At 39.2% G+C, this 143,264-nt stretch overlaps 10 protein-coding genes across 11 annotated transcripts in view; 9 read left to right on the plus strand and 1 right to left on the minus strand.

Annotated features, from left to right (window-relative positions):
* Positions 1-141: 141 nt before the first annotated feature.
* agxtb (alanine--glyoxylate and serine--pyruvate aminotransferase b) lies at positions 142-4,943 on the minus strand. The gene is made up of 11 exons (XM_042498061.1): positions 4,506-4,943; positions 3,807-3,999; positions 3,642-3,706; positions 3,365-3,465; positions 3,202-3,272; positions 3,019-3,103; positions 2,807-2,905; positions 2,453-2,522; positions 1,243-1,338; positions 848-976; positions 142-522 (listed from the first exon to the last, which is right to left on the minus strand). The coding sequence occupies exons 1-11, from the start codon at positions 4,926-4,928 to the stop codon at positions 415-417; spliced, it is 1,440 nt and encodes a 479-aa protein (XP_042353995.1). The 5' UTR covers positions 4,929-4,943; the 3' UTR covers positions 142-414.
* Positions 4,944-8,726: 3,783 nt separating this feature from the next.
* On the plus strand, positions 8,727-40,511 carry kif1ab (kinesin family member 1Ab). Its single transcript, XM_042497505.1, is given in 50 exon segments — positions 8,727-8,799; positions 10,035-10,213; positions 14,086-14,159; positions 14,346-14,525; positions 14,688-14,756; positions 15,157-15,335; positions 16,025-16,136; positions 16,485-16,562; positions 16,703-16,768; positions 16,866-16,883; positions 16,992-17,070; positions 17,162-17,240; positions 18,617-18,759; positions 18,959-18,997; positions 21,186-21,385; positions 21,584-21,663; positions 22,278-22,353; positions 22,444-22,523; positions 22,632-22,738; positions 22,875-22,958; positions 23,127-23,307; positions 23,388-23,460; positions 23,586-23,676; positions 23,780-23,928; positions 24,292-24,470; positions 24,635-24,772; positions 24,878-24,999; positions 25,119-25,123; positions 26,369-26,396; positions 26,447-26,555; positions 27,054-27,105; positions 27,108-27,146; positions 27,645-27,763; positions 27,879-27,938; positions 28,087-28,194; positions 28,358-28,424; positions 29,378-29,462; positions 29,681-29,786; positions 30,130-30,153; positions 30,282-30,396; positions 30,545-30,678; positions 31,225-31,286; positions 31,404-31,549; positions 32,531-32,719; positions 32,825-32,896; positions 33,625-33,734; positions 34,645-34,764; positions 35,151-35,343; positions 35,446-35,564; positions 36,280-40,511. Coding segments are annotated over 49 exon segments (4,911 nt in total). The 5' UTR covers positions 8,727-8,799; positions 10,035-10,107; the 3' UTR covers positions 36,347-40,511.
* A 1,033-nt stretch (positions 40,512-41,544) lies between these two features.
* Positions 41,545-50,432, plus strand: espnlb (espin like b). Its single transcript, XM_042497506.1, has 7 exons — positions 41,545-41,811; positions 45,914-45,980; positions 46,860-46,992; positions 47,175-47,293; positions 48,540-48,719; positions 48,840-49,182; positions 49,315-50,432. Exons 2-7 carry the CDS (start codon positions 45,966-45,968, stop codon positions 50,430-50,432), a joined length of 1,908 nt encoding a protein of 635 aa, XP_042353440.1. The 5' UTR covers positions 41,545-41,811; positions 45,914-45,965.
* A 1,184-nt stretch (positions 50,433-51,616) lies between these two features.
* On the plus strand, positions 51,617-61,478 carry rab6bb (RAB6B, member RAS oncogene family b). The gene is made up of 8 exons (XM_042498084.1): positions 51,617-51,711; positions 55,112-55,170; positions 55,847-55,900; positions 56,394-56,499; positions 57,102-57,213; positions 57,360-57,453; positions 57,947-58,013; positions 61,198-61,478. Exons 1-8 carry the CDS (start codon positions 51,642-51,644, stop codon positions 61,260-61,262), a joined length of 627 nt encoding a protein of 208 aa, XP_042354018.1. The 5' UTR covers positions 51,617-51,641; the 3' UTR covers positions 61,263-61,478.
* A 2,405-nt stretch (positions 61,479-63,883) lies between these two features.
* On the plus strand, positions 63,884-70,740 carry aire (autoimmune regulator). The gene is made up of 13 exons (XM_042497137.1): positions 63,884-64,030; positions 64,298-64,472; positions 65,673-65,819; positions 66,150-66,215; positions 66,293-66,424; positions 66,638-66,771; positions 66,861-66,982; positions 67,133-67,202; positions 68,114-68,251; positions 68,361-68,482; positions 69,120-69,201; positions 69,291-69,398; positions 70,657-70,740. The coding sequence occupies exons 1-13, from the start codon at positions 63,884-63,886 to the stop codon at positions 70,738-70,740; spliced, it is 1,527 nt and encodes a 508-aa protein (XP_042353071.1).
* Positions 70,741-94,832: 24,092 nt separating this feature from the next.
* On the plus strand, positions 94,833-103,473 carry amotl2b (angiomotin like 2b). Its single transcript, XM_042498083.1, has 10 exons — positions 94,833-94,969; positions 95,531-96,335; positions 96,842-97,010; positions 98,446-98,590; positions 99,317-99,406; positions 100,057-100,352; positions 100,459-100,634; positions 100,734-101,032; positions 101,622-101,753; positions 102,201-103,473. The coding sequence occupies exons 2-10, from the start codon at positions 95,617-95,619 to the stop codon at positions 102,284-102,286; spliced, it is 2,112 nt and encodes a 703-aa protein (XP_042354017.1). The 5' UTR covers positions 94,833-94,969; positions 95,531-95,616; the 3' UTR covers positions 102,287-103,473.
* Positions 103,474-110,005: 6,532 nt separating this feature from the next.
* LOC121951841 (zinc finger protein 429-like) lies at positions 110,006-112,679 on the plus strand. Its single transcript, XM_042498328.1, has 2 exons — positions 110,006-110,396; positions 111,144-112,679. The coding sequence occupies exons 1-2, from the start codon at positions 110,082-110,084 to the stop codon at positions 112,452-112,454; spliced, it is 1,626 nt and encodes a 541-aa protein (XP_042354262.1). The 5' UTR covers positions 110,006-110,081; the 3' UTR covers positions 112,455-112,679.
* Positions 112,680-113,378: 699 nt separating this feature from the next.
* LOC121951700 (zinc finger protein 852-like) lies at positions 113,379-118,547 on the plus strand. The gene is made up of 5 exons (XM_042498141.1): positions 113,379-113,776; positions 115,218-115,317; positions 115,417-115,516; positions 115,603-115,867; positions 116,976-118,547. Exons 1-5 carry the CDS (start codon positions 113,504-113,506, stop codon positions 118,191-118,193), a joined length of 1,956 nt encoding a protein of 651 aa, XP_042354075.1. The 5' UTR covers positions 113,379-113,503; the 3' UTR covers positions 118,194-118,547.
* Positions 118,548-120,024: 1,477 nt separating this feature from the next.
* Positions 120,025-129,770, plus strand: LOC121950890. Its single transcript, XM_042496979.1, is given in 10 exon segments — positions 120,025-120,336; positions 123,276-123,471; positions 123,590-123,794; positions 123,877-124,004; positions 124,668-124,966; positions 126,252-126,351; positions 126,443-126,545; positions 126,642-126,906; positions 128,094-129,380; positions 129,382-129,770. Coding segments are annotated over 10 exon segments (2,925 nt in total). The 5' UTR covers positions 120,025-120,069; the 3' UTR covers positions 129,457-129,770.
* A 3,417-nt stretch (positions 129,771-133,187) lies between these two features.
* LOC121952003 (RE1-silencing transcription factor-like) overlaps positions 133,188-143,264 on the plus strand; it is a 12,277-nt gene continuing 2,200 nt past the window's right edge. The window contains exons 1-6 of one of the 2 annotated variants that reach the window (XM_042498508.1): positions 133,188-133,493; positions 137,407-137,721; positions 138,883-138,973; positions 139,071-139,197; positions 139,287-139,545; positions 140,767-143,264. The exon at positions 140,767-143,264 is cut by the window's right edge and continues 2,200 nt beyond it. In XM_042498508.1, the coding sequence (XP_042354442.1) occupies positions 133,467-133,493; positions 137,407-137,721; positions 138,883-138,973; positions 139,071-139,197; positions 139,287-139,545; positions 140,767-142,176 (2,229 nt within the window). In that variant the 5' untranslated portion in view covers positions 133,188-133,466 and the 3' untranslated portion in view covers positions 142,177-143,264. Of the gene's footprint in view, positions 133,494-134,492; positions 134,804-137,406; positions 137,722-138,882; positions 138,974-139,070; positions 139,198-139,286; positions 139,546-140,766 lie in introns of those variants that run through there. The other variant, XM_042498506.1, reaches the window with a different exon arrangement.

Consider the following 143,264-nt stretch of genomic DNA (forward strand, 5'->3'; position numbering starts at 1 on the left):
ACTTTGCAAAGTCACTGTTTTGGACCCTTTGGCAGGCTGTGTCTGGCCCGCGGGCTGTATATTCGACATCCCTGTTATAGACTGTTGGAGCTATTTTCAAAAGCATTCTTACTGTTATCACACATCGAGGCAGGACAAGTGTTTGATAAATTAAAGCACACTTTATTGAAATCTCTCAATGCACTCAGCATGGACCATATGACAATATCTGCTCCTTTATTTGAAAACTAGCCCGCCTACACAATAGAAGCACATGGCCTGTGTTTCATAAAATCTCTGCAGTCAAAAGCACAGAAAAAACCTTGAACTTTATGCAAGTTTTTGTTTTTGTCCCAAGTGTCTGGCATGTTGGGGACTCTGAATGTTTACTCTACTTCCCTAATCGATAAGTAAAGGGTGAGTGGTGAGGGAATTTTAAGCCTTGCTCTTTTTGCAGTTCTTGAGAGCGTCTGCCAGGGCATGTAGTGCCATGTCAGCATTCGTCTTCTCGCAGTTATACCCCATCAATCCAATCCTCATCACCTAATGAAAAGAGGGGTGGAAAGTAGAGTGCATCAGAGCCGGCAGTGACTCAGCAGCATGATTCAGAGAGCTGTAAAGTCACCAAACTGATGACATCGCTCTTGTTATAACTGTTGAAATTGGTTGTTAAGTTCATTTAGACAAGATTTGTGGAGAGGATAATTCACATTTTAATTCAACACCCGCTGCTGCAACATGCTGAGACTGATGGTCACATCTAGAGTGGCTATCATAAAATCATAAAGGTCAGCTGATGACCTTGACCACAGTGTTAAAGGCATAAATTTGTCCACCGTACAGTGCTAAAATACCAATAGTAACTCACCATGCCGATGGAGGGGCCCAGGCCTCCGGTCATCTCCATCTGGTGGTGTTTCATGATGTAGGCCAGCAGCTCCCTCCAGTTGTAGCCCTCGGGGATGGCAATGGTGGTGACGGAGGGAAGCCTCAAATCCTAAGGGACACGACACAAAATGATTGTGTTCACAACAGAGCGGTGCTGTCACAATAACTCTGGTCGAGTGTAACAAAAACAGTCCTGCATCTGAGGGATATGATATACAAGGCTACGGACTGTCACACTGATTATCTGTATGTATTATTCACGTATGTTATTCTTCAGTTTTGTTTATCCAATTTGTTTCTTGCAGATAAGCTTTTTGTTGTCCTTCTGCACAAAATATACACCATGTTTTTTTTTTCATTTCATGTCTGTCTCACCTGTTCAGGGATAAACAGCTTGAGGCCCAAGTCCTCCAGTCCTCTGTACAGATAGGATGCCACCTCCTTGTGTTTCCTCCAGGACTCTTCCAGCCCCTAGAGGGAGACAAAGATCGATGAAGGTAAGTGAGAATCAGAAAAGATATTAGGAGGCGGCTGTGCCAACACCACCAACTCAAATCTGCAGTATTATTTCCACCAAGTTTTTTTTTTTTTAGCAAAATATAACCATTGGCTCCCCTTTACTGTAGATGTTTTGAACAAAGATGTTAACATATAACTGCCAATAAACAAGAGCCTAATAATACAAAGGAGTATGAGGGCAATATAAAAAAATATTTTTTCCAGAATCCAGTAATATTATGAGAATAAAGTTGTAATTTTGAGGGAAAAAGTCATAATATTACATTAATAAAGTCATAATATTACATGATTAAACTGTTTTCTCAAAATTAAAACTGTACTCTCATATTTTCTCTTATAATCTCATGACTTTTTTCTTGTAATATTGCAACTTTTTTCTTGTAATATGACTTCATTTTCATTATGATTTTTGTCATAATACCATGACCTTTCTCCTAATATTATGACTTCTTTCATTTTATGACTTTTATCTCAATATTATGACATCTTTTCTTATATCATAATCTTTTTCTCATTATTTAATGACTTTTTCTTGTAATATCAGGACATTTTATTCTCATAATATGTCTTTTTTCTTGTTATATCATGGCTTCTTTCTCATTATGACTTTTTTCTTGTAATATGACTATTCTCATAATATAATTTTTTGTTACATTTTTCTCATAACATTTCAGTTTTTCTGGTAATTTTATGACTTTCTCATATTATGCTTATTCTTGTAATATGACTTTTTCTTGTAATATTGTAATTTTTGTTGTAGAATTATGACTTTATTCTCATAATATTATAAGTTCTTGTCTTATAATATTATGTTCTGTTTTTTTTTTTTAAATCTAAGATTTTTTCCCCCAATATGGGCCAAATTCTCTTTTGTGTGATAGGCCCCAGCACGGCCCATTGTTGGTATTAAACTGGCAAAAATAAAGTTTTTTGACAAACATACTGTAAATGTAAATAATTGTGATGACATCATGAACACATATAATATATATATGTATTCTAGATACACTAAAATGTGAATCTCTTTAAGTAAAGCAACTACAAAACTGGTAAAATGTCTCTTTACCTTCTCAGCAAGAATTGCCAGACCCTCTCTCAGGGCGAAGAATCCGGACACTGGACCAGTGTGGTGGTATCTAAAACCCAGAAAACATGTAATTCAACAATGACATCTGTAAAATTCAAAAATTTTAGAGAGACAGAGTAAGATTCAGTGTGTAGGATTTAGGAGGGAAATATCGGCAGAAACGGATTATAACATAAGTGTGTTTTCTTTAGTGTATAAACACATAAAAAAATAATTTTTGTGTTTTAATAATCTAAAAATCGAATATATATTTAGTCTCCTTCTAACAGAGTTAAAGTAATGTTTAGGTTGTATGAAGAGAATAAAGATGTAATTTGGCTGTAGCGGACTTACACTCTGGCAGGTTGGCCATCACAACCCCAGTAGTTGGACAAATGCGTCATATCAAAGAGGTAGGATACTGGTTTTGTTTTCCTGTTAAACATCTTGTGGCTGTGATGGGTAACAGAGGGACAGAGAGATGCTTAATTCAATGACTGTAAGGTCTCATTTTTTATGCAATGTATGACTCAAAAATGGACTGCAGTCAGAAAGTCCCTCCTCACCATGCTCTGTCATTAAAGGAGATGGGTGCTGTGCCAGGAGGTGCATTCAAAGCCTTCTGAGAACCACTGTATAGGATGTCAATATCTGGGAGTGCAGAGAGAAGCAGAATATATCGCATACAAGCTATGGTAACAGGTAACAGAGTTCAATCATTTGTTAATTAATTATTGTTAATTACTTACTTTGCTTGTCCATAAAAATTGGTGCTGCACCGAGAGATGCAACTGTGTCCACCAGAAAGAGGCAGTTATGTCTGCAGGAGATATGACGGAAAGCATTGACAAATGTGACTTTATATACTTTGGTTGATGACATGAAACTGTCTTAAATGTGTTTGAGGCTCACTTTCTGCAGATGTCTCCAATGCCATCCACTGGGTGGCAGAGGCCAGCTGAGGACTCTCCATGTGTGAGGAAAAACAGCACAGGCTTGTGTTTTTCTATGGCCTACAAAAAGACAGTTGTAAAAGAGGTTTAATATAATATGTGCTCTTGTTACTGATAGTAAAGTGATTGTTTGTCAGTATAATTGTTCAGCCATTTTTAGGGCTAACAAAATTTTGTTATTGCCGTGTTTTGTAGCTTTGGTAGGTTATAGGCTACTTTGGAGACACTGTGCATACCTGTTCAATTTCCTTATTGCTGAAATATCCTCCAGGTGTTTTTACCATTCTATGTACATTAGCACCTAAAGATGAGATAGGCAGAAACAAAAAATACACAATCAGTGTAATTTAGTCATGTATGCCTCTGGAGACCCGTGCGTAAAACCGTGCGTAAAGACGTACCCATTCTTTCTGCGATTTCTGCTACCCGCTCTCCCCAGATTCCGTTGATGGCAATGAGCACGCTCTCTCCGGGCTCCACCGTATTAAACACTGCACACTCCATGGCCGCGTGCCCGGAGCCGCTCATAGCAATAGTCATGTTGTTCTCTGTTTGAAATACGTACTGGATCCCTCGCTTTATGTCATTCATGATCTAAAAAAAAAAACAGAAACAGGAAAACACTTTTAGCCTAATTGTCAGTTACTGTCACCAACTACTTTTAGTGGTTGCAGTGAGGGTGCACAGCGTAGCCAATGCGCAATTACGCACAACCTATTAGTCATGGTCTTTGATAAATGTGTATTTGTCCTTCGGTTTATTAGGAAATCCAAAAAAAGGCGATACATTGAATAAACACGTATAGAGTAAAACTTTTTCAGTAGTTTTAAAAACTTTTGAGCTGGATTTAGACTGATAAAAAAAAACATTTCGCTGGTAGAGAAAACGTTCACTCAAGCACAAGGAATAAAATATAGCTTGAATCTAGTAGAAGTAAAAAATCTGTGTTCTCAATTTTACTTCAAACCAACAAGACACAAACTTCAAATTGTTCTAGAATTCAGTATTTTCATAAAAATAGCCTTCGTGTGTGCAATTTAAAGTAGTTGGAATTGAACATACAACTTTTTTTGAGTATGAATTTCAAATAAAGCGTTTACCTCATACATTTCTGGATGCAGGTGACCGATGATCGGCCTGCCCTGTGCAGCCAAGATACGTGGAGGAACGTTTGAGGGTCCCGGTCCGAACAGGTACCGCAGTGGAGCCTCCAGCGGCCGGAGCATGCATGCCGGCGGCGGGATGGTGACGGAGGACATGGAGCGGTCCAGTCGCTGCATCAGAGGCGCACTCCTCGCGGCCAGCGGACTGTCGAGGACCGCTGCTGCCTGCTGGGTGAGCAGCACGCTCCGGCTGAACAAAGCCCGCTGCATCACGGCTGGTGTCCTGGTTCCTGGGAAGCCTGCACCGAGTGGGATCAACACCGACAAACGGTGAGACTGAACCTGACTGTGAGTTTTAGGAGAAGATTTAAAACAAACAGGTCTTTGACCTGTTGGCCACGGGGCGGTGTGCCTCCCCATGCAGCCAACCCTGCCCCGGACTTCAGAGTTGGCAATTAGTGGCACAATAGTAAATCGAGTTAAACTAGGTCTTCCATGGTAAAAAAAAAAAAGAAAGAAAAAAAAGGGGTGTGTGTGTTTTATATTGTATTTGTTGTTAACGTATGCACATATTTTACATTTTAAGGTTTAAAAACACTTTTTCAAACATTGGTGTCACTTTATTTGAAGGGAATAAGACTGATATTACACTGTGAGGACATGGTCATATGACAGGTGACATGTGTTGTTTCATGGTTAATTGTTTATTCAAGGATCCCCATTAGAAGCACTTGAATGTGACCCTAGTCCTCCTGGGGTCGTCAACATTGAAATACAGTACAAACATAAAATTAAGTACAGACAACTTACGACACATAAACAGTACACACATAAAGTAAAAGAACAGTCAATTTAAGATAAAACTTGAATGCTAGACTGATGTCTAAATGAAAAAAGGACGATGCAGTCTTAGTCAAAGCAGTACAATTAAGCATAGCAACATAAAGAGAGAGACTCTTGCAGACATAAAGTGATAATAAGGTAAGCAGGCTAAACAGATGAATTTATGAACAAATTTAAGGATAAAACATGTCAAAATGCAAAAACCACAAGTGCATACAGTTAGAGCATACCATTTGTGTTTATCTTGTTATTTGGCAGGATATTTCTTTCTTTTCTTTTCAAGAATTTTTTTATCAAGCTTTTCTGTATAGAAATGAACGACAAAATAAACCTCCAGGGTCGGGTGGGTGGTAAGTTTTTTAACTGACAGAGTGCTGACAGTGTCATATCTTTATCGTACACCCCTTTAAATAAATTGGTGCCAAAACTTTATAAACTAAAACACTCATATAACTACTGAGCAGATGGTTATCAGGGCCTTTTCCCCCACATTTGAATGGGTAAAAAATTTTTTTTTTAAATCATGGTGAATTGTGCTATTGTCCAGCCAATGCAGTGTCCATATTTCAACTGTCTACGTGACAAAGTTAGCTTTGTTTATTCTTTTTCAGGCCAGTGTTTGAATTTAAGGAATGTCTTTGCAACACAACAACTTATCAGTGTATGTTGATTCTTCTGTTATAGTTTGGATCCACCAGAACTGTTTTTGTGACTCGTTCAAGGTCCAGATCCTCAGCACTTTGACTCTTGTGGAAAAGTGAGGACCTGCACTTGGCAGCTTAGAACCGGTCGAGGTCAGTTTGCAGGTGGTTTGTTGATTTTGTTTTCAGCTACTGCAGCATTACATTTGTAAAGAGGAGTCTCCTCTCAGAGAGCCAATCTGCTCTCTCAGAGGAGGATGGGGGGCATGCACACACACACACACACCCACAAATACATACACGCCTCAACCAATACACACCACCAATGGCTCAATTTTTTTTCTTTGTGAGCATAAGTAGCATATATATTTTTGATTTTGCTTGTAAAGTGAGATTTAAAAGCATTTATTGTAATATCAGAATTTGTTCTGTTCGGTTTATAAGTGTTTTTTTGTTGCAGATGTTTTCAATACAAAATGTCACTGGGCTCAAAGGTTTTTGCTTACACAAGATGGCTAAGTAGAATAGAAAATTATTAAACTTAGAAATATGTCCTGAGTGAAAACAGTTTGCAAACACAGACTAGATCCAGCTAAGATAGTTCTGCTATTTGCTTTAGTAGAGTATTATTATTGGTCACCATATGTCACTAAATATGCAAAAAATTGTTTTCTTTTTAAGTTTTATGATTAAACTGACAGCACACTAGATGTTTTGGCCTAACATAATGTAAATATTTTAAATAAATAAGTGTGTTTATAAAATTAGGAAAAGCTTTGAAGAATGAAAATAGAAGAAAAACTTAATCTAATGTTTGTATGGATATTAAAGTATTACTTCAACTGCAAAATGATCATTCTTAAATCAAATACTCAGCCCGTGTTATGCTGTATTTTATGAAGAAAACTTTGCTTTTCCCCCCATGCATCCATCGTGAATGAAGAATTTAAAAAGAGAGATGATTCTTGATGACTGAAAGTCAGCAGGGCCCAAGTCTCATTATATCATCTATCATCTACTACTAAGCATACAATTAGATAAAAGAAACCTGCATTATATTGCACGAGTTGTGAGAGAGTTTTTTAACAGATTTTTTTGTAATATAGGTTTGCTGTTAAAGATGGTCTCCTTTTACTTTGATAAATCAACAATTTCCTCTATTTTTGGATTCTTTCAAAGCACGTTACAGTAATTGATGTACAAATGGTTGTTTGCACATAAAGTATTCCTTTAAAGATTACAAGAAGTCCAGATGACACTTAAACTCCAAACCAGGCAAATCAAACATTTACATAAGGTATATTAAGCTTCATTTTATAGATATCCCCACAATCAGACAAAGAAACAAAAGCCAAGTTTTGCTCTTGACATAAGAGCTTATGTTTATTATTTTGCTTTTGTCAGTAATTGAGTAAAATCTTGTATTTCTGGCCCTTTCTGTTTTGTCACAGCTAGCAGGATCACCAGAAAGTGCCCCTCTGTGAGTCTGGCTGGGTAAATAATTACACTACTGGTAAACAACTCACAGTTACCCTCATACTGGCCTTTGAACTGGACTGAACACTCAAAATCTGCCCAAACAGAGCAGGAGGAGGAGCTGGAGGGGACAGCCAGAGAGAGAGAAGCATGTATGTTCAAGTTCATCCACAGGGGGCGTCATAAAACTGTCAATGTAGTGACAAATATTCAGTTCAATTGTCCTCAAAATGGGATGCTATGTACAAGGCCAGATCAACCTGTCTCCTTCTAATTTAAATAAAAGAGTAATGCTTATATTTAAAATTAATATATAATTCCTGTAAAAATATGGCAAAATTTTAACCGTAATGTACAGTTTTTTAAAAAACAAAATACAGTAAAACGCTGTAAACTTTAGGCTTTTTGGAGACAATGTTACACTGTAAACTTAACATTCTACTGTATGATACTGTAGTATTACAGCAATTTGTTGTAATGAAATGCAGTTTCTCCAAATTACAGCAAAACATAAATCGTGATGCTTTTTTGAGCCAATATTACACAGTAAACCTCACTTTCTACTATAGAATATTGTAATAATTTCAGTTATTCATTAATACTGTTGAAGTCATTCATGGTAGTGACTGTAAAATAACAGCAGGATGTTGGCAAATACAGCTGCTGGTAGTTTACTGTAATTAAAAAAAGTTACAATGTAGGCAAGACCCAACATTTTGCTATTTTTGTATTTTTAATATGATAAGATGCAAAAATAAAGTGAATCTCAATATTTGTCTCTCTCAGGTTTATTATGGTCCATCGTAAGGCCTTTCCTTCCTCCTCCTCCTCCTCCTCCTCCTCATCCTCCTCTGTGTCTCTGTGCTGCATCGCTCTGCCTCATAGCTGCCTGATGATGATGATGATACTGCTGATGTCATCACCGCCTCCCAGCATCCATAGCACAGCAGCACCGCCATTTTCCCTGGTTTCAGACCGACTGACGGACAGACTGACAGCGGGCCGCTGGAGCATCCCGCACCCATCCTCCTGTTTATCCATCCGGCTGTCGCTCCTCCCTCCTCCTGTCTGTGATTGACGCACCGCTGCGTTCAACACTTCAGCCCACCCAGCGCCGCCGCCGCTGCTGCTGCTGAAGCTGAGGCTGACTCTCCCTCCCCGGCGGATTCTCCATGTATGGATGCGCCAAGGAAAAGGATGCTGTAGGCTGACCAAAGAGGAAAAATACTGTCTGCTGAGGAGATTCAAGAAAGACGCACCGGAGGATCCGGGCGCTGTTTTGGATGGGCAGAGGATTCACTCTCTGCGGTCGTCGTCTCTGAGTTGCTGAGGTAAGATACGGCTCGTTGGAGATGTTTTTCACCGCACAGCGTCGGAACAGATGGGTGTCACGCCTTGGCGAGGACTATCGTGTGTTTGTTGGTCATTTTAAGGCCTTTTTCTTTTTTGTAAATGTGAGGCGGTAAATAACGACGCTGCGTCAGGAGGGTTGATTTTTGATTCAGCCGCTGTCAACAATTGTCTAAAAAAATACAGCCAAATCCATCTTTGAATAAACGACAGCCCAAAATCAATTAGATAAACATCTGATCTAATACAAGCTGTTAATGTCATTTAGGATCTACGGATGTGCGCTGACCTCCTTTCTGACGCAGCGTTTGATGGTTTGGTGTTTGTGCCGTTTCTGTTTACGCGGCCTGTCTTTGAGGTGCGGCAGGCAAGGCAAGATGGAGGAGACAATATTTACATGGCTTATGAATCTTTACCCTAAAATGTCTCCTTAGGTGTACAGAGAATGCGTGTCATCCTCTTATTTATCCACATATAATGGCCTATTGTGATAATGTTGTGGAGGAATTGTGTTTTTCATCGATTGAGGCGGAGAGAAGATGGATGTGCGCGACGCTGCTTTGAAGCAATTATACCGTTAAAAGAAACCCCTAAATTATCTAGTGTATCTAAAGGAGAAATCTACAAGCCACTTTTTAAGGGTTTTAATGACAAGCATCAGTCTTAAGGGGTTGATAATTGTAAATATTTTGTGGAAAAACACCGCAGCCAATTCTAGACATTGAGGAATGTGTGTTATTATCTTTGAGGAGAAGCAGATTTAGTTTCATCACAAGGCCTCCAGCCGTAATGGATGAGGCCAGGGGATGATGCCCGAAGAATAAGCAGCCATTTTACTGTAGAATAGCAGGGATGCTGATGATCCTTCTGTGAAATAATTTACCAGCCTTTATTCAGCATGTTTTAAGAGCTGTGTGTCTCAGATCGACTGATTCAGGGCCTGAAAATGGAGAATGTGTCTCAGTCTGAGCTGTTAGGTTTGGCTAACAAGGCCTTGTCCTCAATATTTAATTATGACAACAAGAGGCATCGCTGATTCAGTTTATCATTTTAAATTATTTTCTCTATCTATCTACGCTCCCCCCCCATCTTAAAGTTACAAAGAAATGCATAAAATGCCAAATAGAAGAATCAAAGATAGAGCCCAGTTTGTTCTGCATCTTATGTATCTCTGCTTGCATTGGTATTAAATCCCTCTCGCCGTCTACCCGTGCAGGTGCCAGGTGTGCGTGTCTGTGTAGCCGCACAGATCTTCAGCTCTCCTGCTCACTCACACACCCTCCTGCAACATGGCGGCGGCTTCAGTGAAGGTGGCGGTGAGGGTCCGACCCTTCAACTCCAGAGAGATGTCGAAGGACAGCAAGTGCATCATTCAGATGTCAGGGAACACCACGAGTGAGTACAAATTCAAGTCATTTCTTTTACTGTATTTGGAGTTTAAAGTCATTAAATCTGATGAATGTGGACTTCAGTGTTTACATGGTGATGAGAGATGCAGTAATGTGGATGGTTCTGCGCATTATATGGCTGACATGCGTTATTTAAACTGTATTTGGAGCAAAATAAGTGAAGTTGAAACCAACTTTGCCTCGTGAAATTCAAATGAATATATATTTCTATTTTGGTTAAAGCTGCCATGGTTTTAAATGTTATCCGTTTTGTTACTTCACTTGGATGTTTGAGCTTCACGGTGCAGAATGACGTCTGTGCAGAGTTTGACTCCAGAAGGCTGAAAGTTTCTCTGTGCTCATCTGAAATCTGAGTTCAACACGTGTTGGGACGTTAATGTTTCTTTTCATTATCAATTTAATCTGCTGATCAATTTGTTGATTTATCAATTGGTCTTTTAAATGTCACTATGGACTGGATTTTCTGACGTCACAACTAGTTTGCAAGCAAATTGAGGTTCAATATGCAACTAAGACATTTTTCATGTTGAAAACTGAAGCCTTTCGGTGCACACATACACTGAGAATGGACTATACAGTGAAGTGAGAGACATGTGTCCAATGACTAAAGGGCGAATAGAACATTTAGAGAATATCCAAAATTGAGGGCCATAGCCAGTCTTACATCACAGTTTTGTTATAGTATCAATAATTGCCCAGCTTTAAAGCAGATCTGCCTTTTCTAAAAATCTCTAAAATAAGAACATATCAGAGGCATTAGAGGGACGAAAGCCACACATATGCATTAACCTTCATTTTAACTTTAATATTTCTGCAAACTAAACATCATAATAAGACAAGGATACCACAAAAAATCTACACATAGGAGCGTAAAGGAAAAATTGTATTGATATGCACACATCAAGAAACATGATATAATACATAGAGTTTGTAATCTATAAAACACCGCAGTGATGTGTTCCTTCCTTGTTTTGCAACATTGTCGTCACTGTTTCTATGATATTGCTTTTTGTCCTTACACCCAGTAAAGGAGTGTAAAAAGAAAATTAACCCTTTGAAACCTGAGCAAATTGGCTTGATTTCTTTCAAAAATGAAAAGTAGGCGATGAGCAACCTACAAGAAGAAATTAACCCAAAAATAGCAAGAAATTAGTGCGATGAAAAGTAGTGCACAAAGTGCTTGAAAATAATAATTGCGTAACATAATTTTAAATATATATAATTATAATAATTGTAAATATTGTTTTACATGATAGAGCATGTTTTAAAAAATAGTAGTATTCTAGACTGGGCTTTAGTCAGGTCATTTTCCAGTCTGCTAAGCTGAATCACAGCATGTTCATATAAATAAATGACACAATCTGATATCGCAGTTTTAAGGTCATGCATCTTTTAAAGTCCTGGCTTTAGAGCCAAAGAAGTGCAGCAACGTTCTGCTGCTGTTTTGATCAAATTCCTGCGACCTAAATTGAACTGAGTTTAGCGTTTGACCTCAGTTATTTGTTTCATGTGCAGCTTTGGCCTGCAGCAACAAGCGAGTGGGCAGGGAGGCACGCAGCATCGTGGCAGCCAGAGAAGGAAACAAAAGCTTCAGTCAGGCCTGAAGCCTGTCAGTGTGTGTAGGATGTAGCAACCATCGCAGCTCTCATCATACGAGCGACCAAAAAGACCTCCTTGTTCTGGTCGAGCCCAGACGTGGGGTCAGCTGATGCAACTCTGTGTTGTGTGTGTATGTGTGTGTGTTTGCGTATGTGAGAAAGAGAAAGGGCGAGTGTTTTGTACTCGTCTGTGTTTGAATTGACCTCATTAGAACCAAAAATGTAAACTTGTATTATTCCAACTCAATAACTTCACTTACTCTTAAAATTAATGCTTGCAGTTTCCAACACCGGTCGGCTTTTCATGTATTTATTTACTTATGAGCATTTTTTAAGTTAAAAAACCAAAATCAATATCATAAAACAAATGATTAACAGGCTATACGTGTGTGTGTGTGTGTGTGTGTGTGTGTCAATAACGACAGAGACAAAGAAGAAAAAATAGAAATAAATACATATCCATAATAATAAACCATTTTGGACAGTTCATAAATCATTCTCAGTTCACAAATCATTTGAAATTCATAGGTTGATAAGTAGTGATTTCCTGTTTTAGGATTACTGAGTTAGCAGGCGAGACGAATAGAGAAGAAAAAAAAAAGAAAAGTTCTATATGTTATTTATTTAACTGGTCCTCTTCTGTTTTTCCTCAGAAGAATAGGCAGGTTTAGCTTTGGGATGGATGGATGGATGGATGGATGGTCACTCTCTGGCCGTGTGCGCCTCTCAGCAGCATATAAATGTGCTGCTGTATTGAACTCGTCCACAGGGGGCGATACAGAGGTTCAGTTTCCAGCCGAGAGAGCATCTGCTCCCTCTCAGCTCTTGCTTGGTATTCCAGTGCACCGCACTCCTCCCTTCTTCAAAAAGGATGAGTGGTGCATTTTAAACTGCTGCTTTTGATGCTAACTGTAACATAATGAGTTTTCTCTGAACTGTATTTGTCATTTCTCACTCCTAAGTTAAGAGAGAAATTATTTAAGTATTTCAAAGCCACATCATTCTGTGAGAATTTCAAATCATAATGTTGAAACAGGTTACTAATTGACAAACAGCAGTCCCTGCTTTCATTTCAACAATATGATGATGCTGTTTTTTGCTGCTACTTGAAGGCTGAAAGTAGAGAGATGACACGGAAGTGGGGAAATGAGAGAGGGAATGACATGCAACAAATATCTCAGCTTTTGAATCATATCATTGACATTGTGATCACAGTTTAGCCAAAATCTATGAAGTCAACCAGGCTGGTCCCTCTGTCTACATGTTTTGGTGTCTCAGGTTCAATTATTTCACTTAGAAATAAGCACATAAAAGAGAGATACAGTCTCTTCATAAATTTGATGCATTCCTGCAAGCTGTGCAGTGATTACAATGTCAAATGTCTTTATATAAAGTCTGTGGTATCAACAAATAGCACGGGCATGTAGCACAAATTGACATTGTACCGGTTAATATTGTTAGCTATATTTGGTATTTTGTTGTCCATTGTGTAATGAATGATTGAAATTACATGTTAATTTGCTCGCAGGTTGTGTTGTTGATTGGAAATATTTGCTTTTGTTGCATGTTTAAATGTTTTGTGAGCATTGGAGCATTTTGCAAACAAAATGTCATTTTGGACAGCGATTGTCAGTTTAGGTCTTTGTGTTAATGATTTAGAAAAAAAAAAAAACTTGTTCTATACTAATTTTTTTAAACTTATTTTTTACTTATTTTCTTTTCCATCACAACTATCACACTGACGACATGGTGTGTGTAGACACTGAATGCAGATTTCATATTAGAGGCTTCTGCTCACAGTATTCTCAGTCTTGTTACCAGTGAAAAAACATTGTAACAACATTTTCTTTTTTCCAGACAACAGAATGTGATTTTGTATTGTGTCAGTAGTTTGAGGAACACAATACATTTCAGAGCATGTACTGTTTTGCAAATGGAAACACAGTTTTGATGTTTTTGTTATCTGTTCTGAAAACTGTGCTTCTTTTTGTAACAATGCATCAAAACAATGAAGAAAAACTGTCTATATTCAAGATGAAAAGACACAGCTGGATTGAAGTGATCATGATGGAAATGCACAAAGAGAGACAGAGAAAAGGTGTTGCATTGAGATGTAGATTCAAAATCTCTATGAATTTAAATGTTTTCGCAGTTTGCACCCTGCAGCTTTTCAAAGACTGACAGTAGATAGACTGAAATGAAGAATATGCCGTTTGTTAGTGACTTCATTTCTGATGCTCCTGTTTTGTTTTTATTTTAGCGATCCTGAACCCTAAACAGCCGAAAGAAAACAAGAGTTTCAACTTTGACTTTTCCTACTGGTCACACACCACTGTGAGTATCACTGCATCACTCAGCATTAAATACATGAATGATCTGTCAGATAAGGAAATTACTAATCTTCTGTAGAACAAGTCACTAAAAAATGATAAAAATGTGTATTTTTGGTGAGAAAATTAATAACTTGCCATCTCTTATCTATGTTTCTTTATTTCTGCTCCACTTCCTCTCTTTCTACAGCCCGAGGACATCAACTATGCGTCCCAGATACAGGTGTACAAGGACATCGGGGAAGAGATGCTGCTCCATGCCTTTGAAGGCTACAATGTGTGCATATTTGCATACGGCCAGACAGGAGCAGGAAAAAGTTACACCATGATGGGACGACAGGAGAAGGACCAGCAGGGAATCATACCTCTGGTAATGCAGACTACACACAGAATACAGTTCTGACCAGCAATGAGCATAAAATACAACTTTGTTTAGTCTTTTTGATATTTAAAAAGTATATTTCCAAGATGCAAATTTGCTCAAAACAATGACAACAATGCTCTGTTTTCTTCTGGTTTTTGTTTTTTTCAGCTTTGTGAGGATCTTTTCACCAAAATCAATGACAGCAATAACGACAACAGCATGTCTTACTCTGTGGAGGTGAGTGATGTCAGACTCTACGAAACTTTTCATGTTCGCCATTTTTCATATTTAGAGGCTTTTTTATGTTAAGTGTCTCACAGGGGTGGGCAATATGGCCAAAATCTTTCATCACAGTATATATAATTTCATATCATGGTAACGGTATATATCACAATACAGTAATTGTTCTGTAAATTCAGTTAAGGAAGAGTTTAAAATAACCATTTTGTACTTCATCACATTTGATTATTTTATTTTGTTATTTGGAACTTTCACATAAACAAAAAACAACAACAACAGCAACTGCCTCCACACAAAACAACAACTGCGTAAAAAAACCGAGAATAAAACAGTAAAACTAAATTCACTTCCACTTCACTACACGACCCGCTTTCAAAAAACTGTCTGCCTCTTCTAGGTGAGTTACATGGAGATCTACTGTGAGCGTGTGCGTGACCTGCTCAATCCCAAGAACAAAGGAAACCTGCGTGTCAGAGAGCACCCTCTGATGGGACCATACGTTGAAGACTTGTCCAAACTGGCCGTCACCTCGTACAACGATATCCAGGACCTGATGGACTCTGGTAACAAGGCCAGGTAACAGAGCAGGACTGTGTTACGATGACCTCGTCAATGACGTGGAAAAAATCCAATCACACCAAAATTAAATTCATGGAAAACAACAATAGAGCATTTTCTTTACAAGAAAATTACTTTAATTAGGGACCCAAATTTAAGAAATGGTACAAATTATATCCTAACAGCAATGTACACAAAAGTACATACTGTTTTAGATAAGTATGAACTATTCTCCACCCCTTCACCCAGCCATGCACACACACACACACACACACACACACACACACATTCTCACACTTTTTTATTTTATAGTCGTCATTGTTGTTGTTTTTGTTATTATTAATAATGAAGATAAGGGTGATAACAATTTTTGTATTTTTGTTCTTTATGCTTTCTTTATTCTTGTATGTGTATGGTTACTTTCCTTTATGTATGATGCCTTAATTTACACAATATGCATGCAAATATGCCATGGACTTTAAATAATGATATGCACAAATTATTCATAGGATTCTGAAAAAAACCCATCGCAATAAAGTATATTAAATAAAGAATTACAGGTATCGACCTGAGAAAACTGCATGTGATGATGGATGGAGAAGATACCCAGATCGGAGATTTGGATGAATAAAACAGTGGCAAGAACAAATGATGAATTGAGCAGATAATGTGTGCATCAGTAATATGTATTTGTTTTCTTTTTTCAGGACTGTGGCTGCTACCAATATGAACGAGACCAGCAGCCGCTCCCACGCTGTCTTCAACATCATCTTCACACAAAAGAAGCACGACATGGACACGGAGAACACATCAGAAAAGGTTAAAGCTCACTCTCTTCCCTTAGAAATCACCTCAGGACATGATGTTTTTATGTTTTACAGACTAACAAATCAGTAAGAGGGACAGTTTTTTATTCTTGTTCTTCCAAAGCAGCCTTAGAGGACGTGCTACGAGGCAGACATGATTTTATCACCTTTTATGACCTGAGTGGAGGCCGTCTGCAGTGCAGTTATCTGATGAATGTGTTGTATTGATTGATGACCCCATGTAACATTTTACTGTCTGTTCTCTCGGTGCAGTTTCAGGTGAAATGTGTTAGCTGAGGTGAATGTTTGATCTTTTTTTATACAGAGCATCTCATTTTGAAAATATCTTGTGTCATTTTAGGTCAGCAAGATCAGCCTGGTGGACTTGGCTGGCAGCGAGAGAGCCGACTCGACCGGAGCTAAAGGCACCAGACTGAAGGTGAGAGGAGGACGCTGTCTTCTGCATACAAGAGGAGGAGATAGGAACAATTTAATAATGATTGTTTGAACGGTATATTTTAAATTTAAAATGCATTAATAAATGACCAAATACTTAACAAGGTTGACTTTTATTTGCAGGAAGGAGCAAACATTAATAAATCTCTTACCACTCTGGGAAAAGTTATATCTGCTCTGGCTGAACTGGTATGTTGTTTTTTTTAACACATCAAAAATGAATTAAAAATTAAATATTTTATGTTGTCCACCTAACAAATGCTGGTATTTCTTCTCTAACTATCAGGACTCAGTGCCAAACAAGGTCAGTAATGCTGACACATTTGCAAGCAACAAATTAAATCTATACTGTATTTTTTAAAATGTTTTTCTGACTTGATCAGCGAATAAATTGTGTTTATTTTGTGCACAGAACAAGAAAAAGAAGAAGGTGGAGAGTTTCATTCCCTACAGAGATTCAGTTCTGACTTGGCTACTGAGGGAGAACTTGGGTAAATACACATAATAATAAACTTAAGCTTTTACCATAATAAAATATAAGTCCTCTGTCAGTTTATGTATTGTCTTACTTTCTTCTTTTAGGAGGAAACTCTCGTACAGCCATGGTGGCCGCCCTCAGCCCTGCTGACATTAACTACGATGAGACACTCAGCACCCTCCGGTGAGAAAAACTACTACTTCTCTTCTTAAAGATTTTAAAATCAACTTTTTTTTAATGTCACACTTACATGTTCAACCTGAAGAGTATTGATTTGATTCTAGGTCAGTGGTCCTCAAACTTCTAATGTACCATCTCTGAAAATATAAGGCTCCTCAAGTACCACCACTAAGAACAAGGTTAACCCTTTGAACACTGAGCAAATTGATCTGATTTCTTTCAAAAACATGGGGACAAGGCAATGAGCAACTCAACAACACATTCCAAAAAAAAAAAAAACAGTGAGGATTAGTAAAAAGTTACAAAGAAATTACCTGAAATGAGAAAAAATAAATAAATTAATTAAAAAGAAAAATATTGGGCTGCCCAATAGCTCAGTTGGTAGAGCGGGTTCCCCAATGACAGAGGCAGTGTCCCTGCTGCAGTGGCCGCGGGTGCGATTACAACCTTGGCCTTTTGCTGCATGTAACTCCTAAACAAAAAACCCCTCAACAAACAAAAAATAACTGGAGCTTACAATAATGAAGGAAATTACATAAAGAAGGTATAAAAAAAATAAGAACTGTCTAAAATAATTTAAAATATATAATTATGTTAATAAAATCTTATCTAATTTCAGTAATTTTTCACCAGCTTTAAAAAAAAATGCAATGTCTTGAAATTTGCGGGAGATTTCTCATCAAACTTAAATATTTGCGAAAAGTGTCCGAACGCACCACAAGAAAAGTGATGTAGATCCAGGTTTTAAAGAGTTAAACCATTTATATTACTTCTGCTTACTATCTTTCCCTCACAGTTTTGCTTGTAACTAATCATGGACATATACACCCACTATGTTCATGTACGTAGCTACGTAGCAGACTGATATATATTTTTAAAAAATTACAGGAAAGGCAAAACTTATCTTAAATTACATTCCACAGTTGTCATAGTTTAAATGTTTTATTCAAAATGTAGTGGCATTTTGATAGCATTATAAATATATATGTAAAACAGTTTATTTTAAAAAATATATTTTTGGTGATTCCCCTGCGTACCACTAGAGGGAGCTCGTGTACCATCTGTGGTTCACGTATCATAGTTTGAGAGCAAGTGTTTTGCTGCATGCATTTCCATATTGCAGAGTAGCTTGGCAGTGTTGCACTGTTTGTGTAACCTTATAAATGCCTGCTGACCTTTTCACACTTTGCAATGTTAGTGAAGCACCTTAACAAACGCATGCACCATCACTTCTGTAGCAACAGAAATTACAGTAGCATCCCTCTCATTTTAGGCTCATATTGTCATTAGCAGGTCGTTATAATTCAGTATGCAGAGCCTTAGGAATCGTGCTTTGCAAATTAATGGCTTCTTGACCCTGATAACCTTCGTCCCTCCAGGTATGCTGATCGAGCCAAACAGATTCGCTGTAACGCCGTGATCAATGAGGACCCCAACAACCGTCTGGTGCGTGAGCTGAAGGAGGAGGTGGCTCGCCTCAAAGACCTGCTGTACGCACAGGGTCTGGGAGACATCATAGAGAGTGAGTGTCGCAGAGAAACATGACTTACAGAAAATGCACTTATGCAGGCACACACACACACACACAAACACACACACCTGCCTGAATTCAGACCCTTTGTGCAGTTGTTTTCAGACTGTACATGTAACAGAGGATGGCAATTAAATCTGGAGTGTGGGTGTCTCTCACACTCAGTCTCTTCTCTCCTCTGTCCTATCAGCGTATCGTGGCACCGGCCCCGTCATCGCTGGTTTGAAATGTGTGTATTACTCTTGCAAGCCTGCGCTTTGCAACTAATAGAAATGAATCCCAAGCCAGCCTTCCTCCTCCTCCACACCAGAGACCAAACTAACAATCCCGAGACTGACATGAATTAAAGATATTCTTACCCGACATGATTATTTAGAGCAATCCATAGATAATCAGTGGTTGCTGTATTATTGAGTTACTGTTTTCTCAGGAATTCTGTAAAATGGCCTCCTTTTTTATTTCCATTCATTCTGGTTTTCATGGTAATGTGGGATTTTCTCTCTTGTTTAATCTGAAATGTCCAGCCTTGTCATACTTTCATTTTTATAACACAATTTTAAATTGGCTGAGATTTTCTATTTCACTTCGAAGCTTTGCATTATGATTCGGCCCAGAGGAAAGTAAAATTCAAAATAAGATATCTTCTTTGTCCAGCCTATTTCTCCTAGACACAACTGAGCTCAATTTCACATACAATATACATTAACCCTTTAAAACCTGAGAAAATTGGTTTGATTTCTTTCAGAAACATGGTGAAGAAGGCAACCAGCAACTTAGCAAGACATGGCCCAAAATTTAGCAAACAGTTTGTTAAAAAGATACAGATACACATCAGCTGAAAATAAGCAATAAAATAATATTTTTTTTTTTAATTAAAAATATTAAATGACCTAGATGAAGTGATAAAAAAGTATTTATTTTATATATTTTATTATATTTTTTTCTGCAACATAATTTTAAATATAAAATTATTATAAATATAGTTTTTGGGACATTTTCCCTGTTTTTAGATATTTTTAAAAAACAACCCTCCCCTTTTTAAAAACTATTTTTAGGTAATATTCTTGTCATATTTTACTGATTTCTTGCAATTTGTGTTACATTTCTTACCCAGTCAGCCATTGAGTTTTTCCCCCATATTTTAGAGAAAAAACAAACCAATCTGCTCAGGTTTCACTAGGTCAAAAAGCTTGTGAAAGGTGTCTGAATGCGACACAAAAAAACTAATATCGATCCAGGTTTCAAAGGGTTAACAATATAAGATATTGACCGTTTTCTAAGTCATCTGAAATTCAGCCTCTGAGAAATAGCCTTCCTCTTGTCTCAGGTCGAATTCAAAATCTTAAGATGCTCTTTCTTTCACTACACTTTTTTTGTCTGAAATAATGAGCTCTTGAGATATCAGTAAGATCCAAAAGAAAACTTGATTGGCTTTTAAATTGGCCTGAACAACTTCATAATTCTCTCCCAAGGATCAAATTCCAGCTTCGAATCAGTGTATTCTCAGAGCTGTCTCACTTCTGAGAAGCCCATGAGCACAGCAAAAGAACTCCTGCTGATTTATTCTTTTGTGCCTTATTTCTCCCAAAGGGGGCATTTAGGAGAAACAGATCAGAATTTAGTTTTCTCCTGATAAGAAGCTGATTTATTTCAGAGAAGACAAAGAAAAGCAGCAACATTTTCCTCTGGGTGTAGCTGTTCATCAAGAATCTGAATTGTCTGACTTTGATTTTGTGAAAAAAAAAAAAAGGAAAGAAGACAGTTGAGGCCAGCTTTGGCATCACACATGCTGTCTGATGCATTTTGTTTTTACGAGACCTGTGATCATGGAAGAAAGGATTGACCAAAAGGACGCCATTTTAAATTGCTGAGGAACTCCTTTCTTTGGTTCTCTGTGTGTGGAGCTAATTGACGCTGTGAGTCAGGTGCTCAGAGGCCTGCATCCCTACCAAAGGCTTTGCCAAACCCTTTGAAAAACATTCGGACATGCAAATCATGACAAAAAAAGAAGAAGAAAAAAGCATTGTAGAGATGAATATCTTTTTGCTTGCGAGCTTGTTGAACGTCTCTTCAGTGTTGGAGAAAAAAGAGATGTGGTCTCTTTCAGTGTATTTGGCATTTTGTGCTCTATCAGTTTGAGTTGCTCTTCTCTCTCTGTCTGCGATGGCTTTGGTAAGCAAATGACCTCTGCTTCTCTGATCCATTATTTGAGCTTTCTCTTGTTTTTTTTTTGTACTCCTTCCCGTTGTTTCCCTATTTTTTTCTCCTTTTTATAATTTTCTCTGCGTGTTCCTCTCAATCCCTGATGTTTCTCCTTAATTACCCGGCGTCTGCTCCGTACTTCCGTCCATCTGTCCTTCTGTCCTTCCTTCCTTCCTTCCTTGCTTACTTCCATGCGACGCCTCTCTCTCTGGCAGACCTGTGCGATTACAAGAACTTTGTGAATAATCGCCAGGCTGTCAATCAAAGGGGTGATCTCTCCGCAGTGTCCAATGCCATGACAGGAATGAGTCCCTCCCCGTCGCTGTCGGCGCTGTCCAGCCGTGCAGGGTCCATCAGCAACCTCCATGACCGCATCTTCAGCCCAGCCAGCGAGGAAGCCATCGAGAGGCTCAAGGTAGGAGGGACAATGCTGAAGTTATTCAGAATGTGGAGTCAGGAAATAAGGGGGTTAGAGGACAGAAATAAAGTGAGCTGGGGTTAGAAAATCAAAGAAAAAGTAAATATGTTGCAAAAGGCTTTTAAAGAACTGATTGAGAGGTTATTAATTTAAATTTGTATGATTTTTACACGTCTGTCTTAATTTTGCCAACAGGAAACTGAGAAAATCATCGCAGAGCTCAATGAGACCTGGGAGGAAAAGCTGCGACGTACTGAAGCCATTCGTATGGAGAGGTTCGTCACACGTGATTCGTGGCTACATGATAGCGTTACTTATCGCAATTAATGTAGTTATAATGTTAAACAAAGTTATTGCTTTTTCTTCATATCTTGCAACCATACTGTTTGCTGGAGGTTTGATGCTTAAGTTGAATATGGACATAGAGAGCCTGAACGCTCTGAAGTGCATGGTGTTCAGTGATTGACGCAAGCACATTGAGGGCATGTGCAACTGCACTTTTGTTAGGCATATAATATATAAGGCATATAATCGGGTGCAAAGGGACAACAGGGCTGTAATCGGTTCTTTAATTGATTGTATGTATGATTCACTTCAACCACTGTCATTTCCCATGACCTTTAAAAGCCAGGTGTCCTTATTTTCTTCATTAATGATGTATATCTTACACATATGCAGCCCATACGCACGTCCCTGTACGCTTAACAAGCAGAGTGTACTTGCATTGTGAACCGCCCATATAGGCGCATCTTACTGTCTGAATAATGCGCTCTTTTAAAAGCAGGAAAATACTGCACAATTGTAGTTAGACCAGGTTTTTGTTCTTTGTTCAGTCAATGGCATAATCACTCTCAAAATAGCAATGAGCTTGCTTCTCTGCTTCCTGCAGAGAGGCCCTGCTGGCTGAGATGGGTGTTGCCATGAGGGAAGATGGAGGCACTGTGGGCGTCTTCTCCCCGAAAAAGGTAAGAACCGATCACTATTACGCAGTAGTTTGATACATAAACAGCATATGTCCAATCGCAAACACTACATTTGTCATGATTTCCCTTTAGACGCCTCATCTGGTGAATCTGAACGAAGACCCGCTGATGTCAGAGTGTCTGCTGTATTACATCAAAGACGGCATCACCAAGTATGTTTTTTCTTTTTTAAATATGTATTTTTCATTTTTGAGATTTAATCCACATACTGCACTGATTCTGTGAATTTGTCTCATATGGATTAATTTATCTTCCCTTAGGGTTGGCCGTGAAAATGCCAAAACTCGCCAAGACATTGTTCTCAGCGGCCATTTTATCAAAGATGAGCACTGCACATTTAGCAGCACTACGGGCCCTCAGGGAGAAGGTAAAGGCTGGCTGCTCTCTCTTAACAATTACAATTTCAAATAAATGTTGTAACATGTTGAAAACAGACATTGGTGTATATTGTATATGTGTGAAGTACTTTGTTGTGGTGCTTATAAGATTGTTTTTGTGAAAAGGATGCGTCATCCTGGAGCCGTGTGAGGGGGCTGAGACGTATGTCAACGGGAAGAGAGTGAGCTCTCCCATTGTTCTGCGATCTGGTGCGTGTGAAGCTTCATATTATTTTGTTTTAAAAAGGTGTAAAGCAAAGCAGCTGTAGCAAGAGAGTAGACAGAGAAATGTATCGGGAGGAAGTGATAAGTCACATTATTATTATGTGGGAACAAGTGTTTTGAAATCAGAATCATGTTTTTCTGTGCACCCTTTAGGGAACCGCATCATCATGGGAAAGAGCCACGTGTTTCGCTTCAATGACCCTGAGCAGGCTCGTTTGGAGCGAGAGAGGACGCCGTGTGCTGAGACGCCGGTGGAGCCCGTCGACTGGGCCTTCGCTCAGAGAGAGCTGCTGGAGAAACAGGGCATCGACATGAAGCAGGAGATGGAGCAGAGGTGTGTGGAAGACACAATATTATTAACTTACATTTGATAGCGTCACTTCTCTTAGATACATATTTTTGAATCCCTTTCAGGCTTCAGGAGCTCGAGGATCAGTACCGCAAAGAAAGAGAAGAAGCGAGTAATTTGCTGGAGCAGCAGAGGCTGGTGAGTGCACAGGCGTACAGTAATTTACTGTTTAAGGTGCTTGAGAAAAAAAGTAAAAATGTGTATTTATTGCATGCAGAAGCATCTCATTCTGTTTTTTACCTGGACTGTATGTTTTCCTTCAGGACTATGAGAGTAAACTGGAGGCGCTGCAGAAACAAGTGGACTCTCGGTACCTAGAGTCCCCAGAGGAAGAGGAGGAGCCTGAAGAGGAAGGTGGTACTGCCACTTTTCATCTGACTCATCAAACAGTCGTCTCTTAGTCAGTCTTTTATTTGGTCAAAATGTACTCACATATTATGTGTCTTGTTCCTGTCAGTGCCGTGGACGCCTCGTGAGACCGAGTTGGCTCTGTGGGCTTTCAGGAAGTGGCGTTTCTACCAGTTCACCTCTCTCAGGGATCTGCTTTGGGGCAATGCCATCTTCCTTAAAGAGGCCAATGCTATCAGTGTGGAGCTGAAGAAAAAGGTGGGATGTTTGTGATGGTATAGCATTGTCCTTATACAGCACTATGGAATATGGTATGCATAGGTATCCTGTCATTATTTCTCTTTTTTCAGTTTTAGGTACCTTTTTTGAATATTTTACAGTACTTTTTGTTGTGGACGTCTCCAGATTGACTAAAATCTGTGGCACTTAATGTTTAATGAAGACCTCGTCTTTGCTGTGTTGGTAGAAACTTTGAGGAATTTAATGTGTAATGACACCAATTCTCTCCTGCTGAAGTCATATTTTAAGAAAAAGTGATATTCTAATTTGATACTGCGGATATGATGCAGGAGGACGTAAAGAAGCACTCGCTCTTTTTTTATTGTCTCATGTCGTCCACAGGTTCAGTTCCAGTTCGTCCTGTTGACAGACACTCTCTACTCGCCCCTGCCCCCCGACCTGCTGCCCCCCAGTGTGGCCAAAGAGAGGGAGAGACGACCTTTCCCCCGAACCATTGTCGCCGTGGAAGTGCAAGACCAAAAGAACGGAGCCACACATTACTGGACTCTGGAGAAACTCAGGTACAGGAGTTTTGCCTTAAAATAAGTAAATACAGACTTTCCCTAAAGTTACTCAGAAAATCTATAAGGTTAAAAATTATCCCAATTTGCACAATACTACTATCTGTTCTCAAACAGTGCTCAAACCCTCAGTAAGGTTTTTTTTTTCATGCTGCTCCGTGCAGGCAGAGGCTGGACCTGATGAGGGAAATGTACGACCGTGCTGCAGAGCTCCCCAGCAGCGCTGTGGAGGACTGTGACCACGCTTTGACCGGAGGAGACCCCTTCTACGACCGCTTCCCCTGGTTCCGTCTGGTCGGCAGGTCCGTCACCTCACTACCTCCTGGAGGCAGAATAAGTTTAAAACTCTTTTACTGCACAATACATGCCTGTTAAAACCTAAATCCCCTCATCACTTTGTCCTTCAGGGCTTTTGTGTATTTGAGTAACCTGCTGTACCCCCGGTGCCCCTGGTACATCGCGTGGCCCATCGTCAGTGAGAAGGGGGGAGGTGAAAGGCTTCTCCGAGTGGCTGTGCAGGCCATCTCAGGTACAATCACAGGCTGCTTATATCAGACACATTCAGTACACTGTTGGTGTATCTGTTTCTTTTGTATTAAGAAATGATGTGAAGACATTTCCATTCTCTCTGTTTTCGTCTCCCTTTAGCTGATGTAAGAGGCCCCTGATTATGGGATCTGGTGTGGAGCCATAGGTCAGGCACTGCCAAGATCTCCTTTGAAGACAAACAGTTTGAGAAGGTACTAACTGGCTGATATTTTTTGTCCTCATGCAGCCAGTAAAAGTCAGATGTAATTTAAACACTGATAAACTGTTGAGATCAGAAAGGGAAGAAGAGTCAGAATTTCAATTCTATGCTCTTAATGTTAAGATTTGGTGAAAACGGGATCCAGTCTGATGTTTTTTTTTTCCTGTTTGTACCAGTTCCAGGACCGAGTCGAGTACCTGTCAGGGGGGGGGGGGGGGGGGGGGGGGGGGGGTGGTCTGAAGGGGGGGGGGGGTGTCCCACTCCAACACCTCCCAGGAGGAGCTGCGAATCGTGGAGAGGCAGAGGGAAGGACAGAACGCAGAGATAGGAATTTCTGCAGATGAAGTCAACTACAACACCTGTCCAGTGAGCTAACAACCTGTGCAGGGAATAAAAAAATATACTTGTCCTTCGTGTTTAGTGCTGCACATTATGCAAAAAAAGAAAAAAATCATATTGCAATTGATTTGTCAGCTATTGCGATATGAGTCCAGATATTACTGGGGGATGGTATTTTTTGCATTTCTTGTTTTTTTGAAGCATCACAATGCATGATTTACAATTGGTTTGTTGTAACACATTGTATCCTAGATCTTGGTCAATTTGCACTCTGCCATATTGCAATTTCAATAGTATTTCAGTTGTGCAGCCCTGCCTCTTTGTATAAATACAATGCTTAACAGGGTAAAAGAGTCCCTATCCCAGCTGATGTTTATGGTACACCAGTTGCCACCATAATTTTTTTTTTAATGTTTTTTTTTTCATCACAAAAAATAACATTTACAAACAAACTGCCCACATATACACAAAGCAAAACAACAAAAGACAGACTGGACATAAACACAGCCATGTCAGCCTATTACATTAAGAAAAAAAAAGAAAAAAAAAAATGGTAAAACTATCAGAACTTTCACTCAACAAGGATATCAGTTAATTGATGAGGGAATTGAATCATATCTAATAATTTGTCCTGCAGACCCAGTGAGCTGTTTGGAATTCTCTCTATATGTCTGCCTGAGGACTAATTCCCTTAGCCACCTTGAGAAAAACCACCATAAATCTTTAAATTAACAACGAAAATAAATAAACCAAAATAAATAACCAGGCTCAAACATGTGTTTCTGTGTTTCTCTTCCTCTGTTGTGTGTAGCCGTCATGGAAGCTCCCCCCGCAGCCCAGTAAAGAGTTCAGGTCTGGGTCTGGATCTTCCTTTGGACCTCTCCCCCAGAGAAAGCTCTGTCCCACCTGAAGATCGGCAGCACCTTCACCTTCAGAGTCACCGTCTTACAGGCGTCCAGCATCTCAGCCGAGTACGCCGACATCTTCTGCCAGTTCAAGTGAGTTTCAAGCACGTTTCCTCCAATGAAGTTCAGTAAATAATATGGTCTGTCTGCTGTATGTTTCTGACTGAATGCCTGTTGTCTTTGTCAACGATTCTCTCTCTATTGTCACTATTGTAATACATGCATACAAATGCAGAAAAATGTCTTAATATTTGTATTGTATTTGCATTTAAGTATTTTTGCAATTGGAATTTCGGCTATTAATTTATGGTAGTATATTAAATGCATGCAAGTATACATCCCGTAACTGACGTTACATACAAGCTCATTATAATATTGTTTCAGCACCAAAATATAATCTGCAGAAAAATGATCTCAAATACAAAACAAGGTCTCACTGTTCTTATTTATGATAATATGTATTTAAAAGATTGCTGATAGTAAATGTTTGTGTTTTGTAGCAGTTACCAAATTATTAATCAGTTTGTGTTGTGGTAAACCTGATGTAAGGAAAAGGAAAATCAATCTAATAGAATGTCATCACTTTTTCAGTTTCATCCACCGCCATGACGAAGCTTTCTCCACTGAGCCGCTGAAGAACACAGGGGCAGAGGACCTCCGCTGGGATTTTACCATGTTCAAAATGTAAACATTGAATTTACATTCAGACCTGTTTTTTACAAATATTACCGACAACTTGGGTGTAAAATTATATAAAAAACACTGCAATACTAGGCGACATTATGTTTGTGATAGGGTGTGGGGCTTTGATCTACTAGTTGGTGAGTGTGAAATGTTTAGATTCATGCACTTTTGGTTTTGATAAAGAATCCTAACTTTTTGTTTTTTATTTTGTTTTTTGATAAGGGAAATATTTCTTTCTTTTCTTGGATTGCACTTAAAGAAGTACATCATTGTGGTGTTCTTTATACTGTGACAGTTTTCCTACAGTTAGATAAAAAAAAAAACTCATCACCTTTCTTACAGTATTGCATATATTGTGTTATATTTGCAATATATTGAGTTGTAACCTCTCTATCTTGATGTGTATCGTATCACCAGATTCTTGCCAATACACATGGCCCTGCTGACAGTGGTCTTAAGTTTCCGTGTTTGAGTTGTTTTTCCTCTCTTGTCTGTCAGATCACAGTGGAGGTGACAAAGTCGTTCGTGGAGTACATTAAGACTCAGCCCCATCTCTTCGAGGTGTTTGGTCACTATCAGAAACAACCATTCCCTCCGCTCTGCAAAGACCTCATCAGGTCTGAAAGAAAACTTATCTTTAATTTTCAAAAGCTGATGACTTATTGTGACATGGTATTTTTAAATGCAAAGAAACTTTCCTTATTGTTTTGTTCCTTTGTCTTTTTTTTTTAGTCCACTGAGACCTTCCAGGAGGCAGTTCCCCAGAGTGATGCCCTTATCCAAACCAGGTTAGCAGAGAAATTTAATGTGCCTGCAAGTATATCAAAAGTTGATTATTCATGAGATCTCCATGACCTGCTCTATTATTCTGCTTACAATTTGATATTCACTTCAGTTTGGTTTAGTAAGTGCAGTCTGGTTCGCTCTCTTTGTTCCTCAGTGCCGCCACGAAGCTCAGCACGCTGACTCGCTCCACTGCAGGACCTTGTCACGCCAAATATGACCTCATGGTCTTCTTTGAGATCTGTGAGCTGGAAGCTAATGGAGAGTGAGTCAAGTTTCTGTGACTGTGTTTCCACTTCAGTAACATAAAGCAAGAAACACAATAGATCATACTGTTGGCACAAAGAATAATGATTTTTTCTGTTTCTGCAGTGAATACAATCATCTCAGTTAAAAATGTGAAAATAACATTATCTCCCTTTTTATAGCTACATCCCAGCTGTCGTTGACCACAGAGGCGGGATGCCCTGCCACGGCACTTTCCTCTTACATCAGGTCTGACATGTCACATCAAAATACCAGTTACACACACACCAATCATATATACGATATATATATATATACTTAAGAATGCTTTTCAATATCAGTAATTATATATAAAAAAACAGTAAAGCTTTGAATAAATCGCTTCCCAGATGTTCATATTTCTGTATCTATTATTTAAACATACATCTGGCAGAAAACTTTTAATATCAGCAACAGACCTTTTGCATGTCAGACAATTTGACAATGTGAAGAGCAGAGGTGTATTTAATAACAGTAATGATAGCTGCATTATTATAATTATTAATCATATTAATATTAATAATAATAATAAACTTCATTTTTATAGCACCTCTCAAAACACAGATGTTAAGTGCTTCACAATGAAACTCAATTTAAAACTTAATGTAACACAAAAATTACACAAGGACAGTTAAACAAACTAAAATCACATAAACTGTCAGCAAAATAAAAGATAAAATACAAGAAGGCCAGAAATAAAATAATGATAATAAATGAGAGTTAAAATCAGTCAGACAGCAATAAAATAAACAGACGGCACTGATGACATCACAATATGCTTTCTGATAAGAGTATGCTTTTAGGAGAAACTTAAATGCAGTGACTCAGTCAGCCTTGTATCTCCAGGCAGGTTGTTCCAGGTCCTCAAGGCCCTGATTGTAAAAGCTCTGTCCCCTTTAGTCTTGAGTCTGGACTCTGAAACAGACAAAAGACCTCTGCCCGTATCCACTAAAAGGAAATGGGCCATTGTTGATTTTATCGATTTCACCTTTGCTTTTCCTTCTATCTCAAGTCAAAATGTCTGCTGAGAAAAAAAATATCCAAAACATTTTTAAAAAGAAAAAAAGCCACAGCACATTAGCCCAATTCAGCAAACCTAATCAATCTTCGCCTCCCACTGAAACTCCAGTAACAAACTGGTTTATCGTCTCTCGACTCCACAGGGCATCCAGAGGAGGATCACAGTAACCATCGCTCATGAAACAGGAAATGACATTGAGTGGAAAGAGGTGAAGGAGCTGGTTATTGGTGAGTGAAAATGACATTTTAAAAGCTTGTTTGGGCAAGTTTGTTAGATTTAAATGGAAAGAAATCTTTAAAAGTGCTGATTTTTTTTTTCTTATTTGTTATTACACTACATGTTTGTACCTGTTTTTGGATCTTGTTGTTTGCATCTTATGTTTCATCCTTTTGTTCTTTTCTTTTTGATAAAAATAAAGCTTCACTTATCTTTTTCTTGACTTCAGGTCGCATTCGAAACACACCAGAGGCTGATGAGACCATCATTGACCCCAACATCCTTTCCCTCAACATCCTGTCCTCTGGATACTTCTGGCCAAAACACAACGACAAGTACAACTCTTAGACTGACTTTTAGTTTACTATTTTCTTTTTAATTTATTTTTTTCTCTCTGTCTCTCTCTATTTTCTGTTTGTTTATGTTCAAAAACTAGTTTCTCCCTTGAATTTGTTAACAAACCTGCTCTATATAAAAGGATTAGTTGCTTTTTTCAGTAGTTTTTTTGCTTCAGTTTTTTGCACATTGCTTCAGTGTGCCTTCGTATGAATAAATATTATTTGCCTTCAATGCATTTTTCAGTTTGCATGTATCAATATTCTTTGCTGAGTTCAAACTTTTAACAGCTGCAGTTAAAAGTTTCTAACTCTGTTTCTCTTTATCCTTTGCTAACGCCAGCGTCTCCTTGGGAGTTGATCATAGGTATAAACGACAATCATTTTTATCTTTTCTATCAATTTTGCTTTCTAATAACAAAATGGCAACATGCTCAAATTCTTGTTATGAGATTTTGCAGATAGACGAAAACATTTTTGTTTTTCACACTGCAGAACTTTTTACCGATTTGAGGCAGCGTGGGACAGCTCCATGCACAACTCTCTGCTGCTGAACAGAGTCACTCCCTACGGGGAGAAGATCTACATCACCCTCTCTGCTTATCTAGAGGTACCGAGTCACATTAATTTCCCTGAGTTTGTTCTCTGTAGACTAAAGCATTCTGTGCTGAGAGGAGATATTTGTTTAAACCACTTCAGCCGAATTATAACCAGAATCCTGGATTCTGATTTGCTGCTGTCCGATATGCTTTAACTAGATGGAGAACTGCACTCAGCCGACAGTGATCACCAAAGATTTCTGCATGGTGTTTTATTCCCGTGATGCGAAGCTGCCGGCCTCTCGCTCCATCAGAAACCTCTTCAGCACCGGCTGCCTCCGACCATCAGAGAGGTACATTATGGATTCACACAGTCCTGATTCTCTCTGTGTTATGGCTTTCATCTGGAAGTCCATTAATCATATTTCTGTCGCCAAGAAAAGTACACAACATGGTTCGTGTCACTGACGCTTCATTTATTCAGCAGGTTATTCACGGTTTGGTGTCCAGCGATGAAACAGTAGTTGATGAAACAGTAGAAAGGCAATGTTTGTGTGTGTGTGTTAACGTATGCTATAACAACCTAATAGGACATGCCACAAACTAACAACTAACTTATTTTAAAACCCACTGAAGAACAGTTTTTGGCTCCTGGCAACCTAAAACCGCTATTACCTATAACCATGACACCATCAGCGTGTGCCAGTTTATTAACAGTTCAGTGCCGTGGTCGGCTACATGGGACACATATACCAACCACATAGTCTAATATAATCGGTTACATACTAAAGAATTTATCCTGCCCTTTGTAATATGTGGCTCATACACTCTAATTCTAAAAAATATTATTGTATTAAATAAAATGGTTGTTAAACTAATTTTATGTCTCTTCTTCTCAGTAACCGCGTCACTGGGGTTTATGAAGTCACACTCTGCCATGTGGCTGACAACGGAAGTCCGGGTGAGAATGAAAAAATAAAAACATGTATCTGTAAAAATCACAAAAGCGTTTCCTCCTTAACTGGGGTTTGTTTTTTGAGTTACAATACTCACAGAAGGTTTTACTCTAACTCCTCAGGTATGCAGCGTCGTCGCAGGCGTGTGCTGGACACCTCAGTGGCTTACGTCCGAGGAGAGGAGAACTTGGCAGGATGGAGGCCTCGCAGCGACAGCCTCATCCTGGACCACCAGTGGGAGCTGGAGAAACTCAGTTTACTGCAGGAGGTCAGTTTAATAGGCTAAAGAGGTTTGTTTATGAGATTACATTTAAAAGAGACAAATGAGGGAAGTTTTTAAACTGTAATAAGTGCAGTTTATTATGTTTTAATTGACTCTCAGCCTCATGAGGTTAATCTAAACTTCATCTCAGAGTTGAATTAAAAAATGTAGTACTATTTCTTCGAACAGAGAGGCTTAGTTCATTAATCAACATCTTGACAATGATTAAATTTTAAATTGCCGGTAAGATAATGACATATCTGGCCTTGTAATTCCCCCCAACCTAATGAACACCTATTCAAATTTAACGCTTGCAGAGCGACTGCAATATTTTAATTGGAAAATTGGGAACAAAGACAAAAGAAGCAAATCACTGGTCTTTTTAAAATCTACAATACTTGAAACGGTCCAGAGTTACTATAGTTTTGTATTTTTCAGTTCTTGTTTATTGTTGGTGGGGGTTTTTTGGTACTATAGTTTTGTTTTTTTCTGTTTAGTTTTAAGTTTTTGTCAGTTTTAGCATGAGTTTTTGTTGAAATCTTTTAGTTTTAGGTTTTACATTATAAATGGGGTGTATTTGTCAGTGGCAAGATTTAAGAAGTTCTGTACGGGTATTACTATACAAACGCAACACCTTTTTAAGGAATTTGATCCACAGTTACTTTCTCAACAAACATGTGCACCGATGCCTCCTCATGCTGGTTGTGTTGATAAATTTGACCAAATTTACAAAGACTAAAACTAGACATTTACTGTACAATTTAATTTTATTTTAGCAAGCTTTTTACAGTAAGTACACAATATCATTTTTTAGTAGTAATTTCCTTCTGAAGTGTAGTTTTTTTGTTTGTATTTCACTAACCATTTTTTTTTCACACCTAGTTTTAGTTTTTATTTTAGTTTTATTGAACTATAATAACCTCCCTATCAAACACACTTTGAGCCTTTCTTACGCACAAACAGCTAAAGTGTGTGTGTGTGTTTTAGGTGGAGAAGACCAGGCACTACCTGCTGCTGAGGGAGAAGCTGGAGGCGACTCTGCAGGCAGGACAGGATGCGCTCTACAAGAGCAGCGACATCAGCGATTTCGCAAAGAGTCCCGTCCTCAGCCACAGTCCCAGCAGCAGCCCCGCCCCCGACAGCCCCAACCAGAGGCAGAGGGAGCTCGCTGCCAAGGTGACTGCTGGTCTCTGAGGCCTCCAGAAACTGCTCTCTTTGAATAAATGATTTTAATCTGATACAGATTTTATTCAACATTGTCTGTCACTTTTTTCCCTCCAGTGTCTGCGTCTGCTGATGCACACCTTCAACAGGGAGTACAGCCAGGTGAGCAGCAGTGCCAGTGAGAGCAAGGTGAGCCCCAGCCTAGGCCCTCTAACCCGGCCCGTTAATCCTTCTGAACCTTTAGCGTTTACCGCTGTACCCTCACAAAATATTAAAGCCCCGCACTTCACCCACTCTCTGCCATTGCATTCATTTAAATTTTTTTTTAAGCACAGATTCCCCTTTCTAACATGTCTTTCTTCATTACCCCGCTTATTTTCATATCACTCTTGTGTCTTTACGACTCCTCTGTAGACCGGGGTTAAATATTATTAACAAATAATTCTTTCTTCTGCTGGATGAGCCAGAAATGACAATCAAACAAACATATTTTTCTAGCATAATATGGACTCGGGTCTACTGCTCAACTCTGTCTCTTCATTTCCATATTTCATACCTTATAATAATTTAAGGTTCCCCCTCTGCCGTTACCCATCTTAGCCCTCACTGTCCCTCCTCTTTAGACTCTGCGAGGCTTCCGCTAACCCGACGTTACCCCTGCATGTCCTCTTAACATGTTAACCAGCGAGGGGCTCTTAGATAATGAGGATTACAGTGGTTCAGAGATGGTTCTACATTACACTGCTAGAAAATGACAAATATTCTGATTGAATTGTTCTCTGAATGCATGTATGTGTCGTCCGTGCTTAATTGTCTGCGGGTATGTTTTGTCTGTATCTGTGTTTGTCCCTCTTGTCTCGTGTGTGTGTGTTTGTTGTGAATGTGTTTCTGTGTGTGTGTGGATGTGTGTGTTTTAGCTTTCTGAGATGTCGGCGTCGCTGATGAGAGACTCCTCGTCGTCTGGACTGAGCACACTCACTCCGTCCTCTACCTGCCCCTCACTGGTCGAGGGAAATTATGACATTCGGTATGTTTACTTATTCTTTGTAGTATCAGTTGAATGCAGCAGAGACTCAGCAGCTTTCTCTGTTTGTCTGTCTCCACTGTTCCTTAGAAAATAAAAAAAAATGGTCAATGTTGTGTCAGTTATAATCAAGTGATAACAGAAAATCTGAAAATCACATAATACATTTGTTGCTACCTCTGTCTTTCTGTCAGAAAGTATGATCCATATCACAGGTGTTTTGATTATGGTTTTCATATTCTTAATCACTCAAATGTCCTTACTCAAATAAAAGTGCAGAAGTATGATCAGTATACAGTGGCAGGTTTAAAGATATGCCACGCTAAAAAAATGAGGACTTTTTCACACAGAAGAGCTTGACTCATTTTGACGAAAAGAAATTAAAAGATGGAGAAATTCTATAGAATAATTTTTGTGACAGTTAAGCTCACAAAATAAAATTTAAAATTTAATCCTACTTAATTACCGTTAAGGACACACACACACACACATATATATATTGTACACAATTGTCACAAAAGATTATTCTATCAAAAATGTATCCGTGTTTTAATTTCTTTTTGTCAAAATGAGTCAAGCTCTTCTGCGTGAAAAACTCCTAATTTTTCAGTGTGACAAATCTTTAAACCTACCACTGAACCTCATACTGTCATTTACTTTATATTTTCACTCACCTTGTTGTCAAAAAGCAGGTCAACCAAAGTTACTCTAATAACCATATTTCTACACAATACCTACCTCTGCATAGGACCACATAAAATACAGACATAAAATGAGAATTTACAAAGATTGTGTTTTTGGTTTTTTTGAGTGAATTAAAAAAAGAGTCAGATGAAAAGGCCTGGACACCGTACATTGGATTAGTCACCCGTTTTCCTTTTGTCACCGAATGAACATGTTTTATGTTCTGTAGACACACTGAACCCAGTTCAGGAGCTTCCACACCAGATCTGGACCCGTACAGCCCGGTGGACAGAAAGAAAGTTCTCCGAGGATGCACCTTTGTTCCTGACATACAGGAGATCCGCGTCAGGTCAGAACACATCCATACAGTACTTGACTCTGAGTCACTGTGTGTCACTTATAGCGGTAGGGATTAAAAAGTGCGTACTTTTCCCTACTCCTTTTTGAACATGTGATATTAAAGTTTAAATGGCTTGAGTATTTGTTATTGAAATAGATAAATAGGCCTTTTTTCGTCCCTTGGTTTTTGTTCTGCACTTGCCACAAGGCTTGTTTGCTTTTATTTGTGTGTTTTGTTTTTACATATTTGAAAAAAAAGACTCATTCATTGATTTATTCACTGTGGATAAAGTTAAGATTTTATTTTTATCTAATTCTATACTTCATTTTGGGTAGGTAGCCTAATATAAGAACAGTTGTGGTCAGTTTGAATCATTTTGTCTTTATCGTGTGCAGCCCCATCGTGTCAAAGAAAGGCTACCTGCACTTCCTGGAGCCCCACACCAGCGGCTGGGTGAAGCGTTTCGTGGTGGTTCGCAGGCCCTACGTCTACCTGTACCGCAGCGAGAGAGACAGCGTGGAGAGAGCCGTCATCAACCTGTCGTCTGCAAAGGTGGAATACAGTGAAGACAAACAGACCTTGCTGCGGGTAAGACTGAGCTTCAGTTCAACAATAAAATACATTTTTAGAAAGGTAAATAAATATTAACCCATTTTACCTGAATGAACTTAAGTAACCTCATGTCTCCAGACTCCCAACACGTTTGCTGTGTGCACGGAGCATCGTGGGATACTGCTGCAGGCCACCAATGACAAAGAGATGCACGACTGGCTGTATGCGTTTAACCCTCTGCTAGCAGGCACCATCAGGTGAGTGGCGGAGAGACTGCGGAGGGGAAATACAGCTATTCGCAACAAAGATGAACCCATTTATCTTGGTCTTATACAATTAAAAAATAACTGGTTTCCTATAGGTCACATTGTTTTATGACATTTTCCTTCAAAGAAAGTGAGACAGTGTCTGCATTTTCTCCAATAAACTGTCCAACTATTTATGGACAAGAAGCTAAAGCTCATGACAGCACAAGATGTAAATATAAATGGCGTCCTCCTCAGCTGAGCCGTAAGACCAGCTAGCTCAGTGGTGCTAGGTGTGCTAACAGCAGATGCACTCTTCTGTCTTTGTCATCATACGGTTGGTGGGTGTAGGTTAGTAAGAAAATAGTTCCTACATTAAACTGCTCACAACAAGGTCTATAGATTATCTTGAGTAAACAGGTCATGATTTCTGGAAAGAGATATTGCTGAGTTTTTTTTAAATGTTTTTTTGTCAATGGAGAGAAGCTAGACATCTCTGTGGCTGTGATAAACTGTGTAAACTCTGGTTTTAAAGGTGCTATATGAATATAGCTATTATTATAAATATAATAATAATAACAATAATTATGTATTTAGGTATTTTAAGGAAACTTCTAGGGAAATTATTAGTAAATTACAGTACCTGCATAACAAAATATTACTACAACTGCTTTACAACTATTAAAAAGGTACTAATTTTTATCTTTCTTTGATTTTTTTTTATCAGGTCGAAGCTCTCCCGGAGAAAGTCGGTCCAGTCGGCCCCGCCGGTCCCGTGTGCTCAGAGGATGTGAGGTGAACCGACTTGGTGGAAAACAAACAAAACAATACAATCTAAAAGCTCCACTCACCATCCTGCGCTAATGAACATAGACCATTTAAACAAACTTATACACAGAACCACTTAAATAACCTATATGACGACCGTCCCAAACATCACTCGATTGCTCATCCCGAAACCCAACGTCCTTTCCCTCTTTTTGCAGTTGCCACCTCCAAACCCTGCATGGTGTGCCTCCTCCTGACCTTTAGAAGAAACATAAGACAAACTAACCACCCAAACCCGTTCATTAACTTACCTCTGCTGGGCATCGGGACAAGTTTTGATTAGCTTTCATGTAGAAATCCATCAGCTGTGAGGCTCCCAGTTCCCTGTATAGAGTTAGTATGTGGTCAGTCCCTCCTTCATTCATCAAAATAAGTCCCAGTTTTAAATCAGCCGTTCATGTATTTCTAATTAACGCCATCAGGTGAGGGGGAAATTGCAAACATCAAAGCGGATGTTTCTCTTTGCAGAAGTGTGTTAAGTGCAGGAACGATCGCTTCACATAAATCCATCATACACTGTACATTACCTCAGCTCGGATCGGCTTGGTGCTCTACAGCATAGAGTATTGGTTTCACTGCAGAGGTTTCAGATAGCAAACAGTCGTTTTAACACTGAAGTAGCATGAGGGATTTGTTAGGACTGAAGGGTACGTTGTTACTGTGTCGTCTTTTTTTCTCATGAAAACTGAGTTCGTTGGCTAGATTAAGGCAAAAATAATGCATTATCAGGAGAGATAACTCATGTCCTTGCCTTGTTCTCATTACGTGCTTCATTTTTTTAAAAAAAATAATAATCCCTTGTGCATAAAACCATAAAGAATAATGTTATTTATTGTTGCTAATGTTGTTCTTATTTATTTGTGACAGGACCACTGACTAGTTTTGATGCATGGCACTTTATTGTCTCTATTGAGTTAATGTGTAATTTACTCAGCTTTTTTTAACCAAAGCATTATTTTCTTGTTTTAACTGTTTCAAATCATTGTCCACTGTGCTGCTGTGTTAGCAGGCATTTAGGCTGTTAAAGAAATATTTTTACATTTTGGGAAGTGCACACATATGCTTTCTTAACGAGAGTTCAATGACAATGTTGATGCCACTCTTTACTGTCTGTACGGTAAATATGAAGCAACAGCCAGCAGCCCAATAGCCTCACAAAAAGACTGGAAGCAGGGGAAAACAATTAGTCTGCCCAGAAGTGACAAAGTCGCCAACCAGCACCTCTAAAGATCACTAATGACAGGTTGTATCTTGTGTGATTAATTTGTACTACTGAAGAGAAAAAAAGGACCAGTTAAGATTTTATGGTGGGTTTTTCGCCTGGATATTTCTTGGCGACTTTTGGGATAAATGAAGATTTAAAGAAGCTTTAAAGAAGCTGTCTCTCAAATTTTTTTCATAAAGCGTACAGTGTCATCACCATATGTGGACGAGAGGGTGGAGCTGTTGGAGGAGCGAGGGGTGGAGCTGACTCACAGAGTGTGATGACGCCTCGCGGACAATCTGTCACTCAAAGCGGGCTCACTCTCAGTTATGAGTAACTTTAAGCCTTGGAAAAAAATAAATGGGTACATTTTACTATATATGTGATGTATCGGGCTGTAAATATGTTTATTTCCGCTGTTAAGTTGGGCATTTCATCACAGGGATTGACTAGCTTTTAAAGCCAGCCTCGAGCGGCCATCAGAGGACTTGCAGTTTTTTGCACCTCTGTGTTGGTTTTATTTTTCAGTCCTGGAGTTTGCCACTTGATTTTTGTGGTCTTGAGATAGAGTGAGGCAAGCTGTTTACCCTTGTTTCTGGTCTTTTTTTGCACTAAGCCAACCATGTTTTTGGTACAAACCAGAACTCACCATCCTCAGATGGAGGAAGCAATACCTGTGCCGATCTGTCGTATTGAGTTTCCCTCCCTCAGTGAACATGGTTAGTTGCTTAACTTTCAAGAATATTTCCCAAATTGTTAACTATTTCTTTAAACTAATCAAATATACTAATATGAACCTAAGATATTTTACACAATAAATACACCTGGAGGACAACTGTTCTGCATGTGGGCAGTAAATAAGCACTTATTCTATCTGTTTTGGGCCAGCAGAGTTGCTACAGTAAATACGTTTACTATTTAAGTCTCCTCTAGTAGCTTAATGGAAAGTCAACCATGGACCTGTTATCTGTTGACGGCAGTTCCTTTGAGTGGGCAAGAGCGTTGTCCATGCACCAGATAGTGCCTCCCTTTCTTCACCTCTTTTTCTTCTCTCCCTACTTCAACGTTGACATCAAACTTAGTTACACGTGTCCCAGATCAGGCTTTTATGTAGAATCAGAGTAGATGCTGTGAATCTTTTTCTTTTTACATTGATGATCAATGTTTTGGAGAGTAAATATTATCAATGATGCTCTATAGTATGTTGTTATAGTAACAGTACAGCGTATATCCCATTATCACCGAGTGTAAATGTTGCACTTAAAAGAAATGTCCCCTCTTAGCTTTTGTACTGTAGCTGCTACTAGATATTTGACAGCTTGACGCTTGTGTTAGACACCAGTATGGTACGATTAGCTCGGTGTTGTTAAGACTTTTACGTCCAGGGATGGTTTCAAGTTGCTTTTACCTGCTGTCTGTTACTTTGCATTATACCAAGATGACTCAAATGTTGGTTTGAGACCAATATTATCAGTGAAAGGAAAAATACAACAAAAAAATACTTAGCCTTTTCTAGAAAGAATGTTTGAAGTAGCTGTATTAGGAAATTTTTTATTTTATTATTTACATTAAAGGGATATTATCTGCATCTTTTTTTACTTTCCGCTTTTGTAAATCTGTCAAAGACGTGGTCAGCCAGCCATTTTGTCTGTTTCTTATGATCAGCTTTTTGTAAAAACTGACTTATAATCAGAAAGTATTCAGGACTCTGTACGCCACAGGCCAGCCAACCTGTTGAGCAACGCAGCCTCATACTTCTGCACAAATTCTGACTGATAAAACGTTGTTGTTTTTTTTACATTGAACTTTAGATTTGTTGCTCTTTGTGGCTTTGACTTTGAAAATGTCTTCGCAAAAAAATATCTGTGATAACATCATTTATTTTTGGGTCATTTTGGTATAATCAACTTGTTTTTTTTTGTAAAATGCTAATAAAATATATACGTTATGTTGTCTGCTGGAACAGAAGACAGATGGAAAATTTTATTTATAAAGTTTAGAATGACGGATTATGTTCTTAAAGTATATTGCACTCATGCACAAGGCATCTTTATTTAATATGATTTCGTGTGACGATGTTTTAAGAATGTATGGAAAGTACTGGTTTGTGTTTAAAAAAAATAATTTCGACTGTTTAGATTCTGAAACTGTGCCATTTTTTGCTTCAGCAATCAAACCAACAACAACAACAACACTGCACCAAAAGTCATTGATTTGCTTTTTCTTTGTGTACAACTGGCAGACGTGTAATGCATCCAGCCCTGATAGCTCAAGAGTATCATGTTTAAAAAAAAACATTTTGTGCGACAGTTATAGTGCACTGGCCAATAATGGTTGAAGAGTTAATGAGTTGATTAATTTATATTTGGCTGCTTTTTAACTGTCATAGCTCTGGATCGAAGCATGCAGGTCCACCTAACTTCTGCTGTCTCTCTCTCCTGCCTTACCGCTTGCTAATGACAACAGCTTTCCCCCCCTGAAGTGCTGCTTGTAAAGTATTGTCATTCATGATCCTTGTACTGACTAACTGGAAACCTTCCTCTTGGCTCTGTCTTGTATATAAATGGAGATTTTTCTGTGTTGGGTCTCATCACACAGATGATATTAACTCTCTCTTCCTCTGTATACCATGATGAATAAGAATAACTGGCCTGCTGCTTCGTCAAGCATCACCGCAGAGCTAAGAGTGCTGATCAGGGATCAGTTTTGCACATTTCAGCTCAGTGTGGGTGAGGAGGCCGTCGTGGACCGGGTAGATGATCCCAGGTTTGCCGCTTTTGCTCTGAGCTGCTTGACAGAAGCAGAAACAGGTCTCTCAGCCTGTGATGAAGTCTTAATCTCAGTGCTCACGTTTATCTTTTGAGTGTTCTGGAGTTCTTTCTCATGTCTGTTGACACGTAACAAAAGTTGTCAAGAAAAAAAATAAGGCGAATCAATAAATGAGTGTTGAAACTTATGGAACTTCTTAATGTGTTTGTAGCCTTTATTGCTTTTTACTCACTTTAATCATCGCACAGTTTGTGCAGTTGGCTCATGGGAAACCTTGTTTTGTGGTGGATGGATGAGTAGATGTTTTCAAGTCTGCAGCACCATTGTGCACATTTTCAATCATCTTGAGGTCTGATGTTTGATTATATTGTCCCAATGACACACCAGACTGTCACGTTCTAGTGTTAAGAAGAGGACTCTAATGCAGAACACCAGGAAGGCAGGAGAAAACAACAAAAATCAAGTTTTGATGAAATAAAGCTGATAATAGACAAAAGACAAAAACAGGAAGACAAAACTAAGGAGCTGGCTGAGGTTAAATAATGCCCCTCCCAAAAATGAACAGAGAACAAACCAACACTGGATCAGGGAACACAGAGAGCCTGTTTACACCTGATATTAACACACGTTTTGTGGGATCAGATCACAAGTGGGCAGTACTAAACACTGTTACTGACAAAAATGCTCCCAAAATGGCAAGAAAGTAGTAAAAAGTTGCAAAAACCTGCTTTGAAAATTAGCAACAAAAAAAGAAAAGTAAAAAACAATAACAAACTAGAAAAATACCTAAAAAGTGCTCTAAAATAATAATAATTATGTAGCATAATTTTAAATAAATTGCAATTAGGATATTTAGAAATATAGTTTTGTGAGTATTTTCCTATCCCTAGCTTTAAAAAAAAAATCTAAACCTACTAAATCTTGCAATTTTGGGGACATTCTTCCCAAGTTGCTCATTGTCATTTATACCATGTTTTCAAAAAGAAATCCAACTAGTTTGCTCAGGTTTCAAAGGTTTAAATACCTGTGAAAGATGTCTAAACGCAGCACAAGTAAAAATGGTGTCGATTCAGGTTTCAAAGGGTTAAATATACAAGGAGAGCAGACAGGAGATAATGAGGGACAGGTGACAGCAGGGTTAAAGAGGAACAGGTGAAACAAATCTGGGCAGGACAGACAATCACAAAGGCAGGACCTAAAACTATAGACTGAATGAATAACACTCACCCACTGGTTTGTGGACTGCTGTTTTGAAGCCTCAAGTTTGGTGTTTTAGCCGCCGCCATTTTGACATTTTTGAGCCAGAAGTGATGATATCTGGACGAGAGGCTGGAGGTGTGGAGGAGCGAGGGTTGGATCTGATTCATAGACTGTATCAACGCCTCACAGACAGCCTGTCACTCAAGTCGCCCCACTCTTAAATACGCTTAACTTTGGGTTCTACTAGAATGTAAACGGGTAGGTTATATAAAAATTCACCTCCGTACAGTTGTCATGAATGTTGAAATTAGCTATAGAGACCAATTAATTTTGTATCAGGCTGTAAACATGTTTATTGCTGCTGTAAAGGTTGGCATTTCAATATGGGGGTCCATAGAGATGTACTCTGTGTTGAGGTCAGAGGTCAAAGTGGCCATTCAATGAACTGCTTCATAACTAAATCTATATGTTGTTGATTCATGTTGGGTGCATCGCTATGTTGCGCTAAAACGCGACATGTTGTTGCTGTGATGTTGTTTTGTTCTGCTGTTTTCTGTTACTTCGCATGGCTCCTGTTCTGTCTTCTTGTCTGTTGTTATGTGAATTTGATCATTTTTACAGGTTTCGAAGCATCTTGCCAGGGGACTAAGGTTGAAAATTAGCCTGATGGCTATCACTGGCACATTTACAGACATGTCAGTTGTCCTTATGAAATAACAATTTAAAAAAACAAACAAACTTGAGTCTTTGGCACTTGCGATTTGGCTTCACTTCTCAGCCTTGTTGCATATTTTTTGGTCATTTCTTGCTAAGTTGCTTTTTACCTTTCTGCCTTCGTGTTTTTGAAAGATTTGCTGAGGTTTCAAAGGGTTAACATGCCATTAAATATAAACATGTCTTTCCAGTACTTTTATTTTAAAACTCAAAGCAGATAGGTCTGCAGTATGCAGCTCTGTTGGTTTGAATCTAACCTTAAAGGATTAGCTTGACATTTTGAGAAATGTTCTGTCTTGCTCTGCTCGGTCTCATCTGGTTTAACATGTAGAGAGAGAAAACAGGACTGTGTTTGTGCTGACACAGCACCTGATGAACGAACTTGTCGTATCTGTTGCGTAACAGTTTGTACTTTGGCTCGGGGTGAACACATGTGAACGCCTGTGTGAGACTGTTCTTATGCATTTGTGCAGCCTTCCATTATTGATTATGTGCTCACCATGTGCTCAGCAGCAGCAGGGGCCAGACACACTAATCCGCTAATAACAGAGGCAGAAATCCTGGACAAGACACAAAGGGCCCGGGCTGAGTGAGGGGCACCTGCCTCCCATCAGGCACTGGGGTTACACAGCACACCATTGAAGTTGGAAAGAAAACTGTAGGTCTTTTCTATGCAATGAATGTTGAATATTTAATCATGTGTTGTGTGTCTGTTTCTCTGTCTCCCTGCCCTTACTGTGTTTGTACTGTAGCTGCAGGGTGAGCTAAACACACTTCCGGTAAAGGCTGTGGCCTTTGCAAATTTTCACTAAAACAATCAAAAAAAATAAACTTTAAAAACAGCATTAGACAACAAATTCAATTATGCCGACTAGAAATCAGGAAATAATAATATCGTAATAAAAGAGTTCATCCAAATTCTTAAAATAAATGAATAGAGTAATAACAAAACTTGATTCACAAAAGTAAAGACGAAATGTGAAATTATGTGGATGTCTCCCATGAAATAAAAAACTACAAAGCAACACAGAAAAGAATTGTCAGTCAAAGATCAACATTAAAGCAACTACTTTTATTTTGTGTTGATTTTGGCGACACCTGTGGTCAAAAGCGTTAGTGTTTCCATGAGCGTCACCTCCTTGTGCAATTGGTCTTGACCTGGCTAATGTTGACTTGTTTTGGAAGCATGTAGTGTTGTTATCAAGACCACACTTGACCGAGACCAAAGCAGGGTGAGAAGGAAATTTTACATCCAATTACAGTAATTATGTTAACAAATAAATCCACTGTGGTCTTGACCAGTCTTGATTTAAATCCAGAGTAATATAGCAATATGTAATATGACAATGATGATACAAAGTAAGCTACTCTGTGGGTCCAAGATCCAGGTGATTATGGAAGGAATAAAAAAGGCCCTCTCTACATCAGGTCAAACCACATCTCACAATGCATTTCATACCTGTTCATCCAGGAGGAGGTCAGGTCAGGATTGATTTGGAGTCCTTTTAAATCCTGCAATTCACTCCAGCTGTAGAGAAAATGGTTATAGGTTGACGTCATCATGCCTTGGTACATTTTTTTGGAGGGGGTACCATCTTTTGAGGAGTGCTCTGTGTTACCTGTGCCTGCTACAGAGGTTAAATTATAATGTTTGGATATAATAATCACGATGAACAACATAGATCTGTATGACCTGGCAGCCCAAGACTGGATCACAGACCCCGACACAATACTTCCACACACATTCCCAGACATTGTAAACTATCTCAGCACACACACTTTGATAATAACAATAATAATAATAATCCCACAAAGCATACTGTAAAGTCACATTCTCTGCTCTATCACTTCCCCTTTAAGCTTTTTTTGTCATAATTTTTCATACAATATAATGCTTCAACAAGACGTACATAAAAAACCTGAGTCACATCTGACAAAATGGTGAATTTGACGCTAGTTTAACTGCTATCAAATGGTGCCAGTAGGGGTTGCTATAGCAACACATTGAAACCAGCTACCGATGGCTGAATAGTGGGGCCTAAAATGCTTAAAATGCAAAATTTAATGTTGCTCCAAAGCCAAATCTCTGTGCAGCAAGAAGTAAAAGAAGCACTGAATGTCGACTGTCATCCTATGTCATACGTGTTCGAACACACACACACACACACACACACACACACACACACACACACACACACACACATACACACACACACACACACACACACACACATCCCACCAGCATACAGTATGTTGTCTCCTACATACATTGCAGAGCTATTGTGCTGAACTTCTAGGTGCAGGTCACTCTATCCCCCTTCTTTAATTATGCACACTAAGAAGGCCCCCTGTCTGAGGTCTGGCTCCAGGTGACGCTGCTCCTTGGTCTGACGCTTTATTGGCTGCTCCCAGAGTAAAGAGACAACACATGTTGGATTTCCTGCCTTTTTATTTCTTTCTTTCCATTTCCAATTTTGTTTTTCTATAACCTCCAAGCATTCTTCCACCGAGACATTTTTGGTGGTTTCTGGACCATATTGTAAGTACTGCATGCAAACTGCATGCATTTATATAAACCAGATCTTGAATTAAAAATAAGGAGATCATAAAGTTTGGATTTTGAATATATGTTGAGCTATTTGCAGAGTTAGACTTTCTTTCTTTCTACACTTTGCTTGTATTTTGTATTGTTTGTGCACTGCTGTTTTTTTCAAGACACTGTATACTGATATATTCTCTTATTTATCACAGTTTTTATTCAATCATTCTTCTGTTTTTTAATTTCTTTGTAAAGCACTTTGGTCAAGGTTTGTTGCTTTTAAATGTGCTCTATAAAGAAACCTTACTCAACTTTGTTTCTTCCTACCTTTTTTAATTTCTGCCTTGTTTTAAATAAAAAACACATAATTATGTAATTTGTTTTTTGACAGGTGACATTTCGACCTTTCATGAACCACTAAAATCTACGGAAGATAAAAGTGTCTTGGCTGAGATAGGCAGCAATAAAAAAAAGTTACAGTTGACATAAAAGAAATGATACAATATTTAAATTGTACTGGAAACCATTGAAAACATGAGATGGGATAACATATTTTAAGCTTTACGTCACAGATGGAATAAATATATTACTTTATAAGCTTAACACAAAATCTTTCTTAATTGTGTGAATGTGTGTTGCACAGCATTTACAGAGCTACCACTAACAGGGCATCTGACTTCTTACGTGTGTGCCTCTAATTGGGAGAAACGCTGTAATTGTCCTTGTAGTATTTAGGTATTGAATGGCTTGGCACTTGTGAGAAAGTCCTGTGAATCAATAAGGTTACCTGACGCAGGATATCATGTCTCCAACACACTCTAACACACTTTCTCCTGCACTCTGTGTGGGCTACGCTACCTTCGCTGACAGGGTTCCAGTTTCACCACTTCTTGTTTTTGTTCCCAGTACTACGAGCTGCAGCCTGTGTTCTTTAAATTGAGCATGTGTGGCATCAAGGGGGTCCTTTAGAAGATTACTTTGGAAGTGTTTGTACTCGCTGCTGTGCGATGCTCTGTGTCACGTTTCTCTCCTGGAGGGGTCTTCCTCTGCTCACGTTATCTGGTTGTTGTCACTCTATATTGTTGTTTTTCTTGTTGTCATTTTCAGGAAGAGGAGCTCCTGCTGTTTTAAGTGTCCTGACTGACCAAGCAGAGCCAACATGGAGAACAGCAAGGTGATCAATTACCACTGCAGGGACTGAAATACCAGGAGGTTTTAACACATCAAACACACACGTAACTTACAACGTCATTCATGGAGAGGAGCCAGTATTGATATTACCTGTACTTTTTCTACAAGTTAATTAAGAATCCAAAGGGAAGCATGACAGAAAAACTGTGAACCACTGACTGAGTACTACAAAATTACCTGCTGAACAGATCACACACTGTAGAGCAGGGAGACTCAACTGGCTTTGCTGAGGGGCAACTTCACAGCAAAATCACAGGGTTGCAGTTGCAGCAGCCCCATACACGTTTCTAGGATTTTAGGACACTTCTAGGACAGTAGGACATTTCTCCAATTTAAGGACATTTCCAGGACATTTAAGGAAACACAGCAATGTCTCTGAAAAAACTGCGATGGGTCACCACAAAACATCCGTGTTTAGTGTCCAAAAAGCTGCTGGAAACACAGCAATGATTTGCTAAACTAAAACTGGTTTTGTGGTTTGCTGGTCTGGAACAGTTGTCTGTAGTGGTGTGTAGCTTGGCAGGCATCTTACCGTGCTGACATGCCTTCAACTATCCCCTCCAGCTCCCAATAAAAAAGTTAGCTCATATAGATGTTATCATATGACATTGATATGATATGAAATGTGCAAATGTATAGTATTTGTGCTTTGCAGAAAAATACAAATCCAACTTTTTTTCTATCTATTGGACTGGCAGTTGCTAAAGAGAAAAACTTAGGTCTCTGTTACATTTGGATAACATAAACATTTACAATCAAAAAACATCACTGAGCTGTCCCTTTAATCATGGCTCACCCCTGCTGTGTGTCTGTGTGTGTGTGTGTGTTTGTGTGTGTGTGTGTGTGTGTGTGTCCCCAGCAGCCAGTGAAGGAGGTGCTCCCCCTGCCTCGCCACCCTTCCCCACTTCCTGTGACCTCTTCCTCTCTGACCCCTGCTGCCATTTCAAAGAGACACAGCCCAGGCTCCATGCAGCATGTACAGGTGGCATCCTCAGGTGATTAACGAGACCACATGTTTTCATTTCATTACACACAGCTGAAAGTGAACAGACACTAACCACAACATTTTACAAGTAAGTGGTACTTTTAATTCTTAAAGAAGGAAACAAATAAATAAATATCGACTTATTTTAAAGCTACATTTTTGACATCTGGCTTTTGTTTTGTTTGTTTACAGTGGTGACATCATTCACTCATCTGAAGCCTCCGGAGAGGGATCTCACCCTGATGTCACACATCAAGTCTATAAAGTCTCTGAGACAAGCTGGCCTCACTGCAGTCTTTACTGGACAAACGGTACGACTTTCAAGATAAAATTAGATGTTGTGGTATTAATTTTTTCTACTGCAAAGAACCCCATCATAATATTGATCTTCACATTTTAAAGGGCCTACACACTGACAACCCAGTAAAAACTTATTATATTTGGATACAATGGTTACATACATGACATCGCCCAAATGCACATGGCTTTGCATGTTGTGCAATCCAAAGTGTGACAAACCTGCCATAGTGAGCTATAACAGGACAATCACTGTTCTGGGGTTTAGAGAACAGTTAATAGAGAGGCAGATTCCCTCCTATTTCCGTGGGCCGCCATGGGACTTTTTGAAATAAAATATGTATGGTAGTCAAATGCTAAAGAAAAATAACTTTTTGATCCCGTTTGACTTTTGCCATGAAGCACACCTATGTTTGTCAACTTACAAGATCAATTTTTAGGTCAAAAAGTCATTAAACTGTTGATGTAAACATCTGTGAAAATATGTAATTAGAAAGACAACTCGTCAAAAACTCACATAGATGATATCATAACTCTTTTGCTGAACCTACGATGCCTGTTTGTTTTCTACCGGGAGGCACTCACACGAGAAATGGATCTTGCTTGTTCTTTCACTTTCCAGCAAATGAAAAATACCAGGAGTCACTGGATAAAATGTAGGGGCACGTTCAATACAAACAGTGTGTACTGTTTTGCTACAGGTTGAATGGTATGGTTCTTCAAAATAGTGTGAAATCATGTACAACGAACATTTTCTCTTTGTATTATCCAATCAGCTGTGACATGTAAACCCCACTATATTTAAAAGGCAGTGCGCCTGGGTAACACAATAATCAATGCATTACCATTTACGTTTAAATAGAAGTTTGATTTGTTTTGTCAGGACAACAATATATTTTCTTTAAAATGAGGTCCTATGGCGGCTATTGCAAGGGGGAGGACTTGCTATGCAAAGAAAGACATAAGGTGATCAAACAAAATAAGAATGATGAAGGTTCATCAAAGCCAAGTGATAAAACCTGTGTAGATGAACCATGGGGGGTAGGGTTAAATTCATGCAGTTGTGTTATTAATATACTGTATATATTTACTGAAAAGTGTCTTTAGGGACCCTTCGATGAACAGCTAATAGACAATCAGAGAACATAAAGAGCATCAGAAAACAGACTTGTGAGAAGTTTTCATGATAGCGATGTTATTCTTACAAATCCGGCTTTAGCACTGACACTTTGACTGTCTTATGCTGTCACACGCTGACAGAAGCTTGACAGTGAGGAGCTGTTGGAGGAGGTACCAATCGTCGATGTGATCCTGGCTGACATTGACTCCCTGGTGCCCACTCACGACGAAACCGGGCGGCCCATAGCAGAGTGGAAACGCCAGGTGATGGTGCGGCAGCTGCGGGTCAGGCTGCAGGACGAGGAGGAACAGAGGAGACAGGTACAAACGTGTACTTTTAAGTGTGAGTGAATCTGTGGTGCTTATTATTATGTTATGTTATTCCTTTGGCAAAATCATCTTTCTGCATCATTTACTAAAAATCCTTTGTCCCTCCAACAGGGTGTGACTAATGGCTACACACCGTTGGATGGCTGGAAGTACTCACAGGCCCACAACGCAGTCTTGGGACCCTTTGGTGAGCTCCTAACAGAGGAAGACCTGATGTACCTGCAGCAGCAGATCGAGACAGTTTCACTGCAGAAGCGCTACCAGGCCTACGAGCTGGAGCTGACCAGGCTGACCGAGGAGCTGAAGGCCATCTTACCCGATCCGATCTTAAACATCTCCCTCAACAAAGAGGTGCTACAAAAGATTGACGCTGAGGGGAAAATGCACCCAACTTTGCCGCTGTGGTGCAGTCGTGTCTCAGAGATTGTGAAGAGTATGTCACTGTTGGTGGCTAGTCTGAACCAAAATACAGAAGAAGGGGGTGAGAGGAAGATAATGGAGGGCATGATTGATGAGATGAGGGAGGTAAGAGATGGTTTAGGATTTGATTTCGACCGGGTGCAACAGGGTCAAGAGTTGGCATCAGCACTTGGTGAGACCTCTGGTGGATGCAGGATTCCTCATATAGGGATGGCGTCCGCTTTTAGCCATCGTCTGGAGACCAACAGCTACAGCCGAGCACGGAGAGAGAGGGTGGAGCGGGAGATCCAACAGTCTGGCGTGTCGGTGAGAAACCTCAGATCCAACTTTGAAGGTCAGATCGGTGGTATTTATCCCTTCGCGGGTGTTGTGAAAGGAGGCCAGGTAGCGTTTGGAGCTTCAAACAACCAGAACAGTGGCCTCAGCTGTGAGGTGAGCCTCTCTGATCCTCCTAAAAAACTCATACCTGTGATGGAGACTACCAGTTTAAGGAAAGAGCGTATAGTGGTGTTGTTCCTAAGCCACTGGAAGAAATCTGCATATGCTATTTCAGTGAGAGCAGCGAGGCGGAGACAGGGACAGGAAGCCCTGTCAGGGAGAGTGACGGGAGCGTCGCCACAACGGAAAATCACCTCCATGTTTCAATTCTGCCAACAACGAGGCGCTGTGGACAAGATGCTAAACTCCTGGAAGACTAAACTAGAACTCAAAGATGCACAAAAGTCCTGTTTGTCCTCCTCTAGCTCCTCACAAAATCCACCACCTAGAGTGACCTTCTCCCCCGAGCAATTCCTGCCAGACGTGGATGGTGTTGCGGTGACCCACGACAGCCTGACCCTTGACCTCTTCATGCTGGGATACTTCCACATCTTAGAGCAAGAGCTGTCGCCTGAGGAGAGGAAGATGAGGCATCTACTCTGCTTCGAGGTCTTTGATCACGTCGGTACTTTCTCCTGGGAGATGGTGAGGGACTTCCACAGGGCCGTTATCCAGGAAATCCAGGCTGGGAGTCGACAGTGGAGTGACGGCTTTGAGGACATCAAAGTCCGCTTCTTTGGGGACTCGAGACCATGCCGCTGTCCCTCACCATCTTCATCATCATCATCATTGTTGCCAGATTCCAGACTTGTACCCAAAGTTATAGTTCAAAGTGCTACTCCGGATGAGAGCAGCAGTGACATGGAGTTCTCTTGTTTCAACAATGAAGATATCTGTAAATATATTGACCGCAGCTTTGCTTTCTGGAAGGAGAAGGAGGCAGAGCTGTTTGATTTTGAACACTAAAATGCTCAATTTAGCATTTTTGCACAAAATGATGACATCTTGGTGTGTTTATTTTGGTTAGTTAATGGAAGCTTAATAAAATGCTGTTGAGAATGCACTGTAGATGCATTATTATTGAAAACCTAAAACATATTATACTAATCAATGACAGCATTAACGGTAACTATGTAAAATATGACTAGAGTTTTAGGTTAGCCCCATAATGCCCTTTATATCATATTTGATACAAGACCTCCATGTCATCCACATTAACAATACTTTCCCGAAAAAACTGTTGTGTACACTCTGACGCATGCCATCTTCCCCCTGGTGTACTATTAGTGCACTGCAGGCAGTATAGGCCCTTTTAATACAAAAGTGGTTGTTTTTAGGGAGTCATCACTGCATTAACAACCGACATTATTGTGTGTGAGAGGCTCATTTCTTAAGCTGGCATGAATGTAGCGGTATCATGTGAAACCATGGGTGTATTAAAGAGAGTCTGGATGCAGCCATGGAGGTGGGGCCCTGCTCATTTCTATAAGAGCTGTTCATTTGTGCATGAAGCAAAAAAAAAATATTTTTGCGGGTATAAAATACTCGGATCTACTGTGCCATATATTTAGATCCTGTCGTCTTACAGGGCTGTGACGCTCACAGACTGGTTTATAGATGTCTTTTTCCCGATGCAAGTCATTAGGAAAAGTCTTTCTGGGTCAGGGCCAACATGTTATTGCATTGCTACAAGTGTCCTATACATGAAACAGTCATTTTGATTGGTATGAGATAATTGTTATGGGCAGACCAAGAATATAAAAAAAATCACTGGTCCAAAGTAAACACATGTGGCATGTTCATTTTCTCTTTTTGGTAACTGGCTAAAGTATGAGTAAATATACTTAGTTACTTTCCACTGTTGTTTTTATCTTAAGATCTGCTATCAATGTAATCAAGCAAACCTATTTTCACATTTATGTAACATAAATTAATGTTTTATCATCTTCTATTTTCTATCTACAGAAAAACCATAGTTTCCTATAGAAAGGTGACGGATGGAAATAGGTGAGGTCGCGCAGGCGCACCAGCTCCCTAAAACTGACAGGAGGATGCTGAGCTGCATTCCCATCATTCTGTGAGGAGAGGAGGATCCCCCTGCGCACCCACAACGGAGGAGACGCCAAGCGATAAGAACATATAAAATAATCCAAGTTGAGCTCTTTATCTGCCACCATGTCAGCTGGAGGAGATTTGGGGAACCCCCTGAGGAAATTTAAACTCGTATTTTTGGGAGAGCAGAGCGGTGAGTCAGATCTTGGACAGGTTTGGTGTTATCCATCCATCCTAATGCTAAACATGCGTATATGCAGAGGGCCATGTATGTAATCACTGTTGGTTTTTTAAAGTTTTTGCTTGATATACAGGATGTAGGTAGCTGGCTTTTGGGTATTTTGACGCCCATGTGTGTTTTGGCACAATCTGTGACTGTAGAAGATCTGATTAAACGGGGAAGAAAAAAAAACGCATGTATGTAAATTGCACCCTTGGATTAAACATCACCATCACGATTACTCAACAATAATTGCTAATTGTAGAGAATATCCTTGAGGATTAGCTGACGCAAATTGTCATGTTCGCATCATAGCAGGCGATATGAATTGGGATGTTTTGATGTGCTGCAGTGACCGACAAATATGCTCAGCCTGTTTTCACATAACCGGTTTATTTCCCCTCTCATCGCTTATTTCTAACAACCTTTTATTCCATTACATGACAACTGTGTATTATTTTCGTCCTCCTCTCGGGTTTTCTTTTTATTTAGAGAAGATAATAAACAGTCCCCCATGTGTCAGTTCGGGACACACCCTAGGCTGGCGATGTCTGTAGCATCTCTAAACCTCGCAGTCTCCGGTTCGGTCCCATAAATAATCAAATAAAAAAAACGATTTGACAGCGCCACAACATTATACTATTTATTCAATAAGCCATCTATTCAGGGTGGGGAGGACCGTGTGCGTGATTTGACGTGATGGCACAAATTCTGGATCGATAATGGTTTAGCGCTGTAAAAAGCTGCCTGAATACGTGTTCAGACATCAGACATCCAGAGTGGCCGCACATATCCCATAAAATACAGCAGCACAATACATACACACAATATGGCCTATTGTGACAGCAGCTTGTTTGTGTTATTCATTGCGATGCCTCAGTGTGTGTGTGTGTGTGTGTGTGTGTGTGTGTGTGTGTGTGTGTGTTGCATGTCTAAGATGAGGCAGTGTGTCGACTACGAGCCTCCCTGTGTGTGTTTGTGTGGCCCGCACTGCAATGTTGCTGTCCATGGTGCTGAATCGAGGCCTGGCGTGGCCACTGCCCATTGCTGGCTTCAAAACTACTGCTGTCTGCATACAGAGACTCTGCATGAGAGCCCGGGGCCTGCTGGAAAAGTCCAGTCCTCTCTGATGTGTAGATGGGACGTAAAATGGTGCTAAAGATGCTGGGATGTCAATAAGAATCCAGCTCACTGTAGGCTCACCTTGATCCACTGAGAAGTCAATCTTATGAGCGCTGCTGTGTGTATGTTTTATCTGTTATGGATGATCTTGTGCATTTTTGGTGATCATAGGTGTTTTTTGACTACTGTTTTCTTATTTTGTTCTTTAATAACATTCTTTTCTCATCACGATAAAATAAAGAATGTGGAATTAATGAGAAGCTGAAACAATTAATCCATTAATAAATATAAATATTTGGGTATTTATTTATTTAAGAAGGAACAATATACATCAATTCACACTCAGACAAATGTAAATGCACCCTCATTTGCTGAAGAACTAGTTTTCATCAGTATTCCCTTTGCCTATTAATAAGCAAAAATGTTAGTATAGGCATCATAGAATAATGAAAAGCATACATTTTGAATATTATGATATGTACAATGGTTAAAAGCATACAAAATGAGCTAAAAAGACATACATTATAGTTAAACATGTACATTTTTAGCATATAAGACACAATGAAACAGCATAACAGAATAACATCCAGCCATCACAGCTGATGTCGTTGGTTCTCAATTGGTCAAAAGAAAATGAATCAACAACTGTTTTTTGATTTCTATATACAAATGTTAATATTTACAGGAACAAGTAGCATGGGCCAATGCAACATACTGCAGCATCTATGCCTAATCTGGTTTGTAATGCACCTCTGTAGATGGGCCTTTATACAAATACATATTATAAATTACCACAAAGACCATAAAGAGATGCAAGCAAACTGAAGAGAGACAAAATAACTGCAAAAATGGGCAAAACTACCTGACAGAGATGCAAAACAACCAAATAAAACACAAAATTACCTCAGAGGAACAAAACCACAAAAATGTGTAACAGAGTTGCAAAACAACAACAACAAAAGAGGCAAAACCACCACAATGTCTATGTGTCTTGCCTCTGTGTAGGACGGATGGTGGGGCCTTTTGCACATCTGTGCCCACAGTCCCATTGCCTCATGATCTGCCCATGCATACATATCAGCACAGAACACAACCAAACAATACAAATATAAATAAAAGTAATTAGATAATCAATTAATTGTTCAAATGATCAAACTTAGCAAAATTGTCATATATTCTGAAGGTGCAGCCTCTCCAGTGTGAGGATTGTCTGCTTTTCTTTGTTTGTATTCGTTATATTTTCACTGTTGCCAGACGAAACACAACATTTGAAGTCATCACCTTTCAACCAGCATTTTTCACATTTTTTGACGCTTCATAGACCAAAATGATTAAAGGTCCATTGTGTAGGATTTAGGAAGATATATTGAATGGAGTTTAACATTCATAACTATGTTTTCATTCGTATTTCACCCCCTGAAACTAAGAATCGTGGTTTTTGTTACCTTAGAATAAGCTGTTTATATCCACATATGGAGCAGGTCCTGTTCCACAGAGTCCACCATGTTGTTTCTACAGTAGCCTAAAATGGACAAACTAAACACTGGCTCTAGTAAGGGTCATTCTTTTTTTTGCGTCAGATGCAGTGGACACATATGGGAGAGATTTCAGTTCTGCAACCTCACCACAAGATGCCACTAAATCCTACACACTAGTCCTTTGACTGACTAATGTGAAAAGTGATTGATTATTTGGTTATTTGATGATAAAAATCATTTTAGTTTCAGCCCTAAAAAGCTTTGTCAGTTAGTTTCCCATTATTGACTTTGTTTATCGCCATGATTTCTTTCACTTTGGTTTGATGGTGAGGAAAATGTACTGATCTTGTTCAGCAGTGGGAATAATTGTTGTTTTTGGAAAACTACTGATAGTTTTACGTCTAATCTTTCCCTGTAGAACAGAAAATGTAGAATAATAATTTTATTTTTAAATTTTTGTTTTATGAAAGGGGAAGAAGCAGGTGTTTCCACTACAGATATAAACACCAGAGAAGCAAAATTGTAGAATTTTTGGGGTCTCTTTTGTTCATAATTGAAAATGTTGCCTCTCTGAGGACAGATGTTTGCTGAATTATATGGCAGATTGTGTTCTACAGTGCATAACATGGCTTATGTTTTTTCTTTTTATGATTTCTACTCTTTGATAATTTGATAGTGATGGGAAATTGTGTAATCATGCATTTAGGAGATGATTTATGATTATTTATCATCTGAAAATCTAACTGAAAACTATCCCATGTTCTCTCTTTCAGTGGGGAAAACATCTCTCATCACTAGATTCATGTATGACAGTTTCGACAACACATATCAGGTGAGACTAAAAATATCAGAAACATGAAATCTAATTTAGAAAAAAAAATGATAGATAGAACGACTGACTATGGTCAATAACTGTACATAAGAAGTGATTGTGTGGGAGTTCTCCTTGTATACATGCTATCTTCCTAATTCTTGCCATATTTTATAAACAGTTTCTTTACTAATCGTCCCTCCATGTTTGAGTAGACAGAATAGTGGCACTAATAACGCTGTAGGTTTACAATATATTAAGCCTTCAATGTTTTAATAATTAACTGATTAATTAACTGATTAACAACTGAATAACATTGCAATGAAAGCTTTTGGCCCAAAATGCCCACTTGATAAACAAATTACAAATCAGGGTAAAAAAATTGAATATTGTCACTGCAGTTATCAAAAGGTTATATTAGCACAGCAGTGTTAAATTCTTCATAAGAGAATACAAATTATTCTGTCACCTGTTTTTCTTAGAAGTTAGGTACAGAACAAGTCTGAATGATTTAGCCTCAAGGGCAGAAACAAATGAAATTTGTTTATTTAGTCTGATTCAGTTTTGGCTTTTTGTGTTTTCTCCGCATAAACAATGTTTAATCTGGGAACAACAGATGGTGCAGGGAAACATTTAGCTTGTAAACTCTGGGTGATGCTGATGATTTTTCCCCTCTTTTGTTCTTTCTCCACTGCAGGCGACCATTGGAATAGACTTCCTATCGAAGACGATGTACCTGGAAGACCGAACAGTAGGAGGCCTTGATTATCATACATAATTAGCATGCAGATACTCGTGTAAAAATGAATTCATGTATTTGAACTCGTTTAGCCAGTCGACATCCTGAGGAAGAACTGTCCGAATTTTCTCTCTGGTTTCACTAATCTTTGATTTGATTTGCTTAATTACTGCTCTCTTCACAGACTAACACGATTATCCTGAGGTTATTTCTGCTAGTAATAGTGTTGGCTTTTCTAGCCCTAAGGAGTCAAAGCCTTTCCCATGGATCATCTGCTTTAGCTAGTATTAATACTATTTCTTAGTTGGGTTATTATGGCTCTGTCAGCCTGCACACATGCTGATACTGGCTAATCCCTTTGGATGTGTGCTTACAAGGCCTTACATCTGTATAGTCTGCGTGCAGTATGATGGGTAATGTTGGAACAGCTGCTCAAGGTGTGTGTGTGTGTGTGTGTGTGTGTGTGTGTGTGTGTGTGTGTGTGTGTGTGTGTGTGTGAATGCAGGTAAGGCTGCAGCTGTGGGATACTGCTGGACAGGAGCGTTTCAGGAGTCTCATCCCCAGCTACATTCGAGACTCTACAGTAGCTGTGGTCGTCTATGACATTACAAGTAAGCAGCAATCTGCTTCTTCTGCTACTTTCATGGTTTTATCAGGATACTATTGGATTTTTTGTTGATATCCAATATGCTGATTTATAGCAACTCATTTGGCCAATAACCAATGCCAATATCTATATATCCTCTTTTTTTCCAGTCTAATTTTAGTGATCATTAAGTCTGTCCTGTAGTTAAATTAAAATCATGTTATGCAGACGGAGACATAAAATACAGTGCTTTCAGTGTATGTTCAAAACAGAAGAAATATTGATGATGTTTTGTACATGTTGATTTGGTCAAATGAAAAAAGAATTAAAGACAATTAGTTTGTCATATAAGCAGAAATTAGCATGTGGGCTGATACCGTTATTTATTTTAAAGCCATTATCGGCTGATACTGATGACGTGCCGATATAAACGTGCAGTTAGTTTTTGTTAAAGGTGACAAATGCACATGTTCTAAAAATTGAGGAGGAAGTGTTTCCTGCATTCCTCAACACCTGGACACATGGAAATATATAAAAACTCAATGTGGAGGCACTATTTGTTCATGAGATTTTAAAGCTGTTAACACAAAAACGACTGGATTTAAAATAAGAGTCTCGTCTCCACAGATGTGAACTCATTCCAGCAGACCTGCAAGTGGATCGATGATGTCAGGACGGAGAGAGGAAGTGATGTCATTATCATGCTAGTCGGCAACAAAACAGATCTGGAAGAGAAGAGGTGAGCATGTCAGACACTTCATTTAGCTATGGCTAAGATAAATTGTTCAATCCTCAGAAAGCGTGTCGTTAAAAGCAGCAAGTCAGTACGGAATAAATTATCCTTCGATGTTGTGATGCTGAGTCTGGCCTGATTTTTTCCTGCAGGCAAATCATGATCGAGGAAGGAGAGCAGAGAGCCAAAGAGCTGAACGTCATGTTCATCGAGACCAGTGCCAAGACAGGCTGCAATGTCAAACAGGTGATCCCTGCAGTTTCACCATATTTCACAGCATTTTGGGCGTCACTTGCTCCGAGCTTTTCTGACATTCCTGTGGACCTCCAAGGTGATCGAGTCACCAATGTGAATAAATGACATTTCTAGGTGGAAATATGTGGAAAAATTGGTAATAAGTCTGGTGGATAGTGTACAAAATGTGTCAAATCCTGGTTAGTGCAGGACAAAAGTAGCAAAGGAAAAAGAGAGGTAGTAATATTACAAGCTCCACAAAACAGTGAACAGAGATCAGATGATTTACTCAACACATAGAAACCACAAAATATCTTCAAAAAGGGGCTGAAGTCAATTTAGAACAAATACAATATATATTTTTGCAGATTTCCAACCCTCCTACTCCCCCTGTCCTCTCTTGCATGCTGATTTCCTCCTCCATTTTCTTGTCATCTTTCCTAATCCCTAACTCTCCCTCCTCTCCTCTCCTCTCCTCTCTCCTCCTCCTCTTCTCTCCTCGTAGCTGTTTCGTCGGGTTGCAGCAGCCCTACCTGGAATGGAAAGCTTGGACGACGCAAATCCTGAAGGCAGTATCCTTTACAGCCGCTGTGACTCACTGTGCCGAGAGTCACACGGCCAAGAAACAGGCAGCTTATTTTTAATCTCTTAGTGGATGTTGGCATGAGTACAAACAGACCGCCCAGCCTACTGTCTACTGAGGCATCAGCCATTAAAGCTTTTCTGCTTAATAGAGAAGAAATGCACAGAGCCAGGAGGAGAGAGTGGATGCACAGGTGTAGCACCACATAGTGGCTGTCTGGGAAGTGACAGACACTGACGATGTGTGATGGAGGACAGATGAGGGACTGATTAAAGAGAGAGATGCCGATCAATAACTGAGAATTAATCTATTATATTTGAAATTAAACTTAATTCTATTCCTCTATATGTTTTACCATATAAAGATAGATATACAGCTAGTATTTAACCTCAGATTTTTTTTATAAAATTAGGTGAAAATTAGATTCATGATTAAAGTCATGTTATGTATTTCTGCCAACCAGCATCATCACAGGGTCGGTTGGCACAACACTATTGTAACAAAAATTGAGGCAAAGAATTGAACATTTAATTCAAACAAAAACCAGAAAACATGACCATTTCATAGAATATCTGCCTTTTTTTTATAACCAAATTCACATTTTAAAGCAATTCTGTAGAAATGTCTAATTGCATTTAGTTTTCATAATAATAGGAAAAAAGAAAAGGCTATAAACATCTCAAAATACCCCAACTAAAAATACATTAAGTGTTAAGACATTTGACCAGAAACCATGTTAGCCAGCTTTCATAACTCATCACAGACTTTAAAATCATTCAAAAATGTAACGTATGCCTGTCTATTCTCTAGAAGCTAGTTCTCTACAGAAAGAAAGGGTGATATATTTTCACTGTTGTGACAGAAAAATGCGACTAGCCTTAAAGTTAGACCAGACTTTAAAATAAATAAATAGTTTATTTCAGTTTGATTTATTTGTACACAATTTAAAAACTGCACATTTTCCAGTTGAATTACAAAAAAAAAGTGTCAGGAGAGGTCAGGAAGCCGGACGCTTATACAAACAACCCCCATCCTCAACAACAAACAAAAACAAAATTAAACAAACAAAACAAAAACCCCACAATTAACATTTTACAGTAAAATACAACATAAGATAACTGACAAAAAAGTGCAGCAAAAGTAAACAGTCAGGTAACATTAATCCAATAAGAAAAAACAAGAAATACCTAGAATAAATAAAAATGTATACTTTTTAAAAAATATAAAAAGGTCACAGAGCGCGGTGCCCTTTGACCCCTGTCATGTGACACTGCTGTTTCCCTGCCGGTCTGGTGTGCTGTGTGTTTTGAAGTTGTGGGAATGATTAACTATGAACGGTTTAACCACCGGGATGCCACGTGGACAGAGATCTCCGCATAAGGTACGCCATGCGTCCTAACGACGCGCAGCTCGTCATGTTTGCATCAATATTGCTTTGTATCATGTTATCATGTTATCACGTGTACCAACCCGAGCGGGTTAACAGGCAACATACCGGCAGCAAACTGATCACATGCAGGACAGAGAGGAAGCTGCAGCCTTACACTGTCAGACTAACGACACGTGAACCGAAATGTCAAGCAACCGTTTCCTAAATAATTAATTTAGTAGGAAGTAGGCCTGTTTTCTCAGTGGCATTATTTTAAAGGTGGAAGTAACGTTAGGCTAATGTAAAAACAATATTTCAACTATTGATAAACAGTATATTATATCTGATAAATGTCAGATAAATCACTTTCATCTTTGACGCGATGTTAAATAAAGTTGCAGCGTGAGCACATTTACTCAAGTACTGTACTTAAGTACAAATTTGTCATTTGCCATGTCACTTTCTGCTTATACTCTTCAGAAGGAAATATTGTACTTTTTACTCAGTACAATTATTTGATAACTTACTTTACAAATTAAGATTTTTACACACATATATGATAATATGCAGGGGAAGCTTAAATGATTAGAAAATTAACTGGCAACTGTTTTGATAATAATCAAGTCAATTTTTCATAAAAAACATTTCATGGTTCCAGCTTCTCAAATATGAAGACTTGTTGCCTTTCCTTTTAATTATTTTAATTATTACAATTTATTTGAGAAATCTCTGCATCGAGTACTTTTATTTTAAATACTTAATTTTTTTTTTATTTTACTTTACATACTTTTATTAAGCAGCATTTTCTAATGCATGACATTTACGCGTAAAACGATATTTTTAAATTGTGATTGGTATTTTTACTTAAGTAAAGGAACTGAATACTTCCTCCACCACTGATATTTTGTAGGGTGTTAAACCCAAATTGGCCAGCTCGGAGAGCTGTGAAGAGACCAGCAGTGATCATTTAAAATAGTTAACATATCTATAGTGACAAATCGGTTTTGGACATGGACTTTATGTTAACTCAAACTAACAGTGTGCAGTTTTTTTATTTTATTATTCTCTAAAATAAAAATAAAAAAATTACACATTTAAAATTGTTTTGGGGCTACTGACCATATTTACTCCATTCAGGTTTATGCTGACAGCTCTTTAAAATGTCTGTGCATTTTAATATTATTCAAATATTATCATAATCACAATATGGCTTAGTGTAATATTCAAATCGCAGGAGCTGCAATTTTTTGCTAAAGGTAAAATGTATCAAAACATCCCATTATTAATTGGCATTAGGGAACTACAGCGAGGCCTCGGCTTACAAATCATATTCCAAAGCTGCTTGTTTGGTGCAGACCCCAGCAAAAATCATATCATATCATCATTTCATATTATTTTTCCATTCCTACTCAAATCATGACACATCACATATCATAATCTCCTTCAAAATAAACGCAATAGGACTTTTTTTCATTGTATTGTGCAGCCCTACTATAAAACTGAAATGTTACCCTCACCACAAAAAGTTAGAGACTTTCAAATGTTTTAAAAAAGCGGAAGAGTGGAGGTCATGATAAAAATCATTTTCATGTACATTTGTGTTACATTGTTACATTTCTTTGTCCTTCAAAGGACCAGAAAATGGCTTTGTGCCAACTAACCCCGGTCTCCCCTACCTTGTAACTTGCAGGCTGTGATTTCAAGCATTTGAGTGTGACGTATGAGGTCCTAATATTTTATTTATTATTATTTACGCGTTTTTATCCTCAACCACCTGACTTTCCCTTAACTGGACAATTCCCAGTGATCGACATTAAGCTGGACAAACCGGCAGAGCCAACTGTCCCCGAGGGCGGGTGCTCATGTTAATGCAGAGCTGAAATCGGACAGCTCCCTTCACACCATAGGCTTGTTGTGTTGCTTACTACTGGTTAGCTTCCAGTTGACTTCTCTAATTGGATATAGGATGCGGGCCTTGTATCTGATTGGACAAATCAAATGTTATCTTTCAGTCTTGTTCAGTTGTAAAATATTGTATACTTTGTCAATATGTAAGTGACTGGAGGAGAAAAGGGGGAAAAAACCCCAACCAAATGCTGAAATGAAAACGAACAAAAAACAAGTTTTGGAAAAATGAAAAAGGAGAAAAACGGGACAACTAACGGAATTCTTTTCGCTGTTATGTTTTGTATTTTTTATATATAAAAAGGGAAAGCACCAAAAATGATGCCTAAACATAGAGGGAGAAATAACCGGGGGGGTCGGCCATTTTTCTAGATGGCCGAACACGTCTGAATGTCTGCAGCACGCATGCACGTTGATCTGATCTTTGACCTTTGACCTTTGACCTTTGGCCTGCCCTCCAGGGTCTCCGCACTCTGGAAGGAGGTTGACTATCTTAGAATGTTTTATAGCATCTCTCTATAGCATCTCATGACAAAATGTATCTCATTTGATATTCCCACAAGAGTCAACTTCCAGTAGGTTCACCTAACAGTAGCTGTGAAAATGTGGCACTCTATCTCTCTATGGGTTTAACTTTTATAGAACAAACTGTACTGTGGTTTAAAAAAGAAAAAAAGAAGAAATAAAAAGACAACTTACTATCACAACTCCCCCTCCTACCAACCACTCCTCTCCCTCTCCTCCTCCCCTCTAACCCCTTTTTCCTCCCCAGTGTCCCCTTCCCTTCATCCCGGTAATACACATATAACGATCCACTGTAATGCACTGCACTGTATATAATAATGTAATATGTATGTTGTGAACGTCCCTCTGTAGAAGTGGTCCTTGTTCACCAGTATGAATAATGTAATAATGTTTAATGATTAATAAATTACAGATTAAAGGGCTTCACTCTCCTAACCATCAACATTCACCTGGTTAGCAAAATGGTCTACTCTATTTAATCTTTATTTCCCGTTTTAGTGATCGAATGTGAAACTGTAACCTCTTGCAGTTTTACGTCATCGTAGCAATTACAATCCACAAAGAGAAACAGAAGAGGCCAGGTTTTTGGTTAGATTTCACGCAGGTTTTATGTCTTTAACCGCACTACCAATCACATTTTTTTTCTTAATGACATCAAATGTTCTATATTTGACATTCGGAGCCTTAATATAGCAGAAAACCACTCTTGCAAACTCTATGTAAAGACTAGGGCTAGACCTGAATATTTGGTTATTCAGATATTTGTTGATTGGGTAAAGGCGCTCACAAAGAACAAGAGGTGATGGCAAAGCCATTCCTGCTAGCAGCAGATTGGTGTTTTTAGTGTTGTTTGTTAGTGAAGTAGTAACTTCTCCATATATTGTATGTACCAAGGTTATGAATAATGATCTGCAGTATATACAAAATAAAAAACTTTATGGTAGCTCAGAGACTGTGCTATGCCAGGGGATACGTTTTGTGGCGAGTTGAAATTGCAGTCTGGACGAATGTGTGTCCCACTTAAATTTTGCAAGGAAAGAATTAAATTCTCCATATTCACCAAGATTTATTAGTTATGATCTGAAGTAAATACAACATAAACACTTGACATGGCAGAGTGCATGTCCAGCCTGGTAGGACAAGTACGTTAATCTCTTTGTGTTTTGAAAAGCTCTATATAAATGCAGTGCATTATTATTATCATTATTATTATTTACACTTTAAGGAGGATGAATGCACAGTTACTTAGATTAAAATCCAAAGGTAGGCTACTATTTTGCAATGGAAATATGGATTACAAAAACAAAATATTGTTTACAACCCTTCATATATGTTAGCATTTATTTGCCAACAGTTAGCTGTAAGTTGTTATTTGTGTCTTTAAGATTGTGCTTTATTCACTGAGAGAAAAGTAAGCTAAACTAAGGCAAAGAGGCTGAAAGCAATCAACCAACCTTATAATCAATCTGTCAATCAGTTGATTGTCGACAGTGTTAATTTTCTCCTGTCATAGTTGTCGCTCTAATCAGTGTCTGAGTCAGTGTCTGAAAACCTGATAGTTAAGGGGAAGTTGTGGTGGAAAGAACCTTTTAAGAAGGAAACTGTCACAGTTATGGTTTTCAGGTCGCGTACACTCAGCCCTCTGAATGTAAGAGGACAGGTATTCCCCTAGATGGACAGTTCGTCATGTGATCCCCCTGAGGGTCAACAGGCGGACGGAGACAGTTAATGCTGTTAGTGGACGTGAACTCCACAGAGACGAGAGGTCGAAGGTGAAACCTTGAATGTTGAGATTCTTAAAATCTCGGCCAGTGAAAATGATTGGCATCAGTTTATGAGGGACGATAGTGATGTGTGGATTAAAAGCAGAAACACCAGATTGTATGGAAAAAGACACGAAAGAGTTTTAAACACAAATTACTTAAGAAATATCGGCATGTAACAATCCACCTGTACAATATGTTCTTCCCTGAGAAGGACACACCTCTTCCAACCAAAGTACCTCTCGGTACGATCTTAGGTCCGGATCTCTTTGAATCTTATGACACACAAAGTGGATCATGTCCAGAGTGGAGGTTTTAAGCGACACAAACCCTCGCTCCCTGCTGAGGGAGCTGCGGACCGATATTGCTATGGCTGTGGATGATGCTTTTCCACTCGTCTACGGTTTGGTGGACAAAAATATCATCACTGACCAACTGCTGAAGGTAAGAAAAAGATGTGGAAATCTGAATTTTGATTATATTTTAATTTTGACCGTGAACATCAGCAATTTTCACTTGTTTTTTTTTTTCATTTGGATTTGCAATTTGTGCAACCTTCATACACTGAAAACAATGAGATGTAATGGTTAGTAGGACATGTTTCCATGCCATTATTCCCCTGTAGTTAAACTAATTCAGATTGTAATCCTGGATTATGATATGTATTTGGTTTTATTATTATTGAGTTCACATACATACATGTTTTCATAGGACACTCTGGAGAAGGAAGGCAGAGAAGGGATCCATAAGGCCATGTACTCCCTCCTGTCCTGGATCCTGGAGCAGAGCAGATCCGCCATCCAGGCTTTCTGGAGCAACTTGTCCAAAGACTACAACCTGGACAGCTACCCCAAACTGCAGACGCTGCTCACTAACCTGCCCTCACGTGTGTAACATTCAGACTTTACCAAAAATATTTTTTATGTATCCAATGTTCGTTTAATAATTCCAACTGTAATCTTTTAATCAATTTATCTTTCAGCCAAGTTTAACATAAATAAATCCTTATTGATACATTGTATGGAAATCTACAAAATACAAATATTTAGCAATATCAGTATGCTGTAAACTCAAGAAAAGACTGAGATTTAATGTCAAAATCAAATTTCTGTTAATTTAATTGTTAGATTTTCTGCAAAATTAAAGGTACAGTTCACCCCCCCAAATCAAAAATGCATATTACGTCTCTTACCTATAGTGCTATTTATCAATCTAGATTGTTTAGGATTGAGTTGCTGAGGGTTGGAGATATCAGCAGTAGAGATGTCTGCCTTTTGTCCAGTACAATGGAACTATATGGCACTCGGCTTGTGGTGCTCAAAGTGCCAAAAAATAATAATTTAAAAAACTCAACAGCAATGTCTCTTTCTATAAATCATGACCTGGTTACTTTAGATAATTCACAGATCTTGTTGTGAGCAGTTTCATTTTCTTTCTACTGAACTACACCTGCCAACGGTATCATTACGCAGAAGGAAGCGTGCATCTACTACTAGCTCAGCTGGCATCACTGAGCTAGCTAATGTTACAGCTCATCTTGGGAGGATGCCATTAATGTTTGCATTTGACTCTCACAATCTCGAACCTTTCGTCCGTAATTACATGCACGCTTCCTTCTGTAGGGTGATACAGTTGGCAGATGTAGCTCAGTTAAAAAAAAAGAAAAAAAAATCCTAATTAAAACTGCTCACAACAAGGTCTGTGGCTTATCTTGAGTAAATGGGTCATGATTTATGGAAAGAGACATTGCTGGTGAGTTTTGCAAATATATCTTTTGGTGCTTTGAGCCCCTCTAGCTGAGTATCATCCAGAGAAGCTAGCAGAAGTCTCTAATACTCTTCAGCTGACACCAAAACCATCTCGATTAATAAATAGCATTACATGTTCGAGCAAAAAAAAGTTATTTTCATTTGGGAGCAAACTGTCCTTTTTAAGAGTTAATAATTGTTGTTGGAATAATTTTGGTTGGAAGCAGAAGCTGCCATCTTCCATCCCAGTTCCTTCTTTACCCTCCCTGTACTTTCAGGACAGAGTTTACTATCTGTAGACGTAAGTGTTCAATATTTTGCTGACATTTTGTTGACAGGAGGGGATACTGCCAGTTCCAGGGGTGAAAAGAGATCCTCCGGAGACCACAAAACACCTCATGTCAAGAAGAAGCGCCACGAGGACAGAAAGACAGTCTCACATGATTTGCATCCACAGTATCATGCCAAGACAAGCGACGGATCAGGTTCATTTCCATAACACGATCTCTTCAAGACTCAAGATTCTTATGCAAGCATAATAAAATTATGATTTTGTCTTCCTTAAATAGTGCATTGCCTTTAGAAATTCACACATATTTACAAAGAATAAAGAAAGACATGAATGAAATAAGAGACAATTAATAAATATTCAGCAATAAAAAGTACAGAATTTAAGCAAGTGCCAAATATGAGCAGCTTAAGCATGAAACATTTATAAATTCAGAGTTTCTAAATAAATCCTGACTATTTCCTAACAACAGCAACAAGATAAGGCTCCTGATGACGATAAAACATATGTTTGTTGTTTTCTCCAGGGGGTAAAGTGAAGCTGTACAGAGTGAAAAATGGATCTGCGGCCCCACAGCTAACATCTGGAAACGGTAATTAAAAATCAATCATATTATGAAATATAAACAGACAATTATGTAACACTAGAGACACATTTGTTCTGCCGCAGGTGTTCAGGTGTTGTCTTCAATCCAGAGACCTGTCACTTGGTCTTCCTCCTCCTCTTCCTCCTTAACTGAACTGCCAATCAGCCACGAAGCCACAGAAAAGGTCCACATCAAACAGATGTTTGGCCCAGATGGTGCGCCACTGTTTTTTTGTTGTTTTTTTTTTAAGTGTGGACACAAATATGGATAAAACGTATCATTAGTACATCAAATCTAAATGTTTGAACTATACAACAATGGTAAAATGTGTCACAGAATAGATGAGTATTTTATTGAAGACAAAGCCTAATATGGAATGAACAGTCGCTTTTCATAAACATTATTTTAAAAATATTTTCATTCGGCAGAAATTGCTGGAAAGTGCACAAAAGTCAGCAGTGAGTTTTGCTCCCCGGGTCAGTCAGAGGAGATAAATGGAGCAGCCAAGTCGAAAACTGTTGAGAACAAGTTTCACCACAGGGGGGAGACAACCACAGGCATGGTACAGGATCCACTCATTCACAGTCGATCCTGTTCAATGTGTGTGTGTATTATAAATATCTTATATATTCTGTATCTCTGAGTGTGCAGGTTCAATATAATGATGATGAGTGTGCAGCGTGTAAGGACGGAGGGGAGCTGATTTGTTGCGATGGCTGTCCTCGAGCCTTTCATCTGAACTGCGTGGACCCTCCGCTCACATCCATACCAAGGTGAGAAATATAAGATTTAACTCTCCATCTATCCGTCTGTGTGTAATCATTTCAGTATATTAGCTTATGTGTTTGTTCAGGGACAATTTGTTTTGTCAACTCTGGCTCTGAGGAAGTTTTAATGTTGATTATTAAATGTTTAATCCACAGTGGCACTTGGCAGTGTGAATGGTGCTGTGGCAACAGAGTGAAAAGAGAGAGCGCTCAACTACCTTTACAGGTAAGTATCTGAAGGAAGGTTATTACAAGAGGCAATTTACAGGCAGTCTGGTGTACACACAGACTGTACATATTTAAAATGTTCATTTTGTATGAAAATCTCTGATTGTAATGGTTATTAATTTATGACAAACAAAGAGGTACAAAGTAAAAAATAACTATTAATCACATGCTTCCTAAGAGAAATCTCATATTTCCAGTGCTTTTCATGTCTTTAAAGGTGCAGTGTTTAGTTCTGGAGAGATCTGAATGTCATACTTTTTTTTTTTTTTGCTGGGTTTTTACTTAATCCAAAAGAAATGTGTCTGATTGATGGTAATCATCAGTTTAAGAAATTTAATCTGTTAGCCATTTTTTGTATCGATACTTAAAACAAATATCATGATGAATATATTAATGTTTCATAAGTACAGCTTACCAGATGTATTTTGCAACTTCTTGCTAATGAACTCTGATGTTCATTCATATCCAGCAAGACAAGCAGAGGACATTTATCTTCCCTATTACTGCACAAATCTCTGCGTTGAAATAGAGGACCATTACTGTGGAATACAGGTCCTCACTTTATTAAAACTTGTCCATCATATTCTCATTTAAGTCTAACATGAAAAAACATTGTTGTAGTTAATGTACGAGCTGTGCTCATGTTTTTTTTTGTGTGTATGTGGCTATTTATGATAATTATATCTGCTTGTTTTGTTTGTTATATTGTCACATCAGGGAGAGAAATAACTTTAGTATTTGAATAAATTTTCGAGGGGAGGTTTTTTACTATAAGTCTCTTTGGGTTTCTTACCTCTCCTGCACAATCCCTGCTATGTATGTTTTTATTTACTTGTTTTTATCACATCTTGTGTATTAATACAATTCTAATTCATTTTCTGCTACTGATCATAATATTTTACATCACAGCCACTTGTTGCCCCGCCGCAGAAAACCAACACCAGCTCCAGTAACTCCATCATAGACGTGTCCTTCTTCTCCTCGCTGTCTTCCTCCTCTCTCACCAGCGTCACAGCTTCTATAAACGAGCTCAATGGTAGAAATCAGGTAAAGACTTAAAGCTCCGCATCCAATTTGCAGCCCATTTTGTTGCATTGGTAAAAGATTTCTTTGATTTTAGAAATTTTGCAAAAACGTTCATAAAATGTGTATCCAGATCTCAGGTGGAGAGCTGCTCAGTGTGAGGGAAGTGTGTGGTGTTTGTCACCTGGGAGGGGGAGACCTGACTCCCTGCCTCCAGTGTTTGCAGCGCTTCCACGTGCACTGCCACTTCTCCAAGTAAGAGATTCTCTCCTGTCTCCTCCTTCACTGTTTTAGCCTAGACTCATGCTGAAGATGACATTTATATGCTTCCCGTAAGCACGTCAAATCCTGATCTCAGCCTCAGTGGGATCTATGCATCAGTGTGTACATACGTTTCTGCTGGCAAAGACCTTCCTGTGGATGTTTGTGTTGGTATTGATGTGCATTAAGGATGTGATCATTATCCAGCTAATGTTGACTAATGGATTGTAAATGGACTGCAGGGTATACAGTATTATGTATACTGTAAATGACGATCAATGATTTTACAAAATGCTGCCAGAGATACAAAATCCATGTGATGCTCTCATGTGCCATAACTTCTTTGACTGCTTGTCTGAGTGTAATAAATTGATAAGAAATTTAAGATTTCCTTTACCATGTTTAGTAGAAGATTAACAATTACTTTAAAATCTTTTAGTGGCTTATAAATGCCACATGATCCTGGTAAATCACTGGATATGTTTTACATAAAGAGGCCATCCAAACAGAAATGCTTGTAACCTCTTCCTCTGTAATCCTCCTGAGTGTTGATATCACGTATTGATGGACAGAAACATTATACACCACAGCAATCAGTCTGACTCACTCACTGTGTGCTTGTGTTTTGTAGAGGCAGAGCCATCTGCTCGTCCTGCTCCAGGCCCTGGAGGAGCTCTGCAGAGAAGGAGGCTGAGTCATCCCGAGGCTTACAGGTGTGTCTGCAGGTGTGTGTGTGTACAGATGTACCTTCATTATCTGAATATAATGGAGTGTGAACTCTCGTGTGTGTTGGTGTCTGCAGCTCGCTCCTGTGGTTCAAAACACAGTCGTCCATGATCAGAGCTCCTCCGTCCCCGAGCCCGTCCTCCATAAAGATGAACTGGACTCCATCCTGGGAGACGTGAGTGTGGCTCAGTTACAGATGTAGACATGACGTTAATATAACCAGGCATTTCAGACAGGGGTCGACAGATTATTGGCCTGGACTATTACTGGGGCCAATATTTGGAATTTTGCCAATTATCTGTATCAACATTTTATTTTAATGAGCACCGATTAAATCTATTAATTAAAAAGTGCAAAGAAAGTGTCAGCATAGGAGGAACTTTTACTTTATAAAACCTCAGGGAGCTATTTTTATTTATTCATTTGACGTTATTTAAAAAAAAAATGAGTTTGTTATATTCCAAATTCTAAATATTGACAGAAAGATTTTCATTTATTTTGTAAATGCATATTGGTTCCATACCGGTTATCAGCCTCATTAACTTCTAATAATCAATATAGGTATCTGCCCTGAAAAACCAATATCAGTCAACCCCTAATGTCAGACACAAGATAGAGTTGCACATCTTATCACACAGACAGGGAGTGAGTTGTCATGGTGTTCATTGTGTTGAGGTCTAGTTTTTTGTGTTCAATGAGAGATATGCGTGTACTCAGTTCCACTGTGTTTCATTTATGGCTCAAAACTGGAGAGCTTAAACACTATTTTTTGTGCTGTTATGTATTCTTAATCTTCCTGATAAATGTTGACAAATTCCTGTGAGATGGTACATCGATGAACTGCAGCTTGGTTTAAATATGTCCCCAAAATGGTTTTGAAAAGGACGAATAGGGGGTGATGCATGGCCAATGCAAGTGTTAGAAACTGTCAAAGGTCTCAAAAGGTCTTGTTGTTTGCAGCTTTCAGCTTCTAGCGGTCTGTTTCGGCTTGCTTTTTACCTCACGGTTGTGAAAATTATTGTGCTCCCAAAGACCAAAAAACTCTGAAATCAGTGGATATGCATGGTTATTAGGATCTGACTGATTTAGGGCCCTGTCTCATCCTCCACCTCAAAATTGTTGTTGAGAGACGTAAGTCTAACACATTTATAAGCTCAGATGATCAGATCCTGTAAATATTTCCTCTTGTTCCCTGGCTGCACTTCCTTCGACTCCTTCTGAATCTACATCGCGGAAATGTGAATGTACCAACAGAATGACCTGAAACTAAAAACATAACCTGACATAACTTGATAACTGCGGCAATAATCGGGTAAAGATTGTTGCCATGTGATATCATCATTGTCACTGACATCATGCAGTACATGTTTGCCAAATGATGTCACCAGGTCTCTGTTTTTTAACGATGAATCCTGCTGTGTTTTTCTCTGTTTGGATCTCAGCAGGGCTCCATTGACGGCATCTTGCAGTGGGCTTTCCACAACATCTCTCGGCCTCTTCCAGACTCTCAGGGATGCTACCAGTGACAGACGGACCGTCTAACACCCATGTATGAGCTCTCATTGTTTTCACACAGCAGTATCTTCATATTCTAAGTGAAAACACAGCATCTTTTATAAATGCACATTTTAAATAAGTTTTAAAGAATTCACGTACAAACAAAAAAGATTGATAAAAGATAGAAGTCCTTCTTTTAAAGAGGCTTTGACTCTAAAATACATAATTAAGACACATGAAGCTACAGTTGGATTGCTGGTTTAAGTTTAAAAAAAAAAATACAAACTCATACACAGAGGGACCAAATGTCTTTACCCCTTCTTATTTCTGTGCTGAATTTTTGGCAGTATCACACCACTCTGAGTGCATATACTTAAATCATCTTCTATATCAAAACAACTAGGTTTTTGACAGAAACCAAGGCGTAAATATTTTTCATATTGGATGGCTAAATTGACATGTTACAAGTCCCCTTCAGACCATCTCCTTTCCTCTATGCAGTGTGTATTTACCCTGTTGCCCTAAGTTTCCATTAAATCTAATACAACCAGCACTCATGTGTTGGAATAAAACTTGCACCATGCACCATGTGAGCACTGTCTGTTCTGATTCTCAGGGCATCAAATACTTACGCTTTGTCACAACCCTCGGCGTGCCAAAGGCACCCTATAGCGTCTTCATAAAAAGGCACAGGGTTTTCAACTAACTCCAATGTACGTGGCAGTACTTGACACTGAGAGCCAATGATGTTGTGTAAAGACTCAAAGTATGTGTAGGTTGGGAGGCAGGAGAGGTCGATGTGTCAAACAAAACTGTGGCCCATATGACACCAAAAGTCTTTGTTGTTATAACGTAGTGTTACGCAGTTTACATATGGTTGTTGCACAATGATGCCACTGACTCATTCATGTCACCTCATGTTACATTTTAACCCGAAACATAATCTTTTCTATAAACTTAACTTCGACCGTTACACAACATTAACCACATCTTACAATGTGTTTCAGCTGTGCATCTCATAGATAAACTAAAGGTTACCCTCTGTTTATATGCGATGCAATAACACCTCTTTAAGCACCTGCTGAATCGCGCCCGAGGGAGCCACTTACTACCAACAGCCCATAGCATCATGTGATCTATAAAAGCGAAAAAATGTTTCCATTGCAGTTTTTCAAATCGCCCGAAATACCACCTCATGCAAGCGTAAAAACTTTTTATTTTTATTTTTATATACGTGTTTCCATTATGCATATTTCATATTCGCAATTTCAATTTTCAGTCCGAAGATTAACGGAAACCTACATAGTGAAGCTGGTACTTTTTGGTTTTTTTGGGGTTTCCTGCATAACCCAGTTGGTAATCCAGTGTTGCTGCAGTGATTGTACCAAAGGACTTTGTGACGATGCAGCAACTTAAGGTTTTTCTCACCATTCTTGTCACCCCCAATCTTCTCCCCATCCTATTTCACAACACTTTTAAATTTCCTCCTGCTCTGTGTAGCATCACAACATGACTAATTGTGTTGGACATGGGGTCAGCACTGATGTAGGAGGGCTGGCAATGGGTCTTGGACATCTTTTTGCTAACTTGGCCCAAACAACTAAAATATATATTTTTTCAAGTTGTGAATATCCTTCAGCTGTCAGCGTGGAAACCCAGTGATATAGGTGTTTTTTATGCCTTAGCTGTGTTTTCATGTGCTTGTGTGGAGATACTCACTGGTTAACAGTTTTAGATCAAGACCCAGGCTGTTGCAGCACTCTAATGTCAGAGCAGATCAGTGTCTCATCAGGGTAAATAAAAGAGACGATGCAAACTTCCACATGTGTTTTCAGAAAGAGAAATAAATGCCCCTCTCGCTGTGCGGATCTGTGCACAATTCACATTCACACGTTACAACAGATGGTTTTAATATGATGAGGTATGCACGCTGAGAAATGCCTCTGTTTAACAGGAATTCCTTGAAGACTATCACTTAGATGTGGAATGTTGTTTTTGTCATGGGATTCAACAGTTTTAGCATGACTGCCAGAGGGATGGAGCTCGGCCAGGCAGATTTTTCTCCCCTCGGTATTTGGTTGCCATGGCTCTCAGCTCCTACAGGCCCAAAACAGAGGATGAGAAACAAGTTCCAGTGTGTGTGTGTGTATATCTGTGCATGTGTGTCTCTGTTTGTTTATGAATCCACTTTCTAAATGGTTCATGAAATATCCTGCATACTTAAGGGATCTGTGTCTTTGCAGGGAAAGCAACTCCTTGAGTATTTGCTAAAAGTATGAGGGAGAAAACTCAAACAATGCTTAATGCAATGATAATGATGAATCTGATATAAATTAGCACTGCTACGCTCAGATTTTCGGATGTAATTTGTGTTCAAATTGCATTCCTAATGATTTTTGTCATTCTGCAGTCCACTCCAACTCTGTATATATTGTGCATGAAAATCTTATTACTTTACCTTGACTAAGTAGGTTTCAGTCATGACTCCAGCTTTACAATCTCACAACTTCCTCTGCGTTGCATACCACATGAGAGACCACATGGAAAAACTTGCCTCTCCTTTCAGAAATTTAAAAAAAAAGGTCAAACAGCTTCTCACCACTAGGTGGCATCCATCTGTGATTGTCTTGTCTGTTGTGCTGCCAGTCTCACTGAACTTAAGCAACCATCACAATGTGATATGAGGAAGTATTTCCTTTAACAAAACAATTTTTGTGTGTGCAGAGAAGTTGGAATTTCTCAGATTTTGTCAGGACAAAAGGAATTTGTCACAGCTATTTCCAACATGAATAGATAATATGGAGCGTGAAGAAAATATGTTTTGATGTAGGTTATTTTTACACAGACCAGTGTGGGAAAGTAGAAACATTTACTCAAGGAGTTCACTTAAGTACAGTTTTGAGATGCTTGTGCTCTACTGCACTAGTTCCTAACCTTTTTCCTTAAGAGACCCTTTTTTTTTGTCATTCAGTATACTCATGTCCCCTGACTAAGTGACATATTTTATAATTCATTCATAATATATTCAATGCATAACAATGATGGTAAGAGCAACTGATAAACTGTATCAATTTATTAACAGTGAATGCAATAAGTGAAGGAAGTTTTTGTAAAATGAGCAATTTGGATTAAATTTGAGCAGATTATTTCCTGTGAATATTACATCAGAGATTAGTTTTCTTGACATTTTAGTAACTTTTTATAGTTATCTTCCTATATTGTTATTTGTAAACAACCAGCCTTTCCTTTTTTGACAAATACATTTTTGTCGTCTCCCTGACACTTGGCCATTATTCTGTTAGGTCTGGTTATTTTAACTGCATACTTTTCAAATGTGGGATGAGGCTGTTCAGCACAGAGTGAAGGCTCTGTGAATAAAGTTTTTGTTCAACTCTTCACTGTGCTTTTGTCCTGTGAGATTTGGTTAACGTTTATATCTTAAATGATGATCTAAAATTTTAAAACAACAAGTTAATTTATGTTTATACTTAAAGCTTCATAGTATTTTTACTTTTTTTTAGTAAAAAAATTTTAGTATTTTTATATAGTATAATAAGTAATATAGTATTTTTACTCTTACACCTCAAAATTGAGAAGCCCTCAAAACCCACAGTGGGAGTCGAGACCCCCAGGTTGGGAACCAGTGCTCCATTGTGTATTTTATGCTACTTTGTGCTTCTGCTTCATTTCATTTTAATGGGATATATTGCACATGAAAACTTGCTGCCTACATTGTAATGCCTGAGTAATAATACCACTCTCTACTAGGCCCTTCCTCTGTCTTAGCAGAAGTATTTACTTTTGAACATTATACTCCTTAAGTAAAGTTATGAACGCAGGAATGTGAGGGTATTTTTTTCATTCTTGTATTGCTAATTTTACAAAATTAAAAGATATTGACACAGACTATACCAAGCAGCAACCAACAGGGCTTCAGAGTGAAGTGCCAGAAACTGCAGCTCCTCTAATGTCCACTTGAGGCTCACTCCAAAAGTGAGTTAATCTCCATAGACTTTAAGTTAAAGGGCCCAACTTAGAGCAGAAATAAACATTTTTACTGCCTGCTATGAAAACAGTTTTGGTCTCAATGGCTAGTTTCCCCTGTTATGACAGGGATTGATTTATATACTGTATATATATATTACTCACATTTTTAAATTTTATGACTTAATGTTATGTAAATGTAAGGGTGTGGTTGAGTGACAGGCTGTCTGCGAGGCGTTGCAACAGTATGTGAGTCAGATCCACCCCTCACTCCTCCTCAGCTCCACTCTCTCGTCCAAATATTGTCACTTCTGGCTCCAAAAAGTCAAGATTGTGACTGCCAAAATGCTAAACTCGAGGCTTTAAAACGGGAGTCCTCAAACTAATGGGTGACATCTCAGTGGCTTTGTATATCACTTTATACAGTCTGAACCTGCCATATGGCTCATTTTCTGCAAACAGTTTTTCTTTGCACTTCTGTTTTTTATTGTCTTTTGAAAACCATGATTTAAAAAATTAACATAATATTGTCACTTTTTCTATCCATTTACACATTTAAAAGTTATCTAGCATTCAGAGCTCTGAATGCAGACAAGGTTCAAAATCTATAATCACAGACATTTTTTGTGATCTCGCAGCTTCTTCAGTTTAAAGCAGTTCAGCTTTCATTTCTGCCAGTTTTTCAGATATTTACAGCAATTTGTAATATATTTCTGCATTTTCAGCTATATATTTCTACATTTTCAGCCATGGTTTAACACTGATTTCAGCTCTAAGCATCCACACACACCGGAAATCCACCGGAAATGCATTTTCTAGTCTAGTTTTCTAGTATTTCTTGCCATGCTGCATTCCTTTATGATGTATAATAAGGCAGAAATGTCCCAAAGGTTATCAAGAGTATCAGCAATGTGTTGTGTAAGGCCTCGTCATCGTGTATACACTTACGCCTGATGATGTTTTAGAGAAGTATTTTGATAGAAGTGGAAGGATATACTCTCTCGCTTTCTAGTCAAGAGTTAGACAAACGTGAAGTATAGCCAGCAGCTGGTTATCTTATTACAGTAAAAAAAAACCTACATATAGCACCTCTAAATCTCACTAACACGTTATATCTCCCTTGTTTGAACAAAAACCTAAAATTAAAAACCTCAACTTGACATTTCTTGGGGGCAATGGGTAATATCCTGTAACCTGGTAACTTCTGGATTTGCTAAATGTGGCGTTTAGTTGGGAAATTAAAAAGTACATAACACTTTCAACATGCTTAGTCTAAATCTCTTACCATGTAAATATCTCACTGTTTTACTGAGCCGATGCATAAATATTTTTTTTTTTTGGGAGGGGGTAGAATTTTTCTCAGATGACGATTTCATGTTTGGGAGGTGAGAAAGTTAAAATAATACTAGTGAGGCACATAAACACCCAGTTTTCTGTGTCAGCTTGAAGTTTAGATTCCTCGAACGTACACACACATCCTGTTACGACTGTGTTGCTCACAGGCCTGAAATTCTTTGGAAAACTATGATAGGTGAAATTCCCACGCTTTGGGCATCCTCTCTTCGCATTTTTTGGCGCTTAATAAGTGTGGGCAGCTGTCCAGTCTGTGTTCCTGCTGGGCCACCGACGGTCTGGGGATCTTTAGAGAGGTGACGTCTGCACCACTTCCAGTCAGGACCCTCCACCGTTTGTTCGTGCTATTGTTGTGGGCAGGAAACTGCGAGAGGCCCTCCATTGTCTTGGCACAAGGTTTCAGAGCAGAAAGTGTTACTTCTCTGAACCACTGAGAAACTCAGGAAATAAGGAGGGTGTAAACTGAGGGGCAGCGTTGCATGTATTTGAATTCACTTTTATGTCAGTTATTTCACTATCTATGTATTTTATGTGGCATCCTTTATGTTGAAGACAAATTTCTCCAGGGACAGATAAAGTAATAATGAACCTTGAATAACAGCACATGGCACTGAAAGAATCCTTGGAAGCTGTTTCCAATATAACTCAACTTTTAATAGGGATTGTGCTCATTGTTTGAGTATTTATAGGTTACAGTTACAAAAACATTCTTGCACAACGGAGATCTGTAAGGCCAATTATTTTTTTCATAATGTGCTCATAGCTTAAAAAAAGTCTGTACATTATAGAAACCTTTTTCTTTTTCATACATTCTACTAATTTTAATGTGAGGGTAATTTTTTTGTACTCATGTACAAAGAAATGTAAATTGTTAAGCAATAGTGTCATGAAATTCATAATCATATAGTTTTAATACTATATAGTACATTTTCATAAAATTTTAATATTTAAATATACTTTTAAGTTAAGTTTTTAGGTAAGTTACTCCACTGATTTAGCATTGCAAACATGTAACACTGTTGAACTCACGATGGACAGATTAAATGAAAAATACCAAAAAAAAAAAAAAAACAAAACGTTAAAACTGGTGCAGCAGAACCAGAGATATCTTTTCCTTTCAACGCCTTCTCCATTCTTGTAAAAACCGTGTCCCACATTTTCATAGTGGCCAAAATAGGGATTTACAGCTTCTGAGTACATCATGTGATGCCTTCGGGGCCCAAAGGAACTTTTTCCCTATAGACTTACATTCTAAAAGAGACAGTGACATGTATCAGTGGATACATTTTTTTGAGCACCACCACCCCTGCCAACCAAAATTTGATCCATTCAGTCTGATAACATTTGGAAAGTCTGGAAGAGCCGCACAACTGAACCATTTTATCCCTGTTCAATTTAGCAGAGCACTATACTGGAAGTAGTCGATTTGGCAGGCAGAAAAATGAAAGTAGTGCTGATCATTTAGGTAATTTTGAACTAGGCAACTGGGATGTTTTTGGCCTCATGTGCAACTGAGCATCTTTCATATGAATGAAAGGGATCTTGCCTCCAATGTAGTATCCACTTTAAAAACTTGGAAGGGACCACCATGTAACTCCATCGCCGACAGATCAGTTGTGAGATTTGAGTTTGGTAGTGATGTAGCTAAAAGCTGCCAGCCTCCAGCAGAGATGAGCAGCTACAGAGGTCTAGAGACCACTCTTCTTTCTAACACCACACTTCCAGATTTCTTTTTGTGTTCAACACCAACCAACGCTGACTCAGCTGACATCATAAGCATCTCATCGGAAATTGCACAACTTTTTAACATATGCTGTAATCCTCCCTAAATTCCTACTAAAGTATTAATGCGAATTTATACTTCATTTTTCTTTCTTTTCTTTCTACACATTGCATGAAATATTGTACCTTTTACCCAGCTGCATTTATCTAACACCTGTAGTTGTTTGTTACTTTGCAGATAAAATAATGAGATGATATTGTAGATAATATCATCATGTACAATAGGTAATCAAATACCTCTTTTTCTACCAACTATAACATTAAAATGCCCTTACAAGTATATTTTACTCATTATACTTAAGTAACATTTTGAAAGCATGTTTTTACTTGTAATGGAGTATTTTTGCATTGGGGTTTTGCTTATTTTACCTAAAGTAAAGGATCTCAGTACTCTAACTTCAACACAACTTGGAAAAAAAACTTCAGTTATTTATTGAAAGTGCCCTTGATTGCAGTTTATTTTTCCTGCTTTATATCTGAGAAGAGATACCAAACATATTTGAGATTGTAACTTCTCTGTTTCCTTTGCAGCGTTTTGACCTGGTGCGACGGTCCAGGTCCAACATTCCTGCGTTACATAAGAGTGGACTGAAGTCAATAAGCTGTGAGTTCTTATTTGTGTTTCTGATTTCACTGAAGTAGATCTGAACATACTGTTAACTGGGGGTGAAAGCATTGCCAACACACACACACACACACACACACACACACACACACACACACACACACACACACACACACGCCACCAACACAGCTGTGTCACATGTTTTTCCCATTCTGCCAAGAAACATTTATCCTCTTCTCTCTCCTGACATGAAGTTTCCACTTTTAGTAAAATGTCAGGGTCACTTTTCCTTCCTGGTTTGAGTGATACTTCGTCTGTAACCTGACACCAGGCATAAGTCAAAAACAATGATCTCTTTACAATGAGTAAATGCCCTTCCTTTTTCACCACGCAGCCAAGAGCGATGACACTGAGTAACCACAACGCAACAAGTTTAATCTGACATGACAGCGGCTCCCCAGCATCTAGCTATTTGTCTAGACGTCTCCGTAATTTGAAGTGGTTTGCAGCAATTTATTAGGACTCATGAAGTCACTGTCTGTGGTCGCCTCTCGTCTCTGTCTTTCCCTTGCTGTTTAGAGCAATATGGTCAGCTCCAAAGACAAACATCCAAACCTCTGCCTAGGGCTTAGGGAGAAGAAAATTCGTCTAACTCTCTCTGTGTCCCATGAGGAGGCCAGATAATGATACGCTGGCAGGGCAGATTGCAGGGTTGCCATCGGGCTGGAACTGTAAACACAGCGGAGAAACCTCGTTAGGACATTCCAGAAAGGTCCTCAACTGGGAATTCTTGGAAGAGCTTCTCTGTGTTTGCATTCTTCTTTGGGACGGCAGCGCTAACACAGTCTCCTGTGATCACTGCCCTGTCCCGAGTGAGAATTTAATGAGGAGGAATGAAGGCGAGCAGATGTTGAGCATTTCTCTGCAAACTGTGAACTGTGGTGACGCAGGTACATTTCAGTACAATGGATGTTTACCTCCTATTTTCTGTTTCTTTAAACACTGCGTTTAAAGTGAGACTATGTAACTTTTACTGGACAGTGGACACAAGTTACAGTCGGGAAAAAAAGCTAAACCAGTGCTTTGCAGTTATCGTACCAGTAGCACAGGTGGAAAAGATCTTTAAAGCCGGCAAAGTCAGTGTGCATTTTAAAGCAATATGTAGTGTAAGCCACCATTAGCTGCTGATCATACCCAGGCCTCCAGGAAGTATGCCTGGCTTTGAAGCCAATTTTTGTAGAGGCCATAAAGTCGATTTACATCCGTCACGTAATGCCATGTGGCCCAAAAACACTTTTTCCCATCGATTTACATGGCAAAATGCTCTGATAATGTTTGGAAAGTCCAGAATAGCCATATGATTGAATCATTGTATCCCCATTCAAGTTAGCAGAGTGCTTAATGAAAAGAAACCAGAGAAAAATAGAAAAATATAGTGCCCATGCTCAAATTGCCCGCACAGTGAAAAAATGGAAAACATCATTAGGCTAGTGTTATACCCCACACTATAACTTTTTTGGATTTTTGCACCACTGAGCAGCTTTCATATGAATGGACTGCATTCCTCCCCCATTGCTGTATCCACATCTCTTTATACATCCATAGTTACACCCTTAGTAGCAACTGGGGGGCCGAAAAATGAAATGTTCAGCCAACACGGAAGTGCCAAAAACTGCAGTTCCTTGAATGGCCACTTGAGGCTGGCTCCAAAATCCATAGACACCCATGTTTAAATGCGTAACTTTACAGCAGATATAAACATGTTTACTGCATGGTACAAAAAACGGTTTTGGTCTCTATAGCTAATTTTAGCATTCATGACAACTGTAAAGGGGAAGAATTTATATAACTCACCCTTTTTATATTTTCTTAAGGCTGAACACATAATTGGGCGAGGGTATGTTACGTGACAGGATGTCTGCGAGGTGTCACCACAGTCGATGAGTTAGACTGCTTTACTATCTTTCAGATCATTGTTTTGGTTTATGACCTGCACCTTAACTGCTGGCTTGGTGTTGCTGAAAATCAACCTTATTTTCAACAGTTTTAGTTAAAAAAAATCTCTAAAAACCATTCACTGTATAAATAATGGATGTAGTTACTGTGACATCACCTATTGGTATGTGGACTCCAGCAAGTTCAGCATTTCAGCCATTATCATCTTGATTTTTTGCATACGGAAGTGACCATATTTGGGCGAGAGATTTGAGCTGCGGAGGAACGAGGGTCTGGCCACGAAGTGTAAACTGTAGAGATGCCTCATAGACAGTCTGTCACTCAAGTGGTCCTACCCTTAAAAAGCATATGTGTTACGTACTTTGGGCCTTAATAAAATGTAAACGGGTGAGTTATATAAAAATGTATCCCCCATATAACTGAGACCATAACTGTTTCTTTGTACCAGGCTGTAAACATGTTTATATCTGCTTTAAAGTTGGGGATTTTAACATGGGGGTCTGTTGGGAGTGAATAATTTTATACACTTTGCAGCAGGCTTCATTTTTCATCCTTGGAGGATGCCGCTTGCTAAAAACAACTGTATACTACCTGCAAAAAATCGAATATATCTGCTTTAAATCCTCAAACACGTTCCATTGTAAAACACATGAAATCAAACTAGCCAATATGACTATGAAAAAACAAAAACTCATTCAGATCATCAAAGTAAAATTTTGGGTGACTGTTAAACGTGTCAATCTCTATAGGTCTATTTTTATGACAGATGTTTTATTTTACATCTTTGCGTCACCCAAACTGCACAACCCACAGTGTTGAATTTAAAAAGGTCATCCAAGCACAAAGGTGAACTCAGTGTAATACGTTGCATTTTGAAACAGTCACAATATTTTGTGGATTTGTTCTGAAAAATTTCAAGTTACTGTAACAAATGTAATGTAGCTGAAGTCATGTCACTATCCTGAACACGTGGAACATTTAAAAAAAAGGAGATCAGATAACTCAGATGCTGATTGTAAAAATATCTTTGTGTTGCTTAAAAAAATTGTTGTTATGCTCCTAGTTTTTTTCTCAAAAACTGAAACACTGGGGAAAGTGTTGTTATTTTTACGTCATTATTATCTCAGTGAGGTTGAAATAGATGTTGACATTTTCTCCGCATCAGAAAAAAGTTTGGGTCAGCTGTATTGAGATTTATATTTCTGGTCAAATGATAATACCAGATCAGTGACAGACATGATAAATACATAAATCAAAAACATGTTATTGATTCTGCCATTGTTTTCCAAAAGCACGAACTATACAATGCAGACACAGCTGATTTAATCTATCTGGGTCAATGCACAATGTGACTTTTCAATAACATTAAAACGATTCAAATGATTTTTTTCCCCATGTCATATTATTGGCCATTTGAATTAGTCTCAGAATAGATACCCCCCAGCCTTAAAAATAGACAGTCTGTGTAAAACAAGACAATGATCGTCTTTTAGTCGACACAATAGTGTCTTTGTGTGTCAGCAGACACGTCCAGGCCCTCAGTTGCAACCATTAACATATCTCGCAGCTGAATCATCATCACTTACTGGTAGTAACGCCAAAGCTTGAAGTCATCTGAAAGATAATGGATTTTTCCAGTTGACACTTTTAAAAAATGATTTGCACAATAGTCCTACAGCAAGCAGAAGAGCAAGCTGCCACAGAGGAGGTTAACTACTTGAAAGGTGAAAAATAACAGAAAAAAAAGGAAAGGAAAAGAGTGAGACAAAATAATAATAGTAATTATTGCTCGACATGAACTAGGAATTTCTGCCTCTATTGGCAGAAAGGGTTTATAAAATTCATAACTCTGCTCTCTTTTATTTCAAGATATTTTTGGGGGCTCTTCAACTTTATTTGATAGGACAGCTTCAAGTGTGGTGGTTGCCAAAATCCATCAACACCCACTCATCCAAAGTAGCCCTGAACGGACAAACCAAACACTGACTCTGTCATTAGGAGCTACTAAGTCCTACACAGTTGATCATTAATATTTTAGAGATAACATTTTACATTGACACATCAGCCGATTTTTTTTTTTTTTCATGACAAGTACAGGTAGGAAGCTTCTGTGCAAGCTGACACTCTTTGGCAGTCACTGTTGTCCTAGTCTTTTTGGAGTGTCCCACACCGTTGGCCCTCATTGGCCCTTTTCAGACCTTGTCAGACCTTGTTGGCTCTTGACAGGCTTTTTTCAGCCAGTTAAGTGTGGAAACAGCTTTGGAGACGGCAATGAAATCACTCTGACTGGCAGTTCAGCTCACTGCACAAGAAGAGAAACAGGTGAGGAAAGTAAACAAAGGGCTGACATCAAAGGGAGTAAGACCAATATGATCTTATTATATAGAGTAAAATTATTTTTTTTAACCATTGGGCTCTTCAGCAGAAATGTTTCCTTGTGTTTTTGTTTACTGGCGCATATTGAATATGATCGTTTCTTCTAACATTGGGTTGTGTTGTTAATGTGCTTACTGGTTAACTAGCATCAGGTGGTCTTCTGGTTTCCCATTTTGAATGACAATTACAGACATCCGCCGTCTGCTGTTAAAAAGTTAGTTATTTCCTCGTACACAGATGCAGAACTTACGTGCTGGTTGGCAGTCAGTTGTAGTCTTAGTGGTATGTTCTACTTTTTGGCCATGACACAGGCAACATGAGGCAATGCAACAGTTGGCTTTCATTGCTGTTATTTGATGGCAGTTTTTTAGTATCTCGCCCTTAACATGCATGTGTTGCTGGACTGGTTTACAACAACAAACAACAGAGAAGTGCACACTACAACATACTCTGAGGCAGTGTGACTTCATTCTCTGATCAGGACGTCATTACTACACTTTATGTGTACATAGAAAATAGTGTTTTGCTGCTATATTAATGCCCTGAATATCTCATTCAGAATCTTGAAATTGCAACCACCTATATTTTATGAATGCAGTGCAATATAGTATAAAGTTAAAGAGTCAAAAGAGTGTATTTCTTAAAAAACTGTAAGTCAAAAATGTGGAATGTTTCCGATGGCTGTACAGTTTGATTGCACAATGTAACCTTGGGGTGTTGCACAATGGTAGTGTGGCAGTTGTAGGCGTGCAAATAGCTGAAAAGTAAAAAGACATAAGGTCAATATTTGTGGTTCATATTTCATCTGCAGATCAAAACGTAATACACCCTCATTAGAGATAGTCCTGATACACCGAGGAGATACCCTGCTGTTACTACAACACGTACCAGACTGCAGTAACACTGTAAACTGTGACATCATGATCACATTTACTGCTTATTTCAGAGTTGAGAGCTTAAATCAGCCGCCTACAAATTTCCATCCTGACCCCCCTTCCAGCCCACTACGTCCATCACCTACCTGCTCGCCCTCACACTAAACTGAACCCTCTCACCCACCCCCACCATACCCCCCCGCTCACCATCCCAGCCCACATTCCCCTCATTGCTTCTGGACCATGGAAAGCCCCTGGTACATTTTCAGAGCTGCTGAGCCCGTATACAGACACAGAGCCCCTCTCTCTCTCTTTCCACAGTGCTGCCGGCCAAAGCCAGCCATCAGATCACATGCTATGTGCAGCCTCAGCAGCAGAGGAGCACAGCTATTTGCTGGGGGCACACATGCTGGGGCCCGAATGAATGACTGGCATTCTGGTGACCTCCCAGGATGGCGGGCGACGGCAGGGGTTGAAGGCTGTTTTAGGACAGGGTGTCATGGCTTGTTGCTGTGTCATTCGTCTGCGGTAGGCATGTTGTCTCCGGGGCCGAAGGCTGCAAAATGTTTTCACTTGGGCAGCCTGGGCTGGTATTTATAAAGGGCCTCAAAGCTATGCCTCGGAGTAACGGTGCACAGTGTGGTGCAGATTTGCCCTGAAGACTGGAATGGCTGAGATTTAAGTGGATCTAAAAAATGTAAATGTTTTTCACTCCACAAAATGAGTAAACGTCCAGCTGCAACCCCTTTGGCGAATAGTGTTGGTTGTACAACTTTATGACGTTTTTCCTTCTTGACACTTGACCTGTCAAGATTCCTGTGACATACCAGAAATACAGTTAACTTGGTGCAAAGCTATGCGTGTAGTTATGTGTTAACTCAAAGAGAACTGGAAGAAGGCAGGAGAAATAAGGGGATGGGAAGAAAATGGAAAAGGGAACATCATTACAGTGACACTCAGCTATTTGCCCTCAGCACTGTATGAGTAATACGTCTGGGAGCAGAGGCCAAATATTCAGCGTGTTTTGAGAGAAAAAAGAAACAGTGAAGTTGCTATGGTGATGTCAACATGTAAATCTCATGTGTTAAAGGTGCAACATGTTAGCGTTTTTTCACCCAATAGCACAAAAACAGGGTTGTTGATGAATACCTTAACCATTAGTTCAACAAATCAAGAAGATTTCTAGTTCACACAAGATGTGTTTTTATGTATGAAAAAGCAGAGCAGAAAGCAGCTTTTTCAAGCATTTATTGTGTTGATGTGAACTTTTTACCAGGCATTTCTATTGAGTATCTTCTCTAATTAGCTTGTTTGCACCTCTCTGTTGTTTAGGTGACTTGTGACGACTCTGAAAGTGTGATGTATTGACAGCATTGTACTCTAAAAGCTTCCAGTCACATGGACCTGCACATCTAATTGTAATCTTCCTTTCACTTTTAAATGCTGGTAACACTGACTTACACACAGCAAAGCCAATACACAAGAGGACTTCTCAGATATCATCACTGACAAGAAAAATGTGGATTTTCCAGTTCTGCAGGGAGAAAACGTTGGCTGCATGTGCCATGTGGTCTCTATGAAAACACACCTCAACATCATAGTTGGGATCAACTGAAGCATTCAAATATTTTAAATTCAAATCATGATAATCATTTAATTGTAAAAATCTACTACAATTGCATTTTTGCAAGTTCTCAGCAGTACATTATAATAATACACAATAAAAAAACCAGACTTTAGTGCTTTCTTTCGATTGTTTAGATGAGAGGATTGACAGCACTTCCATGTGTAGATGTGAGAGTGATCTTCTCATCTAACTCTTGGCTAGAAAAGTGGATAAGTGTATTCCCCAAATGCCGTTCTGGGCAACATCCTGTGCACAGAATCAGATTACTTTGATATTACAGTCAGCTTTTGACAGAGGTGGGAGTAAGTCACACATGTGGAAGTCAGGCACATTCTCAGCCCAAACTTGTCCAATACCAAATCTTGGTCAGTGGATTTACACATCAAACTTGATGCTTTAGGTTTAGGCAACACATGCACATGGTTCAATTTAGAAAAAAAACATGATCTTTGGATTAAAATAAGCATGTTTGTTACCAACGTAGTCTAATGTCACATGACATATCGTAGTACATACTGCACAGCACTTTGTCAATAAATCAGCTGGATAGACTTTTGGTTTCTGACCGGACACAAACAGCGGTCTCCTTACTCCAGAGTCTGTTTGACCCTCGCCTCCCCTTCCCATCCGCCCTATGTGGACTTTCTCATTCTCTATACTACGACAGTTGATTAGGGTGTCAAAAGATGCCACCACCCAGTGCATCTCATCCTGCTTCTTAACGGTACCTCATGTGTTGGTATCTGGCACTGAAGGGCCACAGACCAAGTGCTCAGATTTGACAGTGAGACAGAGTTGGCAAGTCAATGCAAATCTCGAGTCTTAAACTTCAAGTCTCAAGGAAGTCCCCTTCTTAAGTTATTGTGGCCATTAATTAAGTAAAACAAGTCAAGTCATATAAAATTTTGATGATCTAGAAAACTAACCTTCTATAAATTAAGTTAGCTAAAAAGATGCATTTCTTTGTCAGTTTTGTAGTTGCGGATGAAGTTAGATGTTGCGGTGGTCATGTCAAGGATTTTTGAGCTGTAGACCTTGTATGCCACTGTTCTCGTTTCAAGTCTAAGTCTAAATAAAGTCTTGAGTCGTGAATTCCAGTTCAACGTCAGGTCCCGTCTTATCAGTGTTAGTTGAGTAGTTCTGAAGTCTTCAGCTTTTCGATTCAGCCCGACTCGAGTTAAGTCATGTGACTCGAGCCCCTCACCGCTGGCTATGGAAGTCAACACAACATAACCTGACCCTGTTGACTGCTCTACACGTCTGTTTTGTCATCTTTGTACACTTAACACATTCATCTGTTGTGACTCACGTCTGAAGTCTCATTGCTATGAACGTCTGGAAATCCCCTTGAATGCGGCTTGACGAGCTACAACACGCAGCGATTTCCAGACTCTTAACTTTAAACAAATATTCAACTCGCGGACTATTTATTCTCTCTGTGTTTGCTCCTCACAGGTGTCCTAATCAAGAATTTAGTTCAGATCATGTTTTGCCCACTTGCCTTAACATAAATTCATGTGTAAATCAACCCTAGCATCACAATCAAAGCTGTTGTGAAATACAAATGCATGGGAAGCTTGTCATCAGTGGTTTCCTGAGAACAGGATACCACTTGAGCATAGCGCACCTTATCCTTGTCTATTGTGTACTGTGTGAATGAGGAAGCCGTCCGTGGATGTGAGAGCCAAGCAGAGGAATCCATCCCACTCCTACCAACACTATCAGTTACATTCCTCACCAATCCTGCTGTATCAGATGACCTTGTCTGCTATTCTATGTCGTTCTTTCCCACACGGCCCGACACTGTAACGTGCATCCCGTTCTATCCTGTCACTTTAACTCTTGTCTAAAGCCAGATACAGTCATTTCACTCTCAGATCATCCCTGAGTCCAAAATAATCTGAAGACTATATGACAAAACAAAAAGAAAACATCTGAGAGATAAAAAAAAAAAAAGAGACAGAGAGTCAAACATCTTGTTGTTTGGTCTTCAGTTTAACAACATGTTTAATCTCTCTCTCTTTAATCTCCTATCTAAAGTATGACAAGTGAAACAGCCGTTAGTCCATACAATTTGTCCTGATTCATAAACCATAACAGATTGCTACAGGAATGAGTCCTAAAACCTGCAAATGAGTTCACATTTTTGCAGCCTGAAATAAGGTATGTGGTTAACACAAGCTTAAGAGACTTTCGCTTTTTTTTTCTATGACTTCTATAACCCATCAGTAAATACCCCTCTGTGAACAAACTTTTATGTGTCCTAAAAAAGGCGGTTGCTAACAAGTAGCTAAATGAGACTACAGAACGTCATCACACAGCTGTGCCAAACATGGCTTTACAGCCCTGTTGTGGTGGCAGTTATAGTGTAGTTTGTTTATAGCCTTATGTTAAGTTTTTTTTACTACTGGTGATTACATTTAGGCTTCAAAAATCCTGAAAGTGGTGTTCGTTTGTGAAGATTATCTTGCTGAAATGTTTGTTTGCCACAGAGCTTATTTTCTGCCATAAACCAAAATCCAATGGAAAAATCCCATCGGCTTTTTGATGCTGGTTTCTGTGTTGGTCCACTTCATCTCTGAAACACTCTATTCACAACCTTTTAAGAGGAAATCTCTGATGTTGTTGATGTCTCAGAAGACAAAGGCCATATATTTTTTTGGTTGATGGTAAGGTAATAGATTGTAATTTTAGTCATATAGAGTTGTTCTTTGTAATTTTATTACATCTCTTAGAAAAAGGATGATATGACCAAGGGCCTCATCTTTTTCACTGTCATTGTGTCTTTGCATTTCCTGCATTACGTGACCCGCTCACTAATTTGCTAAATACTTAGGCTTGGTGGCCTCTAGAGGGAAACAGCAGAGTCCGCGTTGCCGTTGCCTTGCAGTGGTGCTTTCATGACATAACAACTTAAACGTGAGGATATCATGCAGCCTACACAGCTTCCCATGTGGAACCACAAGCTCATGAGCTCTATTTGAAGGCAGCGCCAAAAAAGGCCGTTGCTAACAAGTGGCTAAGTGAGACTAAAGAGGTTGTCGGGGAAGTTAAACAGCATCATGCCAAACAGCAAGATTAGTGGCGGTGATGTTGGTGTTTTGTGACTGTGGTGCAGTTTGTTTATAGCCTTATGTTAGCTTTTTATTTTTGGCAATTGCATTTAGTAGTGTTCATTTTTGAAGATTATCTTATCCAATTTTAAATCATCCCAGAGTAAAAAAAAAATAAAAATAGACCTGAATTACAATGTGTGTGTTGAGTAGTAGCCTCCATTGTTTGGAGGATGTATTGTTTTGAATATCTTGATGTGGTTAAACTATTGTTGCTCTTCTATCACAGAGTTACAGCCCTCTTCATCATGTGTGGTACATATCTATACATGGAAGCCTCAGCTTCAGCAGTTCATATTTAGTTAGGAGGAAGACATGATTTAGATGTTAGGGCTGGTTCATGGTACACTTGAAAATATTACTTGTATTCTATATGTGTCAAGTAAAGGGAGTGTGTTTTGACATAAAGGTTGATTGAGTGGACAATTACAGCACTATCTTTAAGTTAAGCTCTTTAATTACATAGAGACAGGATGTGTTTATCCCTATATATTGGGCCTGAAAGATGTATTTTGAAAGTGAGGAAGTAGAAGAATACAGTTCAGGCAAGTCCAAACATGAGTAATGAATTCATAATTTACAATACTGAGATAAACCTTAGAGCCTTCTGGGAAATTGTCAAATTGGACTTTACCTTTTAAATATTAAGCTGCATGAAATTGTGATAGTCAGACTAAAACTGCAGTAGACATAAAATGTGTCATATTTTTATTATATTGTTAAATCAGCCTGGTCTCACTTTCAGGGCGTCAAAATACACCTCTTGGGCAGTTTCCCTGACATCACGATAATCACGCTGGGGTCACCATTTACCTTTTGCATGTGATGCATTGAATTTTTCACCAACTCCATTGTAAACCTGTCTGCATCGTTGCAGATGCTAAGAGTAACAAAGTTTAAAAAGCGTGAAAGTCCACCCAGGGATGTGTCCAACAAGCACCAGACTTTGACCCAGAAGAGCAGTGTTTGAGACCAACAAACAACATTGGTTGTGGCGTTTGTGCCCCCTAAAACCAGGTGTTTTGTAGTGACATTCATGATGTTTTCCTAACCGTAACCAAGTAGTTTTGTTCCCTAAACCTAACCTAATCGCCGACCCTTTTTAACCATCATGTCCTTATCACTCAAAGCCGGCTGTTTGTGAGTGACACGCCACTGCCTTTCCAACCGTGTTGGTGCCACTCAAAGCCGGGAGCTTCATGGCGACATCTATGATCTCTGTGATTACAACCAAGTAATTTTGTTGCCTAAAAATAACCACTGATGCCTCTTTCATCAAATTACATCAGATCACGATCTCAGTTGTTTTTCACCAACCGGTCCCTGCTTTTCCAGCAACTTTTGTGGCACCAAATGTGGGTGGATTGAACTAAAACATTATCGTTTTCTAATTTTAACCAAGTGGTTTTTGTGCCTAAATTTAACCGCACATTCACCACAGCACTGTTGACAAATGTCATGTATCCAAGGTTTACAGAATTGTGCATTTGTTTTTCTGGGGATTCGATTGTCTTACTGCAGGGAGAGTTTTTTTGGTTTGTTTGGGGTTTTTTTCTGAGAAATGGGTTTCAGTCCAATTGGACATTTTGGGGGGTAATGAAGTTTTGGAAATTTTGGGCCTTTGGAGCAATGAGCAGACCCCCAAAGGTTGATGAATAGAAAAGAGATCTTGTGCTTATTTTATTATTTTTTTATTTATTTAAACTTCGTACTGGAGGCACATTGATGAATTAGAAATCAGTGAAGTTGCATAAAGTTTGATCAAAGAGCTTATTTAAAACAACAGAAATGGTTGTTTGTCCCTTTAAGGGCTCCCCCTCTTTTAACACACACAGAGATGTTGTCTTCCTGCCTCCCTCCCTTTGACAAAGACATTTTTATACTGACTTTAACACACGGCTCAGATGAGTAAATTTAGACTCAGACTGTTTCCAATTGTGTAACTGGTAGTTTGACTCTCACTGTTGCCTCATTTGTGCTCATGTTTCCACCAAAACCTCAGAAGCAATATGATTTTACTGTGTATAGCAACAACACAATTGAGTTTTATTTTCCTCAAAGCCACTTTTTTCTGCACAAACAGGGAATAACTCATGAAATGTTAAGTTTTGTCTGCTTTGGGGTCGTCTGCAGACAGTCACTGAGGAATTTTTGTGGCACGCCATTTTAGATGTTCATCTCCTGTAATGACTTTTTGAAAGCCTCCATAATTTTCAAAGGGTCAGCCTCACATTCCTTTGGAAGTTCACAGGAAGTGTGGCACAATGGAGGACAAAATGGCCAGAGGCGTTGTCTACCAGCACACACACAGAGGGAGTAGAGGAAGTAGTGAGGTGGTGTTAAATGACACCACCAGACTTTTTAAAAGGTGGAGTGTGCTGCTTCACAGTTTGGATCTGAAGGGGAAATGCAAACATGTTCCACTCTGCTGACCAGTCGCCTCCATGTGAGTGCCGCCCACAGAGACGCAGTGTCTGCATGTTTTTTAAAAAGAGCCCTTTTAAGAGTACGCAGCATCTGAAACATGACGGGAATGTGTGTGTGTGTGTGTGTGTGTGTTTAATTAAGGAGCAAAGAGTCAGAGAGATGATGTGGACACATACCATCAGCCGTTCGATACCAACTCATGTATAGATTTTTAGATTTAATGAGATAATCAGCCCGAGGCCAGTGGCCACATACTGTATAAAAATCAATGACTGTTGTGCTTTGATTGAGTGATTTAGTTTGCATGCTTGCTTAGTGGTCTGCTGCAGGCTTCTGGAGGGAGAGAGTGGATTATGCACAGGCAGGAGAGCATCTGTAACCCTCCCTGATTCTTTCTTTCTCCGCTGCCCAAAGACATGATTAGTCTGTTATGACTAAAATCTCTGCTATTTAAAGGGCCCACAGTAAAAGTCAGTGTCCCCGGCTAAAGTCCTCAGTATAGCAGCAGTTATGTCCAAGCGGGTAATAAATAGCTTCGTCTTGTCTTTGGGTTGGACAGAAATAAAGCCTGTCATAAAGATTTGCTTTCCCTCCGGGAGGGAAGTTTATCTTCAAGGAAACAAAATTGGATGTTGCACAGTGTTGTGGTGTAATCTATCATCTGGAGAGGGTGCAGAAAAATATTAAACTGTGTGAGCATTGAAATGACTTAAATGTCCAGTGTGTTGGATTTAAGGGGTATATTGGAAGAAATTGAATATAATAAGCATGTTTTCTTCACTGTGTGATCATCTGAACATAAGACTTGTTGTGTTTTTGCCTTAAAATTAGCTGTTTATATAGAGAGTGAATTCTTGTCCACAGAGGTCAACATGTAGTGCTGCCATGTTTCTACAGCCCTTTTAACACAGAGATTGCACTATTGGGCTGCTTCTAATGGGGCATTTCCACCAGCAGGTCAGATGGGTTCAGTTCAGTTCAGATTGGAACGCATTTTTCTGCATTTCCATTGTGAAAAAATGTGGATGGTACCGTTCGTTCCTTTGGAACTGTCCCCATTTTTTATCCCCCCTCTGCTCAGGGTACCTAGCACGCAGATCTGGTACTAAAAGGTGGAGGCAGAAACGCTGCAGTCAGTTTATCGGTCAGTAGAGTATCAACACTGCGCTCAGGGATGAGCTGTAGCTGGTGTAACCACTGCTCATACTGTGACAATTTCTTAAAACATTAGTAAAGTCTAACTAAAATGAAAGGATGTTTCACAGCTTCTAGCAGCAGCTGTAGACTGAGAAAAATGATTTATTTTACTGGGCCGACGGCTGGCAACTTTGAAGGTGTAACGTTTACTCAATGCGTGAGTTAATGACATGAATCCATAAACACATCTTAAATTTCATGTGTGGATCTTCAAGTGTTTAAAAAATGTACATCAATTTTGACCAGATTATGTGAACTGCATATACTCTGATTCTCATTTGGAGAAAAAAATGCGCGGCACTCTATCTCGTTTTTGCGACGGCCACTGTAGTTAAAACCCTATCTGCAAAGAGTAGCAACCAAGAAACACTGATTTATAATGTGGAACTACTTTATTCCATATTTTTTACCAATTTAACAACCTGGTCAGTTTGTTTTGGAGAGGAAGAGACCTCTGCGGATAAGTCAGCTCCTGTTAAAAATCTCATGAACAATAAACACTTAAGGAAACCTAATCCTGAGACATTTCAGCTTGTTGCAAAGTGCAAGCCTTACCACTAGACACCACCAAATCCACCTAAATCATACATATTTTACATACCCACGTTTGGCTGTTTACACTCACACAGTACATCCTCAGTTATGTTGCAGTGTTTTTTACCAGGATCCTGAGGAAACTAGTAGCACTGTTTGTATTGCTGAAGGCCATGTTGAGCCCCCTTTTTAGGGCCTTCCTTACATGGTTCAGCTCCATCAATTCTCTCCGCAGAGTATACTGTATGGTGATATTATAAGAACATTTTTCTTCCATTTACAGAAAAAGAAGAAAAGAGTAAAATTAGCACTTTTGGTTGATATTGGTGAGAATTGAGAAGTTTCCGAGGCAACAAGCTGCTAGCAACCAGGCAAAAACACAACCAATAGGGAAACCACAGTACGCCAGGAGAGACACACACCAGGAAACTGACAACATTTATATTTAAAAGAAATAATTAAACACTGAAATATAACTCATCATTGTTTAAAAACAATGTTATGATTGTTTAGTTTAATAGACTATTTATGTAAAGTTTTTTGAAATATGCTTACATTATTTGATATGTGATGGAAGGAAGGTTAACTTTCCGCTCATGTGTGTAACGTTGTCCCAGCAGGAGGACAACCCCTGCATGTTTGAGATTTGTGCCCATGTGTGGCATTCCCCAGGCTCCGCTCTGCACCATGTAGTGCAATGTCGGGTACAAAGAGCCACTGTGTTTGTAGTGATGGGGCACACACAGACCTCGGATTCCAGTGGACAGCTGCCACACACCACACAGACACACACACACACACACACACACACACACACACACACACACACAGTCAAGGCATGCACAGCCTCAGCACACTTTCACAGATGAGGAAAGTTTTTACTTCTCCATGGTGTCCTGCAGTGAACACTCAGAGGTTGAATTCCTCTAGGACACCAACATTTTAGGAGTGCAAAGGTCAGAGTTGTAGAGCTCCCTCTGCCTCTAACTGTCACACATAAGACAATAAGAGGACATTAGAGAGACACATAATTAAATTAATTTACTCAAGTACAGTTTTCAGGTACTTGAGTATGTCCATTTCATGCTTCTTTATACTTCTACTGTACTACTTTATAGAGACAAATATTGCACTTCTCATGCCACAAAAATGAGAACAGTTTACAAAATATGAAACTTTATTATAGATTAAACAACAGTCGATAGAATAGATAAAATTAGCTCCACCTTGAACATGTTTAAGTAGGGTACTTCTTATTTTGAAAAATCAATAAGAAAGATTCAAGGTAACACTTTTATTTTACCAAATTGTGCTTATAGGTCAAAATTTCCATTTTATGTTGCTTTGTACTACATAAAGGGAAATTTGTTATTCATATAGTTAGATAATATTAATTGTGGTAATTTTCATTTTGTGTATCTTTGAGGTAATTTTGTGTCTCTTTGTCATCATTTTTGTTCCTCTGAGGTAATTTTATGCCTTTCTTTGTTGTTTTGTGTCTTTGTGTAGTCATTTTGTGTCTTTTTGTGGAAATTTTGTGTCTCATTGTAGGCATGTTGTGCCTCTTTGAGGTAATTTTGTGTCTTTTTGTGGAAATTTTGTGTCTCTTTTTTAGTAGTTTTGTGTTTCTTTGAGGTTATTTTGTGTCTTAGGTTTTTCTATATATTCATGGCCTTTTGTGTTACTTTGTGAGCTTTTTGTGTCTCTTCCTGGTCTGAACCTTTTTAATTTGAGTCACATTTTGCAGGTGAAGGCCAGGGGGACTGTGCCTTTGTTAGACCTTTCAGTAATCCATCCATGTATTATATAGCTTTGACAAGGGCCATTTTGCATAATGAGGACTATGACCTCGCGTGTTTTTAGTCATACTTTGGTACTTTTACGTCAGTTAAATTCAGAGTGCATGTATTTTACTTGTTATGGAGTATATTTTTATGGTGTGGTATTCAAACTTTCACTTAATTAAATGATCTGAATACTTCTGTCACCAATGGATAAGCTCATCAGACAAACAACCTCCAACGCTGAGACTTTTTTAAAGTCTCATAGTGAGGAGATCTTGCGCCAGAAAACAAGACAGATACCTCACAATTCACTGAGCATTAATGCATTTATCCTTGAAGCTCAAATGCCCTATGCTAAACTTCTTTTTAACTCCTCATTGGTAATGCTAAAGCGCATTGCAGCTTCCCTCCTCTCCCTCCCGTGTGGTTTTACGCTTTTGATCCCAGAGGGACCTCGCGTTTTACATTCCTGGCATTCCGACCTCAGTCCCTCCTCGGTTACTTATTATCGCCGCCTGCTCTCTCCACAATCATTTCACAGCGAGAGAGGACCGCGGCAGCCCGTCCGGGGGGAGGAACATGAGACACGTTTGACTCGAGAAAAACTCATGGAAACAGCGGAATTACTCTGAATTTTCACTTCGAGATCGAGATCAACGTTGCGTTATGATGAGAGCGTGAGCTGGTAAGAAGAGCGTCTTTTTTCTTTGCTTTCGCTCAACAGAAGAAAAAAAAACGATAACAAACATGATTGAAGTCGCTACATTGTAACTTTTTGCTTTAACTTTTGAGAATGTAAATTAGTTTTGATGGCATTAAAATGTATTTGTAGTGTTTAAAGTCGATAATTGTGCTATGAGATGAAGCTTTTTTTACAATGCGGTTTTGTGCGCTTTTGCTCCCCCGTGAGATTGGAATTTTTGGCGCATGCACTTTTTGCCTGCTGTGGAAAATGTCTCCACATCTCTGTGTTGTCGCTGTTGTTGAAGTATAGACTCAAGGCTACAGTGTTTTCATATTATGCTCTAGCTGAAACTTAATATAGACAGCTTTTATTTGTATTATGTGAAAAGAAATATGTGTACATAATATTAAAGTCTGTGTTGCAAGTGTTTTTGTAAATGCAAAGGCCTACATACCTTAAAAACAGCTATTCCTCTCTTTATAACTTAATCAATAGTATATATTTCAGATATTTAAGTTGTCTGGTGTTTGACTTTCTTCCCTCTATTCTGCCCTGTTTCAGGTTCACAACTACTTTATTTAAATATTTTCACAAATAAGAGAGAGCTTCACTGTCTTTAGAGAAGATAACAGCATACACAAAGCATCATGTCGTCCACTGAAGAGCCGTCTGGCACGGTCCTGCACCGGCTTATCCAGGAGCAGCTGCGTTATGGAAACCCCACAGACACCCGCACCTTATTGGCCATCCAGCAGCAGGCCCTGCGTGGAGGCAGTGGAAGCAACAGTGTACCCAGCAGCGGAGGCGACATGGGCAGGAGCCCACGGTCCTCTTTGGAGAGTCTCACCCAGGAGGACCCTCCATTCCCTCAACTCTCTGCCAGGCAGGAGCCCCAGGGCCAGGAGCATCAGGGCGATTATCACCACTCAGAGAGTGGCTACCAGCTGTACCAGCTGCATGGGGAGGAGCTGCCAACGTATGAGCAGGCCAAGGCGCATTCTCAGTATCTGGCCTCTCACTGGGCCCCTACAGGCCCCATCAGGCAGCTCCACGAGGGGCTCCTGCATGAGGGGGCCTTCCACGAAGAGGCAGATCTGATGGAGATGAAGTGCAGCCATGTGCGGTCGCTCAGTGAGCATCGCATGCAGATATCTCTGGAGAGGAATGATGCAGCTGCAAAAGCAGAGGCCATCAAAAGCACCTCCCACAGCTACCCCGAGCTTCCCTACTACACACAGCCAGGCCCCCAGAGCACCAGACAGAGCCTGGACAAACGCAGCCCGCCTCCAGAGTACTCAGCACCCATCCAGGGCCAAGGATTTATCCCCCACCAGGTCCAGGAGCCAGCACAGGCACAGCAGCACAGGTACAAAGCCAAATTCGAACATCATGTGTGTCATTGTGTGTGCATATTTTTTTTACTTTAAGCATTACATCATATTCTTTGGCATAGTTTTTGTACTACAGCCAGACTTGCAATCATTCTCCAGGACTCGTCATTGTGTTTCACACACGTAAAAACATACTTATTGATGTGAGTCACACCGTAGCCTGCGCACCGATTCGCTTCTTGAAATACTTCGAAAACAAGTCCAGCCCTGTAGGTGTTTGTAATGCCTGGCATAGTGGAACAGGATCGTTTCACATGCTTCTGTTGCCTTGGATGCTTTTACACAAGTATGTTCCTCATATAGGCCTTTACATTCTTCTCAGCCACTTGGAGTCAGCCTGTCTGCTCGTAGATAGATGGGAATAGAGTGATATTTCAGAGCTCAAAAATAAAGTGCACACAGCTTTAACTTAATCTGGACATGTCAAATGACACAAATTCAACTGCACAATTAAGATACAAGTTTGTTTTTTAACTTGTAGGTATGTCCAGTCTGGTCAGCCAGCTGAAGTCCCTTGCTATAGCACATTCACCAGCTTGCCACCTGCTGGTTTGGAGGAGCCCAACCAGGTGGAACTGCTGCTGATGGAGAATGAGAGGCTGAGGCAAGAGCTGGAGGCACACAGGGAGAAAACTGGCCGAATTCAGAAGGTAAGAAGAGGAATCCATGAGAGAAAATGTATTTATTGCAGCAGACATCACTCAAAGGTCTTATTAAAGGAGTACAAACACCCAAACATCCACTTTACCTAAAATCAATACAAGATAAGGGGTCGTCACAACATCCGGCACTCAATTTCAGGGAGAATGATTCCAAACTAATTTAGTTGCTGAGCAGCTAGACATTACCCTCCATCCCAGCCACCTGTCTGTGAAACACAACCCCAGTCAACAGTTGTCTCACCGACGTCCAACTCCAGGCACGCTCCCTCATCTGGACAGGACAGATGAGATCAGCAGCTGCTACCTTCCATACCACAGAGGCACAAACAGAGGTCACAGCCTGCTACTGTGTTTACACACTCCTTTCATTGTGGAGCTGACCTTGTGGAGGCCAGAGAGAATGTGTGTGTGTGTGTGTGTGTGTGTGTGTGTGTGTGTGTGTGTGTGTGTGTGTGCGTGCGCGCGCTTTAGTTCCAGAGAGGCCATAGATTTTGAGCGTAATCTAGGGCTTGTCAGACAGCAGTCGATCGGGTTGCGACCCGCACACACAGCTGATGGGGGTTGGGGTCCATGGCAGGTGGTGGGCTGCTGGTTTAAAAAGTGAAAGGTCTCTTTTGTTTTTCCACCTTCTCTCCTTTTTTTATTGCGTCTTTCACCAAACAGGCCTCAAATAAGCTGATTTTGTTAATTTTTATTTTTTTGTTCAACACGGTTGAAAGGCAGCTTCACAGACATTTGACACCTCAGCCACTCTTTGTAAAATCCACTCTGCTCTCTGCTGGAGTTATGTCACATGGTCCTTGCCTTGTCTCAGCCTTAAAGAATGATAATTGCCGGGGTTGGAAAGTTTTTTCTCCGTCAGGCCGCAGCCCTGAGTAAACATGCCTGTGTGACTGCTATAATGGTGGGTTTCTCTTTGCCGTTTCCACAACCCAGGCACAGGCATGCACACCTTCCCTCCGCTGGCAGCCTTCCCAGACCTCTGTGTGTGTGTGTGTTTGTGTGTGTGTGTGTGTGTGTGTGTGTGTGTGAGAGTCTTTGTGTGCATGTGCATTGCGGTGTGGTGTATACGTGCACGCTCCTGTGCGCTCACACACCTGGAACTAGAGCTATCAGCGCTCAGGAATGTAGATATAAATCAGTCTCACAGGGAGTGGTGTGGGCTTGAATTCCTTCTCAGAATTATACCGCACACACACACACACACACACACACACAGTGAGTGTACTGTACACACATATGTACCCATATCGTACATATCTGTGCTGTAATAACATGAATAAACATTCCAGCTCCTCCCTGGCATGTGAAGTAGGTTAACCAAAAATTCCTCGTCTCCACCTTCTCCTTCCCTGTGCTCCTTTCCTCCAATCCTCCCCCATCCCCTCGCCTTCTTTTCTTCCATTTTCCTCCCTTTTTTCAGTTGGAGCAGGAGATCCAGCGTATTTCAGAGGCCTATGAGACACTGATGCAGGGCAGCTGTAAGAGGGAAAACCTGGAGCAGACACTGAGGAAGAGGCTGGTGTCTGAGATCAGGAGGCTGCAAGATTTCAACAGAGACCTTAGAGGTACGGATGTCTGCCACACAGACACACAATAGGTGTAGATTTTGAGGGACAGGGACACAGAAAATCTGTCACTCTTAATATTTAGAACCAGGGTTCCCACAGATCCTTAAAAATGTCTTAAAAGGCATTAAATTCATCAATCTAAAAAAAAGGCCTTAATTGACATGAAAATGTCTTAAATTCACCTTTCGAAAGTCTTGAAAATGCAGAAGTATTATATGAATTGTTCTTTCTGACATTGCATTGTAAAATCTCAAGCAATTCGTGAAATTGGTCTTTTCAGCTCAGATTAAAAACAAACAGACAAATAAATAGAATAATAGTGATAAAGAAGAAGAAGTAAATTGGTCTTAACTTTGATTCCGAGTGGCATTAAAAAAATCGTCTTAAAAAGTCTTAAATCCCACTTGCCTTAAGCTGCAGGAACCCTGTAGAACAATAAAAACATGGGAATAGCAGAGGACTTTCAATATGACAAAATTAAAGACATTTATACTCCAAACTGATGCAGAAAAGGCAAAAATTGTGCAAAAAAATCACAAGAATGCAGCAGGTCAAATTTTCCTGGGGAGGACCCAAAACACTAAGGTTCATATGTGAACAGTTGAAAGCAACATAGACTCTTTGACACACATTATATCATTTTCAAAGTATTCTACCATAATATCAGATCCATACAAAGTTTACAGTGTATTCTAAAAGTTCTGAAACCTTGTCGCATTACAGAAAACTTGGAAAATGCCAGAACGCATGTTGCAAAAGAAGTCGAGGCAGCTGACCACAACCAGCACATCATGGCAAAACTCCTTGAACAAAGTAAGTATGTCATTTAGTTTTAGCCAGACTCCTCTCCCCTGCTCACTGTTTCCCCCTCCTTTGTAATCAACGTGCTCGATTGGATCAGATCGTAGCATAGCAGGGGGCCCTTTTTGTAGCTAAGGCCATCCTGCATGCAGGAATTTCACTTGCATAACCTCAGCTTATTTGGCGAGAAGGCTTAATAATAGGGAATTCAATCCATGCACCTCTTTGCAGAGGGAAACGAGCGGGCTCTAAATCACAGAGCAGCAGTGGAAGCGGTAGAAATGAGGTTCCCCCACCTGTTGTTAGTGTGATTTATGTTGTCTGTTTAAGGGACTGGACTCAAGCAGAGTGGTGGTGTTTGTATGGCCTTGATGAGGAATGCTCTGTGCTATGTGGGTCAAAGGGATAGGGCGGCTTTCTCCCCCTTCCTCCTCCTCCTTCCTCCTCTCAGCATTCCAGGAGTGCTTCGCTAAATGAAGAACACTGGCCACCATGTAGCAACTCTGGTACTTATTACTGTGGTCCAACTCAGGAGGGAGAAATGTGAGAACGAATCTGAGGCAGAGTTGGAATGGTTTCATTTTTAATTTCATAGCACTTGTGTCAAAACTACTATAAAGCTCGAGTCCACATTTTTTAAAACAACTTTTCTTTTCCTTTAGATGAGGAGCAGAACTTTGAGCGGGAACGCGTTGAGCGAGAACTGGAGCGATTGCGATCCACGGCGGAGGAGCAAAGCCTCAAGGCGAAGCGACTGGAGGAGGCCCTGGATGCAGCTCGTGGACGAGGTCGCCAGCTCGAGGAAGAGTTGAGGAGGAAGAGGGCGTACGTGGAGAAGGTGGAGAGGCTGCAGAGCGCACTGGCGCAGCTACAGTCCACCTGTGAGAAGAGGGAGAGTTTGGAGATGAAGTTGAGGACGCGGCTAGAGCAGGAGCTGAGGAGTCTGAGGGCACAACAGGTAAATATTCCTTGAGAAAACTATCAAGAAAGCCTGATTTCTGTACTGTATCATAAGTTGTTCTATGTGCTATGTGTTTCAAATCCTCTCTCTCGCTCCACCACAGAGGCAGTCGCAGCCACCAGGAGTGACCATGAACTCTCTTCAAGAGCGTCTGCGTGAGCGCGAGGAGCGAATCCTGGCCCTTGAGGCCGACATGGTGCGCTGGGAGCAGAAGTACCTGGAAGAGAGCACCATGAGGCAGTTTGCAATGGAGGTGGCTGCCACTGCCGCTGCACAGAGGTAAAGACTGTTGACTTTTGCATGACATCTTACATGCTCGTTTTTTCATCTCATTTTGACTTTGAGTTAAGCCCAGAATGTTGTCTTTTCCTTTTGCAGAGATACCACCATCATTAACCACTCACCTTGCCACTCCTCTAACAACAGTTTCAACGAGGATCTGCCGGTCGCCGACTACAGGAATCAGGAGATGGAGAACAGAATCCGTGCTCTGTACGCTCAGATCCTGGAGAAGGACGCAGTGATCAAGATCCTCAACCAGCGGCTGCATCAGGACCAAGGGCGGAAGGATGAGCAAATTCCCCGCACAAACCTCGTGAACACAGCAGGGGCGCCTCTCAGACCTGCCTCCTCCACCCCCTCCATCAGCACCGCCAAGAGCAACACAAGAAGTAGAGGTGAGAAGCGTAATGTTGCCTTTTTAATCAATAATTTAGGTAAAGATGAAGCAGCTGACTTCTTAGATGACAAACACACTGTATATCCCATTCAAATGTAATTCTGATCTCGTGTGAGATGTTTTGGTACATAAAAATGGGGTTTATTTATTTGTTGGTGATAGGTGATTTTTTTTCTTTAAATTGTTTTGGCAATTTCTTTTCTTATAAAAGTAATTAAAGAAAAGAAAAAAAAAATCTTTTTTCCCTTTATTTATTTTTTAAAGAAAACCACAGGTTTGGAAAGCATGTTTTAAAAAAAAAACACCATTGATCCAACCAGAAACTGTAAAAACAGAAATTATTGTTGGATTTTCACATTTCCAACAGTCCTTGAACACATCATTGGGGACATTGAAATTAGGTTTGAATCGAGTTTAAATCCTACATGTTTTTACAACAACAATGCTGGGCAAGTGGGGCGAGAAAAAAAATATTGTGGGTCCTGAAAAGTCATGGCAAAGTTTTGAATAAACACGAAGATGTGTGGGAACCCTGTAAAAATGTCCTTATTTGATGAGAGTTGCTGACTGATGCTGTTCACTTTCAGGTAAAAGTCTCTCAGATGATCAGACTTTGCCAAACCGCCAGTTCTCCGCTCAGTCTGAACCTGGAACGCTAGAGCGGCAGGTGGAGGGAATGAAAGCCAAAGAGGCCATCAGCACAACTAATCTCAAGAGTGGTGAGTGATCTATCAAACATGCATGAGTGTGTTTGTTTACGAGGGCGAGTAATCCATCCCATAATGCTCTCCATATAAAACTTGAATGACAAATTTTGCACACATGGTTAATTTCAGGAGCACAAAACACACACATTTAAGTACACTCTTCATGAGAGGAATTTTGGGCCTTCACGGATGTTCAGATTGATTAACCATGCTGCTGCTTAACTGGCCAATCAGATAGCATCTGTCCAGGTCATGGTTCATAATGTGAGCTTTGAGGAATGTGCATGGTTAGGAAATAATGCGGATCTGTTGACTGAGCATATTTACCAGAGTGGTTTGTTTGAGAGCGGAAAATCTCTGTTAACCTTTAGTCACTGATAGCTGAGCTCTATCTGGGACATTTTTCCACTGTTTTACCCTTAAAGCATTTATATAATTATTCTTTTTTTTTTTCCCCAGACAAGGCAGTGCCTAAGAAGTTGCTATTAAACCCGTTCAGAGGCCTGGATGAGCTGGAGTCAGAGGCAGTGGAAATCTTCATTTAAAGAAGCAAGATTTTGAATGAGGAGAAGAAAAAAAATCTGTGAAGAGTGCAAGTATTTTATTAGAGAGTGGATTAAATATTGGATGCAAGAATGTTGTGGAAAGAGGCCAAAGCATGAAAAAAGAGGACTGTTTTCACATTTTTTAGAGACAGAGCTGTGCTCCGACTCACTTGCTCTCAATAAGCTGGACAGCTGCAGGCAGTCTGCCCAGCCGGGAGAGAAAAGATGAATCTTCTGAGGTACTTGGACAGTATTGTGGATTGTAATAGGGCAACATGTTCTCAGAGAGTGTATGCCAAAATATTTATATAAAAAATATATATAATAATTGCTGCTTTTCCCCCTTTATCTCCTCTCCCAACCCAGTGAATTAAGAAGCTACATATTTATCTTATCTGGTTTCCACATTCCCCAAATATTAACTTATGCTCTTCTAGATAAATATTCAGTAAAAGGTTATCTATCTGACCCTCCTTTCCCAAAAATATGAGTAACCTCATTCCCATCACATGGATCTTATCTGTTTGGAAGACTTCCCTTTGTTCAGTAATTTATAACACATGAAACACTGCTGATTTAAATGCTCTCGCTGTCTGTATCTCTGCAGCCCGAGCAGCCGGCTCTGCAGAGGCTCAAAGGTGTGTGACCAGTGAGATGCATAATATATAAAAGACAAGCTAACCCAGATCTGGAGTTGTTTGTAATTTTGGAAGGGCGTTGCATCTTGGTGTTGATTTCATCTGTTTTTTTTTTTTCTGATGACTTTTTTCTCCTCAAAGTGCGTTTGCATGTGTGATTACAGTATGTGAGTGTGTGTCCTGATGTGGTGAATCCGCTGGTTCGGTCACCACTGTCGGCAGAGTTGAGAACTGTGTGTTTTGTTTGTTTGTTTGTTTACTGTGAGCTTTGAACTAACAAACAGGTTAATTATGATTATTATTATTATTATATATTTTATACAGATGTTTGTATTGTTATTTTAGATAGCGCTTTGAGCAGGACGCCAAAGAGGTTTATGTATGTTTGTTGTAAGTTATGTGCCGACAATCACGGTCATGTCAAGCTGTACACAACCAACCAAGTGTTGACTTCAAACCGACATTTCTGTGAACTTCAAAACAATATGAAGGTTTTTACAGTTGAATTCATGCAACATTTCATAAAGCAATAAAATATTCTAATATACATCAACTGTCTCTTTGACCTTATTTTGCTCTTGGCAAAACAATATCAGTCTATTTTCTCTATTTGCTGATAGAAAGATAATCTCAAATGTGTTTAAAAAAGTCCTCTGGTAAATGTATGCTTCCTGTTTCGCTCCCTCCTCTCTCACATTGTCACTCTATCTCCTCATTCCTGTGCTCTCATTCCACCACAGAGAAGAGTGCTCTTCATTAATGAATACCAGAGCTGCATTCTTTTGGGTTCAACTTTCTCGGGTGGCCTGCTCTCTTGTTCTACTCTTGCCGTGAAGAGCATGCTTGACATAGATCACATTCTCATAGGGACACGTAACCCTGTAAGTGACAAAGACAGGTTTCTCCCAGATTAGCCTCTAATGCCTTTTGAAATTCCTGCACGCCTCTGTCCACCTTTGCAAACATGTGCCGCATTCAAAATGCTTTTATTGCCTCTGACTGAACTCCCACCCCAGAGGTGTTTATGAACTATTTCAGGACGTGCTGTTGGATACGAAGATCAGAGAATGGAGAGCTCTGTTGTGTGGTGTCTGTTTCAAGATGGAGCTTTTCTCTTCCTCAACACACATAAATGTGCACGAACACTCACACACAGCAGAGCCAAAGATATAGTCTTGTACCAGTTAGGGGCGGTTAAGCACCGCTGACAATGAGACTTCACAATACAGCAGGACGAGAATGACAATGAATGTTATGGTGTCATCAGTGTCCACTCACATGTCTCACTGGTCGTTTTACTGCATGCAACATGTGTGAAATTTAAAATATGGCTGTGGTAGAGATGATTTCACACAGTCTAGCTGATAAATGTGGAGATGAGTAGAGCAATTGTGAGACTCCTTAAACCTGGAGGAGCTGCATTACATGTTTGTTTTTTTTTTACTTTTGCTTGTTTGCTAATGCTTACAACAGATAACATAAGGGATAGCATCAGTACCTTAAGTATCAAAGGAGCTGTATGTGATATTTTATTTATGATTCAGAGTTGGAACTCATCAGGATAGTCAGGCCTTTCAATATAGAGGTGGCTGAGCCACAGCTAGCAGCTAACAGCTAACGATGCTAGAAGTGCTATCACTGCCAAAAAGACAAGTGCAGACAATCTCTGAATCATTAGCCTCTTTTTAACTTTCTGTCCAAAGCGTAATATTGCGGCATTCTGTATATAAGGTTCAACTGCAGAATGGGGGGACAGAGTTGTCTCTCCTTTAAACAGGTAATAGAGGTAGAAACAGCACCAAATTAGGGTCTATGTGAAAGGGAAAACTGGCAGGATGAGGTCATGGGCAGGACCAGTGTGACATTTTGATGCCGTGTTGTGCATGTGACACACTGCGGGAGATTTCCTAGCATCAGGTAGCTATATTAAAGAAGAAGGACAAATGTAAATGTCCGCAAATTGGCAAAACAATGAGATTCAGGAGCTTCTGTGTTCACACTGGATGCTGAAGTGCCCCCAGTATGTTAATTGTTGCTCCTTTCTAATCACAGAGAGAGCTGTGTCCCTATCTCGCTGTCCCTACTTGCTTATGCGTCTCTGACTGTGTCTGTGTCTATGTGAAATGCGTGTTTGCGTCTCTGTGTACCTGTCTCTGTGTGTCTGCTTTTTGCTCTCCCTCTCTGTTTAGACACAACTGACAAACTCTGTTGAAGCATTGGATGCATATTTTATCATTTATCATAATCAGATCATGTATATCATATCTAATGCCCTTTATATTGTTCCTAATAGAGTATTTAGTGTGTTATCCTACCAGACTTGCTTGCAGCTCACAAAAAAAAAAAAAAATAGACACCGTAACTGTCACAGCAGATCGTCAGCCTGCAGCGTGTGCAGTGTGAATGGTCTGACTGCTCAACAAAAGCACTGAGGGCAAGTGGCCGGTGCACCATAGAAAATCGGCGCGCTTCGTGGCCGTTCCCCATCCAGTGTGATCCCAGTGTTACCCTCTGAGTAGAGAACAAGATCAGCCGCCACATAACAGAAACGATAACAAATTGCTATTGCCGTGTTATGCCTTTGTTATGGTTTCTGCTGATGCTGTTTCATGTCACACTAGAGGCAGACGCTGTTGTGCTCATCATGTTTCTTTTGCTTCTGGGATGTTGGCATGATGTCATGATACTGCTCTCGCTTGCAAAAATGCTAAGGCGGCATAAAGCAGGGACTCTGTGGCGGCTCTATAGTTTGAGCTCTGTAAAAAGAGCTATGGATAGATAGAGCTTAACATTCTTAAAGTCATCTGAAGGCTTATGATTTAAAATAGGCTAACTGGGAGGTATTGTGGTGCCAACAAACGGTCTTTTAAAGTTACCCATTAACATCAGTTTTCTGTGCCAGCTTTGAAACACTTTTCTATTTTTATTCACACCTGAACAAGCAAAAGCTGAGTGCATCCTGTCATAGTGTGGTTTGATAATTGGATGGGGAATATTTTAAAACACCTAAGCATGCCTGGACTTGGGCAGAGAGGATATGAGCTGGTGAGATAGTGCGGATGCTTTTGACAGAGAAGCTTGTATGGGAAAACACAGGGCAGGAACTGGCGGTATGCGCGATGCCATCAATCTTATTTATGAACTGAGAGCTCTTATCTGGCGCACTGACTGACAACATTGTGAAGACTCGCCAACATTCCTCAGCGAATGTGAAAGGCAGCTGACATGTTTCGACTGCAGCTCGCTCTCTTTCCCAGAATTGATATGATGGAGGAGGATAGCACGTAAATGGGAGTCAGGGGTCAAATTCCGTTGTGCTCCAAGAAAATTACATTTTCTGCACTTTTTGGAACAGTTTTCCCTCCTTTCTTTGGTTTGGTCACATGGGAACTTCACATTGGCTGCGGTGGCCATGAAAGGGATGGGTTTGTTGCTGTGTAAACCATGGAAATGATCTTCTCACACTGGGTGTTTGTGTTCACTGACGGGTTTATTGCCACATCATCATGTTTACAGTTTAACATCACATTCCTCCCAAGCTTCAGCCTTTAAAGTTTTAGCACATTCAGCAAACATGCTCATGGTGAATGATGATATCAGAGTAAGCAAGTGTATGGAGAGATGTTATAGTAATGCAGATTGTCCTCGACTCACATTGGTATGGAAATTAATCTGGTCTTATTCTACTTCTGAATAAGGTCAAACACTCATTAAGAAGAAAAACTCTAATTCATATTTCTGTGGACTAAATGACAGCTACTGCTCACACATGATGGAACGAAACACAAGGATGTTAATGTTTAGGCAGTGTGATGAGATATTGATCGACTGGCCTCTTCAGGGCAGATTTAGCTCTGATTAATGGACACATGGAATAACTTGTCAGATATGCAGGAAGCAGACATCCTCCCAACGCCCAGCGGGAAAGTAAGTCAATCAACAAAGAGCATATCATCTCTTTCTCCTGTCGTAAAAGCCCTAGCATGTTTTGGACATCGGTGATACATGTGTCATGCCCAGAGGAACACAGGAGAGTAACTTGTCACCACCTGCTACATAAGCCTGCTGCAAAAGGCTGCAGTTGTGATTGGCGTTCCTGTTTGTTCAGCGGCTGTGTGTTTAAACCCACAGACATGACCCAGAGCACATATTTCAGCCACACGTCCCTGCTATGGGCTTTAGTGAAAAGAATGTATTATAGGATGTAATGGGAGGCTAGGATGTCAACTGAGTTTTAATTTTTTTTTTTAGTCATTAGCAGTTTTATTTATTTCTCTAAACATAATGCAAAATAGAATTTATCACTAAATAAATCACAAAGTAGTCATACTTACAAACCCCCACGCTAACCACAGAATTTAAAAAAACAAAACTAAATATATAAACCATTGCAAAACAAGGAAATACAAAACAAATACCTATTTGTCATTGCATAGATTACAGTAAGACACTAGACGCACAAGTGTGACTCACCAAAACGCGTGGTACTTCCCAGGAAGTTTAAGCATTTGCCCCAGTTTTTAATAATACTGATTTTCTTTTTAAGCAGTTCTGACAGTGGTACTAAATTCAGAATATTATTTCAGGAGTTTAAAATTAGGCCAAATGACATTTGTATGCTTCACAGTGTGATTTGTCGGCTAACTTCTGGGATTCTTAACAAGTTGAAAGCGGGTAGTTATACGCACATCACATAGGTGCAAGGCTATCAAAAAACAGCTTACACAAGGAAAAAGGTAACACCTGCACACTTAATCTATGCCGCACATGTTTATTGAAGACAACATTTTGATCCTGTTCAGATCTTTGTCAGGTGAAATGTTTAAAAAGATGAAACCCCACCTATATTTATACATAAAGCAACCCAAAAGGCTGACGAGCTCTACGATTGCAGGTGTGGTTAACCATCTGAACCACTCAGGATAGTAAAACAGCTGACAATCAACAATCAAATAAATTACATAGGAATTACATAGAAAAATTACATAGAGAAGGAAAACAGTGATGTCAAGGCTATATTACAAAACATCAAACACATCTCAACTGATAAAACCTTGATATCAAGAATTCTTTATGTAAAAAATCCTCTTAATATCAAAATACTTTTGCTGAAATATAAATCTTAACTAGTTGAAAATCATCTACATCAAAACATTTAAGAAACCTGCATGACTGGACACATAGGCTACAAAGCGTGTCAGTCAACAGAAATGTTTTCTGACCCCTGACAAATGGCCCTACAGACATTAAATAGCTAAAAGACAGAATTCAATGACTCTCTACAGTTACAGATCCCCTGAGACAGATAACATGAGGCATGCACTGTAGCTACAGTATGTGATCCACCTCCTGGAAAACATGTGTTCTTTGACTTGGGGGATTAGATCTGTTAACTGCTTTACAAAGCTGCACACACACACACACACACACACACACACACACACACACACACACACACATTCAGGTCATCTTTTGGGAATGTGTGACTGAGGAGCTGGGGGGTGGGTGGGAGATTGTTGTGTATTTTAACAGAGTAGCACACTGGAGATTGCAAGCGTCTGCTTCTGTAGTTAGGTGATAGCCATGTGACTCAAAGAGCAGTGAAGTCAATGCAGTGTTAAGACTGTTATATGATGTCAACATTACTGAGGCAATAATTTCTATTTTCACTTTTATTTTATTTGCCAAAATTATATTTAGCGTTCAGTTTAAAATGATGTTTTGGTAGGCGTAGAGAGAGAGATGGTAAGATCTCTTGCAACTGAGATCTGACTCTCAGTGAAACTTCCATGATTAAATAAACTAACAGGTATTGAAGTGGTAAAACCTTTCATATATGCATATGATTCATAACGTAATAAAATAAATAATCCTAACAAAAGTACACAAAGAAGAAAGCCTTCAAGTTACCCCAATGTTTTGTATCCAAACGATTTTGTTTGTAACTGAGAAGTGATTTTTATTATCACTGTAATATTGACAATAACTGGCTAGTCAAAACTTTTAAAGCTGCATAGCGCCATCTGCGGGAGAATTTGCACATCTGCCTTTGGATATTATCTGTCGTGAAACTTTTCAGGACCAACTTTAGACTCTGGTTTATTTATTACATACTCACTCGTAAACAGCAACTGCCGAAACAGTGAGCAGGCAATAAATTTATATTGAAAGTTGATTCTTTTACTTTCTTTACTGTGCACGTGTTCACTGGCAGATATACAAACAGAGAAATAGACAACAACACGTAAAATGAGACAAGAAAAAATCAAACAAACAAAAAAATAATAAAAATAATAATGTTATAATGCCAGAGTTTGTGTTATATGCGTCATATTGTATTGTTTAATAACTTAAAGGTCTTAATAACTTTTTTATATTAGATAAGATGGTATTATATTTTTGTATTTTATTAATTGTAGAAAAATCGGTTTAATTTCTGACAACTTTTTATTTTAATTTCATAAATATAGAATTTTCTAAATAATTAAAATACAAAAGTAGAATTCATAATCGGCGCCCCACAAAGTAGCTATAGAGTTACATCACTTGTAGTTATGCCAACATTTATCTTAAGTTTCTTTTATAGGAAGATGGCAACATGGATCCAAAACATTCAAGCGTAAACCAGCAACTTGTGCCCACACATGGAAAAATAAGTGAGAAACACTCTCTTTTTCCAGTTCACAGAAATCACACTTACAATACTTAGCTCTAATATTTCGAACACTAACTTTACCTGGTAAATTATATGTAATATCTTGAAAGATATTCCTTAACACTGTTATTTGTAGAAAAGCCTGTTTATCCCAGTTTTCTTATGCTGGAAGGTTTGTCATGCTAGTTTAGAATGTTAGAATGTAATTTTCTCCGTAACTAGGCAACCGTCACCTTGGGTCTGCTTGGTTTTCAGAGCTCCTTCTTTTCTTCATACATGTGACTCTCACAGTAAAATAGGCTTACCTTCGCCGGTGTACGCCAGACAACAAACCGTGCGTACCTGTCCACAAAACCCCGCCCACTTCACGTAGCCGCAACGGCTAACTACATTAGCTCAGTGCTGTAGTTGAGGTAGTAAGATGGCCAAACCCATCTTGACTCGACTTTTTGTGAACAGTCCGAGCACGTTAAGAGCTGCAGGGACGTAACTTTAACCCACAATGTGCTCCGTCGTCGGCTGTGATTCGGGTCGTCGCGATGCGCAGCGGTTCAAGTTACCTGAGGACCCTGAGAGGAGACTGGAGTGGGTCCAGTTTCTCGCTACAGTCAATAAGCAGCGATTTAAAGAGTCGTCCTGGACAGACATTACAATCTGCAGCGAACACTTCAAATGTGACTGTTTTGACGACTTGACACCGAGCGGGTCAGATTTGGCTGACACGGTCCAGCTAATGCTGAAACCCTCTGCTGTCCCATCACTGAGTGTCCAGTCAGAGTCAGGGGGACCTGAGACTAATCTGAAGAGCCCAGAGGAGGTGAGTCTGCTTTGACAGCTGTAACCGCTGCCACCATCTGTCACAGTTACACATTGCATCCCACATGGGACACTGTGCATGAGTTGTTTGTTTTTATAGTCTAACTTTTCATGAAGCCCAAACTAAGTTCACTCAATTATTTAATTCTATTCAGTTCAGTTCAAATCAGTTAAATTAACTCCAATCAATTTATTTGTCACCTGAAATCAGTGACATACATCAACAAATGAAGCGTTATGTCAGAGTTGCAGATCTGGTCAAAGGTGACCGTGACCTTGCAAAACATGTTTTTGACCATAACTCAAGAATTTGTCGCTAATTGTGACAACATTTGGCAGAAATGTCTAAAATGATAAAAATGATGAACTGATTACTTGTTATATCCAAAAGGTTAAAGGTCACTGTCAGTGTGACATAATGTTCTGCAAAAACACTTTAGTGGCCGTTACTCAATGTCATAACTAAAGTACAGAAGGGAAGACGTTTGGTCGGATACTGAATTGGTGACACTAATCTGAGGCTTTTAAAGTGTGATGATTGTATAGATTTTCTGTGCGACTGGAGGAAAAATGTTTGTGAAGCATCGATGTTTTCACAGACGTTGATGTAAACTGTAAGTGCAACTTGACGGATTTGTGAAGGCGTACAACTGCGAGGCGGTAGTGCTAGTTTGGTTGTAATGTTTAGATCAGTCTGCTGTGCAGGTTTTAAAATAGCTTCATACCAATTCTTGTCATTGTATCACAGGCAGCATCAACAGATGGCACCCGCATCACAGGGGTCTCTGTGGCTGATGTTGTTATTGATGACGAAAGTGATTTCTTGGATGAATCGAGTGAGCAGGATGACATGGACTCAGATGAGGACTGGAAGCCAGCAAAGCATTTTTTGCATAAAAAGACTCCCAATGACAAAACCAAAGATGAAGATGGTGATCATCCTCCACCTGGCCCCAAAAACAGTGACCTCTGCACAGAGTGTGGAGCATTTTTTAATAAACAGAAGCCTCACACATGTGAGCACAAAATCAAACCCTACTCTTGCAGTATTTGTGGTAAGAGGTGTGTTACTGAGACCGCTTTAAATACTCACAGCAGAATCCACAATGAAAACTATGAATTTAAATGCAAATTTTGCCACGCTACGTTCAAAACAAAGGCTGGAAAAATCACACACGAGCAGATTCACGTAACTGAAGGAAAACCCTATAAATGTCCCGACTGTTCAGAGACGTTTGCCTCAAATAAGGAGCGCAGAATCCACCTGGAGGATCACAGAGGCCGCCCACAGTTAAAATGTCACATCTGTGGGATTGAGTTCCTCTGGCCACTTTCTCTCCAGAGACACTTAGCTGTGCACACAGGAGAGAAGCCGTTTAAGTGTCCCGAGTGCCAGCGTGGCTTCAACCAGGCGAGCCACCTGAAATCCCACATGCGTCTCCACACAGGAGAGAGACCGTACAAGTGTCCGCATTGTGACAAATGCTTCAATCACAACGTGAGCTTGAAGAGTCACGTCCAACGTTACCATACGTCCAAATCTGGACTTGAACAGAAGAAGGGTGAAACTGGTGATGCTTGGGATAATGGGAGCAAGAGAGGTGCAGATTCGGGGCTTGACAATGTAGAAGAAGAGCAGGACACAGAAGAGGAAGTACAGGAGAGAATATATAGATCTAAAAGTAAAAGGAAAAGTACTGGTAGACCCATTGGAAGACCTAAGAGCCATGAATCAGGCAACTTAGTGGAAAGCCATTGTTCAAATGCCAATACTGGAAATCTACAAGTGCAAAAGAGAACACCATGCAGTGATGAAGAAAGTGAGGACAAGCCAAGTGACAGTGGCACGGCCTTTGATTCAGCAGAGGCAGAAGAGGAGAGCAGCAAGAAGGTGAGGAAGAGCACAGCAAGATCAAGGGGAAAACCTAAAAAATCTGATAGTGACTCTGATATTGACCCTGAGGAAGGAAAGAAAAAGAGGTACAGCAGCCAGAGCAGTGATAAAAGCTCTGGGAAACGTAGGGGACGACCACATATAAGTGTTACGGACAAGTCTTAAAAGGAGCAAAAGAATCTTTTTTTAGACAATTGTGGAAACATATATAGATATAAAATTGATGTGGATACAGAGCTGGACTGATTTTCTAGAAAATCACATAATATGACAAAGAATGTACACTTAGGCCAAAATGTAAGTCACATTTCACTGTCTTTTACCGTCAAGTGAAGCTTGATTTCAGTGGTGTTGGGAAGGTTGCTTTTGAAATGTAGTGGTTACAAATTACCCTGTAAAAATGTTATAAGTACTGTTACCATTTTAATTACTTTATCAAAGGTAATGTAGATTACCTTTACTACTTCTATTAAATGTTTTAAACCAGGCAACAAAATTGAGAAGTTATAGACAAATATAAGGGTAGAAATGTTGCACTAAAATTTGTCCTTTGTCAGCATAGTCATGAAATATGTCAAAGATGGCAATCTTACAGGGTGACATGATGCAATATCAAACTTTAAAATATGTAATTAAAAACACTCATGCAAATCCTTGCATAAGTTAATGGCCTTATTATATAACTTGTTAGGTAAACCACTGTATGTGCTAATACTTCTGTCTATTTTATTTTATTTTTGTCCGTTTGGTTGTTTCATTATTTCCATTTGTACATTTTTGTATTAATCACCGAATGAATTGTTTTTAACTGTTAGCAAAAAGTTTTTTTAAAATTCCATCTTTCCTAAATGCAAGCACACAAATAAAACTATCAGAGTTTTTTTCCCTATAATACAGCCGTGATTCTTTATATACCGTTTGTGTTTTTTAGAATGACGAAAGGTAGACTCGCCGTACTCTGCCTCTGATTGGCTCAGTCCAATATTCTTACCCCAACTTTAACCAATCACACTCCTGATGCCCAACGAAGGCAGCGATTGCTAACCAATCAGAGGCAGAGAAGGGCGGGTCAAGTCACCGCGTAGCAGAGATGGCGAGCTGTGTTAGCTTTTGATTGTTTTGGACGTTGTGCTGAGAGTCTACGCCGTAAAAATCAAACTGCGCGGCAGTTTTTTTTTATTTTACAAACTTTAGGGACAAAGTTTGAAACCAGCATGTGCTCCGTCCTCGGATGTAATTCGTGGCGTCGCAGGACACAGCGGTTCAAGTTACCGGAGGATCCAGAGAGGAGGCTGGAGTGGGTTCAGTTCATTTTAGAAGTAAACGATCAACGACTGAAAGAGTCGTCCTGGACTGATATCACCATATGTAGAAATCATTTCACAGAGGACTGTTTCATAAACCAGACTGAGACTGGGACGATCCAGCTGAAGTCCAGTGCTGTCCCATCTCTGTCTATCAAGTCAGAACCAGACGAACCTGATCAGGTGAGGCCAGATTAATATGTGGTGACTCTGCTTTAATTTATGACTTTAAGTACACAGAAATACACAAGTTACACATCCCTACTTACACAGTATATTATCTAAATGCTACAACCGACTGCTGAAACCATATTTTCTTCCGGGTTTGTTTGTTTTGATACACACGTCCCGCTGAGCGGGCGGAGTGGATACACTATCCAATGCCTTACTTAATAACGGTGCTCTAACTGACTAGTAATTGCTTATTTAATTAACACATAAGTTAAATTAATCATTAAAAAGTGTGACAGAGCTACAGTACATGTATATTTCCTTTGTTTAGATGATTATTAATTTATTAATGACAGTAGTACATCAGGGTTAAATTTAGGGATGCATATTGGATTATTGCCGATATCAAAATAATCTATTTGGCAGATAACCAATACCTATATCAATATATTGACGTTTTCCCCACCTAATTTTAATGATCATCAAGTCATCTGAAGTGGAATTAATGTCATATTTTGCATACTCTTATCGTGATGGCCCACCAGCAGATGGAGAAAAAGACAATGCTTTACAGTTCATGTAACAGTCATTCATTGTGCAAAATAAGAGAAATACTTCACTTAGAGTTGATGATTTTACATGATCACTTTGTCAATTAAAAAAAAAAATCGGTTTTGTTATTGGCAGATATCAGCTTGTGGGCCGATTTCCGATATTTCATTTACAAACCAATATCTTCCCATGTCAGTGATGTAGCAATATTATCATGCATCCCTGGTTAAATTCTCGTGTTAATTCAATCAACATCACAAGCTGATTTTATTAGAGTTTTGATGTTATTCCCTCTTCTAGGATCAAAGACAACACAACACAAAAAATTGATTCATCCCATCAGAAACACAGATTAGGAGTCATATTAGGGTGTGCTCTTTGCAACATGTTGAGTACAGTATATAAAAAGATTCACATTTCTGCACTGTGCAGTGTCCAGTGTCTTTGTTGTAGAGACAATAACAAGGGATGCAGGATAATATCAGCACGTCATCGGTATTGGCCTATAATGGCTTTAAAATGAAATATTTCAATTGCCCAACATGCTGATTTCTGCCAATATCAAAGTGAAAGATATATTTTTTCTTACTGACAAAATCTACAAAACATCAACCCAAAGCTTGAGTAAAAATAGATATCTTTCATTCCTAATAATAACATTTACAGGAATATTGAGTCATTCATGGTTGATATGGACTGTAAACTTTTATTTAATTTCATACAGAATATAAATATACTATAAAATGAATTAATCATAAAAATAAATCATGTAGCACTTTAAGGTAATAGAAAGAAATAGAAATCAATAAAACAGAAATATTGGTGTATTTTTTGTGCATGTTGGTACAATTTATAGAGTCTATGCTACAAATAAAAGCTTTACGTTTGTTACTTTGCATAGGAGCCTATAGAGACCAAAGAAGTTGCTTCTCAGTGTGATATACATGAAGCATGTGATAGTCCATCCTCCTATTCTGATGAATCAGGAGTAACTTCAACAGGTAAGAAATGTGTCATGTTTGTGTTATTACAAATAGAGTTGGATTTAACTCAAATGTTTTCCTTTTAAGTGCATAATAAGCATTGAATTTAATTTGCAGCTGCCCAAGGAAGCCCTGCACCAAGTGAAGCTTCAGATGTTTTCATGTCTGATGGTCGGACGCCACAAAACATTGTGAACATTGACATGATCATGAAAAAGTAAGTTCACCTTTCCTAACAGTTGGACTTTGATTACACCTTTAAAAGCTGTATTTTACTTTGTTTTTGTTTATCTTGTTTTTCAGAGCTGCACTTCTGCAGATAAAAGGGAAGTATGTTGTGAATGAAAAACGTCTCCTGGAGTTGTTCAGCCACAAGTGTCCATTATGTGGCTCTAAAGTAAAGACGGAGAAGGTCACCTTCGGAGTGCTCATTATCTTGAATCAACAGTGCATCAAGTGCAAATACAGAAAGCACTGGAAAAGCCAAGTTAACGGTAGAGTTCCAACTGCTGAAGACGAACACCTGACAGAAGTCGTAGAAGTTGACCTAACTCCAGAGACCCAACAGGTATGACTTGTAGTCAGATATACCACAAGATACCCAGACACACTGCTATGTTAAGTTAAAGGGTAACTCCTGTATTTTACAACCTGGACCCTACATTCCCACATTTTAATGCCTAATTTGTGTCTATTTGATACATCTACATAAAATGTTTTTGCCACTGACAGATTCAGATTGTTATTATAAGTGAGAGATAGACCTCTTTGTTAAAGGGTAAAATCCCTTTTGTTAAATCAGAAACAGCCCCAAATAATGATCACTAACCCCACCACACCCCAAAGTGAACAGTAACTTTTGTTTTAGCGTGTATGGAACCAGCATATTTTCACATCTAACTGTCAGTTCAACCAAACCAGCGATTGTCTTTACGATGATAAAATTGCTGTTTATATATAAGTGGAGTTTGGTGGCAGCAATCTCGAGGCTGTTCCTGGTTACACAAAAAAGATTGACATAAAGTCAACCCTTTGTATGGATCCTTTCTATATTTATTGTCATATACTTACAATAATAACCTGAGCCTGTTGGTGATAAAAACAAACACTTTCACTCTCTGTAAATTGACGGTACTTAATTTCCCCTAAAGCTGCCAGCTGCAGCAGTCGTGCTTAATGGCGGAACAATTTCAGAAATTTATGTTCCTATTAGTCACTTACACACAAAAATATGGTAAAATAGGGTCCATATTAATGATAAATGATTAATGATCCTAATTTTTATAAAAAATGTATTATGTTATCATAATTTTGTGCAATTCATTTTTGTGCTGGTTATTTCACCATAAACAGGTAGAGCTGAGAGGATCTGGCGATTTATCAATTAGTAGATTGACAAAAAACTTTTTTTAAAGCAACCAAATGTTGATAAAATGATAGTATAATTAAAATATTTAGGTTTTGGACTTTTGGTCAAATAAAACAAAATGTTACCTTGGACTGTGGGCTGCTGTAATTGGCATTTTATACATTTTTATTAAGATTTCATAGACAAAGTGCTTAATTGATTGATTAATCATCTCTTTTTTTTGTCTGGCAGTGATATTCATTGTGTGCAGACTTTAAAAATGTTACATTATACTCATAGCCATTCTTGTCATTTTTATCTTTCACAGACAGGGTCAACAGATGACATTCGCAGCACTGTCACAGGCATGTTTGAGATTGACGCTGTAATTGATGAGAGGAGTGATTCCGCTGATGAAACGGAGGAATCAAGTGATGAAGGTGACATGGATTCAGACGAGGACTGGAATCCAGCGGAGAAGCATTCACTGGCTAACAAGCGTCATGAGGAATCTAACCAGGAAAGCGAAGATGAAGAGGAAGATGAAGAGAAAAGGGAAGAATATGATGATTATCCTTCACTTCCCGTCAGATACAGTCAGCTCTGCACAGAGTGTGGAAAGTTTGTTAATAAACATAAACCTCACACGTGTGAGCACAAAATTAAACCCTATTCTTGCAACATTTGTGGAAAAAGATGTGTTAGTGAGGTCGCGCTGAATTTTCACAGCAGAATCCACAATGAAAACTATGAATTCAAATGCAAGTTTTGCCACGCCACTTTCAAAACAAAGGCCGGCAAATTCACCCACCAGGAGATTCACGTGACTGAAGGAAAACCCTACAAATGTCCCGACTGTTCAGAGACGTTCGCCACAAATAAGGAGCGCAGTATCCACCTGGAGGATCACAGAGGGCCCCGACAATCGAAATGTCACATCTGTGGGGTTGAATTTCGCTCGCCGCCTTATCTTCAGAGACACTTAGCTGTGCACACAGGAGAGAAGCCGTTTAAGTGTTCAGTGTGCGATCGTGGCTTCAACCAGGCGAGCCACCTGAAATCACACATGCGTCTGCACACAGGGGAGAGACCCTTTAAGTGTCAGCACTGTGACAAATGCTTCAATCACAACGTGAGCTTGAAGAGTCACGTCCAACGTTACCACACACCCAATTCTGGACGTGAACAGAAGAAGGGTAAAAGAAACAAAACTGTAAGCAGCGCTGCTGATGCTGAGGATAATGGGTGCCAGAGAGGTGCAGACTCTGGGCTTCACAATGTTGAAGAACGTGATAAAGCAGTGGAAGTGCAGGAGAGAATTAAAAAACCTCTAAATAAAAGTAGAAGCACAGGTAGGCCCATAGGTAGACCTAAGAAAAAAGCAGACAACTTGGTTCTGGCAGGGGAAATGCAGGGCCGGTGTTCAAACACAAAGACTGCCAAAGTAAAGGTACGGAAGATAATGAACACGCATAGCAGTGGCGAAGAAAGTGAGGACGAGCCAACCGAGGAAAATAGTGAGACTGTGACATTGAGCACAAGTTGATCAAAAAAAGGGCAACGAATCGTGACTCTGATTTTGACTCAGGAGAAAGAAAAGGCAGAGGACGACCAAGAAAGAATCAAATCGTAAAAGACAGTTAAAAAAATATTGAGATGAGCTTTTATTTAGAGATACATAATTTAGATAGTCATACAGAACTGGATGTTTTTTAAAAAAATGATATATTTAAACAATTTAACATGAGAGCTAAATGTGAACACTTGAGCTAAGGACAAACTCCATTGCTTTTCACTGTTAAGACATCATGTCACTTTGATTTCAAAATACTGTTGAATCCTGTTGTGAATGCCATGGAATCAAACTGGATACAATCAGATTAAACTGTGTTGATGTCAAGCACCAGTTTTCTTGAGTTGTGAATGTTCAATGACTTTGTGCTGTGAAATACTGTATATGAGGCCAATGCAGCGTTTACTTTGGACAGAAAGGGTCTTCACTGTAGGACTTTACATTACTCTGATACAGTACTTATGTTAATTATAGTGGGTAATTCTAATCCCACTATATCCACATTATTGATGATTATCAAAAATCTCATAAATATTTTGTGAAACTACCAAACTTAATCATACAATATCTTCGCAGTATCTTTACTGATATATTTGGTAAAAATATTTTGATATTTGATTTTTCCATATTTGATTTTTCCATATCACCAAACTCTAATTTCCTCACACAGCAAACTGCTTGAAAGTGATGTAACTAAATGGAATTCAGCCATGAGTAATTACATTGTATTTAAATCTGTGCTTTTCCGACAATGACATGTCAAAATATCTTTTGTGAAGGCTGTTGCCCCAAATGTATGTTTGACATCCAAAGGAAACTTATAAAAATTGTGACAGGATTTTGAATAATCCTTTACCATAGACAATAGATAGGCAAATAGAATGCAGTAAATATGTAAAAATGTCTGGCTTCAAACCAATGTAAAGGGAGTGAAAAATGAAAGATTTATGTTGCTGAAATCATTGAGAAATAAACCCACTAAATCAAATCAAACCTTAATTTAAGATTCAAGAAACTGGTTGAGGGAGACCCTCATTATCAGTGATGCATGAGCAAAAACATTCAACAAGCAAACCTAAGATAATATGCAAACCCGTTAAAACAAAAGTGAAATTGTGCAAAACAAACAATACCAGCAATGTATAATAGTTTTGACAGTATATAGAGATATATCTTTATATTCAGTCTATGGTATTTAAACGCTACGACTGTTTTTTTTGTTTTTTTTTTTAATTTACTGAACAATGACATCAAACAATCAAAAAGACACATCTCGAGCAGGATCATAGATCACATAAGCTTAACTGAGTGTCAGAAGCAAGCAGACAAGTAAAATGTCTACAACCTTAAATTATAAAATAAGTACCGAATTCATGAGGAAACATAAACGGCAGAAATACATAATAAAATTAAATAAATTAATAAATAAAATGTCACATGAAAAACAAAACACACGAGGTCAATCAGGAATTAGAGCACATAAATATTTTACAGATGCTGGGCTTTTATATACTATTATCTCATTTAGAAAAGCAACAAATATCGCTAGAGGTCTTGAGAAAACGACATTTGTGAATGAAACACTTTGCCAAGACAATTAAATTATTATTTCCAAATTCTTTTTTTTTTTTTTTTTTTTTTTTTAAAGCCCAAACATTTAACCCATGGATGTATTAAACCTATAATAAAATCATGATGTAAACTCAGCGACGCAGTTTGCACGACACTTGTCATCTCTTTATGGCCATCCTGCTCCATGCTCGGTCTTATCTCTTATCCCGCCCACCGCTCCTCACCGGCCTCCTTGAACGCCTCATAGCTGAAAGCGAGGAAGTTTCTGCAGGCAGTTATGGCTCCAAGAAAGTGTTTTTACCGCTGCACAGGAAATGCCACCTTGTTTAGCTTCCCCACAGAGCCAAGCGTCCGGAAGAAGTGGATCGACTTTGTGTTTGCCGGAAAACCACAAAAATACGCCACGGTGTTCATTTGTTCACGCCACTTTACGGACGACTGTTTCCTCAACAAGGCCAGGTATGACACTGGGTTTGCGGTTAGGCTGACACTAAAGGAAGGCGCCTTTCCATCGATACAAGGCCTTCTGCAGGACCCCATAGCTGTAAGTAACATTATATCAATGTTTTTCTAGGTTATGCATTGTGCATAACACACGTTGCCAAAGTTTTCTGTGTCGAGGCCGGATTAAGGCATTGGCACGAGGCAGCAATGCCCATCAAAATGTGCCTCGTGCCCAACCAAAACAGGCATATTTAGTCCCGAGTAATTTACCCTTTGAGTAGTTATTGTCACTAAAGAAAACGGTAGTGTTGTAATTTCGCATCGTCAGTGAACGCAACAAGAGCAAGACCTGACCAATCAGAGCGGGTTTACAGGACTCCCGTTTCCCCGTCCAGTGCAGGGATGTATCATTACAGCCTGCAGGCAGCAGTTCATGGATGCAGCAAAAAAAATGCAATGTCGATTTTCCCTACGAGATATTGTAATGTTTTTAATTGTTCAAATAAAGTTTGTGGGAAAAAAAGTTCATGGATACAGCAGCGCAGATTTAGGACCCTCATGTTGGCTGATAGTCACCAGTCGGTGTAAATAATTTGTCATAGTATGTCACAATTTCTGGAACTCTGATTAGGAATATTGTGTGAATTTGGGATGTGTTTACAAATTGTAAATGACTTATGAAACACTTTTACGTGTTTAATTGTGTATGGAATATATCTGAGGACTGCTACAGTGACACATTGTAAAAATGCCTTGACTTACAGATATATTTTTATTTTACTAATATTATGTTTTAATTGTATTTATGTATGTACCCCTTTTCTTTTTATGTAGTTTTGTTTTATTACTAGCCTTGCAGTTTTTGTTGAATCAGAATATACAGTTTAAGAATGCAATACAGATTTTCCTACTAGATATTGTAATGTGCTTAATTCTTCAAATAAAGTTTGTAAAAAAAATGAAAAAAAGTTTCACGACCCTCGTTTTTCGCAACAGCGCCACCCAGTGATTGGATGAATGCAAAAATACAGGATACTTTAAAGGTTTATTCCACCAAAATATTATTTAGCAAGTACCACCAAAATAGTACTTTATAAGGATACACTCTGAATTGAAATGACCAAACACACCAAAACCAAAATGAACATCTAACCGTACGGCATTGAGTAATGTTAATGTTAAACTAACTATGACGGTACCGGTCATGACATACTTTTATCTTTGGAAATTTTCGTAGGCTGCTGGAAAGAATTAACCTAATTAACATTATTGTTACTAAATCAATAATTAATATATATGGTCTTGGCAAAATAAGGCTATGTCTTCATTGAAGTACTTTAAACTATTGTACCTATTTTTTGTGTCTCATTTAAACAAATTTAACTTAATTCATATTCAGTACTTACGGTCTGTTCATAGGTCATCTTCAACATGTGTCGAGTGAATACAAAGCCGATACCTGAAGTCGAGCAGTATGCATGTACAGATAAAACGAGGGTCCTAGATCTGTAGTCCTGAAAGTGCTGCCTGCAAGCCTGCAGATACAACTTTCTCTCCAGAACTGCAAAACATCAGGACAAACTGACTTCATTTTTCATTTTTGGATTTTGAAATGAATATAAAGTAACTATTTTTTGTTTGTTTGTTTGTTTTTTCCATTTCTGTTTCTAAAAAGAAACTCCAAAGACCAAAGAGTCCACCAACTGGAACTCTACAATGCATCAACTGTGTCTGAAAATAGGCTATATGGGTAAAAGAAAACCATTTTAATATTACAGTATACTAACATACAGCTGTGGAAGAAGCACTCAGATCTTTTACTGAAGTAAAAATAGCAACAGTGCAGAAATACTCTGTTTTAAACCTTTTTTTTAATTTCTTTGTTCACTGCATATTCAAAACAAACATTTCAATCAATCAAAATCAATCAATAATAAAACCCTTCATTCAAAATATTATTAAAGTAAAGGTACAAAAGTGTTACAATTAAAGTGTACTTTAAGTAGCCTACCAGAAGTAAAAGTATTCATTATGCAGAATGGCCTGTTTCAGATACTATAGCATATATGTTATAATTATTTATGCATTTTTGGGTTTAACACTTTAATGGAGCAGCAGGCAAAAGTAAAGCTTGTTTTAAAGATGGGCCTATTGCAATAATTAAACATTATAATTTACAAGTTGATTTATATTTTGTATTCGTAATCTGAATCAGTAACATAACTACAGCCGTCACATAAATGTAGTGCAGTAAAAAGTTCAGTATTTGTAGAAGTAGCCCACAAACGAGCATAAAATGTAAATGAACTATAAAACTGTACTCAGGTACAGTATCTGAGTAAATTACTTAATTACATTCCAACACTGTTAACATAAATACAACTCTTTACATGTGTAATGATAATGGTACCCCCAGTTTTGACACTTTCCGAAGTATACATTTGAACTTTTCTAAGATTAAGATGTGTACTTTGAATGTAAATAAGGTGCCAGAGTGCATAAAAAACATCAAATTATAGCTTGTTAATCAAAAGATTTTCCTAAATGAAGATAAACCTGCACATTGTAATACAGGCATGCTACATGTAACATGCTATTTTTCAACCATGTTTTATCAACATTTTCTCAGCTGCCGAGGTTATGTGATCGTCCCCCAAACTTGTTGCATGACTGTGTGCATATTACAAGCTATCAAGTGTTAAATATGTGTTAATTCTGTGCTAACTTGGAAATAGAAAACAATAGAGCACAGTGAGAAGGGAAAGGTAAAAAGTAATTACTTGTAATATTCCATTGTTGTCATTGATATTTCAGGTAGGAATTAACTGATTTAAAACAATATTAGCTTTTTCTTTTTTTTTTTTGAAACATCCTGCTAAAATGTGCTGCAAGTAATGATGCAAAAAAATAAAATATATGTGGTTTAGCTCTTTCTTTTGCCACTAAAAAACATTTTCATGTGGACCAAAGTTTTTTTTAAAGCAAACACTCTGTTATGTTTGTGACTAATTATTGTTATCATTGTGTTTTTCCAATTAGAGCACGTCAACACATGTGCATTCAAAGTACATAAACAGGGCATGCCAAGTGGACCCTGTGCTTACAGTGTGCCGTGAAACGCAGTGCTGCCCTCACATGGCATCTGTTGGGACACAGGTGTTCTGGCATCCTTCAACAAAATGTGCAGCCACACAGTTGTCCTATAATACACTGAAAGCACATGTAAGAAGCAAAGGTGTGTATGAAATATGGACAATAAATGAATATTATTTAATGCAGGAGGTAAAATCACAAAGAAATGTCCATGCATCACAGTATCAGAAACTAAAACTACTTTCTTTGTTTCTAATCAGGGACACAGGTTATTGTGTCATGCCTGTCTACCCAGCAAGACACAGGGCTTGAACTGTCTTCCACATCAGCAAAGGGTTTGCCCCTTGCACCTTCAGGGAGTAGACCAGCAAAGAGACCCCGTCATGAAGGAGAGGAGGAGGCGGTAGAGCCGCACGACTTTACAAACCAGCCTGGTGACTCTGTGACAGAGCCATCTGAAATTAGGTAGGATGCTATTACAAATTAAAATTTTCAACATTATGTCTGGATATAAATCATTAATTGAGATGTATGATATTTTCACGAGGCATGCCAAGAGTCTTCCCAAACCTGCCGTAATCGATCCACAGAATAAGGATCAGCAATCACTGTCTCAGCAGGTCCAACAGAAGGACAAAACTGCAGAAGATGGAGATAAGAGGACAGACGCACCAGGTGAGGAGTCAAAGATTATTAATCAATAATTTTACATTTCAGTATTATGCTTGGTGAATGTGGAAGAAAAATGAGTGTCTTTGTAAAAGGGCTAATATGTGGCCATTTATGTACATTTTTCTCCATACGTTTAAGGGCACTGCTCATCGCCTTCTTTCCATGTTTTGAAAGAAATCAAGCCAATTTGCTCAGGTTTCAAAGGGTTAATTTGCTCTGCTGATGGTGCCAGTCTTTATGTCACCTTACAAGTCTTGTCTCAGTTAAGAGTAATTGTCTCAGTTAACAAAATGTCACTTTTCTTTAAATGTCACTTTTCTTTAAATATGGAATTAACAATAATGGATGCCAATTACTTTTTGTCAGTGTGAAGTTATTTCAGAGAAAATTGTTGGTTCTTCTGTTTTCATGGAAGGGTACCAACAAATTTGTCCACATCTGTGTGTGTGTGTGTGTGTGTGTATGTATGTATATGTATATATATGCGGGATACGCCTTTAAGCACACCAAGCGCTCCCAGCCACAGAGCCCCGCCCACCACACAGCCATGAGTTCACCGTTAGCTTATCACTGTTGTTAGCATCGGGAACCAGTGGACCCAGAAAGTCTATCGTCCAGTTCATTTGTAGTAAACATGAAACTATCCGACTATTTTTAAAACTTTAGGGGCAGCTCCTGAAGCCGGCATGTGCTCCGTGGAGGGCTGTAATTCGTGGCATCGCTGTGTGCCACGATTCAAGATACCGGAGGATCCAGAGAGGAGGCTGGAGTGGGTCCAGTTTATTCTGAAAGTCAACGATCATGGAGTGAAAGAGTCCTCCTGGACGGATATCACCATCTGTGGGGATCATTTCACAGAGGACTGTATAATAAGACTGACTGAGACCGGGACGGTCGAGCTGGAGTCCAGCGCTGTCCCATCCTTGTGGATCAAGTCGGAACCAGAAGAAGCTGAGCTGAAACAGGTGAGGCCGGAATAACATGTGGTGACTCTGCTTTTGAATTTAGGATTTGAAGTATTTAAACAATGTATTAACCAAATACTACAGACTACTGCTGTTGTCATATTTTCATATTTTCGAGTTAGTTTGTTTTTATACACACATCTGTTCAAAGTTTGCCTTTGCTTTTACATATTATTTTTATTGAAGTGGCTCATCGACCAATATTGGTTTTTCATGGTCGATAACGATTATTAGTCGTTAATGAGACTGATAACCGAAATTTGGAACTAATATGCATTTACAGCAAAACATGAAAATAATTGTCAGTATTTAGAATTTTGAATATAACCAGCAACAGAAAACTTTAAGTAAATGCGTTCAAAATATGCAGCAAGATCCCAGCAACTTTTTTTTTATAGTCACATGAAAATTTAAATAATTAAAAGTACCTCCTTGAGGTTTTACAAAGTAAAGTTCTGACCATGCTGACACTTTCTTTTCACTTTTTAATTGATGCATTTTAGCGGTAATCATTAAAATAAAATGCCAATTCAGATTATTGGCCTCAATAATCTGCCAGGTTAATAATCTGTCAACGCCTATTATCAGTTAAACATAAAGTCAGAGCCACAATACAAATCTAATTATTTACTGTAGTGATTTTAGTACTTGTCAGAGAGTCTGGGGGATACTACCCTGACCCTTTAATGCCCATTGACCTTAATTTACACTCAAATTAAAAAAAAAAAAATCCCAGTGTGAATCAGTTTCATTCAATTAAGAGACCTGGCACCACTTTGGCGGGCCAGATTTGGCCCAAAAGTTGGAAGTTGAGTATCACTGCTGTACATACTTCCACATCTCTCTATAGAAATAACTAATATATTCCATAAAAACGCATACTAGGAGTCAGAGGAGTCGTGCTACATGCAGCCTGTAGAGTACAGTATATGAAAGTGGATCATATCTGCTTATTTTTATTGCTCCAGTTGAACTGTTTGCACTGACAGGTGACCATTGTGCCTTCATCAGCCTGGTCCTATAGAACACCTGATTCTGTATAATGGACACTTTCCATGTCTTTTGTGTGGAGACAATAACATATATATGCATATTGAGACATTATCATTAATATGGACAGTAAACTTAAATTTTTCTTCTAAGATCATCATAATCATGTAGCACTGTAAGGTAATTAAAAAATCACCCACACATGCATTTTGGTGTATGTAAATTTTGGTACAATTCAGAGAAAGTCGACAATGCAACAACTATGAGCTTTTTTCCTTTTCGTTACTGTGTGTAGGAGCCTGAAGAACCCGTGGAAATTGCTCTTCAGTGTGATCTACCTGAAATATGTGAGAATCCATCTTCCTCTTCTAAAGAATCACAACAAACTGCAGCAGGTTATACATGTCATTTTATTATGCCACATTTAAATATTCATTCAAATGTGTTCTTTTTATGTGAATATTCAGTGTTAAATTTAATTCGCAGCTGCCCAAAAAAGCCCTGCGCCATGTGAGGCTTCAGAGGATTTCATGTCTGATTTTCTTCAGATGCTGCAAAAAGTCGGCAACATTTCCGTGATCAGGAAAAAGTAAGTTCATCTCCCTTCAGCAGTTCTCCTGTGATTACACCAGGTTAGCTTTTTAAAGATGTATCTGAAAAATGTGTTCTTTAACCGATTTTTCAGAGCTGCACTCCTGCGGAAGAAAAAGAAGTATGTTGTGAATGAAAAACGCCTCCTCCAGTTGTTCAGCCACAAGTGCCCGTTATGTGGCTCGAAAGTAAAGACGGAGAAGGTCACCTATGGGCTGCTACTCATCTTGAACCAGCAGTGCATCAAGTGCACGTACAGAAACCAGTGGAAGAGCCAAGTCAATGCCAGCAACCCAGCAGCTGAAGATGAACACCTGAGAGAAGCAGTAGAAGTCGACCTGACTCCAAAGACCCAACAGGTGAGACTGACAAACTACAACATACACAGAGTGTTATCTTAAGAGTATAGTCTCCTTCTTACTAGAATTTTGCACTCAAGAAAGGTTTTTTTTTGGTGATTTACTTTTTATTACTTTTTAACAAATATAAACAGAAACAGTAACAGTGCAACGAAAACAAGTGGAAGAGGGGGAAAAAACTACAAAAAACAAAACACATACACAAGGTAAGCAGTGATTTTAACAGACACAATGCTGTCACTCCACACTGTCTTGACCGTATTATCCCAAAGTGACAAACAGGCCTAATATATATCAGCACAAAGTCTTTACTCAAGTATTCAAACTTAATAATAAGAATAATAATGATAATATATTTTATTTGTAATGCACTATACATTTGAAACTAATCTCAAAGTTCTACATGATAAAATGATTTAAAAAAAACAAAATAACAGATAAAAAAGAATTAAAAATAAAATCTGATTAAAAGTCATAAATAGGAGCATAAAAGCAAGAAGAGCAACCAGCAAGAAGTCCGTTAAAGGTCAGAAACTTTTGCGAAAAAGGAATGTTTTGAATCAAATTAATTTGTTGCCTTCCCATCTAAGTAAGTAATGCCATCCCCATGTGCAATAACACCTTGGTGTGCACCCATCATCCAGTATGACACACAGCATAAACTGTCCTTTACTAGTTTAGATAGTAACCTACTATCAACTTTTTTAAAATAAAATAATACACAGTCAACACCGTCCTACTATTTTTATTTATTTTTTAAAATTTCTTTACAGTTTTGTGAAGACCTTTGTAAAATATATAAGTAGAGCTGTAAGGCAGATCACTATAGACCCAAAAAAATAATTGGCAACTATTTTGATAATGGGGGTTTTCAATTTAAAAGTGGCAGATAGTATCCCACAGCTGGTTCAGTGGCATGAGCCAATCTCTGGACTGGGACGCTGCTCGTTTTCCACTGACACATACAGTTTCCTAATGACAGATGCACCTGTCAGACTGTCAGATAAATGCTGCCTCATGATGCTGTGCTGTTGATGTTTATTTTTTCTGCCTTTATTGACAATGTAGCACAACATAAGCATGAGAAATATATATATATATATATATATATATATATATATTTTTTTATTATATTATATATATTTTTTTTTTACTCATAGCCATTCTTGTCATTTTATCTTTCACAGACAGGGTCAACAGATGACAACTGCAGCACTGTCGCAGGCATGTCTGAGATTGACGCTGTAATTGATGAGAGGAGTGATTCCATGGATGAATCAGAGGAATCAGGTGATGAGGGTGACACGGCTTCAGACGGGGACTGGAATCCAGAGGAGGAGATTTCACTGGCTTGCGAGCTTTTGGATGAATCTGAAGAGGAAAGCGGTGATGAAGGGGAAGATATTCCCGTCAGATACAGTCAGCTCTGCGCAGAGTGTGGAAGGTTTTTTCATCACCAGAAAACTCACACATGTGAGTACAAAATTAAACCCTATTCTTGCAATATTTGTGGAAAAAGATGTGTTAATGAGATCGCGATGACCGCGCACAGCAGAATCCACGACGAAAACTATGAATTTAAATGCAAATATTGCCACACTACATTCAAAACAAAGGCGGACAAAATCACACACGAGCAGATCCACGTAAATGAGGAAAAACCCTATAAATGCCCCGACTGTTCAGAGATGTTTGCCACAAATAAACAGCGCAGAATCCACCGGAAGGATCACGGCGGCCCCCGACTGTTTACATGCCACATCTGTGGGATGGAATTCACACGTAAAATTTCTATTAAGAGGCACTTGCTTGTGCACACAGGGGTGAGGCAGCATAAGTGTTCAGTGTGCGATCGCGGCTTCAACCAGGCGAGCCACCTGAAATCACACATGCGTCTGCACACAGGAGAGAGACCTTTTAAGTGTCAGCACTGTGACAAAAGCTTCACTCACAACGTGAGCTTGAAGAGTCACGTCGAGCGTTATCACTCATCCAATTCTAGACGTGGACAGAAGAAGGGTAAAAGACACAAAACTGTGAGCAGCGCTGCTGATGCTGAGGATAATGGGAGCCAGAGAGATGCAGACTCTGGGCTTCACACTGTGGAAAAACATGATAAAGAAGAAAATGTGCGAACGGAGACAAAAGGAAAAAGTAAAACTATTTACAAAAAACGTTACAGGAGCACAGGTAGACCCTTAGGAAGGCCCAAGAGAAACACAGCAGTTAATGTGGTTCTGGCAGGGGAAATGCAAGGCCAGCATTCAAACACAAAGACTGCCAAATCAAAGGCGCAGAAGTTAAAGAGAAGACGTGGCGGTGATGAAGAAAGTGAGGACGAGCCGACCGAAAGCGAAATGTCATTCGACTCAGCAGAGGAGGAAGAGGAGGATAGTGAGAAAAAATCATCGAGCACAAGCAGATCAAGAGGAAGGGCAAATAATCCTGACAGTAACTCTGATTTTAACCCAGAAAAAAGAAAGGAAGAAAAAGAGAGGCAGCAGCCAGAACAGTGGTATAAAAAAAAACATGACAAACAAGAAAGAATAGAGTAGATGAAGACACTTCAAAAATCTGAAAATATTGAGTTGAGCTCACAATAGAAATCAAAAGAGAAATACAGTTCAGAGTGTCAGATAGAACTGGATGGTTTTAATGATATATTTTAACTACTGAACATGATAAACTAAACATGCACACTGAGGGTGGGGACTTTTTCAGACTTCACTAGGATACTTTATAATCCTGTTCAGTAACGATCAATCTAGATAAAATTTTATTATAGTGGGTTGATGTTAAGTTTCTGCTTCCTTGTGTTGTGTTCAGTAAGTTCATCTAATTCCCACATATTTTCATTGGCAAAATTTCCTTTTCAAGGAACCATTTGATTTTTTCTCCTTTTTTTTGGCATTTTGAAACATATGATTCAAAATTTATTCAAACATAATTGGAGAAAAAAAAAAAAAAAAGTTCATGATAGCAAAGAAGACGTCACAAATCAACACACAATGTGAGAGCTATGATAAGTCGACATACTACAGAAAATAAATTTGTGAGATGTAACATTATGTTTTTACTATTTCCATTACCTTTTCAGGCCTGGAAAATATGATTTCCATGACTGTGGGAACCCTGTACAATACTTCTGTCAGTTATGGTGGATTATTCTAATTCTGCACAATAAACTGCTTGAATTTGAAGTTTCTTAACGGAATTCAGCCATTATTAATAGTATTACAATTACGCTTATGCTTTTCCTAATGTGACCATCCAGATGACGCTTTAGTAAACTCTGAGGGGATTTTAAATAATGCTTTATGAAGACAATAACCAGGTAATAAACACAGTATGCAAATCAGTTGTTTCTATCCCAACCCCAGTATAATGGGAGTAAAAAGAATTTGATTTATATATGTTGCTCAGCATTGAGCAAAAACACTAATTCAGTCATTATCTACTTATTTTTGTGCAGATGTAAAGTTGGGGTGAAGTTTTATAGTCCACAAAACACTGCCAGAGTGTCACGCGGAAAAGCATTGCATTCAACATTTAATTTTCTCGTAACTTTTTACTAATTTCTTGCTTATTTTTTGTTCATGTCTTCTTCTGTTGCACACTGCCTTCTTCACGTGTTTTTGGAAGAAATCAAGGTAATGTGTTTACGGTCCAAAGGGTTAATAGTTATATTCACTTTTTAAAGGCAATCGGTTTCCGGTTGGTTTACTTTTTAAAGTAAGATCGACTTGTCAGATTTTACTGTATGAGGATTAGTAGATGATGGCTGTAATGTCAATTTTGAGTGAATTTTCCCTTTAAAACACTTCCGCATAAACAGCCTCAGCGCGCCTGGGCAAGCGCGTGCGATTAACCTCTGCTCGTGCGTGCCTCTGAAATCCCAGCTCGTTCATTGGCCAGGAGTTTCTGCTGTTGCATCACGTGATGTAAGCAGTGAAGAGCATGGCATCTGATCTGTCTGCAGAACAAGTTTGATCAAAGTTGATCATCGGCTATCGATTAAAGAAAGAGACAGGCTCGTGACCAGGTGGGGAGCATGCCACGTGTTTGTGCATACCCGAGATGCTTCAACCAGATGAAGTCCAATTCACCCGTGATGTTTCACAGACTGCCATTAGGAAACCCCGAAATGCTACAAATGTGGCTAACAGCTATGAATATGAACATAGCGACCACGACGACAAAAAACTTACGGTCGCGCTCACTTCGTGTGTGCAGCGATCATTTCTCCGCAGACGATTACTGTAGCGTTACCTTTCCAGGGCGAGGCCAGCCGACGAAACGCCTGAAGCCCACCGCTGTGCCATCCGCCTTTATTCTCTGCAGGAGCGAGCTACATGCAGATGCAATGGTAAGAAACGGATTTGTTGTTTTGCCGTCAGGCTGTCAGTGCACGACGTTAAACGATGTAGTAGCGGAGTTCAAATGCACGCGCTTGCTCAGGCGCGCTACTTGTCCGTGCGCGAGTTTGCTCGTGCGGAAGTGTTTTATATAACATCTGTGGAAAACATGGTATGGTAGACAGAGGCGATTATCACGTTAAGACTACACTTTTTATGCGGATTACATTTTGTATTGATTCTGCTGGCGGAGTACATCATGTACGCAAATACTTTTATAGTTACTGTGTCAGTCTTTATGCTGCCTGACGGGTTTTGAGATTGTCACAGTAAAAAGTAGTATTTCAGCTGTTATTGACCTTTTGTTTAAGAAGTCTTAATTCATTGTTTAAATTAAACCATTAATTTACGTTGTACATACAATGTGATTTTAATGTTTAAGAAATGTAAAATGTGTTTCTGTAAGTGTGCATATGCATTATATTTTTTTTAATACGGATAGATGTATGTGTGTAAATAAAAAAGGGGATATATAGTGTTTTATGAATTATTACTGCTGTCAATATTACAAGGCATTAATATCATGTCTCTGTGAAACTTCAGTGTTTCTTGAAACCCACTTTTTACGTGTTTGCGATTCATAGTTGTTACGATAATGTTGTTCCCGTTGTTTGTATGTGTTTAATATGTCTAAAATCTTGTTTACATTTGGAAAGTAGTCTATAATACTTTACGGATGGGTAATGTAAAAATAAAGGCGAGTCAAAATTTTAATTTTATGCATTGCATTGGCCCTTCAAAGGTATTTACACGGTTAAAAATGACTGGAGTGATTACAATTAGTCAAATAAAACCCCAAGAATTAAGTCTAGTCATTTTGAGGCAGAAGCAACCTTTCAGTAACAAGATAGCAGCTGAAATCACTGTTTGGCATTTTATTTGTTGCATTAGTGTTTTAAAGGTATTTAAAAGGGTAAAAGAGGACTGGGTTGGCTACAGTCTGTCAAATATATTCACTCTGAATGAAATCAAGTCAATCTGAGGCAGAAACAACTTTTCAGTGACAAGATAGCAGCTGCAATCATTTTTTGGCAAGTTGAAAATTTCATTTAATAAATTGCATTGGCCCTTTAAATGTATTTACACAGGTAAAAAAAATACTGGCGTGATTACAATTAGTCAAATACAACCCCCAAGAATTAAATCTAGTCATTTTGAGAGAGTAACAACCTTTCAGTAACAAGATAGCAGCTGCAATCACTTTTTGGCAAGTTGAAAATTGCATTTTATTTGTTGCGTTGGTCTTTAAAGGTATTTACACAGCTAAAAAGGGACTGAGTGAGCTATAATATGTCAAATATAATCACTAAGAATTAAGTCATTTTGAGGCACAAACAGCCTTTTAGTGACAAGATAGGAGCTGCAATCACTTTTTGGTAGTTTTTTATGTGTTGTATTGGCTCTTCAAAGGTATTTCAACAGGTCAAAAGGACTGGTCATAATTTCGGGCACATAGCAGGTAATACAATGCAGGCTCATGTTTAACACATACAAACAACGGGAACAACAATATTGTCAATAATCGCGTAAATGTCATGCCTGACCAAACTATAAATCGCAAACACGTGAAAACTGGGTTTCGAGAATCATTAGTTTCATAAAAACATACCTATGCTTTTACCACGGACATAAACTTATGTGTATTTACATGCACCGACTGTTTGATCCATGTGAGAGCAGCTGAAGACGTGGACACTGCGCGATACAGATTAAACAGGCTGCGCGCGCTCCCGCGGTTGGCAATCAGTCTCGTGCAGACGATCACTTTTTGGCACGACACCGGGATACGCCTGATGGCAAACCGAGCGATCCCCAACCACAGAGCCCCGCCCATTCCGTTACCACCACACAGCCACGAACTAGCCGTTAGCTTATCACTGTTGTTAGCATTAGAAACCCGTCCACGCAAAGGTCTACATCCCACTTTACGTCTGGTAAACATTAAGTAAACTATCCGACCACTTTAAAGCAGCAGAGACAAACTTAAATCCAGCATGTGCTCCGTTCATGGTTGTGATTCGTGGCGTCGCAGTGCGCAACGGTTCAAGTTACCGTAGGATCCAGAGAGGAGGCTGGAGTGGGTTCAGTTCATTTTTGATCCAACGGGAAACGACTTAAAGAATCGTCCTGGACGAAAACAGGATAATGGCAGGATCTCAATGTAACAATCATGTACGTAGTCATGAGTTTTGCGTGTGTACTTTTCGTACAGTAGCCTGACGTTTGGTCAACAAGCGTGTAACGTTACTTTGTTTACACTAACGTTACAGTCACACTTCATTATTCCATGTAGGCTAGTTAACATCATTTCACCCGAGGCACATGTTTGAGTAACACCCTTTAAGAGTAACTTGGACGTTTTACAACCATTTTCTTTTGTGTGTGTTTGTTTAAGTGGTCGATGTGAATAATTTTTGACGTTGGCCCATTAAAAAGAGAGATGTCTGCAGCTGTCAGCCATGCAACGCCCGCGGGTTAAAACACACGAGGCAACTGTGCACTGTATGTCACACGATTCAGTTTTTTTTTTTTTTTTTTTGCAGAATAGTTGATTGTGATTAATTGCATTTTTCATCACATATTTTAAATTCCATTGTTTTGATTCACATGTCTGTCAATGGGAGAGTTATGGGTATCCACAGAGCTTATTTTCATTCAGATATCAGAAAGGTCAGAGGTCAAGGGGCTACTGTCAAATAGACATGCTATGCTTAACATTGCCAACATTTATCTTAACTTTGGAGCATTATTTAGCCCCCTTTTTTGAGAAGCTAGCATGACAGGGTTTGTACCATGGTTGTTTCATATGATGCCAGTATCATCGCACTAGCTTTAAAACTCAGCCCGGTATAGCCTTGTGTCAGATGTTAATTGACATGATGGAAAAATAATATTGCGTTATGTATCGACCTTAATAGCTGACCGCCCTTTTTAAAAGGACTTTAAAAGTTGTCAGTTTTCCCACTGACAGGCTCAGATTGTTACATATCTGAAGTAACCCTTTACCTTTTGCTTGATCCGGTCTGTTTTGTTCAAGTCTCTCTCAAAGAAGTGTTGTTCTGAAATCACATGGGATGTGACTTGTTGCAGGAAGACAACACGGGAAACACGAGCAGGAGTTGGAGAGTACCGCATGGTATAGTTTGTTGTGGTTGAGCACAGAAGTTTAGAAAAAGAAAAAAGCAATGGTTCGTGGTTGCGCATTTCCGAATTGTAACAACAAAATGTCAAAAAACACTTGGCGCAGCTTTCATAGACTCCCTTTGTTGGATAAGGACTTGCTGAAGTTGTGGCTAGCTGTGCTGCAAATGGATCTCAAAACTCCGGTCCATACGCTGCGCCTTGCAGACCATCGGGTCTGCAGTGACCATTTTGCCCGGGATGACTACTGCCAGTCAAAGAGGAGAAAGAATCCCAAGCACATTTTCCTAAAGAAAACAGCTGTTCCAAAAGTGGAGATACCTGCTGCAGACAGAGTGGAGGTAATTTTATGAGCTAAAGTTATTATGTTGACCTGGAATAACAATAAACACCAAAGCACGGCAGGATACTGACAAAATCAATCAATCAATTAATACATGATTAGAAAGTACAACATTTTAGCTGATTCAGAAGTGATTATAAGAAAATAAAATAGACTTATGTAATTTTCTCAGCCATTGAAATTCATAAAAACTAAGCAAGTCATATCAAAAAGCTGACATTATCTGTGTGACTTGTCAAAGTGTGTGTGTGAAATGACAATATATTTATGCTTAGGTATTATGCAATCTATAAGACAAATTTAATGCGTACATTTGCACATCCTATAAATTAGGAGATACAGAGGCACGTAAAGGCAATAAATAATGATGGTAACACCAGTTATTCCAAAACCCTCATTTGTTTATAAGTTATTTCTAATAAGATGAGATAATCACAGTCTGTTGTCCACCTCTCCTCACCTCAGTTAGTAAGAGACTTTCATCTGTATATTGCAGCTCAAATAATCAGCTAAATGATGGACCTGTTTTCACAGCAGACAATCTGACTTGTCCTAGTTGGAAAAGCACAGGTAAAAATTATAACATTAATCATGGCTCAGTTCCATTAAGTGTCCCAGTAAGCTGTCCCAGTAAGCCTCCTTCAAGTGGAAATCAGTGTTACTGAATACAGCTGTGCTTTTCCTGATATTACATGTCGAAATGTCTGCTGTGAAAACGTCTGTCATCCATGTCATCGAAAATCTTTTAGATAATACAAAGCCACACTTTGTGCACTCCCTCTGACTTGCGTTTCGGGTGCTGTCTTCCTGCAACAAGTCATTTTTTGTGAGATTTCAGAACGAGAATGCTCCTTGAGCGAGATTTAGATGCTATAACAAACAAACTGGATCAAGTGAAAGGTAAAGAGACAATCTGAGGCTGTCAGTAGGTGGATTTCCATTACAGATGTGCACAAAACTTAACCGATATTTTTCAAAATGTCAATAAAACACAACTGCGAGATGACTGCGTTTCCACTGAGCGATGTTATGTGACTTCTCCTCTCGCGTTAACACTCCAAGAAGCATGGCGATGGATGTTCTAAACATTAGCAGCTTTATTTCTTTTGCAGCCACCGCACTAGCCGTCATTTTTTCCAGTCGAAGGTGACATGAGCGTGTTATGCTCGCAGTAATGGAAAGGCAAGCCTCCTATATGTGGGAGCTGTTACATATGAGGGATTTCTGGGAGGTGATAGTTCAGGATTTCAGAGGAATTGTGGATTCAGAATTTCCAGATGATCTTCTCAACTTTTGAAGAGTTAAGTGATTCAATAAAACTTCTTGTAGTGCCTGCTGCATCATGCTTGAGGGAGCCAGTTCCTACAGACAAGTGTAGATCCATGGCATCATGTGACCTTTAAAAACAGAAAAAAATGTTTCCATTGCAGTTTTGCAAAAAGCGTAAAAACCTTTTGCAATAAATGGGAGTTGTTGTTTTTTTGAATTGACGTGCTTCCATTAGGCACATTTTATATTTGCAATTTTAATTTTTGTGAAATTTGAGGCTTAATGAAAACCCACTTTGTGACAGTAATAACCACTTTTTAATGGCTGTACAGTGATGGTGCACTGTTGCCTTATCTGGTCACAGTGCGGGTATTGCATGGCTGCCAGCTGCAGGGCTGTTTCTCAGCAGTGGAACAATTGAAACGACTGTTCAGACTCACATCAGTCACCTAAACACCTAAACTATATTGTAAAATATAGGTAGAGTTTAAAAAAGAAATTACCCTTTAAGAGTCATAGTAAACTGTTTAAATCAACATCCTTCATTTAGTAGAGATTTAAAAACAGTCATTTAGTCTATGTGAAGAAAATCATGCCCAATTTTTTTAAAAGTTATAATTTAGTGGGCTTTTGCAGCTCAGTTTAAATGCTGCTTCTGCTAACAGTGCTGTTGAGCAGGGATGCACAATATTATTGGCATTTTCAGTATTGGCAGATAATGGCTTTAAAATGAAATATCGTTATTGGCCACCATGCTGATTTCTGCTGATATCAGAAACCAATATATTTTTCAAATGATGGTGAAAATGTAGAAAACAAGAGTCCTAAGTTTAAGTATTTTTCTTAGTTTGCACAGTGAATGATTATTACATACATTGAAAAGCATTGTATTTCTTGTCTCCATCTGCTGGTGGGCTATCATGATAACAGTCTCAATAATAGGATGTTAATTCGGCTACAGGAGAGACTTGATGATCACTAAAATTAGGTGGGGTTAAAAGTGGATATGTTGATATCGGTTGTTTTCCAAATGGGTTGTTCTATATTTCAAAATTCAATGTTGTGCATCCCCACTTTTGAGGTGACACACACAAAATGAGTACTTATCATGCCACTGGTGCCCAGTCTGTGATTTTTTTGTTAAATCTCTGCTCACTTCTTCAGGCTAATGTAGCTGTTCAGCCTGCAGGTGTTCAGTACACACAGCACACACACACAGCTTTGACTTATTTAAGTCAAAACGTGTTCATGATGCTGTAATGTGCTCTGAAATCTAATATTAATGTGTAGTTTTTGTTTAACTACAAGCTTTTACTTTTGTCATTTATGTAGGGAACCACAGGTGCTGCACCCAGGATGTGCTCCGTCGTCGGATGTGATTCGTGGCGTCGAAGTGCCCAAATGTTCAAGTTACCGGAGGATCCAGAGAGCAGACTGGAGTGGGTTCAGTTCATTTTCGAAGTCAACGGGCAACGACTTAAAGAATCATCCTGGACTGATATCACCATTTGTATTGAACACTTTACCGATGACTCTTTTGAGCACCTGACTCCAGCGACTGGCACGGTCCAGCTAAAGCCGAGCGCTGTCCCATCACTGTGTGTCAAGTCAGAGCCCGAGGACCCTCTGGAGAGCCCACAATATGTGGTGAGTCCGCTTACACAGCCGTAACATCTGTTACTGTCCCCGTCCTACCTCCTCAACACATCACCGGATAGCATATGTCAAACAAACCAGGTAAATGGTTTATTTTCAGTTTAACTCAGCAGCACACTGTTTCTTATTTACAGAACCTGCTTTCAGTAGCTATTAATCTTTGTAAATGAATACATAATAAATGATGCCATGTTTGCTTTTTGGTATTACAGCCTAACAGTAGATAAACAAGTTTGTCGTTTACACTAAAAATATTTCTTTATTTCATATAATGACCCAATTTCATTGTAGGTACATTTTTGAGATGCATTAAGTGTCCCAACCATAGTAACTAGGGCTTTATTATAGTTATGTGCATTCAAATAAACAATCAACATGCTGAGTGGCACAAAAATCTCAGTATACTGTACAAATCGATATCTTTTATTTAATTAAGTATCCCACTGAGTGTATATTTAATACATTCTATCACTTCCATGCACTGTATATGTAGGCCTGTTATTAGCTTATTTATCACATTTTGTTTACTTTTAAGCTACATGTGATGAGCTTTTTTCATGCTTGTCATTAATGAATTATGGATTTAAGTTCAGATGCCACTGTATTATAAGCTCCAAAGCATAAAGAGTTAACACTTCAGTAATACTTGCAGACCTCGGCGAAACGCCTCCTTCCTGACTGACGTGTCATAAATGACATTAAAACGCACCCTCTCGTGTAATATTTGCTTAATTATTGGCTGCTTAATGTTACGTTACCTAACCCAACTTTTAAAGTTACAGTTACCATATGCTGAAATATTCAAATTGTAGTGCTAACCCCGGTGTTATCAGCAGAGGTTAGGTGGCTAATTTAACCCTTTAAAACCAGAGCAAATTGGCTTCTGTTTTCTCTCTTTTTTAAATCATAGGAAGAAGGCAATGAGCAACTTAAAGAAACCCAAAACAAGTGGGAAAGTAAAAATAATTCTGTAAAAATACTTAAACATTTATAACTATGATCGCCATGCAGTTATTCAGTACACGTTGTCCACTCAGTGCACAAACAGCTTTCATTTATTCGAAGTCATCATTTGTATTTGTGATAACTACATACTAATTTTAGTTATTTGTGTGTAGATTTTGTTAAACTTTAGTTTTGTCATGTGTGTAGGAGCCTGTGGAAACCAAACATGCTGATGGTTCATGTGATGATCCTAATCCACCAACTTCCCGCTCTAAAAAATCAAGAACTACTTCAAAAGGTAAAACACTCGACTTGCGTCCGTCCAGATTTCGATAAAGACAATATGTATTTGTTAAAATATTTCTTTATTTGTGAATATTGAAATTATTTTGCAGGTTCTCAAGCAAGACCTTTGTCAAGTGGTGTTTTAATGTCTAAAAGACCGAATGCTTCAAACGCTGTCACTTCTGGGTCTGACCTGATGCAACAAAAACTCCCAAATATTGAGTTAAACAGTGAAAAGTGAGTTCAACAGCTCAACAGTTTTGCTTATTTTCTGTTAAGTTTACATCAGATTGACTTTTTAAATCTTCTTTTTAATTGATTTTCAGAGCTGCGCTTCTACAGACGTCAGGAAAATATGCTGTGAATGAAAGCTGCCTCCTCCAGCTGTTCCGCCGCAAGTGCCCGTCGTGTGGCTTTAAACTCCTGTTTGAGAAGGTCACCTATGGGGTGCTCATCGTCTTGAAGCAACAGTGTCTGAAGTGTGACTATAAAAACCAGTGGAAAAGCCTCGTCGATTACACTCTTCCAGCAGCTGTGAATCAACACCTGACAGGAGGCACAGAAGTAACAACAGAGACCCAACAGGTAGGACTTAAATACTCAGACGTACTACAGCATATTCAGACATGCTGCCTGTATTATAATGACCTCAGAACCTACTTGATTCCACAGAGTGCCCAAAAAGACGACACTAGTTTGTGTTTAGTTTTGCGTTCTCAGTGATCAGTAGAAAAGGCTGAGTAGTGTTATTAATTATTAAGGAAACTGCCGTTTAGTTGTTATGATTATGGCTGTAGCACATTAGTTCTTTATGGGTGTAACACTAACTACACGCAGGTGTTGTTAGTCTGTAGTTTGTCTTTGAATGATGTCTTACATTGGTGCTCTGTCCAGATGGAGGGCAGGCTACTGGATGCAGAGACTACCAACACTACTTAGATGTCTTAGATTTATGCTGTTTCAGGCTGTTGCAATCAGCCACTTTAGATTACAAAAATAGTGGGACGTAAAAAGGGTAGCAAAAAAAAAAAAAGTATTGCAAAACAGTGGCAGATGTGGATCAAAACCTCAGTCCTCAGTGTGGAAGAGTAGACTCAACTAATGTCAAACATTAACGTTAAAGCTCTCTGTTAATAGAGTGTGTTGTAACAACAAACACGGACAAAAAGACCAACAGCGGAGTCCATGGCTTTACTGAGCATAAATGTGACGGTGGAAATACATGATTTTGACTCATCAAAGCGAAAGTGACGTTGCTATACCAACTGCTGGCCGGCTTACAGACCGTCACTTCAGCGTTCCTATTTGTGAGTGAAAACACACACAAAAAAAGCCCTTGAAGACATGTAGTTCTCGGGGAATAGTGGGATATTACTCTCAGGGAGTCCTCAGAACTTTTGGTCGGAAAACACCAATAGATTGAACCACAGATCCGAGCAATAAGCATATCCTCCGCCACAGCTTCAAACATCACAGCCAGGCAGAGCAGCTGCAGCCGCGCTCACAGCCAGTGGCCGTCGGAGCTCGTTACTGTGAAAGGAATAATGAGGGATAAATGCATAATGCATAATGTCACATCATCTCTCCTTTTTGTAGTATCTGCAGAGCATTTCCCCAAACTGGCAGTCTATTATTGCCTGCATGTGGGCTTATTGCTCATATAGAGTTTATTTCAATTATAATAACAAGTCATAATGCTTCCTCTGCCTGTCTCCTTTTTTTGGTAACAAGGCTTTAATATTCTGTGCTGTATAGACTTGGAAAAGTCATGCCAGGTTGTCATTCTTGTCATTGTATTGTTCACAGGAAATGCCAACAGATGACAACCCCAGCAGCACCGTCTTCTCTGAGATTGTAACTTTCAGTGATGAAGAAAGTGATCTGTCAGATGAAGGAGAGGAAGGTGATGAAGGTGAGGTGAGTTCAGACGGGGATTGGAATCCAACTGGAGATATTTTGCTGGCGGAAGAGCTCGCAAAGCAGTCTGAAGAGGAAAGCGAAGATGAAGATGAGCTCGAAGAGGAAGAAGAAAACTCTGATACCCCGGGTGGCCTCAAAATTAATGAGCTCTGCACAGAGTGCGGAAGTTTCTTTAATATTCTGAAGCCTCACACTTGTGAGCACAAAGTAAAGCCCTTTTCCTGCAATATATGTGGCAAAAGATGTGTTACCGAGACGTCTCTGAAAAATCACAGCAAAATACACGATGAAACGTACGAGCATCCCTGCAAATACTGTTACGTTACCTTCAAAACGAGGGTGGACAAACTTAAACACGAGCAGACGCATCAAGACGAAAAAGAGCCCTATAAATGTCCTGACTGTCCAAAGACATTTGCCAGCAGTAAAGTACGCAAAGTACACCTGGCAAATCACAGAACGGATCCAAAGGTGTACAAATGTGGAGTTTGTGGGATTGAATTTAAGGATGTTCACCATCTGCGGAGACACTCTGTCGTGCACACGGGATTGAAACCGTACAAGTGTTCAGTGTGCGAACGTGGCTTCAACCAGTCAAGCCACCTGAAATCTCACATGCGTCTGCACACGGGGGAGAGGCCTTTTAAGTGTCGGCATTGTGACAAAAGGTTCAATCACAATGTGAGCTTGAAGAGTCACGTCCAGCGTTATCACTCATCGAGCTCCGGACGTGAACAGAAGAGAGATAAAACAGATGAAAATGCGAGTGACACCGGCGATGCAGAGGACAGCGGGAAAAAGAGAGGCACAGACTCTGAGTTCGACAATACAGAAGAAGTTAGAGAGGAGACGGTGCAGAGGGAGATACCAGAAGTGCGAAAAAGCAAAAAGAGGACCACAGGCAGACCCAGAGGAAGGCCTAAGAGAGATGCAGCGGGCAACTTGATTCCAGCAGGACAAACCGAAGGCCAGCGTTCAAACACCAAGACTGCAAAATCAAAGGCGAAGAAGTTCAAGAAAACAGGTTCCAGTGATGAGGAAAGCGAGGACGAGCAATCAGACAGTGACATGTCCTTTGGATCTGCAGGAGAGGAGGAGGAAGAAGAAGAAGAGGAGACGGCGAGAAAGATCACAGGGAGATCAAGAGGGAAACCAAAAAATGACAGTGACTCTGATTTTGACCCAGAAGAAGAAGCAACGAAAAAGAGGTACGGCCGCCAGAGCAGCGGTAAGAGCTCAGGGAAAGGAAGGGGAAGGCCAAAGAAGAATTCAGAAGAAAATGATGAAAATGCTTAAAACAGAACTCAAGGACTAATTTAGTGTGAGGAAATAAAAGAAGCGGTAGGACTGTTATCTCTTGAGTAGAGATATTAAAACAAATTTAAAAATGAGAATCAAAATATTAGCACAGGCCAGCCTCTTTCAGACGCGTCTACACACATACAGGTATTTCTGAAAATGGATATTTTTCCCTTCTGTTCTAAAATATAATTCTGTCCACACGACATTTGTATTATAAAGTAGAACACAAAAACGGCTCCAAAGGTGCGCCGACGTTAAAGTGTTCAGACTGCCTTTTTCAGAACACCTACTGGAGGTCTCATCCCAGCTGATCCCCCATGGACAGACGGATGATTTTTTCTTCCGCTCCTCAGCGACAACAATCCCACTCGCAAAATCGTCCCACCCTCTGCTGGTTCGACCGGTCCTGATAATTCAGAACCTTAATTTCTGCGGGACTTAAGCGCTGACGTTGAGGTGGACTGAATAAAAGGCGGCAGCAGCAGACACCTCCACCTGTACGTGAAGCGGTGCAGCAGCGCTGAGTCTCATCAGACCGAGCAGTACGAACAAGATGTAAACAAACCGGAAGTCCGCCGTTGTTGTTACTGTTTCTGTCTCATTTTCATTACACAAAGCTACAATAGGCATGCACGAATTAGGAGATGGTGCCATGATTATTTTATATTATATATAATATATTATTTTATCGGTCTGTTTTACATGTCTACACGGAAAGACGATAAATGTAGTTTTGAAAAATCTGCACCTCAGATGCCATTTTAGAAACATTTCAGTTTTAATGACCCAAAGCTCTGCTTGTGTTTGGACAAGAGGCCATAACGTAGAGGAAAATATACTTTTTCATCAATATAGGTGTAGACGACGCATAAATCAAATCATCTTTTACCGCGCAGTAATGGGGGGTCAGGCAGTGAGTCAGTTGAGGGAAAAATATCAAAGATGATTAATATAAAAAGATGAGTAATGGGTGCATGATAAGAAAGTGACTATCAGTGTAGGGTAAGGTAATTGCAAATAACCTTTGGATAATTTGGGTCAACAAATGTAGGAGAAAATGGTATTACTGATGGGAAATATGT

The sequence above is a fragment of the Plectropomus leopardus genome, chromosome 12 (genome assembly GCF_008729295.1).
Source record: "Plectropomus leopardus isolate mb chromosome 12, YSFRI_Pleo_2.0, whole genome shotgun sequence".
Taxonomy (NCBI): Eukaryota; Metazoa; Chordata; class Actinopteri; order Perciformes; family Serranidae; genus Plectropomus; species Plectropomus leopardus.

Coding starts and splice junctions, on each gene's coding strand:
- agxtb (XM_042498061.1), bottom strand. CDS start 4,928: ATGGGGAGGCACACCGCCCCGTGGCCAACAGGTCAAAGACCTGTTTGT. Junction 3,104..3,201: donor AATTTTTATGGACAAGCAAA/GTAAGTAATTAA, acceptor CTGCACTCCCAG/ATATTGACATCCTATACAGT. Junction 2,906..3,018: donor TCCTTTAATGACAGAGCATG/GTGAGGAGGGAC, acceptor TACCCATCACAG/CCACAAGATGTTTAACAGGA.
- espnlb (XM_042497506.1), top strand. Junction 47,294..48,539: donor CAGTCTTTACTGGACAAACG/GTACGACTTTCA, acceptor ACACGCTGACAG/AAGCTTGACAGTGAGGAGCT. Junction 48,720..48,839: donor AGGAGGAACAGAGGAGACAG/GTACAAACGTGT, acceptor TCCCTCCAACAG/GGTGTGACTAATGGCTACAC.
- rab6bb (XM_042498084.1), top strand. CDS start 51,642: ATGTCAGCTGGAGGAGATTTGGGGAACCCCCTGAGGAAATTTAAACTC. Junction 55,171..55,846: donor GTTTCGACAACACATATCAG/GTGAGACTAAAA, acceptor TCTCCACTGCAG/GCGACCATTGGAATAGACTT. Junction 56,500..57,101: donor GGTCGTCTATGACATTACAA/GTAAGCAGCAAT, acceptor TCGTCTCCACAG/ATGTGAACTCATTCCAGCAG.
- aire (XM_042497137.1), top strand. CDS start 63,884: ATGTCCAGAGTGGAGGTTTTAAGCGACACAAACCCTCGCTCCCTGCTG. Junction 66,772..66,860: donor GGGAGACAACCACAGGCATG/GTACAGGATCCA, acceptor CTGAGTGTGCAG/GTTCAATATAATGATGATGA. Junction 69,399..70,656: donor TCCTGGGAGACGTGAGTGTG/GCTCAGTTACAG, acceptor TTTGGATCTCAG/CAGGGCTCCATTGACGGCAT.
- amotl2b (XM_042498083.1), top strand. CDS start 95,617: ATGTCGTCCACTGAAGAGCCGTCTGGCACGGTCCTGCACCGGCTTATC. Junction 96,336..96,841: donor GCACAGGCACAGCAGCACAG/GTACAAAGCCAA, acceptor TTTAACTTGTAG/GTATGTCCAGTCTGGTCAGC. Junction 100,353..100,458: donor GGAGTCTGAGGGCACAACAG/GTAAATATTCCT, acceptor GCTCCACCACAG/AGGCAGTCGCAGCCACCAGG.
- LOC121951841 (XM_042498328.1), top strand. CDS start 110,082: ATGTGCTCCGTCGTCGGCTGTGATTCGGGTCGTCGCGATGCGCAGCGG. Junction 110,397..111,143: donor ATCTGAAGAGCCCAGAGGAG/GTGAGTCTGCTT, acceptor ATTGTATCACAG/GCAGCATCAACAGATGGCAC.
- LOC121951700 (XM_042498141.1), top strand. CDS start 113,504: ATGTGCTCCGTCCTCGGATGTAATTCGTGGCGTCGCAGGACACAGCGG. Junction 113,777..115,217: donor AACCAGACGAACCTGATCAG/GTGAGGCCAGAT, acceptor TACTTTGCATAG/GAGCCTATAGAGACCAAAGA. Junction 115,318..115,416: donor ATCAGGAGTAACTTCAACAG/GTAAGAAATGTG, acceptor TTTAATTTGCAG/CTGCCCAAGGAAGCCCTGCA.